Source organism: Salmo salar, chromosome 02 (assembly GCF_965601325.2).
Source record: "Salmo salar chromosome 02, fSalSal1, whole genome shotgun sequence".
Classification (NCBI taxonomy): domain Eukaryota; kingdom Metazoa; phylum Chordata; class Actinopteri; order Salmoniformes; family Salmonidae; genus Salmo; species Salmo salar.
This window is the reverse complement of record NC_138292.1, coordinates 36,256,047-36,400,225: the sequence shown is the minus strand read 5'-3', so window position 1 is coordinate 36,400,225 and position 144,179 is coordinate 36,256,047. Positions and strand designations below refer to the sequence as shown.

General features: G+C 42.4%; 7 protein-coding genes across 9 annotated transcripts in view; 4 read left to right on the top strand and 3 right to left on the bottom strand.

Annotated features, from left to right (window-relative positions):
• Positions 1–10,755, top strand: part of LOC106580659 (ras-related protein Rab-11A) — a 12,300-nt gene extending 1,545 nt beyond the window's left edge. Inside the window, exons 2-5 of the mRNA XM_014161958.3 lie at positions 1,438–1,633; positions 3,562–3,755; positions 4,808–4,888; positions 9,983–10,755. Of these exons, the coding sequence (XP_014017433.1) occupies positions 1,438–1,633; positions 3,562–3,755; positions 4,808–4,888; positions 9,983–10,122 (611 nt within the window). The 3' untranslated portion in view covers positions 10,123–10,755. The remainder of the gene's footprint in view (positions 1–1,437; positions 1,634–3,561; positions 3,756–4,807; positions 4,889–9,982) is intronic.
• An 8,960-nt stretch (positions 10,756–19,715) lies between these two features.
• On the bottom strand, positions 19,716–25,474 carry LOC106580665 (RNA-binding protein MEX3A-like). The gene is made up of 2 exons (XM_014161968.3): positions 24,682–25,474; positions 19,716–20,997 (listed from the first exon to the last, which is right to left on the bottom strand). The coding sequence occupies exons 1-2, from the start codon at positions 25,094–25,096 to the stop codon at positions 19,868–19,870; spliced, it is 1,545 nt and encodes a 514-aa protein (XP_014017443.1). The 5' UTR covers positions 25,097–25,474; the 3' UTR covers positions 19,716–19,867.
• A 14,799-nt stretch (positions 25,475–40,273) lies between these two features.
• Positions 40,274–66,617, top strand: LOC106580679 (lamin-A). The gene is made up of 14 exons (XM_082962414.1): positions 40,274–40,473; positions 44,231–44,366; positions 46,338–46,726; positions 60,756–60,912; positions 61,328–61,453; positions 61,734–61,907; positions 62,132–62,257; positions 62,443–62,663; positions 62,810–63,146; positions 63,359–63,466; positions 63,656–63,775; positions 63,972–64,028; positions 64,371–64,574; positions 64,796–66,617. The coding sequence occupies exons 3-14, from the start codon at positions 46,374–46,376 to the stop codon at positions 64,829–64,831; spliced, it is 2,019 nt and encodes a 672-aa protein (XP_082818540.1). The 5' UTR covers positions 40,274–40,473; positions 44,231–44,366; positions 46,338–46,373; the 3' UTR covers positions 64,832–66,617.
• Positions 66,618–66,724: 107 nt separating this feature from the next.
• Positions 66,725–100,596, bottom strand: LOC106580670 (uncharacterized). Its single transcript, XM_014161990.3, has 23 exons — positions 100,330–100,596; positions 81,493–81,600; positions 81,147–81,248; positions 80,945–81,045; positions 80,589–80,681; positions 77,499–77,745; positions 75,959–76,064; positions 75,604–75,740; positions 73,545–73,757; positions 73,196–73,370; positions 72,889–73,009; positions 72,270–72,433; positions 71,814–71,916; positions 71,446–71,592; positions 71,172–71,303; positions 70,888–71,016; positions 69,725–69,850; positions 69,266–69,475; positions 68,981–69,087; positions 68,721–68,850; positions 68,490–68,552; positions 68,026–68,229; positions 66,725–67,507 (listed from the first exon to the last, which is right to left on the bottom strand). The coding sequence occupies exons 2-23, from the start codon at positions 81,594–81,596 to the stop codon at positions 67,365–67,367; spliced, it is 3,057 nt and encodes a 1,018-aa protein (XP_014017465.3). The 5' UTR covers positions 81,597–81,600; positions 100,330–100,596; the 3' UTR covers positions 66,725–67,364.
• Positions 100,597–105,721: 5,125 nt separating this feature from the next.
• gpatch4 (G patch domain containing 4) lies at positions 105,722–110,249 on the top strand. 2 transcript variants are annotated; one of them, XM_014162022.3, is made up of 7 exons: positions 105,722–105,840; positions 106,179–106,263; positions 107,963–108,129; positions 108,251–108,364; positions 108,493–108,605; positions 108,781–108,831; positions 108,977–110,249. In XM_014162022.3, the coding sequence occupies exons 2-7, from the start codon at positions 106,185–106,187 to the stop codon at positions 109,740–109,742; spliced, it is 1,290 nt and encodes a 429-aa protein (XP_014017497.3). In that variant the 5' UTR covers positions 105,722–105,840; positions 106,179–106,184; the 3' UTR covers positions 109,743–110,249. The 2 variants fall into 2 exon arrangements, with proteins under 2 accessions (XP_014017497.3, XP_014017487.3); XM_014162012.3 differs by having other exon boundaries at positions 105,726–105,863.
• Positions 110,250–117,995: 7,746 nt separating this feature from the next.
• On the bottom strand, positions 117,996–131,031 carry LOC145861043 (uncharacterized). The gene is made up of 8 exons (XM_082962395.1): positions 130,837–131,031; positions 124,701–124,781; positions 123,906–124,013; positions 123,676–123,819; positions 123,385–123,545; positions 121,859–121,986; positions 121,649–121,755; positions 117,996–118,562 (listed from the first exon to the last, which is right to left on the bottom strand). The coding sequence occupies exons 1-8, from the start codon at positions 130,898–130,900 to the stop codon at positions 117,997–117,999; spliced, it is 1,359 nt and encodes a 452-aa protein (XP_082818521.1). The 5' UTR covers positions 130,901–131,031; the 3' UTR covers position 117,996.
• Positions 131,032–133,665: 2,634 nt separating this feature from the next.
• nes (nestin) lies at positions 133,666–143,653 on the top strand. 2 transcript variants are annotated; one of them, XM_014162031.3, is made up of 4 exons: positions 133,666–134,661; positions 135,908–136,032; positions 137,643–137,716; positions 138,370–143,653. In XM_014162031.3, exons 1-4 carry the CDS (start codon positions 133,846–133,848, stop codon positions 142,755–142,757), a joined length of 5,403 nt encoding a protein of 1,800 aa, XP_014017506.3. In that variant the 5' UTR covers positions 133,666–133,845; the 3' UTR covers positions 142,758–143,653. The 2 variants fall into 2 exon arrangements, with proteins under 2 accessions (XP_014017506.3, XP_014017509.1); XM_014162034.3 differs by lacking the exon at positions 137,643–137,716 and having other exon boundaries at positions 138,370–138,531.
• The last annotated feature ends 526 nt before the right edge of the window (positions 143,654–144,179 follow it).

Sequence of the window (144,179 nt, the reverse complement as noted above, 5' to 3'; positions counted from 1 at the left end):
AGTTTCCTGCTTTTAATTGCTTTCTATACTGCACCCTCAGTGTTTAGGCATGAGTCAGTCAGGTGAGTGGCTGAATCACTGCTCCTGACTAGGAGCTTGTAAGTGTTGCACAGCAAGTTGACCAGCTTTCTTGTTTAAAGGACTCCTACTGAGTGCTCTTTACAAATTCATATGCTCTCTTGTTGATTCGACTTCCAGATAAGATAGGCCTACTTAAAATAACTTCCTTATACTGTATTGGGAAATAGAATTTAGATTTTTAAGGAAGCTAGACTACACTGTTTAGGCCTATGCTATGTAGTGATGGCTTCCAAGAATAGAACAATGATTGTAGAATGGTTGTATCTTTAGAACTCTGGAATGCAGCCTACGCAATACTGTAGCCTAAATTGGTGGTATTATGTTTCTGGTGACAAGCACACCCGTAGTTAAATAATGCTGCTGTTAGTTCCTCTGCCACCGTATTATCACTGTTACCAGATAGCGTGACCTGAAGATAGGCTAGTCTAATGGAATTGTAGTTCTGAGTCCTTCTTGCACATGACAAGGATATTCTTGGAACTACATAGTCCCAGTTCTCATGTTACTAACTGATGTGAAGAGTTGCCAATGGATTTCCTGTGGAACAAGTGATCTTTTGTTAGGTTCTCCTAGCTTGAGTCAGTCAGCACAATCGTCAATTGGTAGGCAGGTTCCCAACTATCTGTTGCGCCACTGTAGCGTTTTCATGTGATGAGGTTCCATGCTTAGCTTGTATGATTAACATGTCCTACTCCCACAGAATGTAGGCTATGTGTCAATAAGGCCTCATCAACACACAACCAGTTCCTATTTCCTAATAGCAGGGTGGTGAGTTTGAGTTAGGATTTTCCTCCTAACTCACCTGGATTTCAGTCATTGTAAAATCCTCTTTCCCAACACCCCGCCTTGTGTTTGGAAATGAATGGGTGTCAACGGGAACAGGTGCCAAATGTTTAATTACTCCATAAGGGCAGGGTTCAGTGGTGGTGCTAAGTGAATAGGGTGAACTACACAAGGCATCATCTTCTTGGTCAATTAAATCAAACTTCGGTCATTCATGACAATACTTAGCCTAGGCGCTACCTCACAAAGGTCGAAACTTCACATCATGGGGCTTTGTCTATAGCAAAAACACATATTGTTTATTGAACTACAGTCAAGTATAGTCAGGCCCTCTCAGTAGACCGTTAATCACTAACAGAACAGCAGACACATGGTGCGACCCAACCAGGAGCTGTCGTATCTTCTACCACAATTTTTTTTTGTCAGACCTGTTTTATCCCCACTGAGTGTTCCTGTTCCTACATCGTAGAAAACAAGTTGTTTGTCGACCCCTGTACAGTGGGTAGCGTAATGTATTGTTATTCTGGTGGTGTCTGTCTGACTCATGCCCTCGATCCTCTCTGTGTGCTCCAGTGGTGCTGATTGGGGACTCTGGAGTGGGGAAGAGTAACCTGCTGTCCCGCTTCACCCGCAACGAGTTCAACCTGGAGAGCAAGAGCACCATTGGGGTGGAGTTTGCCACGCGCAGCATCCATGTGGAGGGCAAGACCGTCAAGGCCCAGATCTGGGACACTGCAGGACAGGAGCGCTACAGAGCCATCACCTCAGCGTGAGTATTAACCTGTTGGGTCTAGGGGGCAGCATTTGCACGTCTGGATAAAAAAAATGTACCCGATTTAATCTGGTTACTAATCCTACCCAGTAACTAGAATATGCATATACTTATTATATATGGATAGAAAACACTCTAAAGTTTCCAAAACTGTTTGAATGGTGTCTGTGAGTATAACAGAACTCATTTGGCAGGCAAAACCCTGAGACATTTTCTGACAGGAAGTGGATACCTGATGTGTTGTATTGACTTTAAACCTATCCCATTGAAAAACACAGGGGTTTAGGAATATTTTGGCACTTCCTATTGCTTCCACTAGATGTCACCAGCCTTTACAAAGTGTTTTGAGTCTTCTGGAGGGAGATCTGACCGAACAAGAGCCATGGAACGGTGATGTCCCATTAGACACCTGGCGCGCTACTTCATGTTGGGTACCCTCGTTCCAATACGTTATAAAAGGCTATGCATTCGTCCACCTTGAATATTATTCATGTTCTGGTTAAAAAAGGCCCTAATGATTTATGCTATACAACGTTTGACATGTTTGAACGAACGGAAATATATTTTTTCCCCTCGTTCATGACGAGAAGTCCGGCTGGCTTACATCATGTGCTAACGAGACGGAGATTTTTGGACATAAATGATGAGCTTTTTTGAACAAAACTACATTCGTTATGGACCTGTGATACCTGGAAGTGACATCTGATGAAGAGAATCAAAGGTAATGGATTATTTACATAGTATTTTCGATTTTAGATCTCCCCAACATGACGTCTAGTCTGTATCGCAACGCGTATTTTTCTGGGCACAGTGCTCAGATTATTGCAAAGTGTGATTTCCCAGTAAGGTTATTTTTAAATCTGGCAAGTTGATTGCGTTCAAAAGATGTAAATCTATAATTCTTTAAATGACAATATAATATTTTACCAATGTTTTCTAATTTTAATTATTTAATTTGTGACGCTGACTTGACTGCCGGTTATTGGAGGGAAACGATTTCCTCAACATCAATGCCATAGTAAAACGCTGTTTTTGTATATAAATATGAACTTGATAGAACTAAAAATGCATGCATTGTCTAACATAATGTCCTAGGAGTGTCATCTGATGGAGATTGTAAAAGGTTAGTGTATCATTTTAGCTGGTTTTATGGTTTTGGTGACCCTGTCTTTGACTTGACAAAACATTACACACAACTCTTGTAAATGTACTGTCCTAACATACTCTAAATTTATGCTTTCGCCGTAAAACCTTTTTGAAATCGTAAAACGTGGTTAGATTAAGGAGATGTTTATCTTTCAAATGGTGTAACATGGTTGTATTTTTGAAAAATTTGAATTTTGACATTTATTTGGATTCAAATTTGCCGCTCTTGAAATGCACCTGCTGTTGATGGAGTGCACCACAGGTGGCACGCTAGCGTCCCACCTAGCCCCAAGAGGTTAACACAGCTCGCACGCATAGAGATTTGTTTGTTTTGTGTCTGTCTGCCAGGTACCTTTTGACATATTTGCAGTGTTTAGACAGACAGCCCAATTCGGATCTTTATTTAACTAATTGGTCATTTGACCAATCCCGTCAGATCCTTTTCACAAATGAGCTCTGAAAGATCTGATGTGTAAAGGGCTGATGGGATTGGTCAAATGACCAATCAATGGAAAAAATATCAGACTTGGGCTTCCTGTGTAAACCCAGCCATTGAGGATATTTGTGCATACAGAACATTCCAGCCTACTTCTGCTAATTTTCTAATGTTCCCATCTTGTTGACAACTTTGAGTCCTTTGCTTATGATGTATGCAATAGCATTTAATGTAGGGAACGACCAACTAAATCTACCACTCCATTGACTCAGCCAATGCTCAGGTGTTCTGTCCACCACTGCTCCCAGTAACACTTATTTCCCTCCTCCTGTCCTCTGTGTAGGTACTACCGTGGGGCAGTGGGGGCTCTGCTGGTGTACGACATCGCCAAGCACCTGACGTATGAAAACGCTGAACGCTGGCTGAAGGAGCTGCAGGACCACGCTGACAGCAACATTGTCATCATGCTGGTGGGAAACAAGAGTGACCTGCGCCACCTCAGGGCCGTGCCCACGGATGAGGCCAAGGCCTTGGCAGGTAACCTCACAGCAACTATTTTTTTTTTTTTTTTTATAGCCATCTTGTTAATCTGTTTGTGCTGATTCTTCCACAGCATTACAAACCAAGGGGACAGTACAGGAGAGTTGTTTCTCCCTCAATAATTTTAGCCCTTTTATTCGCAATGGCAGTAGACAAAGCAATACGGCAATCTGAACAACAACACAATACCAATGTTTTGGTAAATATGGCCATAATCTCACTTTCAAAATTGTAATAAGGGCATTTTAAACACATTTCAAAAAGAATCTGGGGAAAGTGATGCACCTGAGCCTCGCAGTGGACAAGGGAATGCCTTCCACTGTCTACTTTCCCCTTTGGGGCTGCTCTTTGATGTGGAGACAAGAGCTCCCATCAGGCTTCCTCTGTCAGTGGTTAACAGCCCATCGTTCTGAATGCACATCCCCAGCAATAGAAAAAATGCCAGTCAAGTTGACTCCATTGTGATTTTAGCTTCTCTCCACACTCCAATGTGACATTTCCAGCTTATCACACTTCTCCTTTGTAGCTCTGCATAATGTTTCAAGTGTTTACTTATGACCTTGAGTCTTGTTTCATGCATGGAATACACTTTGACTTGTAAATTGCTCTTGATAAGAGTGTCTTATATATATGGCATGCTTGTTTACTCTACACAATGACGTCTTCTAGAACAATTCCATTCACACACACACACACACACTTTTATATATATATATAAAAAAGTGTGTGTGTGTGAATGGAATTGTTCTAGAAGACGTCATTGTGTAGAGTAAACAAGCATGCCATGTGAAACCACAGGCTCTCGTTCAATTTCTGCTATTGATTTGTCACCAGGGTTGGCTCATGCAGCACGACTACAAAGGGTCACCGACATAATGACATTTTTATTTTCTCTACCAGTTAGCCTACACTGTGGTGGCTGTTGCAAATAGCCTCATTGCTGATGTATAATGACTGGATGGCTGTTTTATGAAGTGCCCACTAGTACGGACAATGAATATGACCTGTGAGTTTTTATCTTTTTGTATTTTGTTTCTCCACTTTCACAGAGAAGCATGGACTGTCTTTCCTGGAGACCTCAGCGTTAGACTCCTCTAATGTGGAGCTGGCTTTCCAGACTATTCTCACAGGTTAGTGTACATTATAAACTGGGTGGTTCAGCCCTGAATGCGGATTGGCTGACAGCCGGGGTATATCAGACCGTATACCATGGGTATGACAACATGTATTTTTACTGCTGTAATTACGTTGGTAACCAGTTTATAATAGCAATAAGGCACCTCAGGGGTTTGTGGTATCTGACCAGTATACCACACCAGCTCGGGCCTTATTGCTTAAATATACCATGCAACACTGCCTACCATATACACTGGGACTGATTGTGGTTTTTAACAAAGTGTAATTCCGTAACGATGGAATTGCCCAGACTCCAATTTTTACTTTTAAATGTCTGCTAAACAAAAACCATTGATTGTAAAAGTTTAACAAACCATACAATTCTATGCACTGTAACTTCATTTAACAATTTATACAGTAAATTATATAATAACATTTATTGGAAACTGTAGAATTACAGTAAAATCTGTTTATTATTACCAAACTTTGTATCTGTGCAGTTCTTCCTGTAAATGTTTTTGTATAGTTTTCTGTGGAAATTGTTAAAATTAGTCTTTATGCATAGTGTTCTATGCGTAACAAAAATCTATGGTTTTTGTTTGGTATACATTTTTGAAGTGAAATTGCCCCAAAGCAACTTGTGTTCACCCTGTAGTGCACACAGTCATGCCATCTTGTGAAAGAGCTGGCCTACTCTAACACTTAAAAGGCTTAAAAAGAGTTGCTAGTCCAAGAAAAGGTCTCCTCTTCACACATCTTATATTAACGGCCATACCAAACGTTTCTTTAGTATATATATATATATATATATATCTTTGTACTCTGAGAGCTTTGTAGTCCATTTGTTCAGTGGTGACTCATCTTCCACCAATAGATGGCAGCAAAATCCAGGTTATTACGAGGCCTCTGCTGTAAAATTACTCTGCAGTAAATTGAACAGTACCTGACATTTTTTTTAAGGTCAAAAGCATCTGTAATTGGCACACTCAGACAATGACACTTGGTGTGAGCCTCAATCGGATCTGCTGTTTGCCAGGAAATGACTAAAGCATTTTTTTGGTCTGGTCGCAATATATACATTGAAATACAAATGTGAGCTATCAAATTTGATTAGTTACATGTGCCGAATACAACAGGTGTAGACCTTACAGTGAAATGCTTTCTTACAAGCCCCTAACCAACAATGCAGTTCAAAAAATGTGAATAATAAATAAAAGTAACAAGACTATATACAGGGACTACGGGTACAGAGTCGATGTGTGGGGGCACCGGTTAGTCGAGGTAATATGTACATGTAGGTAGAGTTATTAGTGACTGTGCATAGATAACAGAGCGTAGCAGTGGTAAAAGAGAGAGGTGGGGGGGGCAATGCAAATAGTCTGGGTAGCCATTTGATTTGATGTTCAGGAGTTATGGCTTGGGGGTAGAAGCTGTTTAGAAGCCTCTTGGACCTAGACTTGGCGCTCTGGTACCACTTGCCGTGCGGTAGCAGAGAGAACAGTCTATGACTAGGGTGGCTGGAGTCTTTGACCATTTTTAGGGACTTCCTCTGACACCACCTGGTATAGAGGTCCTGGATGGCAGGGAGCTTGGCCCCAGTGATGTGCTGGGCCGTACGCACTACCCCCTGTAGTGCCTTGCGGTCGGAGGCCGAGCAGTTGCCATACCAGGCAGTGATGCAACCAGTCAGGATGCTCTCGATGGTGCAGCTGTAGAACCTTTTGAGGATCTGAGGACCCATGCCAAATCTTCTCAGTCTCCTGAGGGGGGAATAGGTTTTGTTGTGTCCTCTTCACGACTGTCTTGATGTGCTTGGACCATGTTAGTTTGTTGGTGATGTGGACACCAAGGAACTTGAAGCTCTCAACCTGCTCCACTACAGCCCCGTCGATGAGAATGGGGGCATGCTCGGTCCTCCTTTTCCTGTAGTCCACAATCATCTCCTGGCACCACCTGGTCAGGTCTCTGACCTCCCTATTGGCTATCTTGTCGGTGATCAGGCCTACCACTGTTGTCATCGCCAAACTTAACCTCTATGGGCTAGGTGGGACGCAGGCGTCCCACCCGTGGTGCACTCCATCAACAGCAGGTGCATTTCAAGAGCGGCAAATTTGAATCCAAATAAATGTCAAAATTCAAATTTTTCAAACATACAACTATTTTACACCCTTTGAAAGAAAAACATCTCCTTAATCTAACCACGTTTTACGATTTCAAAAAGGTTTTACGGCGAAAGCATAAATTTAGAGTATGCTAGGACAGTACATTTACAAGAGTTGTGTGTGTGTAATGTTTTGTCAATTCAAAGACAGGGTCACCAAAACCATAAAACCGGCTAAAATGATGCACTAACCTTTTACAAACTCCATCAGATGACACTCCTAGGACATTATGTTAGACAATGCATGCATTTTTAGTTCTATCAAGTTCATATTTATATCCAAAAACAGCGTTTTACTATGGCATTGATGTTGAGGAAATCGTTTCCCTCCAATAACCGGCAGTCAAGTCAGCATCACAAATTAAATAATTAAAATTAGAAAACATTGGTAAAATATTATATTGTCATTTAAAGAATTATAGATTTACATCTCTTGAACGCAATCAACTTGCCAGATTTAAAAATAACCTTACTGGGAAATCACACTTTGCAATAATCTGAGCACTGCGCCCAGAAAAATACGCGTTGCGATACAGACTAGTCGTCATGTTGGGGAGATCGAAAATACTATGTAAATAATCCATTACCTTTGATTCTCTTCATCAGATGTCACTTCCAGGTATCACAGGTCCATAACGAATGTAGTTTTGTTCAAAAAAGCTCATCATTTATGTCCAAAAATCTCCGTCTTGTTAGCACATGATCTAAGCCAGCCGGACTTCTCGTCATGAACGAGGGGAAAAAATATATTTACGTTCGTTCAAACATGTCAAACGTTGTATAGCATAAATCATTAGGGCCTTTTTTAACCAGAACATGAATAATATTCAAGGTGGACGAATGCATTCTCTTTTATAACGTATTGGAACGAGGGTACCCAACATGAACTCGCGCGCCAGGTGTCTAATGGGCCATCATTGTTCCATGGCTCTTGTTCGGTCAGATCTCCCTCCAGAAGACTCAAAACACTTTGTAAAGGCTGGTGACATCTAGTGGAAGCAATAGGAAGTGCCAAAATATTCCTCAGGCCCTGTGTTTTTCAATGGCATAGGTTTAAAGGTAATACAACACATCAGGTATCCACTTCCTGTCAGAAAATGTCTCAGGGTTTTGCCTGCCAAATGAGTTCTGTTATACTCACAGACACCATTCAAACAGTTTTAGAAACTTTAGAGTGTTTTCTATCCATATATAATAAGTATATGCATATTCTAGTTACTGGGTAGGATTAGTAACCAGATTAAATCGGGTACATTTTTTTTATCCAGCCGTGCAAATACTGCCCCCTAGCCCTAACAGGTTAATAAAGGTGCTGGAGTCATGCCTGGCCATGCAGTCATGAGTGAACAGGGAGTACAGGAGGGGACTGAGCATGCACCCCTGAGGGGCCCCTGTGTTGAGGATCAGCGTGGCGCATGTGTTACCTATCCTTACCACCTGGGGGCCGTCAGGAAGTCCAGGATCCAGTTGCAGAGGGAGGTGTTTAGTCCCAGGGTCCTTTGATGAGCTTTGAGGGCACTATGATGTTGAACGCTGAGCTGTAGTCAATGAATAGCGTTCTCACATAGGTGTTCCTTTTGTCCAGGTAGGAAAGGGCAGTGTGGAGTGCAATAGAGATTGCATCATCTGTGGATCTGTTAGGGCGGTATGAAAATTGGACTGGGTCTAGGGTTTCTGGGATAATGGTGTTGATGTGAGCCATGACCAGCCTTTCAAAGAACTTCATGGCTGCAGACGTGAGTGCTACGGGTCGGAAGTAATTTAGGACGGTTCCCTTAGTGTTCTTGGGCACAGGGATTATGGTGGTCTGCTGAAAACATGTTGGTATTACAGACTCGGACAGGGAGAGGTTGAAAATGTCAGTGAAGACAATGATCAGTGTATGCTCGCAGTACACATCCTGGTAATCCGTCTGGCCCTGCGACCTTGTGAATGTTGACCTGTTTTAAAGGTCTTACTCACATCGGCTGCGGAAAGCGTGATCCCACAGTCGTCCGGAACAGCTGGTGCCCTCATGCATGTCACAGTGTAAAAGTAGTTTAGCTCTTCTTTCCAGATGTCTCATCGTTTTACGAAGACACAATTTAGTCCCTCATACCCAGAACAACTCACATTAAGTACCTCTACAAGAGCAACTTACTGAGAGGCATTGACGTATTAGCCACACCTTAGAAAGGCCCTTGTTAATGCATGGCCGCTATAAAATAAAAAATTAGCAACAGCTGACTCAAACCCAAGAGTGTCTGAGGAACAAGCCTCACTGAGTGAGGCCTTCAAATCAATTGATATATGGCTGTCAGCATGCTCCCTGCTATTTGTGTTCTGCTTTCCTCCTCCACATACAATTCCCACTGCCTGAGTTTGTACACTTTGTAATTCTACTCTTCAACAAATTTGTTATTCATAGAAAGTTCTAATTAGCTCATTTAAGAGAGAAGCAGAGTGCATAGCAGTGCTCAAGCACAGCCATGTAGGAATTGAACTAGAGACTCCCTGACCCGGGAAGCATGCTGACTGTAGCTAGTGGTTGAAATATCAGGTCAAGGGTTAGTTGAGGTCGTCTTGTCTGCTTGTTTTCAATCTCTTGCTAATTTAGAGGCAGGGAACTGACTTGGGGATTCACCATCAGTCAGTGGCATGTATGAGTCAGTCTGAAGTTAGTTTTGCATGCCAGACTCAAGAGTAATCCTAGGGAAGGTGCAGAAGTTCAATCCCCAGGAGCCACAGGGTGCTGCTGGTTTCTATGATAGCTTGTCTCCATTTCATGTTTGTTTTGGTATTTATTTAGACCACCCTGGAAAGTGAAATGCTGTTAGGTCCCAATTGCATGACCATCTTGTTCTCAGTTTTGTATCCACTGTAGACTTTGACGAAACTCTCCCTTTCTCATCACCCAACAGCAACTGTTGTCCTCACCTGTGTCTGTCTGTCTGTCCGTCTCCTGTAGCCATCTACAACATTGTGTCCCAGAGGCAAATGACGGGCCGCAGCGACGCCGACTTCTCGCCCAACTCCAATGTGGTGCCGATCACGGTGCAGCCCACGCAGAACGCTGCCAAGTCGAGTGCCTGCTGCCAGAACAACTGAGGCCTCACCACCGCCAGGGAGAGTCAGGGACAGACGGGTAGACGGGGAGGGAGGACTGGGAGACGAGGAGAAACCTAGAGACAAGGATACAGGCAGACAGAAACAAGTCGAGAGATACACAGGGAGGCAGAAGGACAGGGAGACCAAGGGGGGAAACCAAGTGTTTCCATAGCCTCTATGCATTGTTTCATCTGAGAAGTCTGTCCCCATCTAATTCAATAAGCTTTATGGTTACGCCTTGGCTTGATTGGTTTTAAATATGAAAGAGGACACGAATTGAATTAATTTACATGAATTGAGAAATTTAGCATGTTAGGGTATGGTCTGCCATATCTTTCCACAGTTTTTCTCACTCATTGTGAACTGACCACCCCCCCTCAATTTAATAAGCCTGTGAACACACCCAATTCCCCAGCACAGAAAAATGGCAATAAGATTGTTGAAGTGTAACCCCCCCCTCCATTGTCAGGCAGCTCCTCCCAAACGTATTTGAGTTTGTCCCAATGATATTTATTTAACACTATATTGAGGTCTTGTTTGACCAAAGGGTTTGATGTGAAGCTGCTTCTATATATGACGGGTGTCCTCTATTTTTGTTCTTGATTTCACTGGTAATCAAATCTTTTTATGATGGAGTTATTAAATGTAACTACTCTTGGCTAATGGGGAAACGAAGAGTTAAGCCATCTCATCCCAAATGTACCTGGTTGAATTTCAGGCCAATCTAAACTGCACAAACTTTTCATGTCCATTTTATCAATGCTCTTTGACTTCCCTTTTATTCTTTACACAGGATAAAGTTTGCTCTTCAAGATTTTTTTTGTGATCAACATTTTCCTCCTCCCTGTTGAAACCCATTACAAAGTACTTTGTGCACAGCAATATTTCTCAGTCTTTTTTGCTAACAAAGCAGTCTTGCTCTTTTGGGTGTTATCCTTTATCACCGTGAACCATCCTTTTCCGGTTTAACTGAATTGCTGTCGCTTTCTCTGTGACTGTGGAGATATGGGAGGGTGATAAGGGGATATTGGTTGGAGTGGTGGTCATATACCATGGTCTCTGAGTGGTGCCCTCCCTGCTGTCCTAGATGGATGGACAGCTCATGTTGCAAGAGATGGGTAGTAAGGGCACTCAGCCTTGCCCGCTGCTGCATCTCTGATGTACACAAGACGGCTTGTTTTACTGTAAATGAACTCCATTGGCCCCCCCTCCACCCCTTATCCACTGTATGTAACTGGAACTGTATCATGCCTTCTGGGATATCCCGTAAGAGTTTCCCAGGTCACTTTTTTATGGTTATATTTTCTCTTTGTTCTGGGTGTGTGTAGTTCTGTCAGTAGGTTGGTAAGAGTTATCACTTGGGAGGATACTAGCCCTTATAGATCTGCTAGTTTGGCAAAAGAGGGGAGGTGTGGGGAAAGTTTCAGGGTGCCACTACCACAGCCGAAGGTCAACAGTGTAAACAGTCATTATCCTGCTGAGGTTTTTTTCCTGTGGCATTCCCAATAGTAAATTGGGTGGTAAAGGTTAGGTTTTTAAAATGTTAATTCTCATGTGTCTTTAGATTGCATATGTATAAATAAATGTAATTTCTTAAGTCTTGCTTCTTATTTTATGCCTTAACCATATGCCTTATTTGTGCCTACTTTTCAATGAAAAATGACATACTGTGGAGTTACTGTATGGTACTTCACTTATGGCACTTGTTTGCCATTTCACAACTGCAACTTTTTAAAAGACTCAAGACAAAGCAAAGAGCATCCATCGGAAGTGATGTCATTTTTGTTTTATTAGAAACATTTACAATACATATTTGAAAAAATAACAGAAACCAAAACTAATATGGCGCAGATACAATAATAAAAAGTCAAAAATTATTCACAAAAACATGTGCTAAGAAATAAACCTGCAATATCACATGCCTCTTGCGGGCATGACACACTGTAACAGTTCAAAGAAGACTTTTTTTATTTTATCAAAGTGATGGACAGCCACATGGCAAACCCTCTCTCACTGATCACAGAGAAACCAGAAACTAAAGCCAGGAGATGCTGACCCAAAACTAATGCACAAAGACCACTATAAGACCGGTATGAAACACTTCTACGTTGCCAGGAGAATCTGAAGAAACACTACCAAAGACAAACTGTCAGACTGCAGTGACCCCTTCAGAAGAGGACGACGTGATGGCCGGAAGGTCATTTCAGTCCCCGTGCTTCAGTCAGTGGTGGCGGAAAATATACCGTCCTGACATGTTGAATTGTACCACAAGTGTTAACTTTTAACTACCTAGTTTTGAGATTTAAATAAATACATTTTAGCTTCATCCATATGTGAAGGAATGACAACCAAGCTTTCCTCCCCTTTTATAGAACTGTGATGAGAAAATGAAAAGGACAAAATACTGACAGTGTCACATGGGGACTGAAACGGCCTCTCTTTACTTCACCTGAAACACTTGTCCTTTTTTTCTGTTTCTGAAGGGGCGCCAACTATGAAAATCTACAAGGAACAACCAGCCACAGACCCCTTGTGTTAAAACCAAACACATAGCATCTGTGGTGTTTATCCAGTCTAGGTGACCATACAAGATACATGCAAACTAGTACGGATATGGATGTGTGTGTGGCTGGTTACCATAGATCTACTACACAGTGTGCCTATGTGCTAAACTATTGATCACTCAGCTCAGTTCTCACCCTGTCATGTTTTCACGAAGAAACTTGAGCCCAATTTTAAGGTATTCATTCATTAAGGCTTTGATGATGTCCTCTCTTGCCTTACCAATCACAAAGGGTCCCAAGTAGTAGATATATGAATGTGTGTGTGTATCTGTATACGTTACATGTGCCCATGTGGGACACCTGAATCACTCGTTCTCAGCATTGCAATCACAACTGAAGCTGTGTTAGCATAAAAAGTTAGAGATTAATAAAAGCAAGTTAAGACTCCAGAGGAAATGTGTAATGGGGCCAGTCAGTATGGGGTTAGTCAAAGGGGAAAAGGTAAGCAAGCAGCATAGAGAAAGAGTGCTGATGCAAGAAATAAATGTGTAATTGAGGCACGGAATTGATGCTCAGTGACTAAAATACCTCCAAATCCTAAAAATATTATATTATTTTCTGTCATAATTCCACTGTGAATGCACTGGTGTTCTTTGAAATAGTGCATATCGGAAGTTAAAATATAAGCTATGGGGAACCCACATCAACTCTTATTTCATTTACAATGAAATACAGTGGAGGTGAATCCATAACTTTCATAAATAAAACATTTTAATTTTTTTTTACCGTTAGCAGAAACCAACTTTCCTGTGTTTAGAAATATATTAACTTCTTGTATTTTTAACTAAAAAACACATTTATTGAGGTTACTCATATGTTTTCTTCATTTTAAGATTTTCATAAATAACATCCAGAAACTGACTTATTCCTCGTCTTTCTATGAAATAATAACCCATGTTAGCAAAATAGATTTAAGAAACTGCAATAATATTATTATTTTTTTAAGTCGCTTTCTATAAATGTGGAAGAACTCAAATATAGACTGCGGTGAAACCTTACAAATTCTTTCCATCTCATTTTAAAATGTATAAACCAATAGGTAAAAGGAGTGCACTGGTAATTTCTTTTACATTCAAATGCATTACTTGCTCATCTTGTGATTATGATAGGTTGGAATAATTGCTTAAGTGCATCAATTTAAAGGATTTCCTATCACTCCTTGAAAGGGGTGCTATTATTGTTATACATAATGCATAAAGAGTTGTACATTTGTTAAAGAGAAGAAAACTGTTCAGAGTTTCTATGGTTACTTTAATATATTGTAAAGAACACTAACAATTGAAAAAAATTGTTCATGAAATAGACATCCCCCTAAGAGTTATCTCACCGGCATCTTTGTTTCTCCACTAAAGGAAGTGGAGTACTTCATATACTGGGTGAGTGGGTGCATATATCAAGCTATACCTCATCTTATAAGACAGTCATTATTTTAATTTCTATATCAATTACACCTCAAGGTAAATATATGGAATTAAATATATGTCCATATTAATTTCTTTAAAGCTTTTTATACACCTTGTGGTTATGTTGATGAAATATGTTAATGCCATGGGATCTTAATTTTACTGTTACTCTTATGTACTGTACTAAACTTCAACTATCATACTTTGACATGGTGAATAAAGTTAACTAGAAACAATATTAAATTAAAACCACAGTATTTTTTTTAACTCTAACAAAGGTACTGCAGGGTATTTGTGTAATCTTAACAACTTTCGTATGCATTATTCAACTATTGTTCAGTCTGGGGTCTTTGAGACGAATCTAGCCCTTCAGCTGCAATTCAACATGAATTTTAACAGAATTGTAAACAAATACAATTCTCTCCCCCTTCTTTTTCTAATTTAGTATGTGTTCCTGCCCCATTCTGAAGAAACATCAACTTTCCAAGACTAGCCTTTTCACATTAACAGCTGTGATGATGAAACAAAACTTATTGGCATAATTATTAATAAATCTAAGTTGGCAATAATACCAATATAAATACAACGTAAGAGGGTGACGCATTAGGATTGGTGTCTTTGGGCAGTGATTGGGTAGTTGACCACTGAAGCTACTGTAGCATAAAAAAAAGACCAAACTGAAACAGGATGTCTTTATTGAGACAAGCTCCATTTCACAGATATTGACTGAAGCTTGTATGCTGTGTGACTTTTGACAAAACTATCACTAGTGGGTTATTAAAAACGAAAGCTGATTATTATGGTATTGACCACAGCCACCTTCATCAATAAATCCAAACTATGATAAGGGCGAAATGTGTTAACATTCGTAGAATTGTAAGCTTACGATTAGCAATATAATTCTTATAGATGTCCTCGAACCTCTCCCAAGGTTTTGTTCTTTGGCTACCTTTTGACCTTTTATTTTAAATCAGCTAAAAGCTGGATAATAACAACTACTTATAACAGACAGCATAAAGAAATAATTAAATTGTGCCATCAAATCAGTTACAAAACATGTTTTGGAACCAATCTAAAAACTGAAATATATTCTCATGATATGCTTATGGTAACTATAAATGTTTCTCCCTAAACATGAATAAATACAGAGTAATACATGTTAAATAAATGCTACTTTGTCAAGTGATGAAAATGTTTGGCTCAATGCATTGGGCATCAGAATATGTTCATATGGAAGAGGTCTTCGACAGATCCTATGGAAATTATCCAGCCTTCTGTCTTACCATTGCGTCTACTTTAGTGTGATTTAAGTTGTCACTTAAACACCAATCTATCACCATAGGAGTTTATGAGTTCCTGCTTTCGACAGACAGGAAATGCCTCAATTGTTCATGTTATGTTCCTGAAAAGCATTGCATGTTTACACTGAAAAGCTTACTTTTACAATGCAATTGCTTTCTTCCAAATAATAGGTATTGTGTTCTCAAAATTCCACAGATACTAAGAGGAGGAAATCTTGAGGTTGCACTGGTGTTGGCACACCCTGTATTTGAGGTATGCTTGCAGTCTTATTAATATTCAATGTGAAAAAGACGGGATTAAGCAGTCAAAAATTACTAAAAGCAAGACGTAGGAAAGCAACAAAAACATGCTCTTGTGCCTGAAACCGATACTAATTAATTACATTTCTCATCCTACATTGGCATAAATCCATATGCATTTTTAGAAGATAGACAAAAATGGAATAATATTCAAATGAATCAAGGTTGTGTTATGGATGGCGCTGAATTCTTTGAACTTACTAAACTGGCTCTTTTGTTTACTGTTGCAGTATTGACATTATTGCTTTTCATCCTAATGTACATAAAACCTGATTCATCCAAAAGGATCTAGGAATATTTTAGAACACGTCTTTACATATTTGAGAGAATGTATCGGTATATGTCAGTGGAATCATCAATACAGCCCTGTATTCATCATTACAGTATGTGGTATTCTTATCTATATATTTGACTTGATGAAATGCTTAAGTTTATTAGATCCATACATATAAGTAGCCTATCAATATACGTCTTTGTGTTTAAGGATGAGGGGACATTAAATATATATATATATATATATATATATATATATATATATATATATATATATATATATATATATATATCAATCAAAGTGATCTTCAAAGTCCATAAACAAACAAATTCAAAAGGATACGTTGTAAAAATAATCAATTTCCCACTTATATAGCAGGCATTTGACTGGACGTAAATTACTGATATATATATATATACACAGATGCGCAGAATCCTTTCTCATAAAGCACAATGCAAATTTCTCCCACAGCCTCTAAAACAGTGAGACTCTCTAAAAAGCCCTCTACATTAAACCAGTGCAAACTCAACCAAGTCATCAGTACTGACTGAATGGATGAGAGGTCTCCCATAATACCACTACTACAAGGAATAACAATAAGTATATTATAAAAACATGATAGGGAAACCTTATGTGCATGTATTTCAAAATCTATGAAGAAATATTCACCATCAGTGGTCAGTTTGGTATTAATTATAGGTGTTTTCTCATAAGGTGCTTTACTCTATATTTCAATGTAAAGTCTTTATGAGCCTAATTTCCCAATTCCATTTAATCCCAACCAACCCGGTTGATTCACATTCTTTTCTGACAAATAGTTACGTGAAAGTTTTTCTTAAGGGGCAATACTATTGAAGGCCTACTGTATGTCACTAAACGTTCATGCCAAAGTGAAAGCAATATTAATATTTTAATACAAAATATTAAGGCTTAAAATAAAATAAAAAAGAATAGAAAATACTATATTCATTTAACAGCGTTATACTGCCTTGAAATTGTCATTGAAAGTTCAGACCAAACCACTGTGCAGTTCTCCCCATTCATAAATAGTCAATTAATTTCTATATATGTAATAGAATTTAGATACTCTGAAAGTACAATTTCTTCACAGTCCACGGACAACAGGAGTGGTCTGCTGACAATACAATGGGGGAAAGGGGGGCTCTGTTGCTGCCTAGACTAGGGACAACAGTCTATTGTAACTATTCATCATATTTTGATGGACAGAAGTTGAGCAAAAGTGTTCTCCTGAAAAAACGCAATAGAGCGATCTTATGCAGTGTTAGTGGGAGACCAGCTGAATCACCAGCATGTCCTTGTTCACCTGCCACCACCAGCAAACATGAGGCAGCAGCCTTCTAACTACCCCTTCACTGAAGACACACAAATGACCCCTCTCACAAAGACTAGATCTGCAGGTTCTCTTTTCTTTGGGAGCAGCCTTCTCTCTCTCCACCTCCAAAAGCCTCCCTCTTATCCTCCAACGGCTCTAATCCACCCTCCCTCCCTCTGAAATCCCCAGGCTGGGGCTAAGGCAGAGGCAAAGGGTGTGTAATTTGATTCAGCATGAGCGGTGGCTAAATGGGGCGTTTCCTCCGCTTTCCTGTCAATTACAATCGTCTGATTTCATTCTGAAGGCCCAGTGCTAGCCTGCCATTGGCTAAGCCTGTGTGTTTGTGGTGAGTGGGCAGCTGCAGGATGTCCCATACAGACGGGAGATAAGGGGGGGGGGGCTCTCTATGGAAACTTCGATCTGCACTCGCTCTCTGTCACAAAGGCCTCCATCCAAATTGGGATGGGGTGATGAACTCCAAGTGATCAGACTCCTCGTACTCTTAAATGATATATGTCTGCATGTTTTCATACCCTTATCTTATTGAGAACACATGGAGACATCTAGTTCATTGGGAAATTTCAAAGAATTGGATCTGTGTGTCAGAATGTTACACCTGGTAATTACTGTATCTACTGACACTGTAGATATCCTTTCTTTCTCCAAAGTCCCCTCACTCTCATTTCAGAGCTGGCAGCCTGTTCAGTTGGTCTCTTTCTTTCAAATGCTGCTTTTTTCCTGAGTGTTGGGACAAAGGAGGCCCCTCTCCCCAGTAGGGATAGCTCAGAGCAGCAGAGAAGGAAAGAGGGAGGGGGATACGGAAGGAGGGGTCCCATTCGCCCAGCTGCACCCAGACTGGACCTTCTGTGCCTGTGACAGAGGGATGGGGCGGTCAGCACCAGGGTCCCCCGCACGGTCCGCACCTGGACCGGACAATTTGCCTAATTATCAATGAGTCTCTCCGGACCGTGTCCGAGCACTCCAGGCCCACGCCACCACTGGGCATAGACAATACGCCCCACACAGGGAGGCAATGCATTGTGGGTCGGCTGCAGTCATTACTACCCTCAATAGCCAACTATCGAACAGTAAGCGGGGGGGGTGCACTCCCAAAGAAAATAGAAAAAGAGGGGGCTAAAAAAGACCTCCAAGTTGAGGTCAGATCCACAGTGCGCTATTAAACACCTGCTCCTGCACAGCTCTGATAATTATAGGCCTCTGAGCTAAAATACAAAGCTGCTGGACGGGGGTGGCGAGGGAGCTCTGTGGATGGTGGTACTGTATTCTAGGAGCTTTTCGCCCATTTAGGCACACTCTATTACCAATTCAGAGAACAGCTCAATGTTTTCCTCAGCTTCTGTCCACTCTAATGGCTGACGCTCTAACTGCGCAAACCTCAGAGAGATGCCTGTCAAAAGCGACTCTCGTTTTTGTCCTACATCGTTCAGACAACAGCTAAATTACCACATAAGACAATAAAGTGGGTATTAGTTGGCTTTGAAACTAGTCCGTCGGGGAGACGGATCTCCCAAATTAGCCAACTGGAAGAATTCCAAGGCTTTTGGCCTCACAAATGAAATCAGTGCTTAACACCGGCGAAAGAAACATGCTTTTCAAGTGCCACGAGGATCAGGCATCGCTGAAACTTTTCACCAAACTGCAGTGATATTCAAGGTGTAACAGAAGTCAACATTTCAGCAATACAAATGTGTAGCATTCATTCACCTCTTAGTGAAAAACAAAATCTATAAAACATATCTGCATAAAGAAAGGCGTTTGTCTGCTATTCTGTCCTATATGTTACCATTCTTACAGGTGTTTAGGGAGGACTACCAGGTATAACCACGAGCTTGTAAAGGGATACAAATGTCAGAAAGGTGACAATGATGGAATAGTCTGTCCTTCGATTGGAACAAATTTAGACTTTCAATGACAATATCACAGTTTGTTGCATTTTTTTGTTGTCGCCACATTGGGGGATTTACCTTTTCATCAGCTACGTAATTTTTCTGGATGATTGACAATCATTAATCTGACTATCCAAAACTAAGACGATTGTAAGGTGCAATGAAAGATTCAATATTTTTCCTTCTGTTTGATTTTGACCTCCCATATCATTCAGGTACAGATAAGATACCAGGGAGTTAAACTGAACCTCAATGATCACCTCCTTCCTTTCCTCCATATAAAACCACTTCATGGTAAAATAAATCTGAATCGTAAAATGTTCACGTTCCTATCTACTCCGCCCACACTGTGATTCGTGAATGAAAAACAGCAGCAGTAAAAAAAAACTGAAAAAATGCTAGGTACTATACTTTTCTTATAAACAAAACTTTTATAAAATATATATGTATATATATATATATATATAAAAGAAAAAATTCAAAATATTTCTTATACTTTTTAGTAAAGCAAGCAGTGCCTTCTAAAATATCTGCTTGTTTGTTTAAAATTTTCTGAGAAAAGAAAAGTATAATAATAATAATAATAATCATAATAATAACAGTAAATAATTGTCAAACAAACACTGTGATAAAACGAATGATAAAAACTGACGTGGTGTTTTTTTAGGAGAATATTCGGATAGCCTGAGAGACCAGGGTGTGGCACACCGGGCACTCTGGATGGTTGAGCTCACAGATGCGGATGGCACACTCCATGCAGAAGAGGTTGTGGCCGCAGGGCACCAGGGCGGCCGTCACTTTGCTCTCGAAGCAGGTCATGCAGTCCCGGAGGATGGCCGGTGGTGAGTCCGGTACAGGGAGGCGTCCAGGGAACCCCACGCCCGAGGTTGGCTCGCTGTGGGCACGACGGGCCTGGGCATGAGGCGAGCCAGACAGAATAGTGATGCTGGTGCCCGAGGAGTTGCCGTTGTTCCCGCCACAGGGGTCAGAAAGGCCTGGAGAGAGTCTGGTCAGGGGCAGGGGCAGGCCTCCAAAGCTCTTGGAGCGCTGCTGGGCATAGAAGGCCACCTGTTTTGGGTAGTCTGGGTCTCCCCAACTCTGGGTGCCCTCTGAGCCAAAGTAGGAGCAGGGCTTCTCTCCAGGGCTGTTGAAGTTGCCCTTGCTGAAGATTACCCCACCTCCTTCCCCTCCTCCAACCATGGCATCTGAGAAGTTCTGGCGGAAGCTACTGGTCAATGGCTTGCGCTGGCCCCCCTGCAGACCCCACACCTGCTGCAGGCGGCTCTCCAGACCCCCGGAGCCTACTGGGCTGCCGCCTTCCGGCCCCAGGCAGTCATTCTCGTTGTTGTGGTCGTGCAGACCTCCCGTTCGGAATGCGATGTGCGCCTCGATCTCCTCACGGGCCCTCTCGGCATTGCTGGGTGATCCCGTGATCTCGAAGACAGGGTCACGGTCTCGGCTAGGGGTGACAATGTAGGTGCAGGTTTGCTGTTGGATGCGTTTGATGGTGGAACCCTTGGGCCCCACCACCAGCCCCACCACGCGGTAGGGCACCCTCACCTGGATGGTGGTCTGGCCTGGCAGGGGCGCAGGCGGGGAACCGCTGAAGGACACGCCAAGCTTGTTGCGGGACGCTCGGAGCATGGAGAAGTGCTCGGCGGCAGAGATGATCTCACGCCGGGCCAGGGCCACATCCTCCTTTCGGCCCGTGATGAGAAACACAGGCTCCTCACCCCTCACAGGGGTCTTGATGTAGGTGTTGGTCTTGGCCCGCAAGGCTTTGATCTTGCAACCTGCAGAAACAAAAAGGCAAAGTTTGAAAATGGCCAAGGTCACAATGAATTCAATTTTCTGTTACACTCATCAAATATAAGGAATTTGAAATAGCTAAGATTGTTACTACTACATGGTAATACAAAGCTATTTTTTATGTTTTCCTCTTCTATGGAAACAAAGACAGAATTGATAGTTGACCTTTGACATACCTTTTTAAAAGATGGCAAATTTTGGTCTAAAATGCTCGCAACTTCAGAGTTTTTAGACAGTCCAGCAATGGTCACCAGTCTTTATCCCCTTTACAACATTTTACAGTATTATACTTTTTTTCAATTTCTGCCAAGGTTATCATTACTAAGTCATATGTTTTCACATGACATCAAGTCTCAATCTGCTGTAAAATCTTAAATAATTGAAGAGACTGTAGACATCAAAGTATTTTTAGAATACCCCTTTATTGAATTTCCTATGTACAAACATTGATAAACAGATGAGTTATTGTACCTGTTTCCAAAGGACATCAGAACTATTCTGTGCTATGGCTACAATTATGGATGCATTCAACAGTGTTGCCATAAACAACCAGCCCCTCTCCTTGAACTGACAAGTCTGGTACCTCCGGCCCACACATACATCATTTTGGGGTCGTTTATTGCAGTGCATTTGCTCTGTTTTTGATCAGTGTGTAAAATCTGACTATATTAAGTGCTTTTAGCGAGATCCTAGATGTGAGAGAGTACAGGCTAATGCTATTTCATGTCAAATCACCTTAGTCTCTAATACTGAGACGTTGTAATAATAAAAAGAGGGGAATAAATAAATGAGTAATTGTAGAGTAGGGTTGTTAAGAGCACTTGAGGTCAAGAGGGATATGGTAAACACAGCCGTACTCTGTATATTACACCCAACAGGAAACGGTATGCAACGCCCCACTACGGCAGCCTGTGGTGACATATATACGCAGGTGTGCAGCTACCGTTCTCATTCTGAAATGCAAGTTTATTTTCCACCTCTAAGAATCCCTGAGTGTCTCCCCTTAGCAGGGTCTTTAAGAGGCGTATGTATGTCCGTGGTCTGGTAACAATAACTATCAATTTATTCAATGGTCAGGCCTCAGCTCGTCTTTCTGAGTAGCACTACAAATCACAGCACACCATTACATCAGTAGCCTAAATACACTTTACTTTACTTACTTTATTAAATGCCGTTTTTTCAGGGACAGTACACATTAATCAACATTACTGTAAAAGTGCCCGTTTTAGCCAACCTGCTTGTTTCCAACTGCAGTCCCTGGGCAGGGACTTTAGCAGTGTGGATCAAATGTCATGATCACCTCTAACTGAGGGAAATGTGCTTCCCTAATGCTACTAAATAGCCCCACTTACTAGGGCACAAACTTCAGAAGCCTGGATGGCACTGACCGAGTGACTCAGTGAGGCTCAGAGGGCTGAAGAGTTCAAACTACAATTCTTATTTATTTATTGAGGACGATGGCGGTGATGATATTAGCTGGGGTTCAAGCATGATGGTGTTAGAAGGAACACTCAAGCTTTATAATATGTATGATATAATATGTAATAACCACAATGTTATTATATTAAACCATGTGTTAACTTAGGATAGATGTACGTTTTTGTGATCCTATGTAGCAGGAAGGTGAATGGATATTTAAGTTGAGACCAATAGGCGACGTAAAAACTTTAAACTATGAACAGAGGAGACAAAGAAAAGTACTCCACTGGAACCTTTATAATTTCCTTCAGGCAAATGACAAAGATCATTCTAGATCATTCCACAACTGTGTGCCATGTCGTTCATTTGGAGAGCATGCTTTCCAGTACTGTGTTCATTGTTAGTGGCGCATGCACATCAAACCCACCCTTGACCTAAAGTCGTAATAATATAGCCCTAGACGACACAAAATCATCCTCCAGAATCAATTCAAATGACTTTGACAAAGGACAAAACGATAATATTTGCCTCTCCAGGACGGGACATTAACTTGCCAGATTCACCAGGCAGTAATCGACCCTGGGAAGGAGGGCGTTAAATGTGAACTAACTAACGAGGCCCTGAATCAAAAGGAGCTCATCCCAAATCCCCCAAATCAGCACTTCTCAGTCAACACAAAGCCCTCTGCTGCACTTGTGCTCACTGGATCCACCCTCTGGTTGTCTTCAGTTACCCCATTAAAATGCGAAGCTTACACTTCAGAGTAACGAACAGGAGACGCACAGGAAGATGAGGGCACTTAACGGCACAACAAAAACCAGATCCCCACATCTGTGGAAAAAAATGGAGTTGAAGCAAATGGTCTCTGTTGCCTTGGACCCACTTGACATTGTGGGGACCTGTTTATTTGTGTAACACCAAAAACATGAATTAGGATTCACTGGCTGAATTGGTTTCCCTTACTTACACCCCCACCCCCCCTCCCCTCCCATTAGGTAAGGGAGCCATTGGTTTGGGTGTCTGGGTGTGACTCCCTTTCAATGCCCAGTGCCTCTGACCCACCCATTTATCCTTGCTTGTCTAACCAACCCCTCTGTATCTTTTGGACTCATCATAACAGAGCCAGTCAACAATAGGTGCAGTCAAACAAAAACACCCACATCGCACAAAGCAATAAATAAAAATCAACAACCTTGAGTTGCTGGTTCTGAGAGTTGGACAGGCTACAAGCAATCTGGAGAATCAATATATTACAGTCTGATAAATAGCCATTTTGAGTTGATCACAATAACAATATGGGCAATAGGTTTTAAAAAGGCCACATGTTTTGTTATTATTTGTTCTTATCTTATATCAGAAAATAGAAGAACCACAGAACATTCAACTCGACACGTTGGTCCAACTTCTGGCTGAGTCACGCTTCGATTCCTATGATCATCCCGAGTGTCTACTGGTAACACTGCCTAATAAGGTACCCCTCCCCTCACACCCTCTCACTTTCACACCTTTGTTTGACAGCTGCTGTCATTCAAGTTCATGTCGAGGTCTTCGACAATTACTCAATACACAGATATATCCATCTTAAATCTGGGAATTCACTTTTAAACTGCCCAAGAAAAGAGAAAATAGAGAAACACTCTTGCCATTGTCTAATTGTGTCACTGGGGCAGTCAGCAACAAAAACAACGAACATAATTAGAATTTACGAACCCGAAAACCACAGCTTGAAAACGTCAATCGTTACTCAAATACAAGTTATATTCACAATAAAGAGAAGAAATCATTTGGGCGAACGAGATTCCTCGGTTACCAGTAGCACGTTGTTGTTTTTTTTAACAGTCTCGCGCGTTCAGACGACAAAGGAAGCAAGTGCGATCCCTGCCTGAAGTGTGCGTCTGTGAGCTGACAGTGATGGCTGGATGTAGAATAATGCGCCCATGAGGTAACGGTTACAGTCCTGCTTTGTGTCTCCCCACATTTGAAATTCACTAGACGGACAATAGAACCGAGCCTAGTTGCAACAATGTTGCAGTTTCTGCCACTGTATGTTAACTTGAAACAGATTTGTTACCATGGTCAAAGAGTGGTAGAATACAACAAAAAATAACACCACTCCCTTTTCTATATCAATAACACCAGCTAACGTAACAGTTAGAGCATTACCAAAACACCCTACAAACTACAGGGAGACACATTTAGCTCAGAACTGCAACATAACTTTCAATAGGAACATTTGGTAGGAATCTTACCTTGTCTCCCCACTATTTCGGCCACATGTTCTGAGCTGGGCACGGGGACGCATTCTGTTATGTTGCAGCCTCGTCCTTTCGTCTCACTTGAACCCTCGTACAGGACACATAACTTGTTCTTCCCTTGCAAAAGCCCTGTGTCACCACCACCTCCGCCAATATTATTGGTATGGTTGTGATGGTTATTGTTATTGTTACTCCGATCCTGTACTCCCGTTCCAGGAGCCCCGCCACCGTCCTCGCCTTCACCAAGCCCCAGTAGAGACAGCTGGCCCAGCGCGACCCTCAGGGCACGGGAGTCATCTTCTTCCTCGTCGGGTGGCACCAGGAGACCTTCGCTTCCGAACCCGGCTATATCCCCGCCGTAGCCCCCATTTTTCTCCATGATCCCTGCTAGAACCAGCAGGCTAGGCATGGCTAACAAAAGAGTGTGAGACAAAGACAGGGGAAAGAGACTGGAGAAACAGCACCCGTGCCGCCTCCCCGCCCCCTCCTCCTTCCAATTCTCCCTCTGCGCTAGTCCCTCCCATAGACCGGCCCCTCTCTCTGTCTGCTATAGGCCTACTTGCGATACAGTATTCTCCCAGCTCTAGGCAAACGGGACACAACGCCGTCTGCACGGAGAGGGGCTAGGCGATGTATCACTCCACCCCGTCTGGTATACAGTCCCCTCCTTGCTGAGACAAAACGAGCCGCCCTCCCGTTATACCATTCCGTCTCAGGTTCCCAAGCCTGTGGCATCTCAGAAACCAACCCCCGCGTTTTCCCCCACGCATAGAAAAAACTATAAAAATATCCCCTCCACCTTTTCTTTGTCCATATCAGCCATGCGTTAGATCCAAGCCACGCTACTCATTCCCCATCCCTGCAATGCAAGACCGCAACGGTCTTTGTACTGTATGCTACTTACACAAGGATGCATGGACTATAGCCTAATAATTCCCCCTAAATAAAATGTCAAAAGTGGATCCATTTAGGATTGTTTCCCGATTCAAGTGACTATTTGGGCACCAGAGTGTACTGTTTTGGTATATTTGCAATGTGGTATTATCTATGGTGGGACGCACAGCAGTAGCCTATGGAGGGATAGATGGACTTTGGAGGGAGTTTATTTGTGGAATCTTAACGACTTCGTTCACTGTATGGGGAGGATTTTCGTTATTCTTACTATCGAGAATGAAAGAGTTAAGTGACATTTCGGGGGTCCGCCCACCCCACTAGTCGTGGGTTGCGGCAGGTCACCGCGTTGTTGTCTCGGGCGCCGTTGCGCATGGGGGCTGTAACGTAGGAGTAGGGGGTGAGGAGGAGAGGAGAAAGGGAGTTGTCAGACAGGCGTTGCAGCCCCTGTGCAGCAGGGATCTTAAAAAAGGTCCTTACATATTTCCCGTAAGCAGAGCTCTTGCTTGCAGCATTGCTTGCCTGGCGCGAACAAAGAACCGCGTTTGCCTCGCGAAATCTACATACCAAAATGTCCTCTAGAGAAGCCACGCCTGGCGGCATGGTTGTGTAACAACACAAAGACACATGTGCTTAGTAGTAGTAATAATAATAACAATAATAGTACAATTAATTAATTTCATGTATCTCCAGTGTTTTAATTTAAACGGTCGCCAACGTCTCATTTCACAAGTGAGCAATACAAACTCTCAATAGTGAATTGGAGCGGAACCGTATCCTATCTCTAATGTAGCCTATAGTGCCTGTCGCGGGCGCAGTGTGGGTGCTCATGGCAGGGCTGTGGCAAACTGTGGGGGCATCACTGTGCTTGCTCTCTTACCAACGATGATACGGTTCATTTGATCGGTAATTGACTGTTTCCATTACTTCTGACTGTGCATCTCGCATAAGCAATTATGTTATCTTGCTGTTTCTGGTGTCCTTCAAACTAACTGTGAAAATCATGACGTTGGTCACCAAAGCCACACTCAAATGGGTGATATGTTCAGCACTGACAAAACTATAGTTAGCCTAACCGATTATGAATATCATCGGATGATTTGATGCTCTCTTTGTATTATCAAAGGGATATGGTTTGGCTGGACTGGTTTAACCAGATTATCTGAGGGCTTGAACCCCACTGAGTGAGTTAAATTAATCACTTGTTACCATATACTGTATGTGGCCTTGTCATGCATCACACTACTGATAACAACAACAACTCTCCTTCATTTCGGATGTGATCAGACAGTCTGCCACTCATTTCATGGGCACAAATCCCTATACAATAACTATACCTAATAAGGTGGTAATACAGCAGCAATACATGTTCATAATCAATGTTTAGCCTAATACATTGATAAAAACACTAATTTATAACCATGATGATGTTTACGCCATAATTGTTTTTACAACCATTACAATCTGAGTATGTTTGAAACTGAGGAACAATTACTAAATTAATAATTATTTAATTAATTAATTATTTACTTATATGCCATTTATTTAACAGGGACAGTTCGCATGTATCAGTAAACATTTCAGTGTTCACATCAATGTACTGTAAATGTGCCAGAGTCTGCAGATTAGCACTGACTGAGTCACTACAGATGAGTAGGCTATGTCATGTGTTGAAAGACATTTTCACAACAAAGGTCAGTTCAGGTGCACCTGTGCATAATCATAGTAGAGATTCTAAACTCTGACACCTGCCCTGGGTGCTAATCAGAAAGGGGTGCTCTCCCAAGGCTGGCCCATGAGGAGAGGGGAACTAATATGTACAAAGGAATACAGGATTTCTAAACTCTGTATTAGTCCACCTAACCCCAATGCAACTATGACAACAACAGCACCAACAGCCTGATTGCTGGGGATGAATAAAGGACTGGGGGGGGTATGTATCCCCTAACCCAGCGGAGAGGCTTGAGGACTGGGGAGAGTGTGAGGATGGGGGAAGAGGCTCTGGGGCAGACGCTGGAGAAGGGACAGCTTCTCAGTGACACACAGAGCCGGTGTTGTCCAAGAGGTCATCTGCCTCCATTAATGGGGTCTGCAGGGAGCCCAAGGCCCAATCAATAATGAGGACTGATCAGGGATAATCCCTCCCCCCATCCCAGTCTGTCTGGGTTATGGGCCTGTTTGTGATGATTCAGTGTTCCTTACTTTATTTCTCTCTGTAAACCTACATTTAGAGACCCGGATCTGACCCCTCCCCAGTACAAGTTTCACTCAGTATACTGCTAAAAGTTCAGACACAGCAGGCCTGGTTTACATCCAGATGTTATTACCTAGTAGTTTGAGTGTACGAACTCATCAGCTGCGCGTGTATGGAGGATGCTTGATAAAACCCAGAGTGCTGAGGTCATGTTACATGCCCACATAAAAAACTCTCAATGATCTTGACCATCTGGCTGTTTGATTAGGCCTGTCTCCCTTCTGCACCCTCTGAAAGGGAAGCTGTGTCTGTGGGGACGTGCTTTGGTTTACTGTGCCACATAGACAGACACCAATCTCTTTGTCCAACAACCCATGCAAACACCGTATCCACCTATGGACAGTGTCTGTCTTTCAAAGTGGACTTAATGGAGTGTAAAGACGTCTTTAAGAAACCCCCAAGGGGCATCCCTTTGACTTTCTTGTTCAGATGTCCTTTCATGACATGTTGGGTGCCCCGCTGTCGCCTGAATGATGCTATGAGCACAATGGAGATGTTGGCCTGGCGCCACATGCTGATGTCATACAGTGAACCAGCACTTGTGGATGACGTAACACCTCCTGCATATGATGTCACCATGTCATATCTTGCACTAATATCTCATTCTAAGCCGACTATAGCCTAAAATGCCCTGCGTTGCAACAGCTTTGCGCAGACAAGACGGCAATAGAATCCTCGGTAAGAGGATCAGTTTAAAATTGCAGATTATTTCACATAAACCATAATCAGTTAGCTTGACTCAGACAAACATGACACTTATCAACATGTTATTCACTTAAACCTGGTCTTTGCTGGTTTTATTTGTCTCTTACTTTATCCAATTAATTGTGTTTGTTCACTGAACACGGTAGAAGTTGTCAATGAAACGGCAGCATTTTCTCAATGAACGGCAATCCATAAATACAGCCCCATAAAACTTCTCTGTAAGTGAGGCTGTTAATGTGTTTCTCTCACTACAAGGCAAGTTCCATTTACTGTATGTGAGTGAATGTGTTTGTAACAGGAGAGTGGTAGGATTGGTGTGACAAACATATCCACACCAAGGTTTATTCAACACCCTCTTTCGCTATTAAAGGCATGATCCCCCCCCAACAACTCCCTGGACAGGCATACACTCACTCACTCACTTTCTGTCTTGTGCACGCACACACGCGCGCACACACACCAAAGCTAGTCTCAGCTGGGAATATGAGTCAGGTGGCTATGACTTCATCGCTTTTCTCGGGTATTAGGTCATCCCCTCCCCCCCCCTCTCTCTCTGAGCAAACTGATCACATCGATGCTCAGCAGCTAGTGACACACCTAGTGATGAGTACGGTTCACCTCACCTCATGTTTCCCACTCCCTGATGATAACACCCATAAGAGACTGAAGTCAAGCTTCAGCCTTAAAGTAACTGTCCAGTGTTTCCAGATTTCTATCAAATATGGCCTATAATTAATTACAATATGTGTAAAATAGTTTTCCTTTCAAAAAATTGTAATGAAGTATGATAAAAAGCAGCTTTTCTGTGTTTTTTGTATAGAAAAAAATTCCACTGGCTCTATGCACACTCACTAGACTCTACCCATACACACTACACTGACACTCCAACACACAGACACTCTTTTATACTCTTTCACACACTTCATATGCGCTGCTGCTACTGTTTATTATATATCCTGATTGCCTAGTCACTTTTATCCCTACCTACATGTACATATTACCTCAAACCCCTGCACATTGATTCGGTACCGTTATATAGCCTCGTTATCATTTTGTGTTACTATCTCTTGTTTTTAAATCACGTTTTTAGTTCATTATTATTTATTAATTGTTTTGTACTTTTTAACTCTGCATTGTTGGGAAAGGGCTCGTAAATAAGACTTTCACGGTAAAGTCTACACCCGTTGTCTTCGGCGCTTGTGACAAATACAATTTGGAACGTTTTGGGAGTACCCCAACAGAATGGTGTGGGCGTATACCGATCATTAAAAATGTTAATGACAGTAGACTGCTGATTGGCCAGCTCATCATCCTCTATGAGGAACTAGAAATACTTTTTTGAAATGGTCTATTTGAGATACAAGTGTTTTTTCTCCCCCCATTATTTGGGGTATGAGTTAACAGAATATAAACTTTTAAAACTAAGACTTTCCCTGGACAGTTACCAGTGGTGGAAAAAGTACCCAACTGTCATACTTGAGTAAAAGATAATTTAATAGAAAATGACTCAAGTAAAAGTAAGTCACCCAGTAAAATTCTACTTGAGTAAAAGTCTAAAAGTATTTGGTTTAAAATATACTTATAAAGTATAAATCATTTAAAATTCCTTAAATTAAGCAAACCAGATGGCACTATTATCTTGCTTCTTTAATTTACGGAAAGCCAGGGTCACACTCCAACACTCAGACTATCAGGGATCAAGGTAAGACCCAAGTGCAGAATGTGTGAAGTAACAATGTTTATAGTAACCACAGGGGCAGGCAAACGACAGGTCAAGGCAGGCAGGGGTCGATAATCCAGAGTACAAGCAAAGGTACAGGACGGCAGGCAGGCTCAGGGACAGGCAGAGTTCAATAATCCAGAGGTGGCTCAAAGGTACAGGACGGCAGGCAGGCTCAGGGACGGGCAGAGTCAATAACCAGGAGGACGCGAAACGGAGAGGCTGGGAAATGACAGGCGCTGACAGGACGAACGCTGGTAAGTTTGACAAAAAGACAAACTGGCAACAGACAAACAGAAAATACAGGTATAAGTACACAGGGGATAATGGGGAAGATGGGCGACACCTGGAGGGGGGAGGAGACTAGTACAAAGACAGGTGAAACAGATCAGGGCGTGACACAGTAATAATCTACAAACAAAGCATGTTGGTTTAGTGAGTGTGCTAGATCAGAGGCAGTAGGGATGACATGGGATGTTTGGTTGATAAGTGCGTGAATTGGGCAATTTTCCTGTCCTGCTAAGCATTCAAAATGTAACGAGTACTTTTGGATGTCAAGGAAAATGTACGGGATAAAAAGTACAATATTTCTTAAGGAATGTAGTGAAGTAAAAGTAGTCAAAAATATAAATAGTAAAGTACAGATACCGCAAAAAACTACCTTAGTGGAACTTTAAAGTATTTTTACTTAAGTACTATACACCACTGACAGTTACTTTAATCTCTTGTACTTTTTCTGGTCTTTTTGTGTGTTTATTCTAGGTGAACAAAGTCATAATGCTTAACAAAGCAGTGTACATACATAGAACGTTGGGTTACAGACGTAACCTTGGTTCTCTGAGTAGAGTAAGGGGCCGCCAAATTACTTATGGGAACTCCTTCCCCTTCACGTGATGATACTTAAAAGCAAAGATGTATAGAGTCACGCCACACCCTTACTGTACCTACATGACCTGTCACTATAACAGGCGGTGTGGCATGACCTACTGTCTATTAATTCACTTGAACTCCATGGAGGTGGAGGAACGACATGAATGCTTGGCGACCCATTACTCTACTCAGAGAGCCAAGGTTACATCCATAATCCAACGTTTTCTTTCATTTTTGTAACTGGTCGGTCACCAAACGACCTATGGGAAAGGCTGTACCTCAGAGGTCTTTCAGACAACAGAGTGGGATAACTCACCATTTAATTTATTCCAGATGAGTCCCTGGGATGTCCTTATTTCCACCACAGGATGCAACATAATATAATTACTCAACAGGGTAACACAACATTTCAACTGTGGTGTACAACTGTATACACACGCAAGCTGAAAGCTAGAACTTACAATGTGAGGCTTCAATTGGGTGCAATTGGGTGATAAGTACAAGGTTCACAGTACGCTCACTTATCTGGGTTGACAGGGCGTGCCGTGTCCAGAACCACAGACCCCACTGATGGTGTGGACATAACATTGAGTCTTTAGTTCCTCATGAAAGTCATGGTTGTTGCCCAACTTGCAGAAGCACAGATAAAGTCCAGGAAGGCCCCTCTGAACAGGGCCAATGAAGTATCCATACCCCTGGTGGATTGTGCTACCACGCTGTCTGGAGTTGGTCTACCTGCTGCAGCGTATGATTTTGACACTGCATTGGTAATCCAATGTGCCAGTCTCTGCTTCCGCTTTGGTGTTATCCCCATAACACACAAAAAGCTGTTCTGTTTGACAAACAGTTCTTGTTGCAGCAAGATAGGCACTCAATGCCCTTACCGGGAAAAGTGTATGTAACTCACAACTCTCCTGTGAGAAGTGGGGAGACGGGTGAAATGCTGTTATGATTAAGGGCTGATTAACATGTGATGATGAAAGCACCTTAGGTAAGAATACTGGAAAGCACTGCCTTAGATCCATCTTCTGCTAAAGTGAGGCATGAAGGATGGGTAGAAAGCTTATGTAATTCTCCAACACGCTTGGCTGAAACAATAGCCAATAGAAAGGCAGTCTTGACTGAGAGCTCACATAGCTCAAGTGAAGAGTGGCTCAAATAGTGGGCTCATAAGTGATAGTAGGACAACATCTGACTTCCATGAGGGTGCTGAAGGAGCCTTGGGGGGGCCGTAGCCTGTGGCCACCTTTCATGAATTGCGATACTACAGGGTGTGCCCATGGTGATGCAACCGCAGTCTGGTCATGACCCATAGAGATAGCTTCCATATACACCTTCAATGTAGATGGGGACTTCCCTGCAGCCATAAGCTCCTGGAGGAAAGTCAAAATGACAGAAATTGGGCAGGAAGACGGCGATTCTGCTTGGTCGACACCACCTCCTGAATACATGGTTCGCGTAGAGCAGGCCTGGGCAATTCCAGTCCCCGGGGGCCTGATTGGTGTCACACTTTCCACCATCCCTAGCAAACACAGCTGATTTAAACTAAATGCATTTTTAACTGAAGATCATGATTAGTTGATTATTGGAATCAGGTGTGTTAGCTGGGGCTGTGGGAAAAGTGACACACCAATCAGGCCCCCATGGACTGGAGTTGCCCAGGCCTGGTGTAGAGGATCCTCTGGCTGCCTAAATTGTATCAATTACCAAGGAGGGCAACACTGCAGCTACAAGGCGGTCACGTTCGGGGGCAACACTTCAGTATGCTGTGTTTTGGGTGCCAAAGCTTACCGTTCTTGTGACAAGAGTTTCGCTCAAAAGAGGGAGTTCCCATGGTTGGGAGGTTGTCAGCTGTACAACGTCTGAAAACTAGTGATGCTGTGGCCAATGTGGAGCAACAAGTAGAACTGACTCGCTCATGAGACTGATCTTCTTCAAGGCCTGAGGGTGCAAGGGAGTTTGTGGAAATGCATACGGCCATCTGTGTGGCCAAGGTGGCCTAATTGACCCTTTATTGAGAACCAAATAGGACAATAGGTTGAGTCTTGCGATGCGAGCAGATCGACGATGGCCCTTCCGAATCGCGCCCAGATTATCTGTGGGATGTATCATCCAGTCTGAAGGAAGAAGGCCACCTCTGGAGAGGTCTGCTGCCTGATTCTCCACCCCTGGCAGATGTATTGCTCCGAGGGACGTACGGTGTCTGTTTGCCCAAAGCAGAGGTGCCTTTGCTATCTGGTGCTGTGCCATTGACCTCAGTCCATCCTGGTGGTTGATGTGTGCAACCACGGTTGTGTTGTCTGTCCGTATCAGTACATGTTGTCCTCTCAGTACTGGGAGAAAGTGCCAGAGTGCAAGGTGAACCTCCTGGAGCTCCAGTACGTTGATGTAGCCATTGTCCATGGTGCTGACCATACACCATGGACCACTGACTGGTTCAAGACTGCTCCCCATCCCTGTAGGGAGGCATCTATGGTCAAAGTCACCCGGTGTCACGTCTACTCCCGCTTCCCCGCTCCGGCGCTCAACATCGCCGGACTACTAACCACCAGTACTGTCAACCCATCATTATGCACACCTGCGCCCCATCATTAGGCACACCTGGACTTCATCACTACCCTGATTACTTCCCCTTTATCTAGCACTCTGATGTATCACCCATCAGGCAGTATTGTTTCTGTTTTCATGTTCAGATGCTACTCCTGTTTTTGTATTCTCTCTATGTTCATTCTGATTAAACTCACCTACTGCACCTGCTTCCTGACTTCCTGCGTCTTCGTCACACCTGGTTGTGAACTGTGGCTAGGAGAAGTCCACTGGGAGTTTGAAGTGCTAGGGCCACCATTGTATTGCTCTCCAGCAACTCATTGAAATGGTCATCTTTTTGTGTTTGTCCCTTCTGTTATACCAGCGCTCTATTGGTGGAGCAAGCCTAATGGTACAAAATGGACTGCAGCAGCTAGGCGTCCTAGGAGCCTCTGACTCTCTAGCGCTGTCACCTGTTTTCTCAGTTTGAATGTTGAAAGACAATTTGTCAAAGATACCACTCTTTCTGGAGAGTGTTGCTCGCATGATTTGGTTGTCCAATGTCAAGCCCAGAAAGTGCACACATTGAGTGGGGACCAGATAACTATTTTCCAAGTGAATTGTTAGTCCCAACTCAGAGGTGATGTGAGACCATGGATGTGTGTGCCAAGGCTTGGCTTTGTGACCCTACACATATTACACATCATGTGGAGTTCCCATAGGTTGTTAGGCGACCCGTTTCGAAAACAAAAGAGAACCACAGATAAATGTAGGTTATAAAGTAGTCAGTGTAGCCTCCAGTATTAATGTTAATGCAGATTCTTTATTCATACATTTTTTATTTGAATTCTATGAGCATGGTCATTATTTTCTTGCAATTAGAATAAGTATATTAAATAATCCAGACCCTTGTAACAAACAACATTATGGATAGATTTCAGTTATTGCATTTTATGGAAATCTGATGACACCAAATGCTGTTATAATGTATGCAAATTGATCAGTGCAATGGGAAAAACTGAAAATGTCATCTAACCCATGGTAGATCTGAGCCCGATTTCCAAAGAGCATCTTAAGGCTAAATTCATCTTAGAACCATAGGATATTATGGTTCTAACGATGAACTTAGCCTTAAGATGCTCTTCAGAAACTGGGCCCAGATCTACCATGGGATTTCGGGCCCAGATCACGTTGGCTGATCATTTAAGAAAAGTGTCAATTTAAACTAAGAAACAAATAGAGCTCGCCTACAGATAATTTGCCTCATATTTAGCCCCATTTTCTATTCAAAACAAATTGTTCTACTGTGAAAAAAATCAACAATTCAGTAAGGGTGCTCGCCTCTTGAATTGGAATATTTCATATTTAATGAAAATAGTTTAAAAGTATTTTTATGCAACCTCCTACCTGCCATTTCACGTATCTTCGGGGAACATTTCTCGCACACACCAGCGTTAATTACAGCAATGGTCGCCAGGTGGCGGGCGCGCCAGAGATAGCCAGACTTGTTAATTGGGCCAAGGAACAGAAGTTGGGTTTTGGAGAAACGCCATCAGTGCGTGCTCTGCAAGCAATACAACGGATGAAGGCACAGCAAAAGTGCGGTGAACAGATAGATGGGGTTATGGACAGCGAGGAAGAAGGACCAAGTACAGTGGGAAGATGTGTGATGAGGAAGAATGGCACCAAGTACAAACCATATTCCGCTGTCTCTGATGGCTCAGAAATTTTACCTGACTACAGTGGGGATGAATTACCTGGGATGGCAGGTATAGTGAAGACCTCCGAGTCCGAGCCTCGCCCCGATGGACATGCAAAGGATGATTCGGGCCCAGTGGGAGTGAAGTTTTTGGAGAAAGTGGATCCCTGCCTTTTGGCTGATCTACATGTAGTCTTAGGCTGGGTAGAAGAGGTGAAGAAGGTTAAATAGGTGAAGATGTGAGGACAGACGCTGGGAGACGAGCAGCAAGTACAGGGAGTGAAGATTTAATGGATAAACGGACATATACTGAAACAAAACCAGCGTCTGGACAGGGAAAACAAAACACCATTAATGCAAACACGGGGAAGAAACTGAGGAAGTGACATATAGGGGAGGCAATCAATAAAGTAATAGAGTCCAGGTGTGTCCCATGAAGTGCTGATGCGCGTAATGATGGTGACAGGTCTGTGTAATGATGGGCCGCCTAGCGCCCTCGAGTGCCAGAGAGGGGGAGCGGGAGCAGGCGTGACAGTACACCCCCCTCTTGGGGCTCTACCCGGCGTCCCGCTTGGGAGAGCCTGAAGGGCCGGCTGAGGCATGGGAGCCTGAGGAGCCAGCTGAGGCGTGGGAGCCTGACGAGCCGGCTGAGGCGTGGGAGCCTGACGAGCCGGCTGAGGCGTGGGAGCCTGACGAGCCGGCTGAGGCGTGGGAGCCTGACGAGCCGGCTGAGGCATGACGTGGGATGAGAGCCTGTCGAGCCAACCGAGGCAAGAAAACCTTTAGAGCCAGCTAAGGCATGGTAGCCCGACGAGCCAGCTGAGGCACCCCCGGTTCCTTCGGCACCTGGACCCAAAGTCACCAACCCCAACAAAAAAGCAAAAAAACTTGCTGATCCTTCCAATATTTGGTGTCTGCATTCTGTGAGGACAGACACTGGGAGACGAGAAGCAAGTGGGGGAGTGAAGATTAAATGGATAAACGGACATATAACAAAACAAAAACAACGTCTGGACAGGGGAAACAAAATTACATTAATGCAGACACAGGGAAGAAACTGAGGAAGTGACAGTATAGGGGAGGCAATCAATAAAGTAATAGAGTCCAGGTGAGTCCCATGAAGTGCTGATGCGCGTAACGATGGTGACAGGTGTGCGTAATGATGGGCCGCCTGGTGCCCGCGAGCACCAGAAAGGGGGAGCGGGAGCAGGTGTGACAGAAGGTAGCTCGAAGTGGACTTGTGATAACTTTCTGTGTTTCTTCCGTTCAGAGGAAGCAGACGCTTCATGTCATGTGACTAGGGACAAGACCCGTGACTTGCTTTGCTCTCTGGAGCAGGGCACCTTTGACTGGAGTGGCATTAAATGTTGAGATTAGGCAACTGAAATGGAAAATTCCCTGTTTCTGTGACGCCCGCCGTTTGGTGCGATGCAGTCCTTGTGGCAAACGAGGTGAAACTGAGACATTACATTGTCTGTCCTTTTGAGTTTTGAAGCAGACCTGATCGAGTCATGTAAAGATATGCAGTTATCCAGTGAGAGCTTTTGTGCCAAACACATTAAGGTGTTAGAGATGCCAAACTTATGATCATTTTGCAGCAGTGTGTAGGAGGGAGAATCCAAGATGTGAGAAGTGTGTAGGAGGGCATGGGACAAAGGAATGTGTAGTATCGGTGTAAAAAACTTTGTGTGCCAATTGTCGGGGTGCCCATGTTGCTGGGGATCAGAAGTGCCCGGTGCGAGAGAGACAGGTTGAGGTTGCCAGGGTTAGAGTAGAACAGAAAGTGCTGTATGCTGAGACAATGAAAAGAGAAGGGGATGATAGGTCAAGGGTGAGTACTAGGCCTAGGGTCAGTACAGAGTGATATGAATTTGTGCTTCAGTAAGGTTTGGTTTTTAGAGTTCATTGCCATGGCTATCAACTGTACCACAGAAATGGAACATAAATCGCAGAAAATAGATGTTGTGGTTGCACCTGCAGAGAAGTACTTGGGTGCACGAGGTTTTACTGCAGAAGAGTTGCAAGGTTTGTTGAACGTAAGAGTCCCGTCCTCCCAGGCCATTGGCCTGGTGTAGGATCAGTTAGATGATTATTCTTCACGTTTTACTGGTGAAACTGCATCTGCATGTCAATCATTTGATTGATCTCAATCAGTTTCATGTGAATAGCCTATGCATTTCGATCTTCTTGAATTACTGTTTCGTGATCGAATTAGAGCAGATGGTGTCATCAAACTATTAGCCTTTTTTGTATTTTGTTTCAATGAAAGCATATATTCTTCCTTGTGGCTCTGTTGATTTTGTCTTTTGAGATTTTATGTTGTTGTACTATTCAGCTTTAGCTAACCATCCTAAAATCTAGTTAGAAATGAGGAGGTGTTATTGTTGTAACGGTAACATTGTAGACATGCTATGCTATTATATTCAGTTCTGTTATGTGATCTTGTGAGACATTGATTCAGCTTTGAACTAACTTTACTAAATGAGCACCATTGTGAGAAGTGATAATCTTCTACTTGTAATAATATAATAAGTGATGAATAAGACTATTAAATATAGCCAACAGATCTTGATGAGTGTTATTTTAAACAATTGGAGCGCCCTTGGTAGTTCTAAAAGGTCAGTGCTAAATAAACTTTGATCTGATTACTTGAACACACTGTTACAATATACCCTATTACAGAATAAAAGAAAACAGAGGTGAACTATCAATTCATAGAATTTATTTGCATATATTTAATCATCAAATAAATTGACCAAGTAGTGAACATAAATTGCAGGCAATTTGTTTTAAAACAACCATAAAATCAAGTTTTTGGTGTGGTGTAGCCTAGTCATGCATCTCAATGAACTATAATCTAAATGCATTATTACCTCCAACTTGGCCCGATTCAAATTTCCAATTTCCCACCCTGACATACCAAGCTATAATGGGCCCTAAAGGAACTTCCAGAGAGGGTCAGGCTCTTGTGATTTGTGTTAGCGACTCTGGTTCAGGTGTCCTTAGCAGAATGGTGTCGCCGTAACCAAGTGGTCACATATTGTTCTGCGTTCCACTGCGGTAGAGGGGGTCGGTGGAGTAATATGAACATCAAGGTGAATTTCAATTTTTTTTCAACTTTCTGATTGGCCAAAGTTTTCAAGCCTCCAACGGGCCTTCGCAGTGCACACATGTAGCCTACAGTTCTTCCTCATTCTCACCACCACTAGAGAGAAGACAGGGAAGAAACCATAATTTACACTACCTACCTCTAGGCTGCTGTAGCCTACATATTTACAGTGCATTCGGAAAGTATTCAGACCCCTTCCCCTTTTCCACATTTTGTTACGTTACAGCCTTATTCTAAAATGTATTTAAAATATGTTTTTCTCATCAATCTACACGGAATACCCCATAATTACAAAGCAAAACTTTTTTTTAAAGTTTTCGCAAATGTATTAAAAATAACAAACAGAAATATCTGATTTACATAAGTATTCAGACCCTTTGCTATGAGACTCGAAATTGAGCTCAGGTGCATCCTGTTTCCATTGATTATCTTTGAGATGTTTCAACAACTTGATTGGAGTACACCTGTGGTAAATTCAATGAATTTCACACGCCTGTCTATATAAGGTCCCACTTGTCAGAGCAAAAACCAAGCCATGAGGCTGAAGGAATTGTCCGTAGAGCTCCGAGACAGGATTGTGTCGCGGCACAGATCTGGGGAAGGGTACCAAACAATGTCTGCAGCATTGAAGGTCCCAAAGAACACAGTGGCCTCCATCATTCTTAAATGGAAGAAGTTTGGAACCACCAAGATTCTTCCTAGAGCTCGCTGCCTTGCCAAACTGAGCAATCATGGGAGAAGGGCCTTGGTCAGAGAGCTCCAGAGTTCCTCTGTGGAGATGGGAGAACCTTCCAGAAGGACAACCATCTCTGCATCACTCCACCAATCAGGCCTTTTGGTGGCCAGACGGAAGCCACTCCTCAGTAAAAGGCACATGACAGCTCGCTTGGAGTTTGCCAAAAGGCACCTAAAGGATTCTCAAACCATGAGAAACAAGATTCTCTGGAGGGAACCTGGCACCATCCCTACAGTGAAGCAAGGTGGTGGCAGCATCATGCTGTGGGGATGTTTTTCAGCAGTTTTGATAACCATGTACATTTTTGTTGTCTTGCATGATGTACCCCTTCCCCTTTTCCACATTTTGTTACGTTACAGCCTTATTCTAAAATGGATTAAAAAAATGTTTTTCTCATCAATCTACACGCAATACCCCATAATGACAAAGCGCAAACAGTTTTGCATTTTTTTTAATCAAATGTATTAAAAATACCTGATTTACATAAGTATTCAGACTCTTCGCTATGAGGCTCAGGTGCACCCTGTTTCCAGGATGCACCTGGAATTAGCATTTTTGAATCTGAGAGTAAATAGAGCTGAAAATATTGGTAAACATCACCTTGTCTGAGAGAGATTTACATGGTTATCAAAAATTCACGCCAGGGTAAGCCAACACAACACACAGCCCTTATTTTAAGTGTTTCTAAAATTCCCCATGGTAAAAAGTAATGCTGAAAAAACGATTGGAACTATTTCCCCGTTTTAACGCAAGATTCTATGGGTATTATGACACCGCCGCCACTGTGGGGCTCTATTTGGTGTCATTCTATCATTTTTCATAGAATTTTTGAGGTAATTGAATGTAACTGATTCGGAATTTATAACAATTAATTTCCCGTGTATTCTCAAAATGAAAAAGCTTCCTCAGTTCTACACACCTGTATGTAGGTGTAGGGTTAGTGGTGCCATTTTTTCCTTTTCCCCGTTCCTTTTTTATTTTTGTATCACAAAATTAATATGACCTGACTGATAACACACTACTGCACAGTAGGTGGCGGCATGCACAAACAAAATGAGCGAACGCCATGATAACAAAGAAGAAGACGTTGGCGGGCGCAGCAATGTAATTAATCAAATTTGCAGATGGCTGTAACACTATATGCCATGTAGTTTACATCAGTATTTCAAACAAAATGTAGGCTACTTAAATTTAACATCCGGATGACAAATGCGTAGGTTTTTGAAGTGGCTTTCTTTCATCTGTCAACAAACCAAAAAGTCCCCACCTGGTTTTGGTAAGTTTTATAAAAAGAAGCCAATATGGCCATATGTCTGTTGAGGTGAGTTCGTTTATCCGCAAATATATAGGCTACCACTTCTTTTCAGGTGAAATGGTTTGCTGTTTTCAATCAGCATTTTCCCGTCAAGTTTCTTTCTATAATATGTTTCCTAAAATGTAATTCCTGCACTTCACGTCAGTCAGAGTTCTCATTAACAGTTGGCCGGTGGGTGGCGCCTATGCCTTTGTTTCTGCCTGTGTTTACTGAAGGAGGAATAATTGTCTGGACTAGATGGAAAACAGAAGGCAGGAGGGGGCGCGGCCACGTGTGTCTCAAACGTCAAGTACTACCTACCAACATGTTCATTCCAAACGAATGGAATTATGAGAGATGAATTACATTACATTCCTGACCCATATTTGGACCTGCTCGTCATCATCAGCCTCAGTAGTCACTCGATAGATATTCAGCCAGCCTTATAAACAAGTGGTTAGGATTAGGAGGGGGCACATTGGAGCTCTTTTCCCTTTTGAGCCCTATACCCTCTTTGTCTGTTCCTATGGGACTCTTCACAATCACATCATGTTCCTAATTATGCTAAATGGGACCTTGGGCCTTGATCCTTTGTCCCTTGAGGTCCTGTATCTTTTTGGACCCGCTCAAAGGGAGGATGCTGCACAAAACAAAGTTAGCACATAGTCTGCCAATGTAGTCCTACTGTACTCTGCTGATACATTTTGTAAATCAGGAGCAGAAGAGTAGAGCACCTGAAGTGAAGCCTGCCATTCTTCCCCTGAGGGTAAAGGATTTACAGTTAATACTAGTCGGACAATGCATCAAAAGCCGTTCATACACCATGCAGTATAAACCACCATAGCATACACTGACCTTTAAGACAAAGTAGGCTAATGTATATTTAAAAAGTTCCATTATTTTTTAACTTTGTAGAGATTGATCTGGGTCACAAAACCACATTCGATTAAAAAGGTTTGCAAGATGGAGATGGATATGTTTGCAGCTTTGGTTGCTCAATAGTACATTCACAATTCACACTCAATAAACTGAGGCAGATAGATGGGCTACACCAAAGCAAACAGCCTATAGCAACCTGTTTCAACTGCATGTCAAAAATGATTCTCTGTAGCTATTTGTTAATTTTTCAAGATAACAAAATAAACCTAGGTGGAATTATGAAATAGACTAGGATATGCCTTGCAGTGAGAAATGTAACAAGTGATACTACTGTTAAGGGTAACATGAAATAGTACTGTAATCATGATTCAGGTGAATATTCCATATTATGTGATTGTTATTTGCAGTTTTACTGTGGCCTTAGAAGATACGAACAACAACAACATGTACAGTAGATTTCCCAGCGTTCTGTACAGGTGGCTTATTAACAATTTGATGACGTTACAGCATGAACAATAGGCTGTTTTCTCCATAGTGCAGAGGCTGTTCATTTTGTTGAAAGAGTTGACACGGTGACCAGTGTCTGACGGAGCATTTTAAGAATGATACCAGGACAAAGCAAGAGCAGGTGTGAGTACAGTATACCTGCTGGTCATAGCAACTGTGATATGAAAGTAAATGTACCATACCCAGCCAAAAATAGTCTCTGTATGATTATACTGTGATATGAGAATTATTGCAGCATTTATTCAAGCTCTAAATGAGAGGCCATGAAGGAAACGAGATGAGGAAAGGAAGTCATTTTATTTTTCTTTGGTTTTGAAACAGGAATGTTACTGTAGGGGATGTTCTGAATACTTGCCTGTAAACCCTTCAAGTCCCCTCTTCCATTAATTCCTCAGGGCGAAATTCTTACCCCTCATTGCTGTACGTAGTGCGTCAGCATTCATTTGTAAAAAAAAATTTTTTTTAAAAAGGAAACATTTAGATTGCTCATCAGAGTGCCTTGTGTTTTTTTACTGCCCTCTTGGAATGCTATAGGGGCATGGAAAGAAATAGTGAAAGAGAATGAAAAAGAAAGGGCTGACTGCAGAGTTAACATGCCTTTTGTTGCCTGTTATGTCTTGTAAGTTGCATCCTGCCTGTTGACTGGAAGAGTGCCTCAGAGAGTTGGAGCATTCACTCCTAGCCCTGGATTTCAGCGGACCCACTTTGTGTGTTGGTTTTACATCAAGCAACTGCCTTCATTCAAACCCTGAAATGAAGTCCGATCTCTAATTGTTTGAGGCAGTGAGAATACCAGTATCATAATATTTTTTTCAAATGCAAAAAGAACACAAAACAGACAAGTCTTTGGTCCTTTAAAACCTGATATATGTCAAATATTGTGTGCTATAGTTTGGAAAAGAAATAAATGTGATTCTGGATGACATAATGTTATTTTTTTTTTCAAAATTAGGGCTGTTTTCCTGAAGAAGTAAAATCCGCTTCGTGTTTGATTTCCTTGCCACAACACTAATGAGTATCGCGATACTGGTATCGTCCCGTTCCTACCATTGTTAACCATAAAATCCTTTGGGTTTTGTGCTTTGTGCGTGTACCAAAATGAATTGAAGCAAACCCAGTGGCTTCTTAGGACTAGGTTTTTTTAGTCCTTTATGGTTCAGGCACAGATGCAGTCCAGGCAAAGAGTTGGCTATTTGCTGCTTGTTAGTATAGTCCAATGTCCAGTATAAGAGTTTAAGGTAAATACTTCATTTGGAACAAGCTTGTTGTTTGTTAGGGGCAGTGGTGTAAAGTACTTATATAAAAATACTTTAAAGTACTTAAGTTGTTTTTTGGGGGGGTATCTTTACTTTACTATTTATATAGTACTCACGTATGACAATTAGGTACTTTTTCCACCACTTGTTAGGGTGAATGCCTAAGGAGCAAGAACAGTGAGCGGGAGAGAAATGGGAGAGGGGGGGGGCACCACTGAACACAGTGAGCTGTTTGTGCTGGGATGTGTGACTCAGAGAGAAGACCACAGAATTACAGGTCCTTTCCACTGCTAGGGCCTCGCCAGGGTACTCCCATAGCCACTTGGCCTGTCCAATGCCATGCCCACACTCCATCCACAATGCGCGCACACACACACACACACACACACACACACCAGAATAACCATCCTCTCCTGACATTGGACTTGCTTGGACCTGTTCTTTCATTAACTCCACCCCGAGGCAATAAATACAAGATCCATCTTCGAGCAGAGATGATATAGAGACCTGGGAGCTTGAAGATGACCCATGGGAATTACTGTATTGGTGTACTGTGCTCTACCCTTCATTGGAAATATAGGAGTAACACAGAGTATTTTCTTTGGGATTTTTGGTCTTTTGATAAAAAAAATGGTGCAAGCGCAATCTTTTTTTGTGAGCTGACAGTAAGGTGATGATTTGCAATTAGACTAGACTAATTTGTACAGCTCCGTACAGTTAAAGAATGGATAAGGGCGGATTTTCCATCCAACCATTTTTCTCTGTCTGTTTGCACTTGAAAGTGGAGCTTTCACTGACAGGCCACACGTGCAAGCAGTTGGGATCACTGTGTCTGTGAGCCCACTGTGAATGAAAGAGAGAGGAAAAGAGAGAAAGATCGAGACACCAGGGAGCTGAGTAGTTGCTGTGCTGTGTGTGGGCTCTGTCTGTACTAGTCCAGCCTGGCTCCTCCCTGTCCCACCCTCTCCCTCTCCCTCCTTCCCGCTCTCTTTCTCTCTTCAGCGATACATGTGCAGGGAGAGACTGTGACGCAGCCATTCCAGAGCGTGAGCCAAAGGCACACAGACAGCACTGATCCTCCTCCCTATACTCCACAGGGGCACCCCAGACCCAGAGAAGAACACCTATCTACAACACACAGCGGCAGCTGAACTTCCAGAGAGGTCCGGCTGTGCAGACACACGCACTGCTCCACCAGGAGGCTTCCACTCACAACCTCACACTCCCACTAAGGTAAGATAAAGACATTTTGGCTCTGGTTGCACTTTGACGGACAGTTGTGAATGTCAGCCCACACTAACAGAGATGTGAGAATAGGTTCCTGCTTGTACTTTGATCTTGACGGCTACTGTGTACAGTTGAAATTTCACTTTCGTTGTTGACCAGTTGGGGGCGTGGGATAACAACTCGGCTGTGACCTTTTAAAGTATATGTCATTCAGTGTAAGTTACTTTAATGTATGGTTATTGGGGAAAGTAATGTAGTAGTTACTCTTTCCAAAAGTACCTCATTATCTATGGAAAGGGCTTGACACATACATTATATGGAGTGTTAACATGTTCACATTTATCAGTTACTTATTTATCGTATGTGCTGTATTATTGCACAAGTAATGAAATAGATGTCATCTATCTGTTATTGAGTGATTCTTCACGAAACCCAGACTAAAAAGACCATGATTTTGGGGATTTTCACAAAATGTAATCCATACAATAGTCCTTTGGAAGAAGGGTTGTTGATGCACACTGAGTTTACAAAACATTAGGAACACCTGCTCTTTCCATGACAGACTGACCAGGTGAAGATATGATCCCTTATTGATGTCACATGTTAAATCCACTTCAATCAGTGTAGTTGAAGGGGAGGAGACTAGTTAGAAGGATTTTTAAAGCCTCAAGACAATTGAATGGGTAAGACAAAATATTTAAGTTCCTTTGAACAGGGTATGGTACTAGGTGCCAGGCGCACCAGTTTGAGTGTGTCAAACTGCAACGCTGCTGGGCTTTTCACGCTCAGGTTTTCTAAGTGAATCAAGAACGGCCCACCACCCAAAGGACATCCAGCTAACTTGACACAACTATGGGAAGCATTGGAGTCAACATGGGCCAGCATCCCTGTGGAACGTTTAACCCCTTGTGGATTCCATGCCCTGATGAATTGAGGTTGTTCTGAGGACAAAAGGGGGTGCAACTCAATATTAGGAAGGTGTTCCTAATGTTTGGTACATTCAGTGTGTATTTGAAATTTGTATCTAAAAGCATAATTGAGAAATAATCAATTCAAGTTGGCATATTTATGACATTTTGGGCTTACCAAGGCCTCCTTTAAGACCTCAATGTTTCATCTGTAGATGCTGCAAAGCAAAAATTGGTGGCATATGAAGCTTCACGGCTTGCTCTGTAATATGAGTAGTATTTAGATTTCAATATTATTATTATTTTACATGAATTTATGGATATTGAAAATATCATTTTTTAAATGACTAATTGTCAATATATTGTGGAAAATTAATATACTCAACTGGCATATCAAAGTTCCAGAGTGGAATCTCAGTTTTTTTTGGGCTTCGAAAGCCTTTTATCCAGTACTTTCTGACAGTCATTTCACTGCTGCCTCTGCCGGTCTAAACATTGAGAAAGTGGTTCTTCATCTCCTAATCAGGGCATCCTGCTGTGTTTTATTTATGTAGTGAGTCAAGGCCGTGGTCTAATGACTGAGGTTTAGGCAAGCCCAATGTAAGTGGAGGGAGACAACCATTGGACAGATTTCTCAGAATGAATCATTGGCATAATTAGCAGGCTGTTAATACTTCACTCTGTCTCAACAAGCAGTTGGCCTACAAGGGAGATGATGCAGCTATTCTTTACTTGTATAATGTTTGTTCATTGTTTTGTATGCATCTGTAGTTCTTGAATACATATTTTGTATATTATCGTAATTGCCTGTTCACTGTGCAGACGGTGGTCATTTGACTTGCTCAGGAGAGAGCCAAAGTTGCTTAACCACCCAAACAGCATTTTAATAAGGCTTCTAATAGTGAGAGAGATGCATAGCTGTTACATGCCTAAGCCACACCCCCCACCTCCTTTACTATTTTCTATTTGGGCACATATAAAGTCACATGGTTCCATCAGGCTTCGCTATACCTGTTCTAACATTTGCTCTATCTGATATTAATTAATTAATTCATCCTTCCCTCCACAGCCTGTCACCCAGCCAACCGTCTGAACCACTTGCTGGATGTCCACTATGGAAACGGGTCAGAAACGAACCAGCCGTGGCGGAGCCACACCCCAGCTCACCCCAACTCGCATTTCCCGCCTGCAGGAGAAGGACGACTTGTGCAACCTCAACGACCGGCTGGCCGTCTACATCGACAAGGTGCGCTCGCTGGAGATAGAGAATGCTGGGCTGCGGATGCGCATCACTGAGTCCGAGACCGAGATCAGCCGTGAGGTGACGGGCATGAAGGCGGCCTATGAAACAGAGCTTGCCGACGCCCGAAAAACCCTCGACTCGGTGGCCAAGGAGCGCGCCCGACTGCAGCTGGAGCTAGGCAAAGTCAAGGAGGACTACAAGGAGCTCAAAGTCAGGTAGGACACATTGGGTTGACAGGGTTTCCCCTATAGGTCATTTTTTCATAGGCAGCATGCAAAGACTGCAAACACCAAAATGTTCAATTGAATTGAGGCCAAATGTTCTAGGTGGGAGGCAAGAGAGCTTGAGAAGATGGGGTGGCATGAGTATTATTAGGGGAAACGCTGGGATGGGGACAGAAAGGCAGGAGGTTTATGGGCAATCCTGTATCCGAATGTGGTGTCATAAAGTTACTCTATTGCCATGCTCCCTGTTGTAAGTTTCTGGCCGAGGGACACGTTGGGTTTTGGCCAAGGGACTTATTAGTGTAGCCTGAATATGAAAGTGATTGTGCTTCAGCATGTAATCTCACTGACACAAATTTACCTGTCTACAACCTCCTACATGATAGGGAGGGGCATATTCAAACCAGAGGACGAGACACGATCTCATTTCATTACACATCATTTGTGGTGTGTAATCAACCAGTGCAGGTCTGCTCTTACTCCAGTCCTTCACTACAGTCATTCTCAGTGAAGTAGATTTCCACTACTACAGCAGGTTCAGCTCTGTCTTCCAAACCATAAGTACACCAGCCCTGAAACCATTTTCACCCTGAAACCATTTTCACCCTGGACTGGATACCTAGTATGCTGGCACATTTGTCAGAGCATTGATCAGATAAGCCTTTAGTAATAAATAATTGAATTTAACCTATTGCAACCTTTAATTCCAAGGCAGTTTGCCACTGAGGGTGTGAGTGCTAGTGCTTCTAATTCACACCTGGGTGATGCAACATCCATTTTGCACCAGAATGCACACCACCTATTAGTTAAACTCTGACTTCTAAAATCCTTTAGACAGAGGTGTGGAGAGCGACATGCCAGACATTAGTTGAGTACATTCCTGGTGGTTTGCAGCAGGTTGGGTAGGAATAATGTATTCCCCCACAATGTCATTACTAAGGGCCCAGCCACGGGGCCACACCCCTGACAAACAGATCGCTCTTTTTAGCTTGACTTACGAGTGTAATGACACAGTCAACACTCCCACAATCCCATGCACGCAATGTGTTGTTACGCAACACTTTTCAATCAAACCCTGTAAGTGGGTTTCCAGGTTAAGATAAAACATGCTTTAATCCAAACTCTGGTGTTGTAAGCATCATTCTCCAACCAACTGAGCCATCTGAACTGGCTGGGTAGGTTAGACTTAGACCTTGGGGAGAATGTTAAAGGGATCTGTCTACCAGAGTTCAGTCGGTAAATGTGTCTACAGACAGAAAATGGCACAACTCTCTCCTACTAGCAGGCAACAGCCTGCAGTGACTCCACAGGAATGTTTGAAAGTCTTGGCAAAGTGCAAATCGGGTTGGAGTGCGTCTGAGGAAATGAAAGACGATTGAAAGAATTAGTTGTATTGACTTATTTTACTCTTTTACTTTGTTTCTTTAACGTACCCTTGTTTATGCATGTGGCTTCCCTCCGAAATGAGTAGCAAACAGAGAATAGGAATATTTTCAACTGCAAACACTGTCTTCAACAGCTTCTCATTGACATGCCTTAGTGAGTTTCAACACCGTGCAATTGCAATGTTGAAGCAACGGCATCTGTACAGAGATGTGAGGGTGGAGTCTTGGTTGTTTTCGCTGGCTTAATGTTTCAATTCATGTTTGCAGTGTATTCGTCAAGACAAAATGTACAGTATTTGGTGTGCCCAACGTTGCAGGTGAGGGTGTGGCTCTGGGGTGGGTTTGTGTTTGAGTGCCGGCCTTGGTCAGGGTGTCGACTTATGGATCTTGACTTGAGGATGTTGAGTGAGTTAGGCGGTCTGAAGAAGTAGATGCATTTCAGAGAGAAGTGACTCTTAAAAACCAAGTCTGTTTGGTGAGTGAATGGAATTTTACAGTTCACTTAAATTCTCTTTCCCATTGTGCCGTAAGGTCCCTAGCTGAGTGAAGAATAGCAACACCGCCTATAACTATATTGTTTCCCAAAGGAAACCAATCATTTGTTACACGTATAGTGTAAATGTATCACTCAGGCCTGCGTGGGCAGGCTCGGTCTCTTACGCTGCAGCCGGTGTGTTTGCCAGTGTTTGGTTGCCATGGCAGCCAAGGAGTCTTGGCATTGGTGTGTGACAGGGTGGTGACTCAGAGGTTTTTCAGGGCCCTGGGATTGTGGAAAGGGAAGGGGCTGTGGTTGTGGCCTATCCTTAGGTCTGGACCTTTGCGGCAGTGCAGCTTTATTAATAGTTAATACGTATCATCTAGTTCCCTATCAACACCATGTTATTACCACTGGCTGGTGCCCTGTGAAGGCTTGCAAGAATAATGCAAGTAAATGTAGCTTTCTTATCAGAGACATATATACTGTCCCAACAAATAAATACAAAGTGTACATGTTCCTTTCAACAATATTCTTAGTCATTCAAATATTATAATAGCCCATTGCTGTAGGCCCTACATTATACAGTGCCAAGCCCTCTAGCCCTGTTTTGATGTGTGCTGCAACAGATGTAACTGTCACTTACCACGGCCTGTGACTGTACACACCTGTTCATAGACATGCCATTGGGCCACGCCACACAGTCGTCTTTGTGTCGCAACAGACACATGCAGATCCCCTGAGGGCAGACCACCGCCATTGGACTAGTAGGATGTAAACTGCTCGTCTACAACCCAGTCTAGCTTGCAAATGATTTGCCAGGGAGGATAAAAACTAACCTGGTTTGGCTGAAGCATGTTCCACTGTTAGGACAGTGTAAGAATCCCTATGCTAGAACATATGCGGGCTAGCCTAAAATATTGACTGCTCAAGTAAGACGCGGCAATATGATTTGCTAAGCTACAACATGAGCCCCAAAGCTTGGCCCACAGTCCTACATTCGTCAAGCCCTAGTCATCCACTGTGTATTCTCCTCCTCTAGAACATAAGAGGGGCGGCGGACGCTAGTCTCGTGCCACAGTGCCTTCCATCTGTGCCAGTGGCTGTGAAACAGGAGCATGTGTGGGGGAACCTGCTCCTGGTCGTCATTGGCAGAACAACCCCGTCTCCCCTCCAGACGATGAATAGACGTCTGGATGAATAGACTGCTTTGTGTTGACAAAGACAGGGAGACCCATGCCGACTCTGCAGATACGGTGTCCTCTCTAGATCTTATTGTCGGCTCACCTATTTGAAAAATGACACTTTAAATTCTGTCCAGTTTACAATGTGAATTATATTGTTAAAACCGTTTGCTTTTTTACTTTTTCTTCACTCCCTGGAAGTAAAGATGGTTCACTAATCTATTGCAGACTGTAAAGCAATGAACTGATTTTGTCAAGATTTGTAGGCATTCATGATCAAAGGTGGCGGAATAGGCAAACCATTGAGAGATTTCAAAAGTCAATAGCCGTGCCCATTTCCGTAATTCCAGACTCTTTCCAAGGTTGCTGTGTGCCACACCTGTTCGCACAGAGTAACAGAACAGATAGCTGAGGGTGGGACAGGACAATAGATATTTAAAAAAGATCTTCTGACACACGCAGGCCTATGATGTTTTGTCTGTTTATTGAGGGTACGGTATGCAGGATAAATGTTCATTAGAATTAATATGGTTACAGTGTGAAGTATTCCAACATATTTCCTTTTTTACTTGTCATTTCATTCCAATGACATGAGTGATGGGAAATCTAATGTGAAGTCGTTTTGTGTTGGAGTGGCTGCCATGCCAACTTGTAGCACTTTGGGGCTATCAGAGAACACACACAGCAGGAAGTACACTTCATACAGCACAAACACATTTCCTTCATTAAGAAAGTTCCTTTCTTTTCTGCGCGCACACAACATATGTTTTACTATCTTTGTGGGGACCTAAAATAGATTTCCATTAAAAATCCTATGTTCTCTAAACCTAACCTTAACTCTAAACCTAACCCATAAACTTCAAATAGCCTTTGTCCTGGTGGTGAGAATTTTCCTTGTTTTGGGGATTTCCAGTACCCTCAAGGATAGTAATACAAGGAGGCTACCAAGGCAGCCCAAATATTTTCTAAACACAGTTTGGTTTCCACTAGTAACCAAGGACTATACTGCTACTTTTAGCTCAGGGAAACTCTAAACAATTAGTTGATGTGTACTGCACTCTACTTCCATTTAATCACGTGATTGTTCTGCCGGGCCGACACACAGCCGGACAACAGGAGGAACCCATTGAAGTCCGAAGTGTTTGAATGAAGTCGTTCTGTCCTAAAATGGACAAGAGCAAACATGGTCTTCCCGCCAATGAACGATGACGTACCGACACTGTTCAAATACTCAGAGAGAGAGAGAGCGAGCAAGAGAGTTATAGCAAAATTGTTTGTCTTGGTGAACAACCAGTACTCTTTGTTTTCATGTCGTTGATTATCATTGAGAGCATTTTACAAGTGTTTACTGTGTCATTAGTAGTTAGTTCAGCAGCTGTTCAACTCATTTATTGACTGATGCATAGGGAGCTTGAAGGCTGACTGTTCCAATGGATGCAGTTATACAACATGAAATGTTGTTAATAGGAAGTCTGTTATGAAGGTTCTACAATTGATGGCTATTTTCATACATTGTTTTGTCTTTCAACTTCGTGTCCCCTAGGCTCCAGGACTCTACATAGGCGTGAGTGGGGCAAGTGGGAGTATACCTAGCCTAGTCCCGTTGCTACTCGCTCCACTGGCCTTAACAAAGTACATGGCAAAGGAAAACAGATGTGCTAAGACTGTGAATGTGATGTCTGCTATATAGAGCACTCTTTGTTGGGCTGAATGGAGTTTTGATAATTAAAGAGTAGTGTTTGGCCTTTCAGTGGACCAGTACTGTGTTCGGAGAAGGCATTGTCAGGCTGGAACGAGTGTGTGTCTGTATCAGAGTTTCCATAGCACTTTGATTCTTTTCAAGACCCAGACAAGCTGAATGAGTCATCCGCTCGCTAACAGGGTAAATCACTTTAAGATGCTGGGCCTCTGCACACATGCTCACTCCACACAAACACACATCATACTTAGACGCACACATCGCATGTACACAAATGCAAGTTATAACACACACACACACACACACACACACACACACACACACACACACACACACACACACAAACACACATCTCAAAGTAGGGTACACTCAACACACTGGGAAGTTCCCATTTGGTAGTGGATGAAGTGGGTGCGACCCCAAATGTTCTAATCTGATCAGTAATGTAACTGCCAGTGGATTACCACAACTCTGAATGCTCAAAGTACATTTTGAAATTATCAATATGTCGGAAGCGTTTTCATTTCATTCAACAGAGTTTGATGTTTGCATGGAGCATTTTGAACATTCAGGAATACCTCCAGATGTTTAGCATTTTGTGTCACTAACCATCACTCTTGTTTACTGGAGCCTATACAATCCAAGCTTTAAAAGGATTATTGTAATGTTTAACCAGATGCAGACCAATGTTGACCGATGCACTGTTATAGACTACTCCTCAATGCAAGTGCTCACTAGGGAAATGTTTACTGACTTTTACATACCGTAGAGCAGAAGGGAACTAATCTTTACCTATTAAAGTTGGATTATGTAGCTTTTTTGGGGTGACCTGACCAAATTCACATAGAAATGTGGGTTACAGATCTGTCATTCTCGTTGAAAGCAAGTCTAAGAAGCAGTAGATCTGTTCTATGTGCATATTTCTATGCTCCCTGTTAAGTTTTTGCATCTTTTACTTTTCGGGTTTGTACACCAGATTCAAACAGCTGAAAATACTTTTGTTTATGGAAAAGATATTTCACAGCGGTTTAGATGAACAATGATTCTCTACACTAAACTTGCTTGTTTTGTCACAAACTGAAATTTGGCAAACTATTAGAATTTTAGCAACCAGGAATGTTAAAGCTAACACTGCTCTTCCTCATAGGCGCCACACAGTCTGCTATATTAGTTCCACAATGCTAACGTTAGCATCACTCCCCATCTATTCACATGGCACCACAGCTGAGCTTTCATTGTAACTCAATGCAGCTGCATGGGGTAATAGGCCTCAGATCAGTTAAGCTCTGATTCTGTTCAGTGCCGTATCCAGAACATTTTGAATGGGGTGGACAAGGTGGGACACAGACCCAGTTTTGGGGGACCATACCATTTTGAACCTGAATATATTTTTTTAAACATTTAAAAAAATATGTACAAATTGTATTATGCTGGCGAACAGCGCCCCCCTGTCTCATTATCTGTAGCCCATGTATCTGATGCTGTCTGGGCATGTCATACTCTTTTTGGCAGAGGGGTGCTGTTTCCCTCCTCGGATGCTTTTTCCTGTGAAACGCTTGGTGCGCGTCATATCAATATATTCAGAAGACCTATCAGATCTCAGAATTTCTGGGGGGGCTATTGGGGTGGCCAACCAGATTTTTTTTTTTGGGGGGGGGGTGCTCTGTTTGCTCTGTCAAAGCCTGTCACACACTGTTTGTTGTTCATCTACATGGAGCGTAAGTTCTACATACTGAAACTCGTGATACAGACTACTACACGTTTTTAAAAGACATTTAGAGGTGTAAGAATTGATATACGTAGCTACGTCATTTTCTGTGTGTAGGTAACACTCCTGACAGTTGAAGAATTATAAGACAGGTGGTAAAAGACAAGGACAAACTGGCTAACCTGTGTTCTCTAGTAATCTACCTTATCAGGGCGAGATAATCAAACAACAATAGCTAGCTCTTATGCTAACATGCTGAATGAAAGGGCAGCAGGCTTCTGACTCATGCCATGATGAATCACTAATTAATCATTAAAAGCGGAACCAGGCCTGTGTCACATGCACACAGAGCCAGTGCTACAAAGAAGGCCTTATCTGTGAGAGATGCTTTCTTTTCCTCACTGCTGGCCATGTGTTTGAATTGGGATATTATGGGAGGCACAAGCAGGGACATGTTCAATAGACATGACAAGGGGGAAAAACCCATTTTGAAATGGGGGGGGGGGTATTTTTCTGTTTCAAAACATTTTGCACCTACTGAGCACGACCCATGTTTATGTGACATGAAATGGCGGCCTCTCCATATCCCCCCCCCCTCTCGCTGCTTGTCTATTTGAAACACAAAGGAAGATATCAGTCTTGAGCACCATGATGTTGGTGGTGAAATACTATGAATTCTTTTCCCCTCTGTCCATATGGATGTGGTGAGTGGGTGGCTTCTGGCTATGGCTGGGTTGTTTTCTCCTTGTGATTTATCTCTCTTTCTCGCACACACACGGAATGAAAACAATCCCTTCCAGTGTGTTTTTGATCCCAGAAGAGGCCTGATCATGTGCCAGCCTGTACTTTGTATTGTATTATTTTATTTGAATGTCAGAGATCTCCATGTTCTGTTAACAGTGCTTCTAAATAATGTTCACATAAACAACCTTTTTAGTTGAAATAATACTATGACATACTTAACCATTTTGTTGAATCAATACAGAAGTAACAGTTGAACCAATCCATGGTCTGAATACTGAACTTTAAATGCGAACCACACATTTTTCATTTAATCAATGCTGTTTTCAGAGTTTTCCTGAAACTCTGACACATTGTATAGTCTGGCTATTGGTCTTGGAAAAACTCTCTACTGCCATTTCTGGACCTTGTTTGCACTAAGACGCCATTATTCAACAGCCTTCCTTTCCCCCCTCTGTATTCTCTGTATCATAAACTTACCACTTTGGGATTGGGAAAATGGGATTGGAAAGGATAGCTATTTAATAGAGATGGGAGCCCAAAGATGGTCTTTAGGGGCGGAGGAACCCCCCCCCCCCCCCCCCGGTAATTTCCAACGAACCCCACCCACACGTGTTCACACATGTCAGCCAGACGGGCGGGGTGTCTTTCCTTAGTATCTCACCGTACCGTAACAGATCAATCAACAATTACAACTCTGTGCAGTGGAAGACTGTGTAGTAACACCTGAGGAGGTGATTACGTTCTCATTCCTAACAGACCCCCTAATAGCACAGAGAGGCCAGAGGGCTTTTTGCACTGCCTGATTGACTGTGAGACTCCATTGAGGTTTGTCCTTTCCCATTCTTGGGGTGATTTAGCATTGACCGCCTCACTACGGTGCACTGATGGGGAAATGGCTGTGTTTACAAGGTGGGGGAACTGGGGAAAGTAATTTACTGCGCGTAACAGAGTGAGAGTGGAGTGTTGGACTTGTTACCGAAATGTTGCAAGATCGAATCCCCGAGCTGACAAGGTAAAAATCTGTCGTTCTGCCCTTGAACAAGGCAATTAACCCACTGTTCCTAGGCCGTCAATGAAAATAAGAATTTGTTCTTAACTGACTTGCCTAGTTAAATAAAGGTTAAATAAAAAGAGTAGAAAGTGGGTGTGGTAATATAATGAGGACCAGAGGATGGGTGCGCGCGCACACAAACACACAGTATAGGAGCGTTCATAGTTGTCTATAATCATGCCGCTGTAGTAGTTATGTGTAAAAAGTCATTTGTATCCCTGGTTAAAATAAAGTGTCTAGTATTGTTAGTTTCCAATGAAGGGTCTACCCTTTAAAATATGATATCGGTTGCATACAATGAATGAACTGTTTAACATCAACTTCATGGGAAACAGCCTTTAAGACTTTGGGGATATTCTGCATGATGCATCTGTCATATTGTAGTAATTATAGGCTAGATTTTCCACCAGGAGCCTAGCAGGAAAGCTTTTCCAAATAGGCCTATAAAGGAGGGAAGCTTTTCGACAGAGTTTAGCTCGGAAATATGCTCAAAGTAAGCATTGGCAGTGAAAATTCTATGTGTTTATCCATTCCATCCAAAATGTGGGGAAATGCCATACTTTAGGCCTGATGAGTAGGCCTCTGTTGTCATAGCAACAGCACAGCAAAACAGCCAGGATTGTGGGTTTTCCGTCGATTCTGTTTTTTATTTTTTTTAGGCGGGCTCGCTCAGTTCTCGTCAATGACGTGGACAAAGATAGCAGTGAGTCACCGAAGAGTGGAGGCTGAACCAACACATTCCTCTGTTTTATTATTCCTACTCACTCACTCACTCACTCACTCACTCACTCACTCACTCACTCTTTCTCAACTGTCTTTCGGCAGTAGCTCTGCTGCTCTCTATGTATACTGGAAAACGTTTAGAGAAAGAGCTCTTTGCCCTTTTTTAAGTCATGTGGGCTTTGATATAACACTGTTGTCACAACAACAATCTCTCGTAGACAGATTCTGGTGGACAGATGAAACGGCGTGAATCTGTCAAGGTTCACACAATTATTTGATTACCAGCAGCAGTAGTTCCTGGTTTTGGGTATTCATCGTCGATTACTTGGACGAATCAGGATTGGGTGATGGCGGTGCTTAAACTGGTGCGGTCGCTTTTCAAGCCCATGTGCGGATGATAAACGGTTTCCACTAGATTCCACAGCTATAAAGTCAAAATTGTCTGTAATTAAAATAATCTAAACTAAAATGTGTATTTTGGCCATGATAAACACTGGGGAAATTAGCAGAAGGGAGGGGTTTGGTCTAGAGTTTCCGTGGGAGGAGCTTTCGCTTCCTTTGCACAAAGGTAATCAAATTTGTTAACGCAATTCCCCCCCAGAAGTAAAACAGTAATTGACAGACTTTCGAAAGAGAATTTTACTTCTGGGTAACCGAGATTATCACAACAGTAATGTGCACGGGAGAAAGTCGGGCTACAGTGTGTTCGACGCATAATCGACTATTTCTCTTATCTAAATCAGACTGTAAACTGTAGGCTTCCTTAACTCCTTTTCTTTACATGGTTTCTAGATGCCCGGATCAATGGCCTATGAGTAATTGTGACAATTGAACACATCACACCCTATATGCTATAAATACAGTACACCTGTTTTGGTTCTTTATCCCCTAAAATTCTGTTGTATAAACTGTCCACATCCAACACATGCTGTTTATCAAAACAGTCTTCCATCCACACCGGTTTCTGAGGTGTGGTCCAAGTTTGGATGGATTCAAATGTAAAGTTAACTCAAAGTACATTTTGCTCTACAAATGTATTCACTTTGCACACACATTCTCTCCCATTCACTCTCAGGCTTGACGTTCTGCCATGTCCTCCCATTGTTCACAGGTCATGCAATCCCATTAAGACGACATCCTGGAGCAAACAAACGCATTGCAGGCTTACTGGCAGTCTTAGATACACAGACATCCGTATCCTCAACACTAGAGCGTATCAACAATGCCATTCATTATCACCTATATCCTCAGCACTACAGCTGATGAACAAAGTTACCGACACACATCACATCCAATATTGCCATAATCATTCTATGTCATCACAGCCAGGCCTCCTGTATTACTATGTCCTATATCATCTTCTTAAAGCTATTCGATTACATTTTTATATTTCAACTTTATTTAACTAGGCAAGTCAGTTAAGAACAAATTCGTATTTATAGTGAAGGCCTAACCCGGACGACGCTGGGCCAATTGTTCGCTGCCCTATGGGACTCCCAATCACGGCCGGTTGTGATACAGCCTGGAATTGAACCAGAGTCTGTATGGTTAGGTACATTCATACAATGATTGTGCTTTTTTTGCAATTGCGCCTTTGTTAAATCATCACCTGTTTGGCGAAGTAGGTTGTGATTCGATGATAAATTAACAGGCACCGCATTGATTATATGCAACGCAGGACAAGCTAGTTAACTACATATATTTGATGATATTACTAGGTTAACTAGTGATTATGTTAAGATTGATTGATTTTGTTTTTTATAAGATAAGTTTAATGCTAGCTAGCAACTTACCTTGGCTCCTTGCTGCACTAGCGTATCAGGTGGTCAGCCTGCCACGCAGTCTCCTCGTAGAATGCAATGTAATTGGCCATAATCGGCGTCCAAAAATGGCGATTACCGATTGTTATGAAAACTTGAAATCGGCCCTCATTAATTGGCCCTAATTAATCGATCGACCTCTAACTCACATGAGATAATATCATATACATGCTTATTCACATTCTATATCACTATAGATTCAGTACCAGAGCTGATTCACATAGCCCATTTAGTCATAATAAGTGGCCCACCACCCACACACAAGCTACAGTTCTATAGGCATTAATGTAGCCCCTTCTTATTTAAACACTGAACGTCTGGACACAAGTGCTTTACTGTTCCAACTCTGTGTTCAAGTTGGGCTAAACACACATGCAGACACACTCACACCTCATAACACAGGACTAACAGCCCTACGTTGGGTTATTCTGGGTTCTCCTATGTCTATTATATTTTAATGACTATTATAAAATATTTCACACAAATAGCACCCTCCCAACCACTGGAACAGTGAGAACTTCATTAGGGCCACAGTTAGGCTATAAGCCAGGGGGAACTTGGCCCCACCAAAGGTGGTTAAACGGAAAAAATATTGTTGAACGTAGGTTGTAAAAATGACGACAGTACAATAACTGCTGTTTTCTTTTTTTTGTACACCTTTATTTAACTAGGCAAGTCAGTTATGAACAAATTCTTATTTTCAATGACGGCCTAGGAACAGTGGGTTAACTGCCTGTTCAAGGGCAGAACGACATATTTGTACCTTGTCAGCTCAGGGTTTCGATCTTGCAACCTTTCGGTTACTAGTCCAACGCTCTAACCACTAGGCTACCCTGCCGCCCATTTGCCCCCAGTCACTAAGCTGTCCGTCTTGATTCGCTTGTTTTTGGTTGAGAGATTGCTATTTAGTGTGACATGTCTTCACACTACCTTGTCTTTTGCCCTCCAAGTACCTGGGTGTATGAGGGCCTATCTAAAACAGTGGCTCTTGTTGCAGTTCAGTGGAAATATTTCAGCACAGGAGCCGACCGGAAATAATTCAATTTCTTCTTAGCCCACTCTTCCAGGGGAAAAAAGCTTCCGTCTCTCCCTGCCTGGCCTTGTCCGGCTACAGTACCACCACATTCCTCACATGACTCCTTGTTCACATCCCACTGAGCTCTCCTGTGTGTCGCTGTCAGTCAGGCTTATCAGTACAAGCTGTTAGACTGATCCTCTCCATCCACACAGGTGGAAAATACGCTAAATATGACCCCAGTGTCTGTCAAAGTCTAATGAGTAGAGCCCAATCAAATCTAGACAGGGGTAGAGTTTCCTTAACCTCTATAAATCAAGAATACTGGTTGAATTAATTCAGATCAGACTAGGCAGTCTACTGCCACATATATTGCTAAGCTATTATTGATTTAAAAATGCAGACAATGTTTTTAATGGACCCTTTCTACAGACTAATGCCTCTGCACATTTTAATTGCTGGATCTTGTCCATTATCACTGTAATATATGTATGGGTGTTTGTGTTCCTGTGCACAAAGGATGATGTGTTGGGTCTTTGTTTTCGTGCAAGTGTGGGTGGCCGTGATGGTGCCGGTAAATGCGGTTGGATGCCACCTATTAGTCCATCAATCACTCACCCTGCTGAACATGAGTGCTCTCTGGGCCTTTGTGAAATCTGAGATGGGACAAGGGCTACTCAGTGTGTGGCAGAGCATATTTTTACAACATTGTAGACTGTATGTGTGTTCTTGTGCGAGTGTAGGCTATACGAGCGTGTACATATGGTTCCGATTTTGTCTTTTTATTGAATTCATGCATACATTTGGATGTAGAGAGGGTTGTTGTAGGCTGGCAGTGGCTGGGAGAGCATGAGGGCTGAGTGGTGGGTTAGTGGTCTGGAAGCCATCTCCCAAGCAGATGGGTGTCATTAGTGACCATGAACATTGAACTGCAGGGGCCAAATGTAATAACGGGGAATCTATTTCCTGCTCGGCTTTCACTGAGCGCCAGCCAAGCTGGTATGAAGCTCAAGCTACCACTTCCCCATCCTCTTCTGTTAGGCTATATAGTTTTTCCACAGTCCGTGTCCAAGTTTCAGTTTTTTTACCACTCCTGCAAATTGATGCCTGCTTTAGAGGTCAGACACAAAAAACACGCACGTGCGAACAAATGTGAACGTTTTTGATTTAGGCCGTGGCTGCGGTCCGACTACTTCGGCGACTAGTGCTCGTTTTAATAAAGTTAGATCAAAGCTGAATCAATGTCTGCAAGATCACATAATGATAGTATTCAACATAACTGAATATAATAGCATAGTATAACGTTACTGTAAGGACAAAACACCACCTCATTTTTCTCTCGTGGCCAAAACGTGAGATATACATAAGCAGGCTATGCTACAGTTTCTTAACACCATCTGCTCTCAAATCTGCTCACTGTTTATCATTCAAAACAACACTGTAGACAACTTCGTAACTAAAGATCTAATTGTATATCCCCATGAAACAGGAGGGTAGCCTAGCAGTTAAGGGCGTTGGGCCAGGTAACCGAAGGGTAGCTGGTTGGAATCCCTGAGCTGAATAGGTGAAAAATCTGATGATGTGCCTTTGAGCAAGGCACTTAACCCTAAATGCTCCTGTAAATCACTCTGGACAAGAGTGTCTGCTAAATGACTAAAATGTAACTGATTGAGCTCATGGTTAGAATGCAGACGCTGCATGGGCGTTTCACCATTAACACTTGAAGAATTATCATGTGAAGGGAAGGAGACCACAAAGATGTGTGAGTAAAGAAACACGTGCGCTGAAGCTTCAGGACCTTTTAGTCCAGGAAAAAAGGCCAGGAAAAAGTTGGATCTGCTGCCACTGTTTGGTTTAACTGGGATTCCCTCAGGAGAGCCTCTGTTGGCCTTAATTTAGAACACGGTGAGCTTGATTCAATTTTGTTCCTGTCAATGAATTTATTCAATATGATGGGAGTTAAGTTAAGGACAGCTCAAGGCATTCATGAGTCTTTCACAGGTAGTGAGTATGTTATCCCAGAATCGGAACCTATGTGGATAATGTTTGTCAATGGGAAGTTTATGTACAGAGGTTACTAAACAGTTTGACTCTTTTGTAAGAGCCTAAATGCATAATGGCTTTTATTGTAATCATACTGCATTAGACAAGTTGCTCAAACACGGACCGTGTTAGTGAAACAGGAAACTGATGTATTTGTCTACCTGTCTGAACAGAAATGGGAAGAAGGAGTCGGACCTGGAGGCAGCTCTGGCCCGGCTGAGGGATCTAGAGGCTCTGTTGAACTCTAAAGATGCCTCTCTGTCCACCGCCCTGGGGGAGAAACGCTCTCTCGATGCTGAGGTCAGGGACCTGAAGGCCCAGCTAGCCAAGGTAAGAGACCAGTGGTAAAGGCCTAATGGATAGCTTTGACAACTCTGAAACCTACAGATACTGCATACTCTCTCCTCAGGTACAGGGTTCAAACTGCATATGATTGATAATAAAAAATATTGACTTACTTTTAAAGAACTGTCAATTGTGAATATGACTTTTGGGGCTAGTGCTGTGGATCGTTCTCAATTAACTCCGAAATGAATAATATTCCTACGCCACCTTCTGGTCACATCAGTGAACTATAGTTTCACCCAGTCATGCTTTCACATCTTACATGCAGCTCCTCTATTCCTCCTCGCCAAAGCGATTTTGATAACTAGACAGTTGATTTCAGATCAACAAATTAGTGATATTTGATCTAATCTAACAGAACCCTAAAGTTAAACATCAAACTTTAAACTCTGTCCCTTAGCTGGAGACCGGTCTGAGCGACGCTAAGAAGCAGCTTCAGGATGAGATGCTGAGGAGAGTGGACGCTGAGAACCGCCTGCAGACCATCAAGGAAGAACTGCAGTTCCAGAAGAACATCTACGGAGAGGTGAGACTCTCTCTTTTACCTCACTCTTACACCATCTCTCCTTTTCTCCCTTGACCCTTTCACTCTGTCTCTTTTTACCTCAGACTTTCGTTTTTCCCTCTGATCTGCTCCTCATCTATCTCACTCTTTTTCTCTCCCTTCTTTTCTTTCCTCTTCTGTCCTCTTCACTAGTCTTGTAAACCAGACTGATGGAACCCCGAGATCAGTCTGTTTTATGAGGTTACTCCTTCACCCCCTCTTCTATAACTCAAGTATGCCTGTACCGTCTATCTCCCTGCAGGAGTTGAGGGAGTCCAAGCGCAGGCACGAGTCTCGCATGGTGGAGATTGACAGTGCGGGAACAAAGCAGGATTACGAGAGTAAGCTGGCCGAGGCCCTGATAGAGCTGAGAGCCCAGCACGAGGAGCAGGTCCGCATCTACAAGGAGGAGATCGAGAAGACCTACACCTCCAAGGTAGGGAGCACAACCCACGGGTCCACACTGTCAGCTCAAACGTGGACTAGAAGTAAATCAGCTCAAAACGGTAGTGTTATTTCATTTTAATTTCACTAAGCTGTCCATCCAGTTGAAATCGGTCGTACTGTCCATGCATAATTCAATATATTTTCACTGGCCCAGTGCCAACCTAGCACAGACACATACCGCATGGTTTCGTTCTGACCCTGTGTGTGTCTCAGCTGGAGAACGCCCGTCACTCTGCAGACAGGAACAGTACCCTGGTGGGGGCGGCCCACGAGGAGCTGCAGCAGACTCGCATGCGGATGGAGGGCATGTCCTCCCAGCTCAGCCAGCTGCAGAAACAGGTACGGCTGCACCCGGTCCACCTGTCAATCACAGAAGCCTCTTACCGTATATCTCCATACTGTGGAGCTCTGACAGCTGTAATCTTAGCTCTAGTGTTGGCTCTAATACAAAGTATTAGCACAGTTCATCTCATCAAATATGGCCCTTTGGTTGGCCTAACCCGCGTTTCAACGCTCTGTGTTAGCTGGCGGCAGGGGAGGCCAGGGTGCGTGAGCTGGAGGAGTCTCTGGCCCGGGAGCGGGACATGATGCGCCGGCGCCTGGAGGACAAGGAGAGGGAGATGGGGGACATGCGCATGCGGATGCAGCAACAGCTGGATGAATACCAGGAGCTGCTGGACATTAAACTGGCCCTGGACATGGAGATCAGCGCCTACCGTAAACTGCTGGAGGGAGAGGAGGAGAGGTGAGGAGACATTACAGATATGCACATCATGCGTACACACACACTGAAAGCCACACACAGACTGAACTAAATGAACTCATGTAACCTACACAACCACACTAGATTAGTATCAACAATCTTATTCTCTGCCCCCCCCCCCCCCCCAGACTGCGTCTGTCCCCCAGCCCTCCCCCAACCCGAGTCACCGTGTCCCGTACCACTGGCTCGGGCTCAGCACACACACTTACCACCCGTACCTCGGGCTCAGGACACAGCCACAGCGGCCGCGTGGTCCAGTCCACCAGCGGCAGCCGCAACTCCTCAGGCACGGCCAGCGCCAAGAAGAGACGTCTCAATGACAACGACAGCGAGACCTCCAGCCTGGCGGGGGGCGCCGTGACGCGTACACGCATCGCCCAGCAGGCCTCCGCTAGCGGCCGCGTCACCGTGGACGAGGTGGACCTGGAGGGGAAGTACGTCCGCCTCAGCAACAAGGCCAACGAGGTATGGAGTTAATCGGTCAGCTTGACATACAATGGGTGCTTTCTGCTACGATGCGTCGCAGGCTTTCTGTTATGATCAAATGCACATGTTTTGTAAGGAAGCTACTGTAGTAAAAACACCATGTCGGGTGATGTTGTAAAAGGACAATGTCTCTTTTCTACTTAGTGATTTTAGTTGGCTGAAACAGACAATGCTTATCTGTTTACCTTCAGGACCAGCTCCTGGGCCACTGGCAGGTGAAGAGACAGGTGGGCACCGGCACCCCCATCGTCTACAAGTTCCCCCCCAAGTTCAACCTCAAGGCAGGACAGACCGTCACAGTGAGTAAAACCTTCGTCATGTCTGCACTGTCATCAACTATGTTTGTGTTCAGTTTTTAGTGCACGATGTTGAGAGAAGTGTATATTCTAACAGTGATCAGCATGTTTGTCACAATGTGGGCCAGTGTGTAAAATATCTATAGTATGTGATCAGGTCATAAGACAGTCCTGTACCTCTTCCCTCTGTAGATTTGGGCTTCAGGAGCAGGCGGCACCCACAACCCCCCCTCAGACCTGGTGTGGAAGACCCAGAACTCATGGGGCAGCGGAGACCTGTTCCAAACCACCCTGATCAGCGCCAATGGGGAGGTGAGACACACACACACACACACGTCACATGTTTGTAGTTGTACCTTTCCATTGTCCCTTTGACTGTTCAGTCTTGCTCTTGGCAACATCATCCCACTTCCTACATATTTGAATGCATGTGAGATTCGGTAAATTACCTTACCTACCACCTCATAGCCAGTTGACAAATTGACTGTTCTGCGCCTCTTTCCCACAGGAAATGGCACAGAGGAAAGTTACACGCACCCTGTTCCAGGAAGATGATGACGATGACGTGAGTCTCGCTGTTTATGAAAGTCGCAGGCTCAGGATAAATAAAGTACTCATACTATACTTGCGCTGTGAGGAAGGCTATTGAGCCAAAATGTTGTTCATGATCCCTTGTTTCAGATGAAAATAGGTTAATTAATGTAGAGTACTTATTTTAGTCACCGAACAAAGCCAGGGGTGTGCGATGATACACTTAAAACCTTCTCTAAAGGGTGACAAGAAAAATGGAAAGACTTTTACTTAACGTCACTGGGTCCCAGTGCTCAAACATTGTAGGAGCCACAGTGGCTACCGTTGGTATTTACCAGTAATGTTGGAACCTTCTGTTCTTTGTCTCCCTCTGCAGGGCAACCACAGTGCGTGCGGTGTGGACAGTGAGTACAACCTGCGGAGCCGCACGGTGGTCTGTGGCTCGTGTGGCCAGCCGTCTGATAAGAGCTGTGCCACCTCAGGGGTGTCCAGCGGCTCCTGCTCCATCAGCAGTGGAGGAGGTCTGCCTGAGGGCCTGATGTCTCCTCTCTTCATAATGGGCAGCAACTCACCCAGACAGGTACTGTAGGACTCCATCTTTTTGATCATGTTTTAACACACATTTTAAGACCTTAACACACACTATTTCTGTTTCAAAGCACAAACACCCTTCACTCTCTTGCTCATGCGCACAGCAACACTTATCCCAGTTTTCCTGTTTCTCCTGCTGTTATGACAACATCCCCTTCCTGGCTCCTTCACTTCCTCTAACCCACCTATGTCACTTCCTGTCTTTCTCAGGGAGGTCCCAGACCGGAGAACTGCTCCATCATGTAAAGCCAGACAGGCACCACCTTACCTGGACATGAACCTCCCACACTACACATGGATGGGAGACGCCTTCTTACTCTTTATTTCCTTTGTTTCATATGATCTGTCTTATTTTGTATGCCATAATCGGCAGGCTAGATTGGCTTTGGTGTTTGGCGAAGGGCTTAGGAGCTGCATATCCACTTCAGATATATGAGCTTGTATTTTCTAGGTATATTGCATGTGGACTGGGCAGATACTTGCACTGTTTTGGGCCATATCTAGGGAGAGAGGCACAGAAAGCACCTTTACCATTACAGTGGACTTTGATCCATAGTGGGCTTTCGCATCTCATGTCTAAGCTGTCAACGGTAAACACGCACAGCTGCAAATCCTGCTATGAATCCGTGGACATGAGGGCTGGAACCAGGCATCTCTGCCCTGGTATTCCACATACACTACCATAGAATGTCCTAAATAGAGATGGAGTTAACCCCCTCTGACTCCTAGAGGATTATGGGGGATTGTATTAGACCGAGCAATGGGATTGGTCATTCTAAAGCCATAGTTACAAAGAGGAGGTCAAACTTGACACTGCCATCAAGTTGTTTATATTTCTGAACACAAGACATTCGTTTTTGTGGAATGACATCTATATTATTACTCATGAAAGTTCCAAATTGTGACTTGTTTTCACAGGCTTGAAAGAGGTTTTGTAGTTGTTAAAGAAAGGAAACCAAACGAGATGAGCGCACAGATATGGGGAAGACAAAGTAGTACTGTATTGTAAGGTCTTGACATGACCTCTGACCTCTATAAATAGTTTCCTCTTAGAGGACTACCTCTAACGTTGTCTGACTTGACCTCTGACCTCACCTTTGTCTTGTATGAAAAAACAACAATTACTGTAGGGCAACTCATCAGATCTAGACACGCAAATATGATTTCTAGGGACTATTTGGCATCTGAGATAATTGCCAGATGGATTATAGTAATGTTACTGTAACATTCTATTATGATTTTGCATTTTTAGGGTTGAGGGAATGATATGCCAATTTTACATTGACATCCTCTGTATTCATGTATTGTGGTCTTGAGACTATTGTCCAGAGGCCTCTCTCCCACTAAAGGATTATAATGGCTGTGTTTTTCTGAGCTTAGTGGCTTTGCGTATGTTTATAAAAATAAAAAAAATTGGGGGGGGGGGGCTTCTTATTTCTTTACAACTATGTCAGAAATGAGCTCTAATCATCTACAAAGCTTTATCCACTGCGTATTAGAGGCATGTACTAGTCTGCCAGCCTTTTTATAGGATGTATAAGCAGTAAAGAGTTTCTGAGGATACTTGAGTTTTTGCAACATTTAGTTTTTTTTGTACTTCATACACATTACTACCAAATAGCAGAAAAGGTGCTTATTCTCACTGTTAACCGAAAAACCTTAAAGAAGCTCAATAAACTGTCAAGTAAAAAAATGATTATTACTTTTGTCACTTTCAGTATTTCTTTTCTAATCATGTCTCAAGTGCCTTATTGATACCGGCTAGTGATCATTGAAAATTGTATTATTTTTGCATTATGAAGTGTCAATTCCAAAGATATGCGGTATTGTCTTTAAAGACCATGGAAATTATAGATTTACAGAGTATGTTGGCTATACTTGCACGGAAGTTGTCCTAGTACATAATGCTCAATTGAATTTGTAAGAAATTATTGTGCCTAATATGGAAAAACCATGCAATCCAGGTAGAATGTAGTAGTGATTTACAATTTTTTGCCTTATGTTCGAGATCAGTAAAATTATTTTCCCAACACATGCTGTCTTGTGGTTGACTTCTTAATAAAATTGTATCTGTGGATTGATGTGTGATATTAGATTTCCAGTAGCTACTTGAGTACAAAATACTTCTGAACATGTGTATACAATGTTCTGCCATTTTATGTACATTATATACAACATATTGCATTGAAAAACATTGAGGAGCTAGCTGTACAAATGTGCTCTGGATTTCCCCGAATTGGAAGCTAACATTCTATGGAATATAGGGGAGGGGAAAAGGGGTTTGAGAGGACATTGTACTGAACTACTGACATCATGGAGATATAAAAATGTCTTTCGATTGCCGTCCCGGTTTATGCAATTCTGGCCAAAAGCTTTGTATGCCAAATCATGTGCTCCAAGCCAAGTCCCTTCATCTGTAGTATGAAAATAACATTTGAAGGAATCCCAAGTTTGGTCAAACTCGAATGTATGCATGTATGCCCTCAAACTGTGATACTGGCATCCTCAAAGCCTATCCCCGCATGCCTTGGCCCTCGAGTCTGGATCACAAGTGTTAAATGGTGGAGAAAATGCCACTTTAATCCACCAGGGGGCAGTGTTACTATTTAAACCCACTGACAGAAGCATCGGCATAATGTCTTTGTCAGGTTGCCCTGACTGTCACTGGTGCAACGGGCTGTTTTGTAGCCTTGAATAACCCCAAGACAATTTCCTTCCAACATTTTTGAGTGGCAGTAAAGTTTTTCTTCTGATTGTGATGTTCAGAGTAGGGCTGGTGTCATTGGGGCAGTCTCCTGCATGTGGGAGAGGGTGGGCGGCGGACAGGTGGCAGGTCGTAGTGTCCTGGGATGTGGCTGTTCACAGGTAGGTCATAGTGATTCTGGGGCTCCTGCTCTTGGACCTGCCCAAGGGAACTGCGCTCTGAAAAATGTGAAATAAACATATTGTAATTGTTATCCATCTACTGGAGTTTATATTTCTGATTGTCTTGTGTTTACTAAAATAATGTGAATGCTAAATTCAGGATCATACTTTAAAATATACAGTATGATTCTCCTGGCATAGGAATGAGGTTATTGCTATGGTCAATCCATTCTCCAGCCCTCATACTGAGACTTTCCAATCCACTCCCGTGGTTTCCTCTCCCTTTCCTCACATGACCTCTGTTTAATTTCCATGAAAATAGTTCTGCGCATTCAACCATGTGTTACGGAAACCCATCTCTTTTGTCAATCCAACCCACAAACCCTTGTCTATTTGGACAGTCCAACATTTATTCATTTTCTCTGAGTATGCTATGTGAAACCTAAACATTTTACATAGAGAATTGTCTGTTGTTTTGCTGTTTTACATGCTAGCATAGCCAGATATTGCCTGTATACTACTGATATAAATTGGAAGGATCTTGAAGGGTCCTGAACAACAGTATAGTAACCCACCTCTACGTAATGTTTCTGTGGTGAATGGTGGAGGGCTAATCTCCGTGTAGGACCTCTCACGGGGCACGGTCGTCCTCATCTCCATGTAACTGCTCTCAGGAGGGCCGAAGGGCAAGCCGGGTAGGTCTTTAATGGTGGCGTAGGGGTTCTCACTGTTCAGAGAACTGCTGCTAGCTGCCACCCCAGTGTCCTTTAGTTCTGTCACTAAAAAGGGGCAGAGCGTAAAAAGTTAACAGAGGAGCTGAATGGCTCTGGGTCAGCCAGGTAACATGTAGCTTGTAATCTGCTGATGGGTCGACAGTTCAGGCATGATTGATGTTAAATATGCCACAAAAGGAAGGCAGGTGTGAAAATGGATTGATGGAAATGTTGCCTAGAGTAGTTCTAGAGAAAAGCAAGCATATTTCAACTTGGAATTGCTGGAAATGAAGGAGAAAAGGGATATAGGAAGCATGGAAAACTACCTTTGTTGTAATATTTCCCAAGGCTGGCACTGTAGCTATAACTGCGGTCAATGCCGAAAGCTCCTGTAAACATTAAACACACATTTGGCATAATCCATTTTATTTATAGCAAACTCATAAAAGACAAATAGCCTGTCTTGGTATTAAATCAATACCAGGTGATGAAATGGCTGAGGATGAAAGTTGGTGAAGAACGGGCAGAGTTTGAAACAGGCAGTAAAAAAGACAGACCTGGTTCTTTGCGAGCCTCATGGTGTTTCCAGTCTGCAGGCAAAGTGGCATTGCTCTCCACCCCAAACAGGCCTCGCCCTCGCTCCCTCTCCATGTTCTTCACGTTACAGAAGAGCTGGTTATTGGTGTTCTGTTTGAAAGACACCAATATTAACCAATCAGAAATCATACAGCTCCTCTCAAACAAGCATATCCAGTATAAAGGACACAGGGGTGTAACAGAGTTGACTCGAGGCGGAGGTGACAGTAATGACACTTGCCTTGATGGCGCGGTCCTGGTTGTTGGGGACGTGTGGTAGAGGGGGTCTGGCCCCAGTCAGTGTGTGGTAGCTGGGGTTGTAGTAGTGGTGGTAGCTGTGAGGAACATCTGAGGAGCAAGAAGGGACATGACATCAATAACCAGCACTGTATATAAAATACATTACTGTGTATGAATCCTAACCAAAAACTATAACCGCTATAGTATGGATACATTATGTGGTCAAACTGTTCACAAACATTTGTTTTTTAACATCTTTTAAAACAATGCTGTATCAATACAGTACCTGGTATTACGTATTCGGAGTTGACGGTGCGTGAGGTGGAGAAGGAGACTGTCGGTGTGTTGGCTTGCTTGTCTTTCTGCCGGCGGCGGTAGAGCAGTAGCAGGGCCAGCAGCAGCACCACCATGATAACCAGCACCACGATACCCGCGATGGCCCCCCATGAGTCCCTCTCCCCCGGGGACACGGGCACCATCATACTCACAAAGCGTTCTGTGGAGCACAGAGAACAAGGGTCATCACCGTCACCGACCCTCCAGTCATCACTGTAACAATGCTTCATGCTGAACAGCCTTGGGTAAACAATAACCAAAGTTTAATTACCGTCTTATTTAACTGGATTGTTGCAGATTCAATAGACAACTATTATAGTCTGGTAGCTATGGGCAACAGTATGTAATTTCTAGCTTGTAAACAGATGTATGGTTAGTAACTGTTCATTGGGTAAAGGGGAGACCATACCTTTTTTGCAGTCGATCCCTGGTCCTGATTCACACACACACTCCCCTGTCTGTGGGTCACAGTAGAAGTTGGGTGGGCAGGAGCAGACTTGGGCACAGTTAAGGCCAAACATCCCAGGATGGCATTCTAGAGACACAGGGTGAGATTCAAAGTATGACTCATTTTTTATTTATTTCACCTTTATTTAACCAGGTAGGCAAGTTGAGAACAAGTTCTCATTTACAATTGCGACCTGGCCAAGATAAAGCAAAGCAGTTTGACACATACAACAACACAGAGTTGCACATGGAGTAAAACAAACATACAGTCAATAATACAGTAGAAAAATAAGTCTATTTACAATGTGAGCAAATGAGGTGAGATAAGGGAGGTAAAGGCAAAAAAGGCCATGGTGGCAAAGTAAATACAATATAGCAATTAAAACACTGGAATGGTAGATTTGTAGTGGAAGAAAGTGCAAAGTAGAAATAGAAATAATGGGGTGCAAAGGAGCAAAATAAATAAATACAGTAGGGGAAGTTGTAGTTGTTTGGGCTAAATTATAGATGGGCTATGTACAGGTGCAGTGATCTGTGAGCTGCTCTGACAGCTGGTGCTTAAAGCTAGTGAGGGAGATAAGTGTTTCCCGTTTCAGAGATGTTTGTAGTTCGTTCCAGTCATTGGCAGCAGAGAACTGGAAGGAGAGACGGCCAAAGGAGGAATTGGCTTTGGGGGTGACCAGAGAGATATACCTGCTGGAGCGCGTGCTACAGGTGGGTGCTGCTATGGTGACCAGTGAGCGGAGATAAGGGGAGACTTTACCTAGCAAAGACTTATAGATGACCTGGAGCCAGTGGGTTTGGCGACGAGTATGAAGCGAGGGCCAGCCAACGAGAGCGTACAGGTCGCAGTGGTGGGTAGTATATGGGGCTTTGGTGACAAAACGGATGGCACTGTGATAGACTGCATCCAGTTTATTGAGTAGGGTATTGGAGGCTATTTTGTAAATGACATCGCCAAAGAAGTCGAGGATTGGTAGGATGGTCAGTTTTACGAGGGTAAGTTTGGGTATGTTTGACTCATGAATTTGAACTCTTTATAAAAAACTGTCATTGATTTCAAATCAGCAAAGGCTTGTGTGATACAGTATATTTTATTTAAAAAATCCATTGAGCCAGACTTACGTAAAGTACAGTCAGGGCCTGTCCATCCTGGGGGGCAGAGGCAAGACCCATCCTGATGGTGGCACGATGAGTTGTGGGCACATCTACACACTCCAGTACACTGCTTACCATAGAGACCCACTGGACAGGCTAGGAATTACACCAAAACACACATCAAGGTTAAATATAATACACACATAAAATATTCAACATGTCAAGCACTAAAGTATGCCAAGATGCTGCGGGTCTTCTATATATATATATATGCTAGTTCAACTATAGGTGAGATATGGGTTAGTGCTGACCTTGTTCACAAAGGGCTCCAGTGTACCCGGGTTTGCACACACACTGGCCTGTGACATGGTGGCAGGAGGAGGAGTGGGCACAGGACGGGCATGTTATACTGCACTGGTCACCATACACACCCGCACTGCACACTGAAAGAGAGAGATTGATGATGATGCATAACAATTTAGCAACTTGACATAGAACTTAGCATACGAATAAGACTGATGGTGATAGAGTGACATTTTCTACTTATTTATATAGGCATCAATATCAAGCATTTTCCGTACTCACTATGCTGACAGGTGGGTCCCCAGTAACCTTGGCGACAAATGCAGGCACCGCTGTGTGGCAGACAGGTGGCGCTGTTCTGACAGAAGCAGCTCTGGTTACAGTGACGTCCCCATGTACCCTCTGGGCATGTCTGGGCACAGCGGGCACCTAGGAGAGAGAAGCACACACAAGACAGACAGAGAGACACAGAGAGAGAGAGACACAGAGAGAGAGAGAGAGAGAGAGAGAGAGAGAGAGAGAGAGAGAGGCACAGAGAGACACAGAGACAGAGAGACACAGAGGTTAAAACCTGTAGAGCACATTGGACTGACTAATTTCCAGGACCACATCCAAGCTGACACAAACTCAACGGGGGCGTCGGTGCTTACCAGTCCACCCTGGCAGACACTGGCACTGCCCGCTGGCACCCTGGCAGCCGTCTGCGTTGAGGCAGTCACACCTCTTCAGGCAGCCTGGCCCGAACTTGCCCATCTGTACAGTAAACACATGCCAACAGCGAAAGCATCGTCAAGGGAATCCCTGAACGATTTGGCCAGCACAGTCAGAGTCAAGCAAACGGTACTTTGGCAAGATACACTGTAAATACGTCATAGGTGGCAGATTAGCCTTACTGAGGAAAAGGAGGACTGAAGATAAAGGGTAGTCCAGAATATAGGCTTATGGATGCACAGAATGAGCTACAGTAAAGAGATAAAGATGGTGATTATAGCATGAGTAACATTACTAATCTATGCATTGAAAAAAATCACATTAGGCCTATGTTACGTTAAGATGATGTTACCTTTTAACAAACGTTATAGCTACAGTATTATACTGGCACTTACAGGGCATGATTGGTCGCACAGGGGCCCCTGCCAGCCTGGAGAGCAAGTGCAGGATCCATCTGCTGGGTTACACAAAGCCCCATTGGCGCAGTGGCACGTGGCGTTGCAGCCCAGGCCCCAGGTGTCCTTAGAACAGGGTATGGAGCAGTACCGCCCTCGCCAGCCTGGAGAGAGACAGAGAGGGACATTTTGTAAAGGAAACATACATGTCTGTGGCTGTCAGCCTGTATGTTTGTCTAAACGTCTTTCTGTAAAGAGGAGCAGCCATTTTGGAACAAAATACAGGTATGCTTCTGAGACCTACGACTTGATTCAACGCTGAAGTTCAGCGTTACAGCATGATTGAAATTTAAAGGCAGTGTTCCCGCGTTAGCGGTGACTGCATTCACGGTAAACGCTGCACATGTCGGCTCAATAGGAAATCCTGTTTAAATTTAGATCGCGCAATCTGTAACGCTTCGTCGACACAGATGGAATCGCGCCCTAACTGACTTGTTCATACAAAAAGGTAGCCACAGACATACACCGTTGAGTATGTCTGTGTGTTTGTTTGTCCCATCTGAGTAGAGATAGTCTGACTGAGAGAGAATAGACATAATGTCTCTTATCAGTGACTCACCCTCTTTGCAGAAGCAGGTCCCATCAATGGGGGAGCAGTCCACTGAGTTGGAGCAGGAGCACACCAGAGAACAGTTCTTCCCATAGGTACCACTCTTACAGGGACTCTCACAGTGAGCACCCTACGCAACAGACATAAGCAGGTTATAACAGCTCACAACAGCAGAAAAACAGAATATATGAAATATGAGTATACATTTCTGCATGCATGTTTATTATCTTCAGTAAGTAACCCAAATAAATGATACTTTAGTTGTTGTCAGTGCCATCCCGTGCCCCATTCAGTGTTTCCTGTCCTAATCACTCACCGTGTACCCAGGGGCACAGTGGCAGCGCCCGCTCACACTGTCACACACCCCTCCGTTGACACACAGGCAGGGCTCCAGGCAACCATGGCCGTAGTAACCACGGGCGCAGGTCTCGTTGCAGTAAAGCCCCGCCCAGCCTGGCTGGCACGTGCACTCGCCTTTCAGTGGGTGACAGCTAGCCAATGGACAGAGGAGAACATGGTCACATGGGTGAGCACAATTAATACGCAATTAAACAAATCTAAGAGTTATAAACAACAACAACATCATTTTAAAACTATTATGAGCCTGTGTGTGTGTAAATTGTTATGTGTGGCAGTATGTGTGTGTACCCTTTGTTGATCCATACCTGAGTGTGTGTGTTTCGTGGCAGAGGCAGGTGTGTTCACAGTGAAGGCCGTAGGTGCCGTGCCTACACATCCTCTCTCTGCACTGGGGTCCTCTGAAGCCAGGCTCACACAGACAGCCTCCGTCGATGTTATAGCAGCGAGCCCCGTTGGCACAGTCGCACACACCCTTACAGTTCCGCCCATAACTACCCACCTGACACTCCTCACTGCACCTGTGGAGATACAACACATACACACAAATCAGGACACGCTCCGCAACCAAAGTGGAATAACATATCTCTGAATCAGAAACTATTCTATACAGTTGAAGTCGGAAGTTTACATACACTTAGGTTGGAGTCATTAAACCTCGTTTTTCAACCACTCCACAAATGTATTGTTAACAAACTACAGTTTTGGCAAGTAGGTTAGGACATCTACTTTGTGCATGACACAAGTCATTTTTCCAACAACTGTTTACAGACAGGTTATTTCACTTATAATTCACTGAATCACAATTCCAGTGGGTCAGAAGTTTACATACACTATCTTCACTGTGCCTTTCAACAGCTTGGAAAATTCCAGAAAACGATGTCCTGGCTTTAGAAGCTTCTGATAGGCTAATTGACATCATTTGAGTCAATTGGAGGTGTACCTGTGGATGTATTTCAAGGCCTACCTTCAAACTCAGTGCCTCTTTGCTTGACATCATGGGAAAATCTAAAGAAATCAGCCAAGACCTCAGAAAAAGCATTGTAGACCTCCACACGTCTGGTTCATCCTTGGGAGCAATTTCCAAACACCTGAAGGTACCACATTCATCTGTACAAACAATAGTACGCAAGTATAAACACCATGGGACCACGCAGCCGTCATACTGCTCAGGAAGGAGAAGCATTCTATCTCCTAGAGATTAACGTACTTTGGTGCGAAAAGTGCAAATCAATCCCAGAACAACAGGAAAGGACAAAAGTACAAAAAGTATCTATATCCACAGTAAAACGAGTCCTATATCGACATAACCTGAAAGGCCGCTCAGCAAGGAAGAAGCCACTGCTCCAAAACCTCCATAAAAAAGCCAGACTACGGTTTGCAACTGCACATGGGGACAAAAATCGTACTTTTTGGAGAAATGTCCTCTGGTCTGATGAAACAAAAATAGAACTGTTTGGCCATAATGACCATTATGTTTGAAGGAAAAAGGGGGAGGATTGCAAGCCGAAGAACACCATCCCAACCGTGAAGCATGGGGGTGGCAGCATCATATTGTGGGGTTGCTTTGCTGCAGGAGGGACTGATGCACTTCAGAAAATGTATGGCATCATGAGGGAGGAAAATTATGCGGATATATTGAAGCAACATCTCAAGACATCAGTCAGGAAGTTAAAGCTGGGTCGCAAATGGGTCTTCCAAATGGACAATGACCACAAGGATACTTCCAAAGTTGTGGCAAAATGGCTTAAGGACAACAAAGTCAAGGTATTGGAGTGGCCATCACAAAGCCCTGACCTCAATCCTATAGAAAATTTGTGAGCAGAACAGGAAAAAGTGTGTGCGAGCAAGGAGGCCTACAAACCTGAATCAGTTACACCAGCTCTGTCAGGAGGAATGGGTCAAAATTCACCCAACTTATTGTGGGAAGCTTGTAGAAGGCTACCCAAAACTTTTGACCCAAGTTAAACAATTTAAAGGCAATGCTACCAAATACTAATAGAGTGTATGTAAACTTCAGACCTACTGGGAATGTGATGAAATAAATAAAAGCTGATATAAATCATTCTCTCTACTATTATTCTGACATTTCACATTCTTAAAATAAAGTGGTGATCCTAACTGACCTAAGACAGGGGATTTTTACTTGGAATAAATGTCAGGAATTGTAAAAAACTGAGTTTAAATGTATTTGGCTAAGGTGTATGTAAACTTTGACTTCAACTGTATGTATCCTATTTAATATCCTGTATGAAAGATACATGAACTGTATGATATAAACAACTTCAACCCAACCATGGGTGCAGGTTGAGTATATGGCACATGTATCTGTCTCTACTGCAGCGAGTTAGATAAACACACACACACCTGTTTCCAGTGAAGCCTTCAGCACACTGGCACTGGCCTGTCTCAGGGTCGCAGTGGCCCCGGTTGTGACACACACACTCTTGGGCACAGCTAGGACCAAACCTGCCCTCTGCACAGCGCTCTGTACACACCTCACCCTGAGGGAGAGAGAGAAAGACAGAGACAGAGAGAGACAGAGACAGAGACAGAGACAGAGACAGAGACAGAGACAGAGAGAGAGAGAGAGAGAGAGAAAAAGTGTACATGGTACAATGACATTACAATTGGGATCTGATTGATAACCTCAAAATACAAAGATTTCCTTGTTGACCCCCTGATGCTGTGCTTGAGTCAGTGTATGATTCAGGAAACGTACCGTCCACCCAGGGGGGCACGCACAGATCCCTTTCCCCTGGCAAATGCCCCCGTTCTGGCACGGGCATCGCAGCGAGCATCGACTCTTTGGGCATGCCTTCTCACAGCTGAGGAACATGGAGGAAAGAACTCAGTGGCAGCTCGACTCAGATTGTGTAGAGATTGAAATGTAGGGTACAAGTTAACGAGTTCCTATCTTTTTCACTTTAGTGGAATCTCTTTTTGAGTCAGTGCATAAACATACAGAGAAAGTTGTTTAAGGACAAATAAAATGACTGCACTTGCAACAAAAACTCAACTGTACACAGTAGAATTTATCAATAGTGGTACATTGCCTACTAGTGGAACATTGCCTACTGGTGCTTATAGTCAAAGGGCCACCCACCAAAAAAGGCTTCAGAAAAGGCATTCCATGACCCAGGAAACAAAACTGCAAAGTTTCAACATCATTACGTAGATAATTGTATGAGCACTGTGTGGTTCAAAACTTCTAAAAGTTGCGCATTGCTTAAATATTATGAATCAAAGATACAATTTCAAAATCATAGCATTTTGGGTAATTTCCTCTAGCAACATAATGAGGTTGGCATGTTTCACCTTGGTTACATTTGTTACACACTTACCGTTGTCCATGCTTGCAGAAAGCAACTTATGTACCGGACCGGAGAAATCATGGAATATTTCGAGAGAAGAAGCTGTTGAAAGGTCCTAAATAGATTTTTTCTCAGATGCCCGAACAGCGCATTATGTAGTTGTCAGGACCTTGGAAGGTTTTGAGATCTGTGTTAGCTAGCAAACGTTGTGCTGTCTTTAGTTTAGCTAGAAGGCGAAGGCAATGATGGCTAAATAAAGCTGACAAAACATCTTATACGGGTTCATCTGGATCAGTGAAGGACCGGTAACGTGTTCCTTGAGCCTATGCATGGACAAACACCGAACGTACAAATAGTTCTGTGGACCAGTGTGCAACAAAAGTAATCAATGTGAAACATAGCAATGTCGGAGCGTTGCTAGGGAGCGTTGCTAGGGATATTATCCAAGATGCGCTATGATTTTGATGCTAAAGACGTAACTTGTACTAAAAATAACAAATTAATATGCAACTTTTACAGGTTTTGAACCACACAGTGTTCATATTCATAATATTATCTACCTAGTTGTTGACATTTTGCAGTTTGTTTCCTGGGTCATGGATCAACACATTTTTTGTGGTTGGCCCTTGAGCTATTAGAGTGCTGTGCTGTTTTCTGACATTGGCAGTTGCCTCATATAAAGACTTTCCACTAATTCCTAGTGGTTCTCTACTCATCCTCAGGGGCATCTAAAAACACTGGGTGTAACTAATGACTCATGCTCTAACCTAGTGTTTCAAGAGGGGCTCTTTTCCTGCATTGGTAGGATGGAATAAGGCCATAGGATATGGTATAACAATTAGTCTACTGCCTCTCCATTTTGACTTTCCAACCTTAACATACTATTTACTTTATATTGATACATATAGCTGTAGGCCTATTTGAGAGAGTGTTACTTCTACTACTCACAATGTCCCAGTGAAATTGTCTCGACACAGGCACTCTCCGGTCACTTTATCGCAGGAACCCCCAGTTCCACACTGGCACTTCTGAAGACAGCCCTTGCCAAAGGTGCCTGGTGGGCAGGGGTCCTCGCAGCGGCGCCCAATGTAGCCTGGAGGACACTGGCAGGCACCGGTCACAGGATTGCACAGGCCACCGTTCTCACACTTACACAGCTGACCACAACCTGGACCCCAGTGTTTGTCATCGCAGGCTGGAAGACACAGACGCAGATGATGACAGACACATAAAAAAAGAAACCCCATACAACAAAATATATGTAATCATATAAATGTATGCATAAACCAGTGGACTAGTGGACCAGTGTACAACGTTTTCCATCTATATATCTCTGAAAAGGTTTTCTTTATATTTACTTAACCTGATGTAGTTGTATGGTGTTACACTGTATACTATATGTGATGTCATTGCAATGCACATGAACAAAAACAAATCCAATTCAATTCGGACCACTGGGACTGTCATGTTTCAAACCAACAACAGCACAGGAACCTGAGTAGACGACAATGTTAAAGATCACTCCCCCAGGGACAATATATCTATCCATGTATAGTCATGAATTTCCAACAAACAGAGACATAGTCTATGTCCAACTCTAGCCCTAATAGCTCCAGAATCTCGTGTTACCGACTTGTGATTCACGATTGACAGGGCGATTTGCATGGAGCCAACAAAATGGATGAGGTTAAAATTGGGAATTTTACAGCGGCCTTTCGGGATGCTCCGGTGGTTATCGCCAACCGGTGATTCGCACAGGGTTTGGATTTCAATCAGAGTTAAGGAGCGTCAGGGGGGATCATTCCTGACTCCATGAGAACCAGGATCCCACATGGACACACACGGACCCCTCCAATGTCTCATCAATAACGCAGACTGACTGGGGCACAAACCCTATTCAAAGGAAAAAAAGATATCCAATACAGGTGATGTAACTGATGCTTTGCACACCAGTGATGATCTCACTTACTATCATGATGCCAACCATTCAATGATGGATTGATACTTGTCTCATTGAGGTTTGTGGGGAATGACATAGTGTGAATGATCACAAACAAATCCTACTGTTCTATATGGATTCTAGTGTGCTTGCTTCGATCACAATTACTACTGCAGTAAAAACTACTACTTCTTCCACTATGAGAAATGCTTTTAGACAGCTGAAGCAAGCGCACACATTTTCTACAGCAACTGTACCTTTTCTATGTAGTTTATAATGAGATCTTCCACCCACCTCTCTTTCCTTCAGTCACATACAGTATGTACTGTGTCACAGTTTCAAGCAGAACTTCTCTGACATATTAAATGGAGGGTACAGTATGGCCAAATTAGGGTTTGGAGCGAAAACTACCACATAGCAAAGAAATGTTTATTAATCTAACTCAGAACAGGACTTTTTTCTCTTTTCTTTGTTTAAATGAATCAAACGTTTACTCATTCCCTGTGTGGGCATGCGAGAGACGCTGAGAGGCTGCAGTTGGAGTGTGTGTCACATTGAGTTATGGGAAGCTCAGCTGGAGCAGCAATAATGTTTACACAGGCGTTCTCCAGGACGCCAATGGAGATTTAGTAAAGGACCTGCAGGGTACTAAGCCTTCTACTATCTGCTATCATCGTCCAGGCCTGACAAGGCTAGCCATGAGTGTGGGCGAGTGAAACGTGATGGATTGGACACCTAGGCTTTGAAGAGCTGTGCTAGGACCAGCTGGCTGTGCACTTACCCAACCTATAACAGAACCCAGACCTGTTCTCACATAAATTGTCCATATGTTTGTTTACATCTGATCAGGGTTCAAAAGTGACATTTTTTCAATTGATGCGCTCTTCAAAATTGGCAAGTCTCCATTGTACTGTAAATGGAATGCATTAAGATATGGTGGGAAAATTCCTTTCTTTCCCCAAGTGTATTGTCCGAGTGGTGGTGGAGATCTCGTCTGCATCCAACCACAGCATTATCTCCCACATATCTAACTGAACCACATCCTTCTTTCCCCCATACCCTTCTTTCTCACACACCCTTCTAGAGTATATCACTCTATTCTTAAGTATCAAAACTCAACCAGTCTTCGTTTCTGTATCCAAACCCCCCAACCTCACCCAGTATGAATTATTCCATCACAATCTCTCTTCCCCAACAATCTCTTATTAAAATACATGTATTTATTTCTCTCTGTCCACTTCTCTCGCTGCCTCTGCCCCCCTACTCCCCCTCTCTCTTGGTCTTTCTCTCTCTCCCTCTTCCTCTGTCTTTCTCTCAGCTCTCAGTGCTAAACCTCAGCCTCTCTCTCATTTCCCACAGCTAGCTCAAAACACAGGAATCTAGTCCAGGAAGTGTCAGCTCTCATTCTGCCAGTGGGCTTTATTATAGGACTCAGCAGTATGGGGCCGAGGCCAGCACTCGTTTGCCCAGAGAGAGAAGGAGAGAGAGACAATGTGGGAGAGGGGTAACATTTTCCATTTCCCCTTCCCATCATCCCCTCTGAAGGCATCATACTCCACTAGCTTATGTTAAGCTCTCCATTCAGCACTGTAGTAGTGACCTGGTTGAGTTCAGAAGAACACTGGCATTGATTAACTAGGAGTTTCTGGGATAAATAAAATGTAAAACATTAATCCTGTGCTGAGAGAAAGCTATTTTAATGAATATGTAAACTATACATTTTTTAGCATATGATTCCAAAAGTGTATACTTGCAAAATACGGAAAATATTGATTTACATCCCGTGCCCTGGGTCTAAGCATGCAGTATACGCTTTGGGGATGTTACATACTTGATGTAGCATAAAATGGCAAGTGCCAGGAAGGGGAGGGAGTCAGACATAGTGTCCTCCTGGTCTAATAAACTGTTTTCTGGGCTGTGGCTTACTTCAATGACGCATCATTGTTTGTTTGTTCTCTTGCTGTTTCCATTGGAAAGCCCTATGAGTGATTGAGTGTTGTGTGTGAGGATCAGTTTTTGAGTAATGGTCACTTGTCATTTCCTGCAGTGTGTGTGTGTGTGTGTGTGTGTGTGTGTGTGTGTGTGTTGATGTAACGCACCACTGGAACAGTCGTCGCCACGCCAGCCTCCCTCACACTGGCAGCGGTCTGGAGCAACACATCTCCCATGGACACACTCCTTAGTACAGCGGGCTAGTGATGAAAAACACACACAAACACACTCTTAAGTAGACTAGAAGGTTGGTGGAGATATTATATATATTATGTAAGTCATGCAGGTCAACTCTCCAGAATGTAACCAACTCAGCAACCAAGCACAAAATTGAATGAATTCTAGAAATCGATGGCAAAATATGTAGAAATGTAATTCATTGAAATGCTACTGATGAATCCAAGTGAATCTTCTAAGTTTGTTTTGATATGCTAATAAAGAAAAGCCATGACGTTAAACTTACGGACACATTTGTCTCTGCTCTCGTAGTAGCCAGGGCAACACTGGTACCTCCGGCGGTAGTCCATCTTCACCGCCTGTCTGTATGCTGTCTTATAGGTGATCCTGGCCAACACAAAGTCAAATAGAGAATACTTCCTGTTACCCTCTGACCTTATGGACACAACCAGGAAGTAAACAGGAAATGAGTCGGCAGACTGTGTTACCTGTGACGGGTGCATCTGTAGGAGGTGCGTGGCTCAGAGCAAGGTTCCTCTGTCACCTGGTCATAAGGGTGGGCGTACGACTCCTTCACTGAGGTTGGGAAGCTGCATGAAAGGACAAAATCAGACATAATAATACATTGACAGAACGGACCCGTCATGGTCTAGAGTTGACACAACCTGAAGTTCATATTTTGAGCCGAGTGCTACATCTTCAATGATAAGTACAACAACGAACAACAAGTTAGCTACAATTAAACCTGCTGCAACTTCTATTTCTTTTTCACACACTAAAATGTGCTCTCTTCTATTCTGGTACAATGAAATGAGATGAGCTACACTGACTTACCTCTCCCATACGCTACACACATTGGGATCCCTGGGGTTCAGAGACCAGGACAGGCCAATCAGAACGCTCAGAACCAGGACGGTAAAGGTCTGCAGTGACTGCATGGTCCTGAGGAGAGAAAGGGAGGGAAAAGGTTATGGAGGATATTTATAATGCCTATCCATGGGAGCAATAGCAGTGATAACAGGCTACAGATCGAAAGCATGAGGACCAACATTTGAGGAGAGGGTTAGTTATTAAGGATCAGGTTATGAGCAGGAAAGGGGATAATCAAATACCTACCTTTTTTCTTTTCTCATTAAACAGCACATCAAATCATACTGTCTATGTTAAACTGATACTTGTCAGTTTTTTGTTTGGCACTGCTTTTAGCCTGCCATCTGAGTTACAAAGATATCAAACACTTCACAATGTAAAGAATATTAACATTTATCTGAAACCTTCCTGTAGTTTAAAGCAGTATCACCCCTTGTAAAAGAGTTCATTAAACACTAAGCAGAGGTAAGGCAGCGGGCCAGCATTGAGCCGTTTACCCAAACCCTCCCCGTCGCGCTCCCTACTCTCCCCATATGGCAACTTTGAACAGAGGAATCTGAACAGTGGTGTAAAGTACTTAAGTAATAATACTTTAAGGTCCTACTTAAGTCGTTTTTTGAGGTATCTGTACTATACTATTTATATTTTTGACAACTTTTACTTTTACTTCACTACCTTCCTAAAGAAAAAAAAGTATGTACTTTTCTCCATACATTTTCCCTGACACCCAAAACTAGTTACATTTTGAATGCTTAGCAGGACAGGAAAATGGTCCAATTCACACACTAATCAAGATCCCTGGTCATCCCTACTGCCTCTGATCTGATGGACTCACTAAACACAAATGCTTCGTTTGTAAATGATGTCTGTGTCAGGAACCTCCAGGAGAGCTGGGTGTACAAGTCAGGCGCAGGAGAGGAGTAAATACGGAGAAGGCATATTTATTAACAGTTCATCAAACACAGCAGGCACAGACTGAATAGCAGTCCACAAAAATCACTAGGGAAAAACACCTGTTAAAAACAATGAACAAAATATACACCACCCAAAGACAGGAAAACGCAAACAAACCCACACGAAGCAAAATGGGTAGGGCGAGGTTAAATACACCAACTAATCAACCTCAACTAAACACAGGTGAACAATCAAAACAGACGTGACTAAACGAAAAGGAAAAAAGGATTGGTGGCAGCTAGTAGACCGGTGACGACGACCGCCGAGCGCCGCCCAAACAGGGAGAGGAGCCACCTTCGGTGGAAGTCGTGACAGTCTGAGTGTTGGAGTGTGCCCTGGCTATCCGTAAAACATTAAATAAAAAACATTGTGCTGTCTGGTTTGCTTAATATACGAATTTTGAAATTATTAAGAATATTTAAGCAATTACATTTACTTTTGATAGTTAAGCATATTTAAAACCAAAAATATTTAGACTTTTACTCAAGTAGTATTTTACTGGGTGACTTTCACTTTTTCTATAGTCATTTTCTATGAAGGTATCTTTACTTTTACTCAAGTATGACAATTGGGTACTTTTTCCACCATTGAATCTGAGAGAGAGCGAGAAAGAGCGAGTGAGCGAGCGAGCGAGCGAGACAGAAATGGATTGGGGGGAGGAATGCGACTACAGCTACCATCCTAGCTATTATCAATCAGAGCAGGAGAGAAGACTCCACACTCTTCCGCCATGTCCCCTTCCACACTCACACCATCTGGATCCAATCAAAACGCAGACCCAGGGGAACGCCCAGTGATGGGGACCAGAGCAGGCTCTCAGGGAGCGGCAGAGAAAGTGGTCTTTTTCCCCCAAAACTCACATGGACATTTTGGGAAGTTCAGGAACACTATAGCATGGGTCGACTGAAGGGCCATTCCCCTCATCGTGGGAAAGGGACAGTCTTTGGAGGATGAACTCATGTTGACATAAAATTGGTCAAGGCTATTTATTCCCTTCTGTTTTTCTAATAAGTCCCCCTGACAAAGTTAGTGTACTATAGCTTCTCAGGTCACCAACAAGGATAAACTAAAGAGCTTGGGGTATTAATCTATGACTATTCCAAAGGAGATATTTAGCATTTATTTCAGTCAAGCAAAGAGAGGAACAACAAGGCACTTAAATAAGTCTAGGTCTAGCCCACTTAGCCCATCTTCTCCGCTATGCAATCTGGTTTCAGAGCTGGTCAAGGGTGGACCTCAGCCACGCCCAAGGTCCTAAACGATATCGTAACCGCCATCGATAAGAAACAATACTGTGCTGCCGTATTCATTGACCTGGCCAAGGCTTTCGACTCTGTCTATCACCACATCCTCATCGGCAGACTCAATAGCCTTGGTTTCTCAAATGATTGCCTCGCCTGGTTCACCAACTACTTCTCTGATAGAGTTCAACGTGTCAAATCAGATGGCCTGTTGTCCGGGCCTCTGGTAGTCTCTATGGGGCTGCCACAGTGTTCAATTCTCAGGCCGACTCTCTTCTCTATATACATCAATGATGTCGCTCTTGCTGCTGGTGAGTCTCTGATCCACCTCTACGCAGACGACACCATTCTGTATACTTCTGGCCCTTATTTGGACACTGTGTTAACAACCCTCCAGACGAGCTTCAATGCCATACAACTCTCCTTCCGTGGCCTCCAACTCCTCTTAAATACAAGTAAAACTAAATGCATGCTCTTCAACCGATCCAGCATCACTACTCTGGACGGTTCTGACTTAGAATATGTGGACAACTACAAATACCTAGGTGTCTGGTTAGACTGTAAACTCTCCTTCCAGACTCACATCAAACATCTCCAATCCAAAATTAAATCTAGAATTGGCTTCCTATTTCGCAACAAAGCATCCTTCACTCATGCTGCCAAACATACCCTCGTAAAACTGACCATCCTCGACTTCGGCGATGTCATTTACAAAATAGCCTCCAATACCCTACTCAATAAACTGGATGCAGTCTATCACAGTGCCATCCGTTTTGTCACCAATGCCCCATATACTACCCACCACTGCGACCTGTACGCTCTCGTTGGCTGGCCCTCGCTTCATACTCATCGCCAAACCCACTGGCTCCAGGTCATCTACAAGACCCTGCTAGGTAAAGTCCCCCCTTATCTCAGCTCACTGGTCACCATAGCAGCACCCACCTGTAGCATGCGTTCCAGCAGGTGTATCTCTCTGGTCACCCCCAAAGCCAATTCCTCCTTTGGCCGTCGATCCTTCCAGTTCTCTGCTGCCAATGACTGGAACGAACTACAACAATCTCTGAAACTGGAAACACTTATCTCCCTCACTAGCTTTAAGCACCAGCTGTCAGAGCAGCTCACAGATCACTGCACCTGTACATAGCCCATCTATAATTTAGCCCAAACAACTACCCCTTCCCCTACTGTATTTATTTATTTATTTTGCTCCTTTACACCCCATTATTTCTATTTCTGCTTTGCACTTTCTTCCACTACAAATCTACCATTCCAGTGATTTACTTGCTATATTGTATTTACTTTGCCACCATGGCCTTTTTTGCCTTTACCTCCCTTATCTCACCTCATTTGCTCACTTTGTATATAGACTTATTTTTCTACTGTATTATTGACTGTATGTTTGTTTTACTCCATGTGTAACTCTGTGTTGTTGTATGTGTCGAACTGCTTTGCTTTATCTTGGCCAGGTCGTCGCAATTGTAAATGAGAACTTATTTTCAACTTGCCTACCTGGTTAAATAATTGTGAAATATATATTTTTTTTAAACCACAAGGTTTCTTCCTCCCCTCACAACGTAAGGATGTAGTTTTTCAACAATGCCATGCTAGGATGCCTTTTAGGGCCTTCAGCCCAAGCATTTCCCTAATCAGAGTAACAAACTGCAGTCACAGCACAGGAGTCACACTAAACCTAAACCTACAGCCGTAGCTATGAGTTGATTTGGCACAATGCTCCCTGTAACATAAATCAAGTACATTCACTGATCTGCTGCTTTTGATATATCGCCGCTCACAACCCTCCTGTTCTCTGTGTCAGGAGATAATACACATTCTGGCACACACTCTAACGCCTTAAAAAGCTGCACCACAAAAACAGAATTTTATAAGAACAGGCGTATGGTTTTTATTAAGAGGAGCAATCGACTTTAGCAGCCACTTCATTGGACTGGAGTAAATATCTTTCATTAACTTTTTTATTTTTAATTGAGCTTCATTAGACAAAGTATTGAAACCGCATGGGAATTCTTAAGTGCTGAGAAACAGAGTGTAGGTTTAATGAGTGCAGACGTGAAGAGAGACAGCTCTGACTGAAATGAATGGCTAAATATATGTATTATGTTACACGTGATAAGTGCAGATAGGCACCAGATTTGGCTCTACATATATTTTAGCTCTGGTCCAGGGTATAGTCCGGTCCAGGGTGTATTCTGGACCAGAGCTACTTGAAGTATGTGCCTTGAATGGTACAGAGGTGGTTCTGGACCTCTAACGCTGCAGCCTGCACTAGAAGGCTTTTGGGTTAGTTTCAATGAGCAAAGCAGACCATCTCAACTGGACTTTCATGCAGCCCAATAAAAAAAATAGAGGATAGGAATACACAGTACAACACACACACACACACACACACACACACACACACACACACACACACACACACACACACACACACACACACACACACACACACACACACACACACACACACACACACACACACACACTTTCTAATACTTTCATTGATAGCTCATTTGTTTTTCATGTTCTTAAAACGTTCCATGCACAAAATGAGTCCCACACGTTGAAACGAGTACAGAGAGACTATTTATAGTATCTGAGTATATTCGCTAATTCATTGGACTTGTCTTGGCTCACAATGTCAAGCGCCACAGAACTAAACAAGTGGCCCAGGCGTGTGCAGATCGTACCAACTGGAGAATGCCCTAATGTTTAAAAGGGCCCCACGATGCTCTTTCTAGAACTGCACAGGGACTTCAATGAAAACAAGGCCCAAATGAAAACAGATGTACTTGTGTCACATTAATCTTGCAAAACCGAGACACTCTTATGCATGTTGTTACCATTCAATTTCAGTCATGAGTCTTGCAAAAGCCTCAGAAATGAGACTAAGGAAAAACATTTGATTTGGTTTCACACATCTGAAACCATTGCATTCACAGTTTTCATTTAATGACAGCTCTGGAGGCTACTCACATATATTTACTGAAACTCCATGCTTATTTCTACCATCATTTGAACCATGCAATATGCATGCAATAGCGATTCATTCACATTTACTGAGCATCCTAAAGCTTCTTGTCTTCCAAGACAATCCAGTCCTGAGTGGGGTGGGGTCTTATTGGTCGCTATTGGATAACAAGCTCCTTAAATAAGAGTAGAGACTTTTTTTTATTCTGTCAGTAAATGGTGAAATTCTAGACACTGCACATGGCACTATTTAAATGTCGCTTGCCTTTTTCCCTCCCCTCTACTCCTCTCTCTTTTTGGGGTTGAAATGTTAATTGAGGTAGAAAATATTAGTCACTCTTTGGAACGGAGCGTTGCAAAGGAAAATAAAATTGAGAGAAAAACGCATTGGCTGTGGATTGGAAGATGGGGTCCAATCCTTTATTCAGTCCACCAATTTTCCAATAAGATGAATTTGATAAGATTAGTTCATATTTAAAATGTCGCTTGCCTTTTTCCCTCCCCTCTACTCCTCTCTCTCTTTGGGGTTGAAATGTTAATTGAGGTAGAAAATATTAGTCACTCTTTGGAACAGAGCGTTGTAAAGGAAAATAAAATTGAGAGAAAAACGGATTGGTGTGGATTGGTGACAGAACTAGAGAGAGAAAGAGAAAATAGAAAAGGAGAAAAGAGACAGAGAGAGAGAGAGAGAGAGACAGAGGGAGGAAAGGAGGGAGAAGGAGAGAGGGATGCCAAGGACAACTCGATTTTCATGTAGAGGGGTGGAATATCTAAACCAGACTAAGAAACTAAGCTACACAATATGAAGTCTCAAGTTCACAGTCATTTCTCAAAGTTACTCCTGGGAATCTCCTGGCATTGTAAAATGCTATAATAGTGTTACATGATCAATAATATGAATACCATTTCTAAATGTCGAAATGTTCCAAATTATTGAAGCCTAAGAGAGAAAAATAACACTGGAAAACAGTTTATTCACGTCAGGATTGCATTCGCCACGTGTGCACTGCGCAAAAACGATGGGTTAAGCGTCAACACTTTGTAATGAGGTCGATATCCATTCAACAGCCAACTCCTATATATGATTCTATGATACTTATAAGGTAACAACAACCAATCAAAGGTCAATGTCACCAGCTGCACTGTTTTCATGATAGATTGTAGTTGAACATTATTCAGAAAATATGATTTAAAAAAGCTTCAGCTAAATCATATATGATTTTCAATGCATATCACTTAGGCAACGTAACAACCAAAACTTGTCAATACGATATAATTCGCTGAACGCTTCTGATGATCAATTCCCCTGATTAGTGGTATCAAGAGCCTTTTTAGGAAAAATATAACTATTTCAAGCTTTAGACTTTGTGTCATCAATTTACATGTGAACTGTAAGAATAACAAATCCATAAAAGTGCTCTCAAACTGGCACTGACAGGCATTGCCAGCTGGAGTGAATCAAATGGAGAGCTTGATGTGTCACTCTAACCACAGCCTATAGTCCCGACTCTGCAGCATTAGCCCCCAGCCACTCTCCCCCCTCTCCCCTCCATTAAAACACAGTTACTGTAAACTGGATTTAAAACCCATAATCCTTTGCATCTGGGATTTCTTCATGGTGCGCATGACAGATTCGGCTCCTTCGACCACAGCTAGGCTGGCACACACTGCCTAGACACTGTAATGCCACATGTTGGGTGGATGGGTGTGGGGGCAAAGGGAGTAGGCACCATCAACAACCCATTGGGAGAATAGAAACTTGATGGAACAACTACACACCACCCCACACCCAATCTTTCAAATTCATACCTTCCGAAACATTAAAGTTTTTTTGCAAATCAGAAATATATGTGGTGCGTAACTGTTGATTTGGTCAATTTCTCACATTTATCCATTACATCTTTTATTGTTTCTTGAACATGACACATTTTGGGAGTGTTTACAGTGGGGCTTTGTTCATTAAGGGTGGTACCGAACCACAAGTCTCAATCCTCACACACTGGAACATTGGCAGCTCATATGCTGTTGATGGCTGTCGTAGGATTTGCGTGACAAAGGGATGATATGGAAGGAAAGAGGAGGGGTTCGTCATTTGGGGAGTTACTTCTTGGAAGGCTGTATTTTGCTGAGTGAGCTTGGAGCTGCAGGGTGTGCTGTCTTCTGTAGGATTCATGCGAATGAAGTATGAGTTCTTGAACTTTGACCTTTGCCCTGAGAGAAAAAAAGACACCTTTAACTTTTCGGTGTCTGCTTCTTTTGTCTTCCTTTGGCAGACAAGTTAAAATTGTTATTGGATCTCAGCAGATCTGTTTGATACTTTGGTTTTGCCGAATGTTCTCGGAAAAGCACAGACGTAAACATTTTGGATGCGATTCAACACAGCCTCTTCAATTCAGTGACATATGCTTAATGGTGTTTTCTAATTTTCTTCAGGTTGGCTCTTTAACTCAACTTCTGTCTTGCTTTGGGATCAGAGAATTGTGGGAACCTCAACTTGAGTGAAGTATTCTAGATGATGTGTATCATCCTCGGCTGATTTTCTCATGACACTGCCAGACATAACACTCAGCTTTTACACATACACAACAAGGCCAAGAGGTCACAAGCCTTTGAAATTGTCCCGTCCTGACCAGTAAAAGGGGTTGTTTGTTATTATAGTTTGGTCAGGGCGTGGCAGGGGGTGTTTGTTTAGGGTGTTTCGGGGTGTTTTGGTTTATGTTCTTGTTAGTGTATTTCTATGTTCGTTCTATTTGTTCTAGTTCTATGCGCAGTTTATTGGGTTGACCTTCAATTGGAGGCAGCTGTTCCTCGTTGCCTCTAATTGAAGGACCTATTTAATAGAGGTGTTTTTGTAATGGGATTTGTGGGTAGTTGTTTCTCTGTATAGTCATTTTGTCCTTACGAGACTGGTTTTTCGTTGTTGTTTTGTATCACGTTTCTTTATAAATAAAGAAGAAGATGAGCACTTACATTCCCGCTGCGTTTTGGTCCACTCCATACGACGAACGTGACAGAAATCTTTAGTGGACCATCAGAAAACAAAAACAACCTCAGCTAAACACTTTGATGACCAATGATTAACAACTGACAAAAGCACTCGTGTCTAAGTCAGGGATGGGCAACTAGAGGCCCGTTTTTGTAGGCCCACGGACCAACCAGTCGGGGTCTCAGCTTACTGTTGAGAGTGAGTAGAATACACCACGTGCAATTTCTAAATTTTGGCGCACATCAGCTGTTTTTCTCTTGTTATGTCAGTCACTCATTTAGCCCATGTCATCAAAAAATAAAATTTGATTGGTAAATTAGTCTAGTCAGTTATCTAAACTAGTAGTATTCATGGTCGAATTACAGAACCGGGGAGCCCCCATTGATTTTATTAGTCACTCTCACTCTGATATCATATTAAAAACTGCAAACATTTGTCTCCACCGTATGGCAAAATATGTCACTTAGGACCCCAACAAAATGTCACTTAGGGCCCCCAAAAGGCTAGGGCTGGCTCTGACTGCACGTGTGAGTATGGATGTGGGTACGTAGAACCGCGATCAAAGTTGCCCATCCCTGGTCAAAGTTTATCAACTGGCCACTAGTTCAACTTTTATGTCAAACGATAAAAGACCCAAAGTAATTTATTGAACTTGACCTGTTTTTAACTTTTGATATAGCACTTTTGGATGTCTGTTTCTTTAAAAATGTTTTTGAACCTCAGGAAATCTGTTTGATGCGGTCAACATTTTGGACACGATGCAACACAACCCTTCTCAGCAACAGCCTCTACAATACAGTGACATGCTGTACGCTTAATGGTGTCTGCCAATCTATGCTACGGTTTGAGTCATAAAACACTTCTCTAACACTTTGTTAAATCAGGGTAGTTGCTATGGAAAAATAAAAATAACCTACAGTATGTCTGTATGTCAACTCTATTGCCTCACACCTCTTCTCTTCTTCTGCCTCACACACAGGGCCGTACTACCGCATTTGGGGCCCTGGGCCACCGACCTCCAGGGGAAATAAGCCATGGTTCAGAGAGAAACATTTGCAGTTTTATAATGCTATTGTACACATGTTGTCATGAGGTTGAGAGAACATTTTGCAGTTTTAAAGCTAATTTCCAGCAATTCTACACATTTTGCTATCATATGCTATCTGGAGGAAACGAGGGACACACACCCTATTATTTTGTGGTCCAGGCCCTGTGTGTGAGCAGGGACAGATTACCGAACGGGCATGCAGGGTACACATTTTGCTAACATATGCTATGTGGGGGTCCCCAACCTCCAGGGGGGCCCAACCCCCCCAAAAGAAAAAGGTTGGCGGGCCCCAGACCTGGAGGTCAAGGGGCCCCCAAATACCAGATGATTGGGTCAGGAGGTCTACATGATGGTCACACCTTTTCCTCTACTCCTAGAGAGCAGCTCTAGCAGTCTGATAAACCAGAGTTGGGGTGGATGTGTTAGACTCTATCCCTGTGATGTTGGTCATGTGGTTCTGGTGTAGAAAACGTATGTCATAGGCACTGTCAATAGGGCGACACTGAACAGACTGAAATAGATAACGGAGGTAGGGTTGATAAGGGTACCATGGTAATGTTGTTGTTTTGGGCCTTATGAGAACATCAACATGAGTTCTACACATGGCCGAACAGTCAGCCATGGAATATGTGCCTTATGGTGTTGTTAAGGTAATACTTGAAGCTAGTTCATGCATGGTCATTCAGACCTAATATATCCATATGATAAGGTTGGTATGAATGCCTGGCCAACTGAAACGTGTTGTACTGACACTCTTGGAACACATTCTCTCTTGTTGTGTTGGGCGTTTGGCCAAGTTGAGTCCATCCCTGTGGTATCGCTCCACAGTGAGGGCTTGTGTGTTCTCGTCTGCAACCAGCTAGCCACACAGTGTAAACTACCTCTAGGGCCGGCACACTCCAGACCATAACCACAGGCAGAGTGACTGAGGTTTTGTCGGTCAAGGAAAGTGTAGGAGTCCTCACAAACACAAACACTCCAGAGTACTCTAGCTAGAACAAAAACACATGCATATGTACATGTACAGTACACCCCAAAACACTCACCTCAGATTAAAAAGCAAAGTTTAGGGTCTTAATAGTATTTTTTATGCAAGCTTAACTATATGAAATGGTGGAAAACCTAAAATGGAGGCCCTGGCTGAGGTTTTGGAGGGACATGACCATACAGAGCAGTAATTATATGTGCCGTAATGTCCTGGGGATCATAATGTGTGCGGAGACACATGCGCTTCTTGTTGAAAAAAAAAAGACTTTCCACAAACCATAACCCGAAAACACAGGCTTGACTGTAAACGCACACAGCAAGAACACAGTCAAAAGACCACACCATTAGCATTATTGTGAGACCATCGCAGAGATGGCTCCAGCAACAGTTCAGGATTCTGGATATGTAATTACCATAGAATCAAGCGGTATTATTCTAGAGACCACACGCGTGTACGGTGAGCTTTCATAGTGAATGTACCTCCGTGCTGTAGACAAGCTGTTTAGTACAGTTTAGTTGGTATACAAGAACAATTCACTAATCCTATAACCCCATTATAACCGAATCCTCAGCTGTAGATTAATATTTACCATAATTATCCTCAATAAATACTGTAACATCCTGACATACAGGTCTTGAATATCGAAACGATAAATGACTACATCATTTGAGAATGTCACAATTACACAATTTGTGTTATGACTTCTAGACATCCTGATAACCATGTTGATTGTTCTGGTGTTGCAGTATGAATCATCATCAGTAGCTTGTTTGTTCAGAACTGCCCCTTCCTTTGCTCTTCCTGCCATACCCTGTAGTGAAATCACCTCTCCTACTTCAATATGGCGGTGACATTACAACCGGAAGTTCCCTATAGTCTGAAGGTCTCTGTGAGTCACCCTGTGGTGCCCTGGACCCCACAATCCTATTCTTATACTACCCCTTGAATCACTTCACACTTGATGCCATGATCACGATGCTCGTCCAAGTCATTGGATGAAAGTTAGAAAAGGGCCTTGGCGCGTGACAGTGAAGAGATATGAGTCTGTAAGGTGTCAAGGTTGTTTGTGTACGAGAAAGAGGGGTTATAAACTCAAGACACCAGTCATACCTCAACACATCACCCTCCTCATGATGTCACACTACACATATGAATGTACGTAATTCTATGAACAAAAGTGGACTTCATCATAAAGAACGTGTATGGTACTTTCTAAACACAAGTGATCGTCGCATACACAAGGCCGGACGTCAAGCACAGACAAAGAACAGCTTAACGTACTCACACAAACGCACTGGATGGATAGCAAGTGATGACAATAATATGGCTACCTTGACCACCGCCAATTTGAGCTTGACACTGCAGATTGCAGTCTTTCAATATTCTTCGAAAATATCCTCTACCAGTCTGTCCCACATCTTATCTATTTTTCCATCATTTCCACCACAACATCAATCTAATTTCCTCAATCATGATTTTGTTCTCCATGCTCTTTTCCTTCATGCTGTCACTTTCACTCAACTTCTCTGTCCTTGTGGGAACCTCTAGTGAATTATTCTAGATGATGTGTATCGTCCTCGGCTGATTTTCTCATGACACTACCAGACATTACACTCAGCTTTTCATCCATGTTTGATTTCTTCTGGGTTCTTCCAACATACACAACAAGGCCAAGAGGTCACAAGCCTTTGAAATCTTTAGTGGACCATCAGAATACAAAAAACCCAGCTAAACACTTTGACCAATGACTAATAACTGACAAAAGCACTTGTGTCTAAGTTCATCAACTGGCCACTAATTCAACCTATATGTCAAAAGATAAAAATACTAAAAAAAAAGAGAGTAATAATGTTATCTTGACCTGCTTCTATGGTCCTCAAATGACGTTTGGTTTTTCTATAGGCACTTCACTTTTGTTACGAAATCAAACCTCCTCCTTATGATCATCCAAGTCTAGAAAAGCCATGCCTGTTTTATGACCACACTGTAGTCTGTGCACTGTGCACATCTGGATTTACTACACTGTCGGTGGCAAATTCAAAAACACTCTCTGCCTCTCGTACTTCCTCAATTTTGCGGTCTGTCAATCATTACCCAATTAATCATCGGCCGTAGAGCAGCACTAGTACAGTATTCCAATAATGTTTTGTTCGGTATTTTCTCACTAAGGGAAACAGCCAAGCAGAATGTACTCTAACAAAAGGAAATGCTGAACTGATGTGGACAGCAAAAATTGCCTGGTCATCTAAAAAACTTCCATCACACATCCACATAAACACAGATGGGCACATACAGAGACCTACAGTGACTTCATTGAGGCCTCACATGCCCTCCCCCACAACAAGTGTGTGCACTCACACTTTCCATCTCTAGCCACTATCCCCTTTCCCTTGGCTGAATCCCATGCATATTGCGTACTACTGTAGTCCCAGATGTTAGCTGCAGTCCCCTCTCCAGCGGCAGGGTGTGGTATCAAACCCCCTCTGCCTTGGCTAACACGAAGGCTAACGGACCATGATCTCAACAGGACCCTGATAGGTTACAGTAACACAGATTTGGATGTTACAGTATACCTTAGTTTAAGTATTTCTCCAATACAGGCATGATAATTCCTAATATATAGGTTTTGGTGCAATGCAGAACTATCAGGAAATAACACTGATCACATTTCTTCATACTTTTACAGTTGTTTTAGTCTCATCAGCTGTTGTATAATATTATACAAAACACAGTAAAAACTGAATTTTGACTGCACTGGGCCTTTACATAGTTTTTTTACTTCACAGTTCTATGAAACTGAGAGCAAATTACGATAACAGACTACGACCATGCAGCATCTGCTTTCGATTAAGACAACCCTGCTAATGTAACTAGCTGGCCAGTTTATTTGCAGTCAGAGAGATAGGCTCCATTTGGGTAGCTGTTGGTATATATTTTCTCTGTTGTTGTTGTTGTTCACCTTCTTTAAATTTACAGGATGAGTTCTGGGCATCATTTCCTGTTTGGGGAGTAATAATGGTGTCCCATCTGGGCATTTATTTACCTCATGTACCCCCCTAAATGTAAAAAGCCTGCAGGGTATGTGGTTAGGTCATTATGCACAATGCATGAAGAGACACAGAGCTAAACACGTGCAGGCAGATGTGCATCTACAGACTCGTCCCTCTGTCTGCATTATGGCTGAATGACTGCACATCAGAAAGGTTCTGTGACATGTTAGCAAAAATAACTCAATCGGACAGTAACCAGAGGTAGAACTAAGAGGGGGATGCGTATCATAAGGTATTTGTCTCTTTCTTTCTTTCTTTTTCTATCTCTACTACCTCTGTTTTTCCAGGAAGTTCAGTCTGGGCCAGTAAATTCCTCTCAGTTAAACCCAATTGATTTACTGGCCTGCCTCTGGCCTTCAGTGCGCTGCCTTTGGAGGGCGAGGAGGAAATCTGCTCCTTATTAATGTAATCCTTTTATCGCAGCTTTTTCTTCACAGAACCAAAAGTTCTCCCTCTCCAGATGGGCCTGGTTCTGAGCCTTTGGAAGTTAAAGACCAAACAAATTGTTTTATTTTTTCACTGTAGAACTTGAGCCACGTGTGCTACCCTGAAGGTGAACCCTTAAAAATGTTTCTATGCTTTGTCTTTGCGACTATGCTTTTCACAGCAGTGGTGCTGTAACCTATTTTGAGACCTATAGGTGGCAGCCATGTGGGCGTTATGCATGCCAAATGTAAAGATATGGTTAAACAAATGTTTTGTGTCACACCTGCAGGTCTGCTCGACAGAACAGGAAGGCAGGGGGCAACTGGAGACAAGGGCCAGATGCACACCACCGCCACCACACAGGACGTCCTGGGCAAATAACACGGGGGGCAGGCGAGGAAGGAGAGGGGCCAGCAGCATCCCTTCCTCTTTGGGTATGATCTTCGCCAATCAAGGAAATGGCAAATGAATGTAACACTTTATTTTTCTGTGTGCAAAGTGGGAACTAATCAGAAGAGATCTGAACTGATGTAAAAAAAAAAAAAAAGTTGGAGTTGAAATTCGGCGCGCTCTAATGGTAGCCTAACAACTAATAACTATAAATTGCTATAGCTGTGAGTAGGTACTCAGTCATTTCCTTGTAGTTAACACACTGTAAAAGTAAGTGTTAATGCTTCTTCCTTTCCTTCAGCACTACTCATAAAGCATCCTTTAAATGGGGTCATCTTGATCATATAGATCATTCTACCATTTAAACAAGATGGCTCAATATTGACTCTACTAACTCATGTGCTCGCTCACCTCTTATAAAACACAGGGGCCAAGCTGTCTCTTGGCCCAAATAGTTTGTTTGTTCTGCTCTGTTTATCTGATAAAAAACATGAGCTGGCGCACACCAAGAATAATAGTTTGTGTGGAGGTGCTGACTAAGGGCGAATAAACTATAAACTATCAAAATAAAGAAAGTCGCACACTCCATATATAATCTCCCAGCAATTTAATGGGTATTTACCAACATTTCGGCATCACTGTGCCTTCCTCAAGGTGAGGAAGGACCCTGAGAAAGGACTCTAAGGAAGGCACAGTGATGCCGAAATGATGGTAAATACCCATTAAATTGCTGGGAGATTATACATGGAGTGTGCGACTTTCTTTATTTTGATAGTTTACTGCTATGTTTATCTGCCATGGTGCAAAAAAAAAACTAAGTTAAAACATCCCAGTCTCCCAAACCCCCACAAGTCCACATTCTCCTAGCTCTTCCCCTCGCTCATCGCTGTGGAGCGCAGGGAGACAGAACTAGGACAAACAATAGGAAGCGGATAGGAAACATCTTGCCTGTAAACCCAGGTCTGCATCCCAACCTTCCCTTCCTCTGACAAGTAAACACAACTGAGGAGGGATTCTGGCGGGTAAAATAAAAACTATCCTCTACCAACACAATCATACCTGGCATTGCTGAACCCAGAGTTTCCAAGAGCAAATCCATTGGGACGCTAACATAGACTGTTGTTTTGAATAACGATGATGTTGACGAGGGATACTCTCTCATTCTGCATTTCTCTGTGACTAACTCTCCCTTTTATTACCTAACCTGAATAATGGAAATGTTTGTGAGGGGAGGGAATCTCATAAAACGCATGATGGAGAGCCATGGAATCACTGCTCCACACAGCTGGTGGACGACTGGGTTGGCTGTAGGTCGGGAACTGGGAAAAACATCAAGTGGAGCTCTACCAATACATGTCAATGGGGTGCCAAGCATGACATAACAGTTATTTATTTTAACATTCAGAATTCACATTATATTGTAAATATGACATCTTATCCAACAGTTGAGAAAATAAATGGCTCTTGCTTCATTTACATAAATGACCTCACACCAGCTGCTGAAAGCAACGAAGAGTGGAAAAAACACAACCATTTTCTCAAGACGGCCTGAGAAAGCAATGAGACATTAAAGGGGATACATTTCCTCCCTCTGCAGCTCAGGTTTCTGTTTGTTACAGCCTTCCTCTATAAACACTGCATGAAACGAGAGGCACCAGAACAGGCCCCCAAATCTTAATTACACATGTCTCCACCACGCCTCCACAATACCACCCTCCCTACCCAACATCACCCACCCACCCAAACAACAACACAAGCAGCTCCAAAGACACTCACCACAGTACAAGTACTTTGTGGTCACTCCATTAACCCCTTCCAGTCCTCTCCCCCTCGATCCTCTATCCAAACCAACTGTTCTTTATGAAGGTTTATTTGAGCCAGAGCCTATAGTATCTGTCCATGTTCCACAGCAAAACCGGTCAAAACCACGTCTTGCATGGCTGCAGTCGTATCGGCTCCAAATTATCTGCACGACTGCTGAGCATATGGGGTTGAGAGACTTATACAAGCATGTGGTAGGAATATTACATCTCTGTCACCTTCTTTTGAACGTGCCATTGCTCTTTGCTGTTTTCCATTACGATGATTTATCTGCACAAAAGACTGAAAAGACGAGATTGACCAATCATCAAATCATTCAAGTATTCATTATAATATTGACAATCCCTTTGGCTGGGGAGAAAATCCCTAGGAGGTTTATCAATTAGGAGATTGCTTTGTAGATTTGACAACATTACATTTGCCAGACTGCGATGTCAAAAAACCTTGTAAGAACCTCTCAGACCCTCTGTACAGTATAACCATTAATCCACCTTCTATATAAACAATGTTTTGAGTCCATAAAGTGACATGTTTGGATAGAAAACAAACAAGGATCCACAACTACGATCTTAACTCAATAACAACACACAAATTGTGTGTGACCTGGTATAAACCTTTTCCTGAAAAGCCATGGCTTTCAAAAGAAAACCCATATAGACTGGGTGTACTATGTGGCGTTACAATAAACCTTTTTAAACAGAGGGTTTCTGCCATTTGGAAGACAAAATTAACACGAAGCAAATATACTGTAACTACATTTACCTCATCTCTACTCGTTCTATTTCTACCTCGGCTCTGGTGTGTCTGGCCAGTGTCATCCCAAACCAAAACATGTCCGATGGCTCACCAGACCTCCATACTTCACCTCTTGGATGGAGAAACAGATGGTCATAGAAGGCCAGCCAGAGGAGAGCAATGGATAAACTCCAGCTGTTTGATTTAAGAGAGGAATCTGTAGTTAGACCACAGACAGAAAAGAGATCACCAAATCTACATACAGTACTCACTGATGGCAGTAACAGTCTGTCGACAAACAGACACATATCCAAGAGGTGTACTGTAGATGTGCAGAGCAGTATGTATGGACATTAGACAGAAAAATCTACACGGAATCTTGATTTACCCACTGGGCACACGCTGGTTGAATTAATGATGTTTCCACATTATTTCAATTAAATTACATTGAACTAACTTGGAATAGATGTTGAATTGACATCCGTGCCCAGTGGGTATCTACTTTTGTAAAGAGGTCAGCTGACTACAGACGGATATCAATGTGTTTTCCTGAGGATTTTGCTGAGCTGTCTTGGAGAGCACAGTAAATGCGAGTTTAGGTGCTGTCAGGTCCAGGTGGCAGCGGCTTACTGTGTAAATCACATATCCTATCTTTCATTTCCAGGTGTTGAGTGCTAAAGTGTTTCTATGTGCAACAGCGCCAGGTTCTCCCAAGAGCCTCCATTCATAAGTTATCTTTGGGTACTACACTAGAGGATTTTAGGCCAGTCTGCAGTCCTAAGGGAAAGCTGGGTGAAAACAGACATATACCTCACCTTTAAAACAATAAGATATAGCCATAGAAAAAGTGTATGTGTCATCCAAAGAGGAAATGTGCTCCACATAGATATGAAAACCACTGGGTGTGTCAGATCCACCAGAGGACTCACTATGATTGTCCCATTTGGTATGTTTTCAACTTGAAGTGTTGAAAGTTGACTCAGCCACTCAGACCGTGTCACAATGTGTTCCACACTGCTAGAAGTGACAGCCACCTCTTCCCCACACTTCGTTGCCATTAGTCATGAATCTTGCCTTGCCACAACATAGGCCTCCAGGTCAATTGAGATCTTGGAATTCCCAAGAGGCGCTTAATAAAATGAAAAGACAACAGAGGCGGAGGCTGGCCATTTGGCGTAAGGAAACAACAACCGACCTACTCCCACTGACTTCCTCTGCTCGACATTCTCTAATGGAGGACATACTGCCTGCACATAAAAGGTTTGTGTGTCACAGATAGTAGGACAGCAGCTTTAGACAAGAGCTGTCCTAGTTATGACTAGTCAATAAAACAATCTGGAGGCCCGAAAATGAGTGTGTTCCAGCCCACATCTCTGTTATGAGTTGAGTTCTACTGTTTTGTCATTACAGTCATTATACTGTACCTAGATATTTAAGAGTAAGTCTTGAAAAAACAAACAACTAGGCCTAGTTAAGATACAGTAACATGAATGCACCTATATTCTTTATTGCTAATATAATTACAGTTACTATACTCGATGTGATGAAAATAAACATCAGTAATAAAGATGAAAAACGTTATATATTTGTAACAATATGCAGGTTGAGGTTCACATTTGAGGCACTTTTATGTGGATGACATCTTGCAGTCCTCCTGACTTCAGATGGGGGGGGGGGGGCGGCAAGTGGAACCATCTTTGAAACAACTTCAACCCTAAACCAAGCAACTGCAAGCCTGAACAAACAATACACATTAAGATGGCACTCTATGATAGTCAGATCATGTTTTGCATATCAAGACTGTAGGCTAATCCTTCTAGCAAAATATTAATTGACCCAGTTTAGTTATGAAGATTGAGCATATGGCTATGCCCCATCAAACATTCATGACAAGAAATACTCACAGAAACAGCATTCCAAATACAAATGTTCAGTTTTCACGTGTTATTTTCTATCTACTGATATATATGGTAATATGCAGGCATGTCAGGATGTATTACTGTGTGTGCTGTACATCAGAGAAAAGAGAAAGACAACAGTATGGGAGAGAATAAAAAAACATACAGATCTAAACATGGCCGTTACAGTTTGAATAATCTGCGAATAATCAGGCATAATAATTTTACAATAGAGACTTTATCGTTTGTTTTCTAAACGCATACGTTTTCTGCACTCACCTGGGTGAAAAGCATTTGTTGTTAATCCACTGTATTTGCGGCGATAGTCTATTTATACGACGAAAAATCTCCAAGTAAACTACCTCAAGATATTATAACAAATTTCCAGCGGTGGAAAATGATTTCCAGATGAAGTCAGTGAAGAAAGAGCAGTAGTATAACTTCACAATTTCAGTGCATTGGTTTCTGTCGCATCCATCGGGGGAGGGTCTGTAGTCGCAGATTGTGGATTGAGAGGAGGAGAGGCAAGTAGCGAACTGAAAAATTAACAGGAAAGAAGAACGAGAGAGAGAGAGAAAGGGGAGACAGAGAGAGAGATAATTATAGAATAGTAAACATTTGATTACAATTAGACTTTTCACAATAAACAAAAACTAAATTGTCAAATTGATTTATTATCTTGTCGGAGGCCTAAAGTATATGGTTGATACAGTTTAAATGGGATTGAATTAATAGGTGATGACGTCAAAGTGCACGTTTTTATCAACTCTTTGTCATACATGATCGCTATTCATTACAGTAGCCTAGTTTAAGATCTGAAGAAGTGGATGGGGAGATATGGTCAGGAATTTGTGGCTCAGATTGTAAGAAATAAGGACCAATGACTACTTGATGGAAAAATGAAGAACTCATTGCATGCTAGATTAGGCCTTTAGTGCAGGTAGACAGACCTAGTGCATCAGTGACATCATGTAGATGCAATGTTTGATGAAGGCATCTTTAAATCATTTTTCACCACTGTACAGAACCAATAATTCAACATAGTAGGCCTGGTGTTGTATTGGCGTAGTCATTTAAATGTACTCCTGTTGAAAAATTGCAGTATGCATACTGCACATCATCCATTTTTTGCTAATCTATCTTTCCTCTTGGGGTTTCCCCCTCCCCCAGTGAGTCACAGTGTTTCAGGACAGGGAGGTTGAACACGACCAGACACTGGACACACGTTTTATTGACATTGGGTATTTCTGGCTCACAATATATGTTGCGACTGCTGTGATAACTGTGTGTCTGGGTGGTTTATAGGGACTGTAAGGCAGCAAGAGAAGAGTTTCCTGGTAAACAGTAGGCTGGTGATGATAACTGGGGACTTCAGGACGTGTGTTTTTCCTGCCGCTGAGTGTTTACACAGATAGACAGCACTGCATGGTGGGTTAATGGCGCACACATCCTTGTCATGAGGAAACCAAGAGCCCACAGAAAACATCAAATGGTTTCCTGTAGGCTAGAGTGCCCAACCAGGGTCCTCTGAGACAAAGCCTGACTGGACTCCTGTAGGATGGAACTAATCATGTCCACCTGCCTGCTATGCACTAATTGAGCCTGGGGACGCAGTTAGAATGGAACTGTAGCCTATGTCTCTACACAAATTCAAAAGCAAAGTTAAAATCAATTGAGCTGCAGAAAATAATGTAATAAGACTAATTACATATTATGTAAAGATGTGCTTGACCCTGGCCCATCTGTTGATTTGCAGATTGCTCTCTCTCTATCTCATATGACCCCTGGTGGATTATGAAAGCTTTACTCATGTGGCAAGCTGCTGCTTTAAAATATAAACATATTGTGATAAAATATGATATTAATTATGAATCATTGACATTTTCAAAGCATGATAAGTAAAACAATTACAATGTCTAGATCGCTTCCCATAGGCTCCATAATTATAAGAAACGTGTAAAAATGTTACAAACGGGATGGGTATAAGTTGGAAAGGTTGGGGAAACAGCTGTTGATGAAAACGTTATCACAATGCAATTTTCTCTGGGGCCCCAACATGGGGTTTCTCCATTGGGACCCTAGGAGGCAGGTTGGCAAGAACAAGGGGGCAGGTAGGCCAATTGTCAGAACTGTGACAGGCTAATCAAGAGTCCACTATTGGAAGGATATAGGGCACATTTGTTTCAAATTACTGTAGTTTCAACACAGGAGGTTGGTGGCACCTTGATTGGAGCAGAATAGGTGGAATGGTATCAAACACATGGTTTCCATGTGTTTAATGCCATTACATTAGCTCCGTTCCAGCCGTTATTATGAGCCATCCTCCCCTCAACAGCCTCCTGCGACTTTCACGTATGTATCGGGTAAGGGTTGGTATTGGAATGACAATGGCAATGTTCATTTTGGCTCGCAAGTACAACATTTATCAATTAAGTAAGGATTATTTGCAAATTCAAAACCACTTCTAATCAACTAAAACTGAAAACAAGTTCAGAACGTTGCCGATTGTGCTCGTCGGGGGTGTAATCATTTGTCCAAACCAGTGGAGACTGCTGAGGGAAGGACGGCTCATAATAATGTCTGGAAGGAAGTAAATACAATGGCATCAAACACATGGAAACCATGTGTTTGATGTATTTGATACCATTCCACTAATTCCACTCCAGTCATTACCACGAGACCGTCCTCCCCAATTAAGGTGCCACCAATGTGCCACCAACCTCCTGTGGTCCAAACGAGAGTTACAATTGGACAAATTCCGCTAGGTCCCTCCCCGTTTCGTTCAGTTTGCTTCCGTTTAAGAAACATAAAGTATACACCTCAGTGTTTAGTCACTTCAAATGAAGGGGGAGATTCACGGTGTTTGTGTGAGAAGTGTGCATAAGGGCATGAGACAAAGAAATATGTAGCATTGGGGAAAGTAGAGATATGTGCAGTGGTGGAAAAAGTACCCAATTGTCAAACTTGAGCAAAAGTAAAGATACCTTAATAGAAAATGACTCAAGTAAAAGTGAAAGTTATCCAGTAAAATACTACTTGAGTAAAAGTATAAAAGTATTTGGTTTTAAATATATTTAAGTATCAAAAGTAAATGTAATTGATAAAATATACATAAGTATCAATAGGTAAATTAAAATGTCAAATTCCTTATATTAAGAAAACCAGACGGCACCATTTTCTTGTTATTTTAATGTACGGATAGCCAGTGACACACTCCAACACTGACATAATTTACAGACGAAGCGTGTGTGTTTAGTGAGTCCGCCAGATCAGAGGCAGTAGGGTGACCAGGGATGTTCTCTTGATAAGTGTGTGAATTGGACAATGTTCCTGTCCTGCAAAGCATTCAAAATGTAACGAGTACTTTTGGGTGTCAAGGAAAATGTATGGAGTAAAAAGTACATTATTTTCTTTAGGAATGTAGTGAAGTAAAAGTTGTCAAAAATAGTAAAGTAAAGTACAGATACCCCGAAAAACTTCTAAAGTAGTACTTTCAAGTATTTTTACTTAAGTACTTTACAACACAGGATATGTGTTAATTGTAGGGATGCCCATGGGACTGTGGATCAGAAATGACCAGTGCAAGAGAGGCAGGTTGAGGTTTTCAGGGCTAGAGTAGTGCAGAAGTTATCATATTCTGAGGCACTGAAGAAAGTAGAGGAAGATGGGTCAAGGGGGAGGGACTTTGAGAGGAGTGGTGTGAGTACTGTAGTAGATCTGTACCAGTACAGAGGGATAGGCCAACCAGTGATATACAGTACCAGTCAAAGTTTGGATACACCTACTCATTCCAGGGTTTATTTTTTATTTTTTTTTTTACTATTTTCTACATTGTAGAATAATAGTGAAGACATCAAAACTATGAAATAGCACATATGGAATCATGTAGAACCAAAAAAGTGTTAAACAAATCCAAATATATTTGAGATTCTTCCAAATTGCCACCCATTGCCTTGATGACAGCTTTTCACAATCTTGGCATTCTCTCAAACAGCTTCATGAGGTCATCACCTGGAATGCATTTCAATTAACAGGTGTGCCTTGTTAAAAGCTCATTTGTGGAATTTATTTCCTCCTTTAATGCGTTTGAGTCAATCAGTTCTGTTGTGACAAGGTAGGGGTGGTATACAGAAGATAGCCCTATTTGGTAAAAGACCAAGGCAATATTATGGCAAGAACAGCTCAAATAAGCAAAGTGAAACAACAGTTCATTATTACTTTAAGTCATGGTCAGTCAATCTGGGAAAATTCCAGTTTCTTCAAGTACAGTTGTAAAAACCATCAAGCACTATGATGAAACTGGCACTCATGAGGACCGCCACAGGAAAGTAAGACCCAGAGTTACCTCTGCTGCAGAGGATAAGTTCATTAGAGTTACCAGCCTCAGAAATTGCAGCCCAAATAAATGCTTCACAGAGTTCAAGTAACAGACACATCTCAACATCAACTGTTCAGAGGAGACTGCATGAAACAGGCCTTCGTGGTCGAATTGATGCAAAGAAACCACTTCTAAAAGACACCAATAATAAGAAGAGACTTGCTTGGGCCAAGAAACACGAGCAATGGACATTAGACTGGTGGAAATCTGTCCTTTGGTCTGATGAGTCTAAATTTGAGATTTTTGGTTTTTGTTAGACACAGACTAGGTGAACGGATGATCTCTGCATGTGTGGTTCCCACCGTGAAGCATGGAGGAGGTGTGATGGTGTGGGGGTGCTTTGCTGGTGATATTGTCAGTGATTTATTTAGAATTCAAGGCACACTTAACCAGCATGGCTACCACAGCATTCTGCAGTGATATGCCATCCCATCTGGTTTGCGCTTAGTGGGACTATCATTTGTTTTTCAACAGGACAATGACCCAAAACACACCTCCAGGCTGTGTAAGGACTATTTTACCACAAAGAACGAGAGTGATGGAGTGCTGCATCAGATGACCTGGCCTCCTCAATCTCCCAACCTCAACCCAATTGAGATGGTTTGGGATGAGTTGTACCGCAGACTGAAGGAAAAGCAGCCAACAAGTGCTCAGAATATGTAGTAACTCCTTCAAGACTGTAGTAAAAGCATTCCAGGTGAAGCTGGTTGAGAAAGTGCCAAGGGTGTCCAAAGTTGTCATCAAGGCAAAGGGTGGCTACTTTGAAGAATCTCAAATATAAAATATATTTAGATTTGTTTAACATTCTTTTGGTTACTACATGATTCCATATGTGTTATTTCATAGTTTTGATGTCTTCACTATTATTCTATGATGTAGAAAATAGTAAAAATAAAAACCCTTGAATGAGAAGGTGTGTTCAATCAATTGACTGGTATTGTATGCTTCAGTAAGATTGGATTTTTTTGCATTTATAGCAATGGTTTTCAACTGTACTACAGGGATGGAATGTAAGTCACAGAAAATTAAGGTTGTGGTGGACACTACAGAGAGGTATTTGGGTGTATGAGACTTAACATCAGAAGAGTTACAGTGTGTGTTCTGTGGTGGTGACTTGTACTTTCAAGCTGTTGGCCTGAGTTAGGCCTATATAGATTTAAATAGTGGAGTAGGGTGGTGAGTGTAGGGTTAGATGGTAGGGTATTTGGTGATTTTATAAGTATAAGGGAGTTTTTCTCCAGTCTAGTAGGTGGCGGTAATGCAACATTTATTGGATGCCAACCGCGGTTAAACCTCATCGAAGAAGAATAAGAAGCGTAGTCTTTTCCGGTGCCATGTCAGCCTGCTGAATTTACCTCATGGTTCCAGTAGAACTGTGAAAACGTTTTCATTTATCCCTTTTGAACAACAATGTGAGTCTAGATTACCAGACAAGGTAAAATAATTAGTACCATTACCCCGGTCGTTGTTTATGATTTCATACTCAGCCCTTATTAGTACAGTAATGACTTGCATTCAAGTGTGAATGTTCTCTTAACTAGCTAGCTAGCTTGTTAGCTAAACCAAAACAGATTTTTTTTTTTTTGCGGACTTGCAAACAGAATTTGTATATTATATTTGAGAAAATCGTGTTCTTTGTGCATTACTGTTTAACTATCTAATGCATAAATGTTGAGATCTGAGACTGAAGACCTGTCAAATGCATTGTAATATAGCTAACGTTAGCTAGCTAACATGTTCATTTCTTTAGAAATAAATGGCAGGAACTGTTAAGGAAAAGAGCCGTGGACTGAAGTTTGCAGAGCAACAGCTACTGCGCCATGGCTGGGAACAAGGTAACGTTAATGTTAGATTTTCAGATATGTATTTAGTAACAGTACGGTATAGTCATTTAATGATGGGCAATATGCTAGCTAATGAACATCTTAAGATTACAGGCATGAGTTTCTATATCAAGTGTAACGTTATACATATGTCAGATTGAATTTGCTTGTAAATTACATTAGTAGGCAGGGCAAACAAGTTTTGATGATTTCTGCTATATCGTCAAAATAAATCCATCAGAGCACGTTTTTGGACTCATTCAGCAGTTTTTACCTGATTTAAGTACAATACCTTTGGAAATGAATGTTGAAAGTTCAATTTGTATTCCTGAAACTTGTTTTGAAAATAATGCTGGCACTGCTTCCTGTTGACAAGACATTTGGATAAATAGCCCAATGTCAACAGTTTTTTAATGTGTCCAAATCAATAACCAATAATCAGAAACAGTTTATCTTGAAAACATAAAATGTACTGTCATACATGTGCAACAATTAGTAATCATATTACTTGTATTTTTTTATGTACCAAAAACCCTGTTTTGACAGGTGGCAATAAATCACTGATATCGATTAGGGGGGAAATCGGGTTGTATGCGCTGTTGAAACTGAAAACCACATGACAACTGGACATATTTTTACATCACTGGTTAGAGAACAACCTGCAGAAGACAGTGGGCTACATTGGGGTGATGCATTTTCATTTGGGGGTCGCCAAAACAGAAAAAGAAACACACTGACAAATAAGCAATCACTCATCGAAAACCACATGGAATGTGTACATCACTGGTTAGAGGAGAATTTGTAGAAGACTGCTAGCTACATTTTGAAGTGTTGAACAGGGGGTAAACGTTTGGAGTGTAGCGCTGTTTAAACTAGCACTATTCAAAGGCCACCCAGAATCATGGAATAACCTGTATATGGTTGGTTAGATGAGAACTTATAGAAGGCTGCGATCTATATTTTGGGATGTCGGATGTTGATTTCGCCATCACAAAAAAAGGGAACAAACCACTGTTAACCCAAACGTTGTGATTAGTTTAAGTTATCACGACCCATAGGATATCAACAGTGACAACGGTTGGCTGTTATTTAAGTGATAGTTTGATTGTCAAATCCATTGGTTTGGCCAGCAACTTTTAAAGAGAGACTGACCCAACTTTTTCGTGCCATTTCATTAACGCTGTGTTCTGCGCATCCCAGCACGTGTGACAATCAACGGTACAAAACCAAAGATATTGATCTGTTTTGAGCAATAAATCTTATGTCATCGTGATGACTATATTATTTTATACTAACATCAACAATCTGAGGTAAAAGGATATGTAATTCCACTAAATTTTATGGTTTGAAAATGCAAGCTTGAGTAAGGTAGTAACAAACTGTCCACATTAGGGAAATTAGCGCAATATTCAATTCAATATGGCAAAATAATTAAACATGTCAATTTAAGATGAATGTATATGTTGCCCACTCACAAACTATTGCAACAATGACATCTATTTCTCACTAATTTAACGATTTCGAGTGTAAATATTTTTTTTTTAAATGCGCTCATACACAATTTAACCAGGCACTCTAGACTAGAGCCTCCGTAGTGTCTGTGCAGCAGCCTGAATGTTTGATGTCACTACTAGTAGTAGTTGCCAGTCGTATCTAATTCTGTGTTATGAATGGTAACTAGATCTAATAGAAGACCCCTCACTGTTCACAGGTAAAGGTCTTGGTCGGCAGGAGAATGGTATATCTGAGGCTATCAAAGTCAAAGTGAAATGTGACAAGGGAGGGGTGGGACATCGTCAAGGGGAGCAGTTCACCTTCCATTGGTGGGACCATGTCTTCAACAAAGCATCTTCTAGCCTGGAAGTGGAATCTGGCGAGGTAAGTCCTCAGAATGGGTGTGTGAAATGAAAGATTATTTTACCACTAGGCCACGCACACGCATACACACATTCACACACTTACATTGGGCCTAGGCTACATCTCTACCTTTCTCTTCTAGAATGGTGTGCAGGTGAAGAAGTTGGTGGAGGAGGAAGAGGAAGGAATGATCTCCAACAAGAAGCCAACGAAAGCCATGTTGGGAAGAGACAAACTTTATGGATGCTTTGTGAAGGTACAGAAAAACAAATCCAACTGGAACACACCCATATCTGTGCCAATGAGCTCTCTTGATAGTACAGAAAGATACTGCACATAGGCAAATGATATGGACTGGAACGGTTTTATTTCTCTTCCTCCTAGTCTGCCACCCTCCTGGCAGGACTGGAGCAGCCAGAGCAGAAGTCCTCCAGTACAGATAGCAGCAGCAGCTCTGACGATGAGGACCAGAGACTGGACCTCTCCAGCACCACCAAGTAAGAACCTCACTGCCCAATACCATCCACCACCATACAGGGATTGATATCAGTTTGTGAAGGTTATTTGTTTTCATGTCAATGTGCAGATTAAACCCATACATTGTTAACGACAGTGGTTTTATGTACGCACAGGTTTAAATAATAAATGCTATTTCCCTCTCCCTTTGTATAGGCTATCAGACGCTGACCTGGTGAAGGCTTGTGGAGGACGCACCGCTCACAAGTAAGTTGCTTGTCACCAATACATTTGTAATAAACAAATCACATGAATGTGTGTCCTATCTTGGTGCATGCTGTTGGTGAAGGGCTTGAACCTGGTCTTAATTAGGAAGCTAAACATTGTTTGTCCCTATTCCTGTTCGCAACAGAGGAGCCAGACACGGCCTTACCATGAGTGCCAAGCTAGCCAGACTGGAGCAGCAGGAGCAAGAGTTCATGGCAAAGTATGGCAAGAAAAACCAACTAGCGGCTGCAACACCAGATAGTGTCACCACCACTACCCAACCAGCTGCCCAGATCCCTGAGGATGAACTGACGCATGAGACCCCGGGGAAGAAGGCCAAAAAGAGGAAGAATCACTCAGAGGATACCCGTGAGAATGTGGCTGAAGAGAATGCTGATTCTGCTGTTGTCTCCGGAAGTACCAACATTGAAATGAAGGTGAAAAAGAAAAAAAAGAGGAAAAGTTTAAAGGAGAACACTGGGGAGGTGGCGCTGGTTCCTGTAGAGGAAGAACTAACGTCTGTGGAAGATAATACAGCAGACAACGCTCAGCCAACCAAGAGGAAACGTTCAAAACAGAGGAAGGTGTTGGAAGAGGGCGAGAGCTGTCATCTAAATGGAGAGGTGTGTGAAACTGATGTCATTTCTATAGAGAGTGAAGCCGGAGGAGGTGGTGAAGAGGCTTCGGAGGGAGAAGGTGCCACTCGGCAACAGACTGACTCAGACACTACTACCAAGAAGAAGAAGAAGAAGAAGAAGAAGAAGTCCTCCAAGAACAAAGACGTGGCTGAGGAGATGGAACACTCTAAAGATAGAGAAACCAACCAATCAGAAACTGTGGCGGACTCCCCTCCCAAAAAGAAACCGGAATGGAGCAATGGAGGAAGTGAGAACGGTGGAAGAGGAACCTAAAACAAAAGGTAAAAAAAAAAAATGCAAAGAGGTCAAGCGGACCGTAGAGGACAGGTTGCACGATGTATTGGACTCCATACCTCTAAAAAAGAAAAATAAGAAAGCTAAACAACAGGAACCAGTTTGAGGACTAGTGGTTTCCTTGTTGGAGAGGAAACAGGTCAGGGATTTGGGTCAGCGCTCTAATAACATCTTATAGACACATGAAACCATCGAATGAAATGCAGTATATTTTTAATTAACGCTTATTGCAACACCATGCAAAAAGGATGTTTTGTTTCTTGTCAACATATTTATTTGTATGGAAAGATTCAACTACAGACTGTAATAAGAAAATATATATTTAGTCGTCAACTAGTGTTTTTATACAGCTTCTTGTACGGTGTTCTGTATTGTTAATATTCTCAACATGGATGTTTTAAACAATGTGATATCAACATCAGATATGAGGTTGCTATGTATGAGCACAGTAATGTATTTTCTTTGCTCAATAAACTTTCCTTACTACTTTGTGTGATGAGGTACAAGTGCCAATTAAAGCTGCTGATTTAGAAGTATTGCGTTGTTTATAAAATAGTGATTTTATTAAAAGGGGAACCTATGAAAGCCCTACACAAATGAGTGTTTATTTTTAAATACTCTTTACAATAGATCTTTGACTGTGAACGTGGCTCAATTTACCCTGACCATATGATTCAGCATTCCATTTAGCCAAAGGTGCATTGTTTGGGTTAGTTAAAGCACAATCATGACCCCGCACAGGTTGATGCTTCCAAAACCTGTGAAAAGAATACAATGAATGAAAAAACAATCTGTGTCGTGGAAGATCCACGTTAAGATTTGAAGCATTTACCGTGAATGCAGTCTGCAAACGTGGGAACATTGATTTTACATTTCAATCAAGCTATAATGCGGACCTTCCATGGTACCGATTGAATCCAGCCCTTAGTGAAGAATTGTTGTAGGCAACATGTTTCTGTGTTGTATTTATACTGATTGGAATGTCCTTACACATCAGTCAGATTCTGATTACGTCCATCAACCCAAAGCCATTGACTGTCTTCTGCTATGTCAGTCAGGCCAATCCAGTACCCATGATCTTCATCATAGTAGGATTGAGTGTTGAGAATGAATTCCTGAATGAGAAGTTAAGGAAACCCCAAGTAGATACAAATGAATAAATAGGCTACATTTAAAAGTAAGCCACAGTTCTGTGAGGCAGTATGACAGTGTCTAAACGTTAAGGATATAAGCATCTTATCTGGTCCAAATGAAAGAGATTACGGTATGAAAGTACTTCCTACTTCCTGTAGTCAGTCCCCTACTTTTTTTGAATGGGCTTCAAGCTTATATAATCAAATTCATGAAAAGGCAGTTATACACTGAGTGTACACAACATTAAGAACACATGCTCTTTCCATGACAGACTGACCAGGTGAAAGCTATGATCCCTTATTGATGTCACTTGGTAAATCCACTTTAGATGAAGGGGAGGAGACAGGTTAAAGAAGGATGTTAAGCCTTGAGTCATGGACAGTGAGTGCCATTCAGAGGGTGAATGGGCAATACATTATTTTTGAAGTGCCTTTGAATGGGGTGTGCTAGTAGGTGCCAGGTGCACCAGCTTGAGTGTGTCAAGAACTGCAAAACTGCTTCTTTTTTGAATACTCAACAGCTTCCTGTGCGTATCAAGAATGGTCCACCAACCAACGGACATCCAGCCAACATGACACAACTGTGGGAAGCATTGTCAACATGGGGCCAGCATCCCTGTGGAACGCTTTCAAACACCTTGTAGAGTCCACGCCCTGACAAACTGAGGCTGTTCTGAGGGCAAAAGGGGCTGCAACTTAATATTAGGAAGGTGTTCCTAATGTTTTGTAAACTCAGTGTATAAGATATATATATATATATATATATACACACACAATTCTATTCGTATTCATGTATTGATTTGCTCATACCCGATTCCTTTTATTAAAATATTTGACGCTCAAGAAGTAAGACACATCGCCGAAAGTTAGAAAAGTCTTATTTGAAGCCCATTCTTAGCCTACAAAAACGAGACAACAGGAAGTCCCACTTTCATACTGTATAACAAAGAGCACAGATGTAGCAGTGTTAATGAACTTCATGTTGTGAGGGAGTTTCCTTGAACATACAGTAGCTATAAACAGTTGAAGTCGGAAGTTTACATAAACTAAGGTTGGAGTCATTAAAACTCGTTTTTCAACCACTCCACAAATTTCTTATTAACAAATTATAGTTTTGGCAAGTCGGTTAGGACACATACTTTGTGCATGACACAAGTCATTTTTCCAACAATTGTTTACAGACAGATTATTTCACTTATAATTCACTGTATCGCAATTCCAGTGGGTCAGAAGTTTACATACACTTCGTTGACTGTGCCTATAAACAGCTTGGAAAATTCCAGAAAATTATGTCCTGGCTTTAGAAGCTTCTGATAGGCTAATTGACATCATTTGAGTCAATTGGAGGTGTACCTGTGGATATATTTCAAGGCCTACCTTCAAACTCAGTGCCTCTTTGCTTGACATCATGGGAAAATCAAAATAAATCAGCCAAGACCTCAGAAAAATTTGTAGACCTCCACAAGTCTGGTTCATCCTTGGGAGAAATTTCCAAACACCTCAAGGTACCATGTTCATCTGTACAAACAATAGTACGCAAGTATAAACACCATGGGATCACACAGCCGTCATACCGCTCAGGAAGGAGATGCGTTCTGTCTCCTAGAGATTAACGTACTTTGGTGCGAAAAGTGCAAATCAATCTCAGAACAACCGCAAAGGACCTTGTGAAGATGCTGGAGGAGACAGGTACAAAAGTATTTATATCCACAGTAAAACGAGTCCTATATCGACATAGCCTGAAAGGCCGCTCAGCAAGGAAGAAGCCACTGCTCCAAAACCTCCATTAAAAAGCCAGACTACAGTTTGCAACTGCACATGGGGACAAAGATCATACTTTTTGGAGAAATGTCCTCTGGTCTGATGAAACAAAAATAGAACTGTTAGGCCATAATGACCATCGTTATGTTTTGAGATAAAAGGGGTAGGCTTGCAAGCCGAAGAACAAAATCCCATCCGTGAAGCACAGGGTGGCAGCATCATGTTGTGGGGGTGCTTTGCTGCAGGAGGGACTGGTGCACTTCACAAAATAGATGGCATCATGAGGTAGGAAAATTATGTGGATATATTGAAGCAACAAGACATCAGTCAGGAAGTTAAACCTTGGTCGCAAATGGGTCTTCCAAATGGACAATGACCCCAAGCATACTTCTAAAGTTGTGGAAAAATGGCTTAAGAACAACAAAGTCAAGGTATTGGAGTGGCCATCAAAAAGTCCTGACCTCAATCCCATAGAAAATTTGTGGGAAGAACTGAAAAAGCGTGTGCAAGCAAGGAGGCCTACCAACCTGACTGTTACACCAACTCTGTCAGGAGGAATGGGCCAAAATTCACCCAACTTATTGTGGGAAGCTTGTGGAAGGCTACCTGAAACGTTTGACCCAAGTTAAACAATTGAAAGGCAATGCTACCAAGTACTAATTGAGTGTATGTAAACTTCTGACCCACTGGGAATGTTATGAAAGAAATCAAAGCTGAAATAAATAATTATCTCTATTATTCTGACATTTCACATTCTTAAAATAATGTGGTGATCCTAACTGACCTAAGATGGAATTTTTACTAGGATTAAATGTCAGGAATTGTAAAAAACTGAGTTTAAATGTATTTGGCTAAGGTGTATGTAAACTTCTGACTTCAACTGTATCACATATTTTAATATAGTTCATATTTCACTTATTTGACATTTTTATTGCTTGAATAACCCTTTTAAGCTTGTGTGAATCTCCCTTAAAGCATTTACCTGTAGCAGTGTCCTACCTGTTCCTCTTGACTGCCTATGTCAACCAAATCAGCATTGTTGTTTTTGCAGTGCTGTCTGCTTCTTGCCAGATCCTCCAAAGGTGACCGAGGGGGACTTTAATGTGCAGAAACAGGTAACAACTGGATTGGAACAGCACCCAGCCAACTTGACAAGGTTTGCACTCTCTATCTGTGCAACATCAAACATGCAAAGTAATATAATAATATATACCATTTAGTAGATGCTTTTGTCCAAAGCGACTTACTGTCATGCGTGTATACATTTGTTGTATGAGTGGTCCTGGGAATCAAACCCACTATCCTGGCATTGCAAGTGCCATGCTCTATCAACTGGGCAATAGAGGACAACTACGATCAGCTACATAATGTTTTTGACATTTTAAAGTAACATAAAGCATTGCTGTGACATACATTCTGGACCATCAGCATATGAGAAAATTCAAATGAATGAGGAAATATTAACTGGGATGGAAACTTTAACTTTGGTGTTGGCATCTTTATATGGGCAGTAGTTATCAACTGGGAAAGTCTTCAACTGAAATATGACCCCAAGAGTCCAATTGAGCCCATCCCTGTCTCCTGACAAGTTCATCCTCTCTGCCTTCAATTGCTGGTTTTCAGTAAACACGTTGATGTAATCGCTCTGAAAAAATGTGATTGGCTACACTCAGCTTGCAATAGAGATTCATTAGGTCCTGATTGGCTGCCAGTAGGGATATATGCTCATCTGTTAGCTGCTCCAGTTCCCTCAACAAATTTGTGTTGTTCTCTGAGAGGGCAGTGTTGACTGTGGAGAGAGAAGGACATACTTACTCAACCTGCACCTCTCCAAATGTCATATTATTTTGTCTTTATGATCCACATACTCACAGTAAACACAGAGAGGTATAATGGCTGACACAAACAGGACACAAAGAACCCCCAATCACACTGCCACTACTCGAAAGGGTTGAGAGTGGGAAGCAGGGCCCTCCTCCACTAGGAAGAGCAAAGATAGGAGTGCATTATAGCTATATTTTAATATGCTTCATTAGTGAATCTGACAGTATGTTATTATTCGAAGGAGTCAAATAATTGAACAATAAATGGTGGATATTGGTCTCTTATTTAACACACATGCTGTGGCAGGACCAGGTTGACTTGGTGCACTCCCCCTTGCCTTTACTTCAACATATAGCGTATGTTCTATCTTTTTCTCTTTTTTTCATTCATTTTTACTGTGGTAAGAATGTAACTTGTCACAGAGAGGTACTTGATTAAACCTTCATTTACAATACATTTGGCATCAATGTTCTCCAACACAGAATTGATAAAACAGTCAAATAATCTGGACTTAATAGCTGCCATAACTGGCTCGCTTGCTTTAAGCATCCATCAATTTGAAGATTTAAAAACATGGTGATTTAAATAAAACCGTTTTAGTGCTAGGTCCGGCAGTAAGAATTAGCTTAATTGGTAGAAATGCACTAAAAAAGAGTAAGATAGATGAAGAGAGAAAGAAATGCTAAGACTCAGCTTTTGGTGAAGAACATTTTAGATTTTTTTTTAATCATTGTAGATTAATGCAGCTCTTCTGGCATCCTTCAGATAAAAAGAAAGCCTTAACCAACAGTGTCTGAAATACATGTGTGACTACTGTTAAAGCATTCCTTACTCCAGGACTTCAACAGGTGACTATCAGGAAAGTAAAGAAAAAGAGTCTGTCTGCATTGATCTGTTTCGTCATTGGACGCCTTCATAAGCGCTTTTTCTTTTTTTCTCAGTTTATTTAAAGGTATTTATTTACCTGTTGAAGTGTCCTGGGGTGAGGAAGGTTTTCTTTTTGATTTTCAAGTCCCTCAGTCAAGCACCTGATTCCATTTTTTGTTCAAGCTGGGCTGAAGCTTGTTTGGGTATGCTCTATTTCTACAAGTGTGAATACTGTTGTTATTATCCTCAATAGGATCTGTATAAGTACTTCTGGGTTGACTCTGGTCTGCATTAATTACTCACAGATAATCTCCACCCAGCCGGCTCTCTCTCTCTGTAGCAATTGAGCCTGGGGATGAGGTTACTTCACAGACAGACATTTCACTGTACAGATTCACACATCTGACTCAAAGGGGTATGTTTACGTGCCATGATGGTAACATTGCTGTGTGGTACTCAATATGGAAAGCTGTAAAGCTGTGGGAAACAGAAATAACTATGTTCAGAAACAGAAATAGGATTGTCTTTCATTCCTCTCTTGTTTTAAGGTGAGCATATCTCTGAAGACTTGCATTTCCCTCCTTATACCCTCCAGTCACTGGTTGATTCTTAAAAAATAAGTTGACCGAGCCACATTGACTGGTTACAAGTTCAAGGAAATGCCTTGACTTGCTAAGATGTCAGAAAATGTAGTAATCCTTTTCCCATTTGTCTGTAATAGATATATTAAGTAATTTCCAATATGAATGCAATAGATCTTCAGTACACTATTGAGCCAACACTAAGAGATTGAATGGATGCAGGGTTGCTACAATGTGGATGTGGGCTGCTGCAATGTTGAAATACTGTCACCAGAGGGTAGTAGTGAGGTCATAGTTGGTCAGAGAAAATAGCTACACAACTTGTTATTCCCAATCCTTTATTCAGTCCATCAATTATCCAATAAGATTAATTTGATTTGTTTACTTTGTACAAAAAATAGTCTCATGATATGTGTGTATCAGATAAACTAAAACCATTGTGTACACATTTAATAAAACAATTGCAAATATATTTGCAGACAGTCTTCTACAAAACATTGTCAGTCAAATCGTGAGTTTCTCCAAGTGTCTGACTCAGACACCAATATCAAAAAGAAGAAGTCGTCCAAGAACAAAGAGGAGGATCCAGTGGAGATGGAACACACTAATGAAAAGAAACCAACCAATCAGAAACTGTGGAGGACTCTCCTCCAAAAAAGAAAAAGAAACAGGATGCAGCAATAGAGGAGAGAAAGTAAGGGAGAACGGTGGAGGAGGAACCTAAAATAAAAGATGCAAAGAGGACAAGCAGACAGTAGAGGACAGGTTACACATTGAGTCTATACCCGTCACGACTTCTGCCGAAGTCGGTTCCTCTCCTTGTTTGGGCGGTGTTCGGCGGTCGACATCACCTGTCTTCTAGCCATCGCCGATCCATTTTTCATGTTCCATTTGTTTTGACTTGTTTTCACACACACCTGGTTTCAATTCCCTAATTACATGTTGTATATTTTCCCTCTGTTTCGGGAATTGTTTATTTTGTAAGTACTCGTGCTATGTGTTACTGGTGCGTTATGGGTTTTGTACCCATGTGTTTTTTGTTTTGTATACTGTTGGTTTTATATATTAAACTGCTCCGGCTATTCACCAAGTTCTGCTCTCCTGCGTTTGACTTCCCTGCCACCAGTTACGCACCCCTTACAATACCTCTTAAAAAAAAATAATAATTTGGAACAAGATTGATGAGGACTTGCCCAAGATTGTTGGAAAGGCAAAGAGATCAGCCATTCATCAGCTTGTGGCAGAGCTCCAATTTCAGTTCATCTCATAGACAAATGAAACCATCAAATGAAATCTGATATATTTAATCTGGACTCAACTGAAATATTTGCAAAACCCTGAAAAAAAGTCTGTTTTGTTTCCTGTCAACAATAGACTTTCAGCAATTAAACAGAGGTTTATAGTGGAATTCATGTTAGAAATAATTTTTTAAACTGGTGTTAATATGCCGATTCTTGTACAGTGTTCTGTATTGTTAATATTCTCAACATTGATGTTTTAAACAATGTGATATCAACATCAGATATGAGGTTGCTAGATATGAGCACAGTAATGTCCATGTATTTTTTGCTCAATGAGCTTTCCTTACTACTCTCTGTGATGTCACACATTTGCATGATGCTTAAAGGGGCATCATTTTTGGATTTATAAATTAATGATATGTACCTGTCACATTCGCTATCTTCGAACTCCCTGTCGTAGATCAACCAAGGCGCAGCGTGCTTGTAATTCCACATACTTTATTAGAATAAACCGAACAAAACAATAAACAGGTAGACAGAAAAGAACGTGACGCAACTGAGGCGCACACAAAACAGACAGAAATAATAATTACCCACAAACACAGGTGGGGAAAAGGCTGCCTAAGTATGATTCCCAATCAGAGACAACGATAGACAGCTGCCTCTGATTGGAAACCATACTCGGTCAAAACAAAGAAATATAATGACATAGAATGCCCACCCCATATCACACCCTGACCTAACCAAACAGAGAAAAACGTCTCTCTCAGGTCAGGGCATGACAGTACCCCCCCCCCCCCCCCGGCCCCCGGCCGCAAACCTGAACCTATAGGGGAGGATCCGGGTGGGCATCTACCCATGGTGGCGGCTCCGGTTCGGGGCGTAGCCCCCGCTCCGCCCGCTGATCCCTCCGCTTTTGTATCACCGGACAGTGGATCATCGTTGAAGGAACCAGACCGTGGATCATCGCCGGAGGCTCTGGACTGCAGACCGCAGCTGGAGACTTTGGACTGCAGACCACCGCTGGAGACTCTGGACTGCAGACTGCCGCTGGAGACTCTGGACTGCAGACCGCCGCTGGAGACTCTGGACTGCAGACCGCCGGACTGGGGGACGTTGCTGGAGGCTCCAGACTGGGGGACGTTGCTGGAGGCTCCAGACTGGGGGACGTCACTGGAGGCTCCGGGCCATGGATCATCACTACAGGTTCCGCGCCATGGATCATCACTGGAGGCTTCTGACCATGGATCATCACTGGAGGCTCCGGGCCATGGATCATCACTGGAGGCTCCGGGCCATGGATCATCACTGGAGGCTCCGGGCCATGGATTATCACTGGAGGCTCCGGGCCATGGATTATCACTGGAGGCTTCGTGCCATGGATCATCACAACTGAAGGAGAGAAAAAGGGCTGCCTAAGTATGATTCCCAATCAGAGACAACGATAGACAGCTACCTCTGATTGGAAACCATACTCAGCCAAAACAAAGAAATCCAAAAACTAGATTGCCCACCCCACATCACATCACAACCTGACCTAACTAAACTAGAGGAAATAAAACGTCTCTCTAAGGTCAGGGCGTGACAGTACCCATTGATTCTTGAAGAATATAACTTATACAGTGAATTCGGAAAGCATTCAGACCCCTTGACTTCTTCCACATTTTGGATCTATATATATATTTTTCATCAATCTACACACAATACCCCCCAAGCAAATGTATTAAAAATAAGAAACAGAAATAACCCAAAGGGCTTGTTTGGGCCTGTTTGGCCCTGTCCGGGGGTATCATCGGAAGGGGCCACAGTGTCTCCTGACCCCTCCTGTCTCAGCCTCCAGTATTTATGCTGCAGTAGTTTATGTGTCGGAGGGCTAGGGTCAGTCTGTTATATCTGGAGTATTTCTCCTGTCTTATCCGGTGTCCTGTGCGAATTTAAGTATGCTCTCTCTAATTCTTTCTTTCTTTCTCTCTCTTGGAGGACCTGAGCCCTAGGACCATGCCTCAGGACTACCTGGCCTGATGACTCCTTGCTGTCCCTAGTCCACCTGGCCGTGCTGCTGCTCCAGTTCCATAACCTGCGGCTATGGAACCCTGACCTGTTCACCGGATGTGCTACCTGTCCCAGACCTGCTGTTTTCAACTCTCTAGAGACAGCAGGAGTGGTAGAGATACTCTGAATGATCGGCTATGAAAAGCCAACTGACATTTACTCCTGAGGTGCTGACCTGTTGCACCCTCGACAACCACTGTGATTATTATTATTTAACCCTGCTGGTCATCTATGAACATTTGAACATCTTGGCCATGTGCTGTTATAATCTCCACCCGGCACAGCCAGAAGAGGACTGGCCACCCCTCATAGCCTGGTTCCTCTCTAGGTTTCTTCCTAGGTTCTGGCCTTTCTAGGGAGTTTTTCCTAGCCACCGTGCTTCTACACCTGCATTGCTTGCTGTTTGGGGTTTTAGGCTGGGTTTCTGTACAGCACTTTGAGATATCAGCTGATGTAAGAAGGGCTTTATAAATAAATTTGATTTGAAATACCATATTTACATAAGTATTCAGACACTTTGCTATGCGACTCGAAATTGAGCTCAGGTGCATCCTGTTTCCATTGATCATCCTTGAGATGCTTCTACAACTTGATTGCAGTCCACTTGTCATAAATTCAATTGATTGGACATGATTTGGAAAGGCACAGACCTGTGTATATAAGGTCCCACAATTGACAGTGCTTGTCAGAGCAAAACCAAGCCATGAGGATGAAGGAATTGTCCGTAGAGCTCCGAGACAGGATTGTGTCGAGGCACAGATATGGGGATGGGTACCAAAAATTGTCTGCAGCATTGAAGGTCCCCAAGAATGCAGTGGCCTCCATCATTCTTAAGTGGAAGAAGTTTGGAACCACCAAGACACTTCCTAGAGCTGGCTGCCTGGCCAAATTGAGCAATCGGGGGAGAAGGGCCTTGGTCAGGGAGGTGACCAATAATGCAATGGTCAATCTGACAAAGCTTAAAACTTCCTCTGTGGAGATGGAAGAACTTCCAGAAGGACAACCATCTCTGCAGTACTCCACCAATCAGGCCTTTATGGTAGAGTGGCCAGACAGAAGCCACTCCTCAATAAAAGGCACATGACAGCCCGCTTGGAGTTTGCCAAAAGGACTCACAGACCATGCAAAACAAGATTCTCTGGTCTGATGAAACCAAGATTGAACTGTTTGACCTGAATGCCAAGAGTCACGTCTGGAGGAAATCTGGCACCATCCCTACAGTGGAGTATGGTGGTGACAGGATCATGCTGTGGGGATGTTTTTCAGCAGCAGGGACTGGGAGACTAATCAAGATCGAGGTAAAGATGAACAGATCAAAGTACAGAGAGATCCTGAAATTCTAAAACCTGTTTTTGCTTTGTCATTATGGGGTGTTGTGTGTTGATTTTTGAGGGGAAAGAAACAATGTAGAATAAGGCTGTAATGTAACAAAATGTGGAAAGATTCAATGGGTCTGAATACTTCTGAATGCATTGTAAATGCCTCATGAGCTTTGTTCCACTGTCATTCTCCATCACAACCCAAAATATAAGCTTGTTTTCTTCCAATGTTTGTAATCAAAGTAATGGTCAACAAACACTATATAGCCTCATAACATGGTTAAAACTATTACGTTTATATAACGGATGGTCAGTCCTTGCACCCATAGCTCTTTCTATGAATTTGACAGTGGTTACATTTCTCCAGCCCCATCCCTCAGCTTTTTACCAAAACAGGGGCGGGAAATTCTTTGTTATTGTTTCAATTGCTGATTGGCGCTTTAAATAAATATTTAATTTAGTGCATAAAACTGTCAATTTAGCAGAAGTATTGCATAGGTTATAAAACTGAGTGATTTCATAAAAAATGTAAAACTTCCATTCTACATATTTAACTTGTACTTCATATGCTAAGATGTTTCAAAATCGAAGGAAGAAAATCTTGGAAGACAAGTCTAGTTTTGCTTTGTAAACTGAATATGATATGATTTCTGATCTATGAAAGGCCAAAACAAATGTTATTTTAAAACATTACACTATACATACAGTTGATCTTTGATTGTGAACATAGACACAAATGTATGAAACATAATACAATAACACAATATAAGAGCACTAATTCATTGTCATAATGAAATAATTGATATGAAAGACAATGTGCCTGATTTATATGAAAGCTTAAAACTAAACATAATTTTTTTAATTCACCAAAGCTACATTAAAACAGATCGTTGATTGTTAACATTTCAAAAACGTACAAAACAGACTGAATTGAGTGAATCTGAATTGACCCCAACAAGCAGATGCAGGGGTCCTTCAATAAGAAGAATAAAACTGAATTTAATTCTCAAAGGAAGATGCAATAATATATGAGCTCAGTATGTGAGAATGCCTCTTAAGAGAGTGTTCCTGCAATTTAATCTGGCCATATTAATGCTCTACTCTCACAGATCCAACGGTTCTGCATGTCACATGATACAGCATTCCAATTAGCCAATGGTGCATTCTTTGGGATAGTTAACACGCAATTCCCTCCATTTCGACTGTTCCAAAACCTGTGAAAAGAGAACACCACCATTAATGAAAATAAATTACTGAGTCAAATAATGATTTAACAATGCTTCTTTGTTGTGTTTACACTGAATAATATGTCCTTACCCATCAGTCAGATTCTGATGACTTCCATTAACCCAGAGCCATTTGCCGTTTTCAGCTTTGTCAGTCAAACCGATCCAATACCCATGATAGTCATCATAGTAATCTTTAGTGTGGTTATGAATGAATTCCTTAATGAGAAGTGAGAGAAACCACAAATTAAATGTTAGGGAAAAGGTACATTTTGTAGTAATCCACATTTTCGGGAGGCAGTGTGTAAATGTTGGATCTCATGGATGTAATCAGGTCCAAATGAGAAATAACAAAGAGCACAACAGGAAGTAGCATTGTAATGGGCTTTGTCCTTTTGTCTTTTAGTTATGACTGCTTTACCCTGAGTTCATAGCTATCACACATTTTAATCTAGTTCCTATTTCACTTTTCATTCATTTTCATTGTTTGAATGACTTAAAGGTTGAGTGAATCTGTCCCTCTAAACCTGTGGTGGAAAAAGTACCCAATTGTCATACTTGAGTACAAGTGAAGATACCTTTGATGGGTTTGGATTTCTGAACTTTAAATGTTATTAATCATTAGTTATACTAGATACCTGAGGGGTGCCATAGCCGAGGGGCTACAGCAGAGGTTAATGGTTATCTGTAGGGGGAAGGTATATGGTGGGTGCATTTAATCTTGGAATGTACTGAGTGTAGGGAAAGTGATCACATGTGCCAGGCATTGTTAAGGGGAGAGAGTCATGGATTAGTGATGAAGGGGGTCGAGGACAGGTCAGGTCACTTTAAGGGAGAAAGAAAAGTTAGTTTCCTGCCTAGCAATAAAGATACAATGTTTAGCAAGAAGGAGGAGACCACCCAAAGTGGGGTACAAATACCACCACTATTGTTAACATGTTTTTGGCGATTCAGCTGTTCAATCCTTTGGGAAGAATAAACTTGGGTTAAGCTTTCATAGTGTCTGTCAAGTTCTTACTCTGGTAATTTCAACCTAACACCTTAATAGAAAATTACTCAAGTAAAAGTAAAAGTCATCCAGTAAAATTCTACTTGACTAAAAGTCTAAAAGTATTTGGTTTAAAATATACTTAAGTATCAAAAGTAAATGTAATTACTAAAATACACTTAAGTATCAAAAGTTAAAGTAAAAGTGTAAGTCATTTCAAATTCCTTATATTAAGCAAACGAGACGGTACCATTTTCTTGTTTTTTTTAATTTACGGCTAGCCAAAGACACACCCCAACATTCAGACATCATTTACAAATTAAGCGTGTGTGCTTAGTGAGTTCGCTGGATCAGAGGCAATAGGGATGACCAGGGATGTTCTGTTGATAAGTGTGTGAATTGGACCATTTTCCTGTCCTGCTAAATGTAAATGTAATGAATACTTTTGGGTGTCAAGGAAAATGTATGGAGTAAAAAGTATAATATTTTCTAAAGGAATGTAGTGAAGTAAATGTCAAAGTAAAGTTAAGTACAGATACCCCAAAAACGACTTAAGTAGTACTTTAAAGTATTTTTACTTAAGTACTTTATACCACTGCTCTAAACACTTGTTTGCACAAGTGTCCCACCTGTTCTGCTTGGCTGCCAATGACTGGCAAATCAGCATTCTCTTGTTTGCAATATTGTTGGCTTTCTGTCCAGGTCTTCCATTGAGCTTCAGGTTGCACAATCAGGTAACAACTAGATTGGAACAACATCCAGCCATCTTGACAAGAGTTACACACCCTCTCTACAACAATAAAACATTTACAGTATTAACGCTACAATATAAACAACATTTGTTTTGTTAATACTGTATATTCATTTTAAGTGTAATATCTAATAAGTAATGTATTTTAATGTACAAGAAAGGGTTTTACCTCCTGTGCCAACTTTGTGTGAACAATATTTATTGACAGGAAAGACATCAAACTGAAATATTAACTGAAGATTCCAGTTCAGTCTATCCCTCTCTCTTGACACATTTTCTTTCTCAACCGCTAAACGTCGGTTTGTAGTGCTGACTATGGAGAGAGAAGGACATGTTTACTCTATGATGTCATCCTGCACCCCTCCAAAATCCATAATACTTTATGATCCACATACTCACAGTAGACACAGAGGCCTATAATAGCTGAAACTAAGAGGGCACAAAGAAGCCCCAAACACACTGCCGCTCCTCGAAAGGGTTGAGAGTGGAGAGCAGACTTCTCGTCCACTAAGAATAGCAAGATAAGAGTCATGTTATTATAACCATACTGTTAGCATAAGAATATACATTTAATGGTAAGCGTTATTCCATCATCTGATGAAATCTTATAATTGAACAATAAAAGGTGGATCATTTGATTATGGCATACATTCAATCCGGACCACGGAAGATTGGCGCTATAGCGCGCTTGAAATTTTAAAGACATTCGCGGAGACTGCATTCACAGTAAACGCTGCATATGTCGGGTCATTCAGAAATGACCTTAATATTTCTATTGCGCTATAGTCTCGTAAGTCCGGCAACAGCAGTGACTAAGGTTTGGTTTCAATGACAGAATCTTTCAGCAATTTCAATAAAGGAAAAACAGACAACTCTCCCAACAAATCACGAGGCAGGCATGTCAGAACATTGCGATTTGAAACAAATGACTAGCCACTTGCAAAAAATAACCTTTGTGATCTCCATCTTTCTAGCTACTATTTTGTATTTTATTCAAGTGGATAAGGTAGTAACATAGGCAGTGACGTAGTTCCTCTATGCCAAACTGACGCTCTATTACGTACAGACAGACAGTGTTAAGCCGGAACATTTGAAAATTGTAGGAGGCAACCCGGATCTCTAGAGAGACTAATCATGCTATAACTCGGATCTTCCACAGTCCGGATTGAATCTAGCCCTATCTCTCAAACACACCTGCTGTGGCAGGATTTCGTTGAGTGACTGCACTTCCCTTAGCCTTTACTTCATCATATTCTGTTTCTTCCTCTTTTTTCTCTGTGGGGAATAGAAAGGAATACACATACATATTCATTAATATCAACCCATTTGTGAACCAATTTTTTGACCAATTTTTTGACATGCCACTATGAAAATCTTATGCCATTAGTAACTCTAACATGTAATCCATATAGCTTTATTTCTTTGTTGTTGATTGGAAGTATGTAAAAAAAAACAGACAATTACCCCTGTTCCTCAGCCCCAATATCTATATACCTCAGTCCACTTACCAACACACCTAAACCCAATTACCCACACACCCCAGCCCAGTTACCCCCATGCCCTAACCCTGACATACACATGTCAGTACCCTAATATTTATACAATCAGCTACCGATACACCCATATCCTAGCCTCATTTGCCCTATTTGTTAGTCATAGACCCCAGTTTCTTTGCCAAAACTCCTCATCCCTGTTGCTTTACTATCTCAGCCCTGTTACTCACTTTGCCTAGGCCTGTATTAACCCAAGTCACCAATAGTAACCTATATCCAGCCACTCACCTCTGACCTGTAATCACTTAATCATTTCTAATAATTTCATAGATAAACTCACAGTACAGTGGTATAACACTGGTAGGGGTAAAGTGACTATGAATAGACAATAAACAGCGAGCAGCAGCAGTGTAAAAACAAAGGGGGGATGGGGGGGGGGGGCAATGCAAATAGTCCGGGTGGCCATCTTATTAATTGTTCAGCAGTCTTATGGCTTGGAGGTAGAAGCTGATAAGAAGCCTTTTGGACCTAGACTTGGCGCTCCGGTACTGCTTGCTGTGCGGTAGCAGAGAGAACAGTCTATGACTTGGGTGGCTGGAATCTTTGAATTTTTTGGGGGCTTTCCTCTGCTAGTATATAGGTCCTGGATGGCAGGAAGCTTGGCACCAGTGATGCACTGGATCATACGCACTACACTCTGTAGTGCCTTACGGTGGGATGCCGAGCAGTTGCCATACAAGGCAGTGATGCAACTGGTCAGGATGCTCTCGATGGTGCAGCTGTATAACTTTTTGAGGATCTGGGGACCCATGGCAAATCTCTTCAGTCTCCTGAGGAGGAAAAGGCATTGTCATGCCCTCTTCATTACTTTCTTGGTGTGTTTGGACCATGATAGTTTGTTTGTGATGTCACGACTTCCGCCGAAGTCAGGTCCTCTCCTTGTTCGGGCAGCGCTCGGCAGTCAGCGTCGCCGGTCTTCTAGCCATCATCGATCCACTTTTCATTTTCCATTTGTTTTGTTTTGTCTTGTTTTCCTTACACCTGGTTTCAATCCCCTCAATCACTTGTTGTGTATTTAACTCTCTGTTCCCCCCATGTCTTTGTGTGGGATTGTTTATTGTTTTATATATGCGCACGTTAGATTGGTTGCGCTGGGTTATGTCAACCCGTATTGTATTTCGTGTTTGTTGTTGCCATGTGTTTTTGGTTTGCCTAAATAAAAGGCTCCGTTTGCTACCCGATATCTGCTCTCCTGCACCTGACTCCCGTACAGCCATTTACGCATACCTGACACGTGATGTGAACACCAAGGAACTTGAAACTCTCGACTCGCTCCACTACAGCCCCATCGATGTGAATGGGGGTGTGTTCGGCCCTCCTTTTCCTGTAGTTGTCACGCTTGTCGTCGGTGATGGAGGACCAAAACGCAGCAGGTATGTGAATGCTCATCTTGATTTTTAATTACTCTCAAAATGAACATACAAAAATAACAAACACGAAAAAACGAACGAACGACAATAACAGTCTGACTAGGCACACGGCTAAGCACAGAACAATCACCCACCAATCACACACACAAACACACCCTAATATATGGGACTCTCAATCAAAGGCAGATAGACAACACCTGCCTTCAACTGAGAGTCCCAACCCCAATTAACCAAACATAGAAACACACACACTAGACTAACCATAGAATACAAACACATAGACCATCAACCAAAAACCCGGAAAACTAAATCAAACACCCTTTACACAAACACACCACCCCGAACCACATAAAACAAATACCCTCTGCCACGTCCTGACCAAACTACAAAAACAATTAACCTTATACTGGCCAGGACGTGACAGTAGTCCACTATCATCTCCTTTGTCTTTCTCACGTTGAGGGAGAGGTTGTTGTCCTTGCACCACACTTCCAGGACTCTGACCTCCGTCCTCTAAGCTGTCTCATTGTTGTCGGTGATCAGGCCTACCACCGTTGTGTCGTCAGCAAACTTAATGATGGTGTTGGAGTTGTGCTTGGCCATGCAGTCGTGGATGAACAGTGAGTCTTCGGAAAGCATGATCACACAGTCGTCCGGAACAGCTGGTGCTCTCGTGCATGCTTCAGTATTACTTGCCTCGAAGCGAGCATAAAAGGCATTTAGCCAGTCTGGTAGGCTCGTGTCACTGGACAGCTTGTGGCTGGGTTTCCCTTTGTAGTCCGCAATAGTTTGCAAGCCCTGCCACATCAGACGAACATCAGAGTCTGATGACTCTAGCCTTTAGCTCGGTGCGGATGTTGCGTGGCTTCTGGTTGGGATATGTACGTACGGTCCCTGTGGGGATGACGTCGTCGATACACTCACTTATTGATGAAGCCGGTGACTGTGGTGGTACTCCTCAATGCCATTGGATGAATCCCGGAACACATTCCAGTCTGTGGTAGCAAAACAGTCCCGTAGCATCCGTGTCATCTGACCACTTCCGTATTGAGCGAGTCACTGGTACTTCCTGCTTTAGTTTTTGCTTGTAACCAGGAATTTGGAGGATGGAATTATGGTCAGATTTTCCAAATGGAGGGCGAGGGAGAGTTTTGCACACGTCTCTGTTTGTCGAGTAAAGGTGGTCTAGAGTTTTTTCCTCTGGTTGCACATATGACATGCTGGTAGAAATGAGGTAAAACGGATATAAGTTTGCCTGCGTTAAAGTCCATGGCTACTAGGAGCGACAATTCTGGATGAGCATTTTCTTATTTGCTTACAGCCTTTTACAGCTCGTTGAATGCGCTCTTAGTGCCAGCATCGGTTTGTGGTGGTAAATAAACAGCTACGAAAAATGTAGATGAAAACTCTCTTGGTAGATAGTTTATCATGAGGTACTCATGAGCTACTCTCTATTAGACATCGCTGTCACGCCCTGACCTTAGAGATCCTTATTATTCTCTATGTTTGGTTAGGTCAGGGGGTGACTCGGGTGGGAAAGTCTATGTTTTCTATTTCTTTGTTTTCGGCCGAGTGTGGTTCCCAATCAGAGGCAGCTGTCTAGCGTTGTCTCTGATTGGGGATCATATATAAGTAGTCATTTTCCTTTTGGGTTTTGTGGGATCTTGTTTTCTGTTTAGTGTCCGTGCCTGACAGAACTGTGTGCTTTTGTTTTCGCCTTTTGGTATTTTGTTTAACCTGTCTGGGCTAGGGGGCAGTATTTTCACGGCCGGATGAAAAACGTACCCAATTTAAACAGGTTACTACTCTGGCCCCGAAACTAGAATATGCATAGTATTAGTAGATCTGGATAGAAAACACTCTGTAGTTTCTAAAACTGTTTGAATGGTGTCTGTGAGTATAACAGAACTCATATGGCAGGCAAAAACCTGAGAAAAAGTAAACCAGGAAGTGGAGGATCTGAGAATTGTAGTTCTTCTTTCTAGTCCCTTTCAAAACTACAGTATCCGTGGGGTTATGTTGCACTTCCTAAGGCTTCCATTGGCTGTCTAAAGCCTTCAGAAAGTGGTTTGAGCATTCTCCTGTCACTGGGCAGATAATAGGAGCTCAGTTTCTGAGTGGACTGCCTGGCAACAAAGGGATTGGATATGCGTGGTCACGCGAGCACGCTGTTCCTTCTTTTTCTCCTTGAATGAATACGCTATTGTCCGGTTTGAATATTATTGCAATTTTACGTTAAAAATACCATAAAGATTGATTTTAAACAGCGTTTGACATGCTTATAAGTACGGTAATGGAACATTTGGACTTTTCATCTCTGGTTCCGCGCTCGCGCGTTATGCCTTTGGATAAGAGATCTGTACGCACGAACAAAACGGAGGTATTTGGACATAAATATGGATTATTTTGAACAAAAACAACATTTCTTGTGGAAGTAGCAGTCCTGGGAGTGCATTCTGACGAAGATCAGCAAAGGTAAGAGAATATTTCTAATACTAATTTTGAGTTTAGGTTGCCCTGAACTTGGCGGGTGTCTGTATAGCTCTCTGTGATGGCTGAGCTATGTACTCAGAATATTGAAAAATGTGCTTTCTCAGTAAAGCTATTTTAAAATCTGACACAGCGGTTGCATCCAGGGGTAGTCTATCTATAATTCTTTAAATAATTGTTGTATATTTTGTCAACGTTTATGATGAGTATTTTTGTAAATTGATGTGCACATTCACCGGACGTTTTGGTGGGAATACATTTTCTGAACATCACTCGCCAATGTAAAATGCTGTTTTTGGATATAAATATGAACTTTATCAAACAAAACATACATGTATTGTGTAACATAATGTCCTAGGAGTGTCATCTGATGAAGATCATCAAAGGTTAGTGCATCATTTAGCTGTGTTTTGGGTTTTATTGACACATGTCCTTGCTCGGAAAATGGCTGTGTGATTATTTTTGTCTATGTACTCTCCTAACATAATCTAATGTTTTGCTTTCGCTGTAAAGCCTTTTTGAAATCGGACAATGGGATTACATCAAGGAGAAGTGTATCTTTAAAATGGTGTAAAATAGTTGTATGTTTGAGAAAGTTGAATTATGACATTTTGTTGTTTTTGAATTTAACGCCCTGATATTTCACTGGCTGTGTCCCGCAGGTGGGACGCTAGCGTCCCACGTAGCCCATAGAAGTTAAGTGTTTTGTGAAGAAAAGTAATCATGAACACTTTCCACGCTGCGCTTTGGTCTACTCTTCCTACCACCAACGAGAGCCGTTACAATCGCGCACTAGCTGTTATTGACAAATAGACACACACCCTCACCCCCACCCCTCATCTTCCCAGACATAGCTGTTCTGTCCTGCCAATGCACAGAAAACCCAGCCAACTGTATATTATCTGTGTCGTCGTTCAGCCACGACCCGGTGAAACATGAGATATTACTGTTTTTAATGTCCTGTTGGTAGGATAGTCTTGAACTGGGCGCTTCCAGTTTATTCTCGAGTGATTGAACGTTGACCAATAGAACGGATGGTAGAGGCCGGTTACCCACTCGCAGACGAATTCTCACAAGGCACCCTGATCCGCACCTCCTGTATTTCCTTATTTCCTTCATGCGAATGACTGGGATTTGGGCCTTGTCCGGGAGCAACATTATATCCTTTGCATCAGACTCATTAAAGAAAAAATCTTCATCCAGTTCGAGGTGAGTAATCTTTGTTCTGATATCCAGAAGCTCTTTCGGTCATAAGAGACGGTAGCATCAACATTAGGTACAAAATAAATTACAAACGATGCGAAAAAACACACAAAATAGCACAATTGGTTAAGTACCCGGAAAACATCAGCCATCCCCACTGGCATCATTCTTCCATTCCATTCCAGATCTACATGGATCTCAGCCCAAATACCAATACGAAGAAATATCATTGTGCAAGAGACAGTAAACAAACCTGTTGACATTAAATATTTGTTCAGTTATTACACTAATTCAGTTTATACAGTGCATTCTGAAAGTTTTCAGACCCCTTGACTTTAACCACGTTTTGTTACTTTACAGCCTTAATCTAAAATGGATTAAATAGTTTTTTTCCTCATCAATCTACACACAAACATTTTTTTTCCGGCTATTGTGACCAATGGAATTAAATGGGTTAAGAATGTCATTTTTACTTGATTTAATCAAAGATATTTGATTAACACATAATGTCAGAGTAGATTTGCAAACATGATTCAGCATAAATAGCTGCCATATCTGGCTCACTTTCTTTAAGCACCCTTCAATTTGAATATTCACAAAAAATTGTGGTTGTTATAGTCTTCAGTCTAGAAGGGACATTTTTGTAAACTGATAGAAATGAACTAAAAGACAGTGACAGTGATGAAGAGATGAGAAAGAAAGGCCAAGACCCACCTTTCGGCGAAGAAACGATGGGATTCTTGAAAACCACGGTAGAATAATGCAGCTCTTCTGCCATCCTTTAGACTTGTCGTCAACAGTGTGTACAGACAAACCTTACCCAGTGTTGAACTATATGAGATGGTGGTCCCTGTTTTTTATATCCCTATTAGGACCTGTATTAGTACTTCTGCTTTGACTCTGGTTTGCATTACTCATGTCAAAGAACAGTTTCACTGTTCCATCTGACAGAGAAGAGGAAGTCATGTTGACGTGCCATGGGGGTACTGTCATGATGGTGCTGAATGACACTGCAGTACTCAATATGAAAATCTGTATGGAAACCCATAGGCCTACAACTTTGAATGGAAAACAGAAATAGTTTAGTACAGAAATAGAAATCGGAGTGTCTCTCATTCTCTGCTCACTTGTTTTAGTGTGAGGATACCTTTGAAGACTTGCCATACCCTCTTGTCAGTGGTTGATTGAGAAGTTGGCCAATCCATTGACTGGTTTACAAATTTAATACACTGATTTGGTAAGACTTCAGAAAATGTTGTAATGCGTTTCTCATTTGTCTGTAATTCATTTCCCATATGTCTGCAATAGATCTTCACGAGGTTGAAGTGGAGTTGTTACCATATACAGTGAGGGAAAAAAGTATTTGATCCCCTGCTGATTTTGTACGTTTGCCCACTGACAAAGAAATGATCAGTCTATAATTTTAATGGTAGGTTTATTTGAACAGTGAGAGACAGAATAACAACAAAAAAATCCAGAAAAACGCATGTCAAAAATGTTATAAATTGATTTGCATTTTAATGAGGGAAATCAGTATTTGACCCCTCTGCAAAACATGACTTAGTACTTGGTGGCAGAACCCTTGTTGGCAATCACAAAGGTCAGACGTTTCTTGTAGTTGGCCACCAGGTTTGCACACATCTCAGGAGGGATTTTGTCCCACTCCTCTTTGCAGATCTTCTCCAAGTCATTAAGGTTTCGAGGCTGACGTTTGGCAACTCGAACCTTCAGCTCCCTCCACAGATTTTCTATGGGATTAAGGTCTGGAGACTGGCTAGGCCACTCCAGGACCTTAATGTGCTTCTTCTTGAGCCACTCCTTTGTTGCTCTGGCCGTGTGTTTTGGGTCATTGTCATGCTGGAATACCCATCAACGACCCATTTTCAATGCCCTGGCTGAGGGAAGGAGGTTCTCACCCAAGATTTGACGGTACATGGCCCTGTCCATCGTCCCTTTGATGCGGTGAAGTTGTCCTGTCCCCTTAGCAGAAAAACACCCCCAAAGCATAATGTTTCCACCTACATGTTTGACGGTGGGGATGGTGTTCTTGGGGTCATAGGCAGCATTCCTCCTCCTCCAAACACGGCGAGTTCAGTTGATGCCAAAGTGCTCCATTTTGGTCTCATCTGACCACAACACTTTCACCCAGTTGTCCTCTGAATCATTCAGATGTTCATTGGCAAACTTCAGACGGGCATGTATTTGTGCTTTCTTGAGCAGGGGGACCTTGCAGGCGCTGCAGGATTTCAGTCCTTCACGGCGTAGTGTGTTACCAATTGTTTTCTTGGTGACTATGGTCCCAGCTGCCTTGAGATCATTGACCAGATCCTCCCGTGTAGTTCTGGGATGATTCCTCACCGTTCTCATAATCATTGCAACTCCACGAGGTGAGATCTTGCATGGAGCCCCAGGCCGAGGGAGATTGATAGTTCTTTTGTGTTTCTTCCATTTGTGAATAATCTCACCAACTGTTGTCACTTTCTCACCAAGCTGCTTGGCGATGGTCTTGTAGCCCATTCCAGCCTTGTGTAGGTCTACAATCTTGTCCCTTACATCCTTGGGGAGCTCTTTGGTCTTGGCCATGGTGGAGAGTTTGGAATCTGATTGATTGATTGCTTCTGTGGACAGGTGTCTTTTATACAGGTAACAAGCTGAGATTAGGAGCACTCCCTTTAAGAGTGTGCTCCTAATCTCAGCTCGTTACCTGTATAAAAGACACCTGGGAGCCAGAAATCTTTCTGATTGAGAGGGGGTCAAATACTTATTTCCCTCATTAAAATGCAAATCAATTTATAACATTTTTGACATGCGTTTTTCAGGATTTTTTTGTTGTTATTCTGTCTCTCACTGTTCAAATAAACCTACCATTAAAAGTATAGACTGATCATTTCTTTGTCAGTGGGCAAACGTACAAAATCAGCAGGGGATCAAATACTTTTTTCCCTCACTGTAGACGTGGGGCTGCTGCAATGTTGAAATACTGTCACCAGATGGTAGTAGAAAGGCCAAAAGTGGTCTGAATAGTAGCTACATCACTTTTTTAATCACGATGGCAGTCTATCCTTTATTAAGTCAATCAATTATCTAATTAGATTGATTTAGCCTATAATTTCTAAATCTACATCACATGTGTGACAATCAGAGTTGTCTTAGTACAAATATAAATGTTTCCTCTAGTCTTCCCGTCAAGTCTATTCATCATAGAGTATTGTATTCATGCTATTGCATTTAGCCTTACATATTACATTCAGTAGTCTCACAATTACGCACAATATGTGTGTATCAGATAAAAAATTGGTGAAAGAAATACATGATTTCATAAAAATAACTGAATATGTACTTGTAGAGAGGTAACAGATATCATTCAATCAAAATGTGAATTTCTCCCAGTGAATAAGAAGCAGAAGACACTCCAGCAGTGCTAGAGTTAACCCCTAAATGACATCACTGCTCACTCCCACCTCCCTCTCTTCCCTCCTCTCCATCCCTCCTCCCCTTTCTTCCCCTCTGCCCTACCCTTGCATTAATTCCAGTATGAAAGGAAAGTATCTCACCAGCACTCACACTACAGGAGGCAAGCAGCCTCATAGCACATTCTGACCCTCACACACAGGCTTGGAGAGAGACCGAATCAGCACCTCACACACATTGACATAAACTGCTCGCTCCAGAGTGAGGCCCTCTTTACTCAACCAGCATCACTATCTGCCCTCTCGCTCTGACATGGAGCTCCACAGCCTCCGACACTACCACAGCCACCGGACCGACGACAAGCTCCAGATGCTGAACCTCAACAAGCGCCTGGAGACCTACCTGGGCCGAGTGAGGCTGCTGGAGGAGGAGAACAAGCTACTAAGCCAGGAGCTCCAGGCCCTGAGGGGCAGTTGCCAGGGGGGGCGGATGGGCCTGGAGGACAAGCTGAGCCTGGCCAGGCAGGAGGTGGAGGAAGCCTGGAGGGAGAAGGACCGGGTAGAGCTGGAGCTAGGGAGCCTGGGTGAGGAGCTCCAAGTCCTGGGGCTGCAGAGACAGTGGGAGGCGGACGCCCATGGGGAGGTGAAGAAGAAGCTGGCAGACAGCAGGAAGGAGATGGAGGAGGAGAAGAGGGCTCAGATCTGGTTAAGAGAGAAGGTGAGCCAGCTAGAGAAACAAATCCAGTTCCAGATACAAATCCACCAGGAAGATGTTGCCGGCTTCCAGGCTACATTAATCCATGTCAGACCTGCACTGCCACCCCCTCCACCCCAAACGGGAACCCAGCTACCCAGCCTCCAGGACCTGGGTGAGGAGTACTCCCAGATGGCTGTCAGGGCGTGGCATGAGGCGGCCATGGTGTTTCAGGGCCAGTTGGACAGCCTGGGCGAGTCTCTAAACCAGGCCAGAACCCGGTTGGCCCAGGTGGGCCAGGAGAAAATTGAGAGCCAGCTGAAACTTCAGGCCCTGGAGAATGAGCTGCAATCAGTCCAGGATAGAAGGCAGCATCTGGAGAGGAGTGTGGCCAAACAGAGAGACAGGCAGAGGCAAGAAATACAAAACCTGCAGGTAAGAACAGTTAAAGTAGCCGACCTTGGTACTTTGGTGTGGGCATATTTATGGGTGTGGGTTTATTCATGTCAATATCTCATAGGTAACTTTGTTATAACAGTGTCATTTTCCAATGCAATCATATAACAGTATCAATTAGACTATTTAGAACTCCTGTTCACCTGAACTGAGACTGAAGCCATAAAAGTGAGATTCCTAACCATACTATTAAATTCCATATTGAGTGACACTTGAATAATCATACATTCTTTAAAACGTCTTGAGTGTGTTGTCTGAATGTGACTGCTGTGTGGGATTTAGAACCTTCAAATGACTTCAGTCCAAAGACAATTGACAATGTGCTTGTTGTGTATCTTGCTAGTTAATCAGGACAGCTAAAGCTGCTTCCAGTTGAGCAAACCAGAGCAAAACAAAACGTTTGAAATGTCAGTCATAGCAAAATGTTTTTCAAATGGACATGGCCCAATATAAAAACGGGGAAAATATGGTAATTTTATGAAAACGCATAGATGTGTTTTTGTCCAAATGAGTCTGATGATATCTATGACGAAGAAACACACCAACGCAGTATCTCTGAGAAGGCTTATATTGTGCTCCCTTTCATTTGAAAGGCTAATGAAATGTTTGGACAGAAACAGCATGTTGGACTCTGTCACGCCCTGACCTTAGAGAGCCTTTTTATTTCTCTATTTGGTTAGGTCAGGGTGTGATTTGGGTGGGCATTCTAGTTTTTCTATTTCTTTGTTTGCCGGGTATGGTTCCCAATCAGAGGCAGCTGTCTATCATTGTCTCTGATTGGGGATCATACTTAGGCAGCCTTTTTCCCACCTTAGTTTGTGGGATCTTGTTTTTGTACTGTTGCTTTACAGCGCTACAGAACTGTGCGTTTTTTTGGTATTTGTTGTTTTTTCGGTGTCATCTAATAAAGTAAGATGTACGCCTACCACGCTGCACCTTGGTCCGATCCTTCCATCGACGAGCGTAACAGACTCTGCATAGGCTGGGGCTCAGGGAATTAGTTCCAGGTCATAATTTGTCTAGAAAGGTCAAAAGTCCACACTGAGGCCCAACCATAAGATGCAGGTAACACAACATTGAACATTCTATGTTCTATGCTGGGCATAAGCTCTTGCCATGGGACCAGGAACCAGAATTCAGTGCCTTCAATACCTGTTCATGTGCTATGGTTGGATGACATCAATGCCATTTCTAATCAATTATCTTCCCTTTTCCTGTTCCCCAGGCCCATCTGGAGGTGTTGGAGATGGAGAAGGGGGCGCTGGGAAATCAGATTGACTCTCTCATGACAGAAAGTAGGGGTCTGGTGCAGCTGAAGATGTCTCTAGGCATGGAGGTGGCCACATACAGGTACGGTACATGCCAGAGTACATATATCAGATGCTACAGTACCTCCCTCATCATACCATTAGCACTAAACTATAGACATTTTGGGCCAAATGCTAAAGGGTAACTAGTAAGTCATGCATTAATGTCAATTGGAGCTTTGCTTGAAAATATTAGTTATATATAAGGATCTCAAGTTGGACTTCAGTCTTAACTTGTTTTCCTTGTCTGTTTTTCTTCACAACCACTGATCTGATAGACCATGACAGGTGAAAGTATTATTATGGCCATCCATCCAATTATTTTACTCATCAGCTGTAGAGGAAAAGGAGACGAGGGGAGGAAGCCATGAAAGACCATTGGCCCACAGCCAAAGGTGATCAGAGGTAGTGTCATTTTTTATGTAAGAGAGGTGTGGGAAGGTTTAAATAAAAGCGTCACCTCAAGTTGGTTTGAACATACTCTGATGAAGGCGGCAACAGCTGAAAAAGTGACACCAGGCCCATGTATGTTTGATGTCTGCAAAAAAGCCTGTCGATTAGAATATGAAAATTGAGGCAAATGTCCCACTCATCCCATCTTCACTAATATCTTCCCCTTCTTTTCCAAGAGTTATTTTCCAAACATGTTCTTTTTCCTTTATTTACCTTTCTACCTTTCTATTTGTGAGAAAGCCGTCATTATTAGCCCCATGTCCATTCTGATTTAGACGTCTAGTTTATCTCATTCAAAGATGGCGTTTCACCCCTCCCCCTGTGAGAATGTGGAACAATATGTAGATGCCCAAGGCCTGTTGTCCAATAGGGCTCAGCCGTCTGGCCTAAAGGTCATCCCCTTGAAAAGGCCAGTCTCGGCTGTCTTGAGCAGGGTAACTTTATATGGGGCTCTATAGTGGCGTCTTTCTCTTTCCCCTGGTCTCTTCCCCCTCCATAGTGACCCCAAGGTATCAGCAGGGAATAACCAACATATGAACTATGGGTGTCTAGAGTAACAGAAATAAGAGTCAGGGGGAGAAGCAGAGAGCAAGTCTCAAAGAGATTTACTAAATGCATCAAATTCATATTTTCTGCACCTACACAGTACATCCCAACACGCAATACAACACATTGAGCGACACTTGGAATGTAATTCGGGGATCATATTGAGATATTCATGTGCACCAGTTTAAAAGTATTGTTTCATTAGAGATGCTGGTTTGAATGTGTGTTGGAATGGGTATGGTTCACATTTGTGAATACAAATGGTATTAGTTCTGCTTGGGCTAATCAGAATGTCAGGGCGTGCATGCCTGTATTTTAGGCTGTGAGTATGTGAGAGGGGGAATTGATGGTAGTGGTGTGCACTGCAGACGGCTCTTCAATGACAATGTCGTCCCCACATTTCCATAACAACAGATCTCATGTTGGCAACAAAAGCCCTCCCATTTCACTCCTCTGACCCCACCCTACGACACTTATTTCAGAAAACCCCCTAGTGTGGCCAAACTAAAATGATCTTGGTTATTCGTCACATTAGTATTCAAGCTGCTTCTAACCAGGACATAAGATTTTCTAGATAGTGATGCAAAACATATTACATCACTCTCCTTTCATGAATCCTTCTCTCATTTGTCTATGTCTGTTATTTTCCTTCAGAGCTTTACTGGACAATGAAAGTCTGATGGGGGATTTCTCTTCAACAAATCAGCTAAGGAGTAGCTACACATCTGGTAAATGATCACTTCATGCAGAAATCAACCAGCTATATCAGTGACTGTGTTGTAATGCATGATATTGATAGGCGTCAAAGCCATCACCTCCATGACATGTATTCCTGTTACTGTATAATTTTACTCAAAACCAAGAGGCATCTATCTTATCCTTAAGGTAGGCGAGTCCTGACTCTATTGTACTGTATATAATCACATTAGACCAAAAAGACTGGGGGATGGTGCGGGTTGGTTAGGGGGCTGAGCTAGGCGCTTTGTGCTCTGTAACACAAGCTACCTAAGAGGGCCCCCAAAGGTCATTGAGCCATATGGCTTTGCTTTCCGGTAACTCAGACTGGAGGGGAAGGAAGTCATGATCGATATCTTTCCATTACTGTCTAACCTCAGGAGAACATGTCTCCTAATATTGCCTTTGGGATGGAATTTCGAGATCTGTCAACCTAAGATAAAACTGAAGACATTTTGGAATAGGCAGAGATTTGCAATCAAAAAGCAATCAAAGCATTGGTGAATGTTTCCTGGTACTGTCAAGATTATTGTCAGTGTCATTTCAACTTTATTGATGTCTATCTACGATAGTCCCTGGCCTGTGGCCTACCCATTACCATTATGCATGGTCTACCTATTCAATAATCTTCCTATGTCATTCACAGATGGAGTGCCCAGCTCTCGAGGGGTTAAGCAAAGCTTCCAGACACAGCTGGCTACCAGTCACATGATCAGTCCCATCTCTACCATCCATAGAGCAAGCCCACGATCCAATGTAACAATGATGTCCGCATCACCAATCTGGACTCAAAACCGGGTAACCCTGAACGAAACACCTGAGAGTTGTCGAAAGACAGAGGAAGAGCATGTTGACTTTGACTTAGGGTCCAACCGGCAGGTAAGTTGGTCAACGCCTTACCCCAGAGTACCACAGAATGGAATTTCAGTCGACCACTTCAGACCCCAGGATGTCCATGAAGAAGTCAACTATGCTGAGCCTCTCTCACCTCCCACTGAAGAGGCAGGAGCTGATGTTGTATCTTGGCTTGGATCTGACCATAAGGAACAATCCATGTGGGATTTAGAAAAGGAGGAAGAGGATCAGAACATAGTCAGAACCTGGGTTGCTGAAGACAAACCAGTTCTGGAATCTGCCATGAGTCACCAGGTTGAGACCAGCTTCAGTATGCCAACTGTGTTCAGCACTGATGCTCAAGAGCTCTACAGCCCTTCAGTGAGCTATGAGAGAGCAGGTTCAGTGACAGGGGCACATTCTGCTTTCTCAGCGAATGATGATAATGATGTACCTTATGAAATGTCTTCTGAAAAAGAGGAACCTCTACTAGATCTGCCTTACGGTCCCATGAATGCATTGGAGGAAAGAGATCTTGAAACAGCAAGGAAAGATGCTGAATGGGTGGGAAAAGAAGGCTTGGAGTCTGAAACTAAATCAGTGCTAGAACATGCATTTGAGACCTTCACAAGCAGTCAAGCTTTCGAGTATGGGGCGGGGAAAAGTTACAACAAGCCAATAGAGTTCAACCAAGAGGACAATACGTCATATGCATCTATTCAAGCCTCCCAAGGTTCAGAAGATGCATTTCACCATGTTAAAAGAGTGGAGGAAGATGTTATTAATCTCACAAAAGAGGATGATGAAAATGATATGTCTAACAAAGATGACGAGCAATTGGAAGATGAATTGCGCCCCTATGGGTATGGTAAGGATGATTGTGAAAGATTGGCAGGGTTCAAAATGGAAAATTGTGTGACAGAAAGAATCGATAAGTTCAACCGAGAGGCGATTATGTCATATGAATCTGCTCAAGCTTCTCACTGGTCAGAAGAAGTATTTCACCATGTTGAAAGACTGGAGGAAGGTGATATAAATATCACAAAAGGGGATGATGAACATGATATGTCTAATAAACGTGAGGAACAATATGCATTGCACCCCAATGGGGATGTAAATGATGAATGGGATAGAGTGGGAGGATACAATGAAGAGAATGGAATTAGAGAAAGAATGGATGATTGGAAAGAAGGAAAGGATCATATGAAAGAGGAAGAGATGTGTAATAACAGAGAAACCCAACCCAATCGGTCTGATCAAGAGCATATACCTTCAAATGTAGAGAAACTGAATCAATTCGAGCAAGAGCATATACCTTTAGGCAGAGAGAAACTGAATATATCCGACAATGACAAAGAGGATCATGATGAGGAAAACTACTGTCAAAATACTTCTGTTTCATGGAGGGCTGAGCTAGAAGGTGACAGCTACGCTCAGGACAACACACTGGCCGACACACACCCCCTGATCCGTTACAAGAGTGACGAGACGGATGCCAACACTCAGGCTTCACACATGGGCGAAAGTGACTCCAGTGATGGTGAAGAGGACAGGGAGGTTTGCCAGACAGGAACAGGCACCTGGGGCGAAGGCAAGTCCAAACAGTTTGACACCATGGAGGATCTGTATGAAGAGTCAGAAGGGGATGTCATAGATCAGGAAAGTAACATGGGCTCTACTCACCAAGAGGACATGGATGCTAGCCAAACAAAGGAGCATGCTACACAGGAGAATGATGAGGAGAATGCTGTAGATCAGTTGATTCAGAAGACAGAAGAGGAGCAATCCTATGAGGAACTTACAGAACCTGGAGAGTACTCCATGATGTGCTCTGATGAGGACTATAATGAAGAAAGAATTGATAGATTGGTGGAGCAAGAGTTAGAGAATTTATCTATATCCAGTTACAGTGAACACTTTAATGGGCAGATGATTGAGAGCGAGTCAGTACTGAGTCTTCAAATTGAGTCTCACACTGAACTTTCCCAGACACAAGACATATTATACAGTGAGGAGGTAGACCAGATACACTCAGTGAGACTGAATCAATCTGAGCAAGAGCATACGACGTCAGGCGGCGAGAAACTGAATCAATCCGAGCAAGATTATTTAAATTCAGGCAGAGAGAAACTAAATCAATCTGAACAAGAGTATATACCCTCAGACGGAGAGAAACTGAATCAATCCGAGCCAGAGTATATAACTTCAGGAGGAGAGAAAATGTGTCAATCCGAGCAAGACCATATACCCTCAGACGAAGAGAAACTGAATCAATCCAAGCAAGAGAATATACCTTTAAGCGGAGAGAAACTGAATCAATCTGAACAAGAGTATTTACCCTCAGATGGAGAGAAAATGAATCAATCCGAGCCAGAGTATATACCCTCAGGCAGAGAGAAACTGAATCAATCTGAGCAAGTGCATATACCTTCAAACGGAAAGATACTGAATCCGTCTGAACAAGAGTATATACCCTCAGGCGGAGAGAAACTGAATCTATATGAGCAAGAACATATACCCTCAGACGGAGAGAAACTGAATCTCACCGAGCAAGATAATATACCTTTAGGTGGAGAAAAACTAATTCAATCTGAACAAGAGCATATACCTTTAGGCAGAGAGAAACTGAATCAATCTGAGCCAGAGTATATACCCTCAGGCAGAGAGAACATAAATCAATCTGAGCAAGAACATATACCCTCAGATGGAGAGAAACTGAATCACACTGAGCAAGAGAATATACCCTTAGGTGGAGAGAAACTGAATCAATCTGAACAAGAGTATATAACTTCAGGCGGAGAGAAACCGAATTCATATGCACAAGAAAATATACCCTCAGACGGAGAGAAAATGAATCAATCCGAGCAAGAGAATATACCTTCAGACAGAGAGAAACTGAATCAATCTGAAGATCAGTACATTCCTTCAGGTGGAGAGAAACTGAATCAGTATGAGCAAGAGCATATACCTTTAGGTGGAGAGAAACTGAATCAATCTGAGCAAGACCATATACCCTCAGACGACGAGAAAATGAATCAATCTGAGTCAGAGTATATACCCTCAGGTGAAGAGAAACTGAATCAATCTGAGCAAGACCATATACCCTCAGACGACGAGAAAATGAATCCATCTGAGTCAGAGTATATACCCTCAGGTGAAGAGAAACTGAATCAATCTGAGCAAGACCATATACCCTCAGACGACGAGAAAATGAATCCATCTGAGTCAGAGTATATACCCTCAGGTGAAGAGAAACTGAATCAATCTGAGCCAGACCATATACCCTCAGACGACGAGAAAATGAATCAATCTGATCCAGAGTATATACCTTCAGGTGGAGAGGAACTGAATCAATCTGAGCCAGAGCATATACCCTCAGGTGGAGAGAAACTGAATCAATCTGAGCCAGAGTGGATTTCCTCAGAGGTTATGTATTCAATGCACTCTAGGATCCGATCGACACCTGAACACACATCTCTTAGAGAAAGTTCAGTAGAAATATCCAAAGCAGAATATTTGGCTCAAGGTAAAGTCTTCAGTGGGGAACTGAGAACTGAAGCTGTACCAGACCAAATAGAAGGAGAGGATGACCAGAACCTTTCTATGCTGACTCATGCAGACTTTACTGAAAGCCATTCTATCCACAGCAGTTTAAACAGCAGGCCTGAGAGTCAAACCAACATGAACAACTCGGATATAGAAGAGTCCAACAGCACAGATGATGAGTCTCCAAATGCAAGCCAGTATTTGCAACCTGTCAACGACGCAAATCTAACTGCAGATTTGTTAGATGTGGCGGTCTCTCACTATGAGGATTGCAATGCTCTTATAGAACATTCTGCAGAGGAGGTCACTAGCTATCAGGCAAGTCATGAATGTCTTCAGACAGACAAATGGGAAGTCTTCGAAAGTCCAAACAAACACCTGGAATCTGGAGATCCTTTTACAGGTCACAAGAGAGACTCAGAGAGATCATCCAAAACTGACAGCAAAGGCCGGGACCTCCACAGCTTCCTCAGCTCTGGTGTACACAGCAACTTCTGGGGTTCCAATCTGGAGACAGGAGCCCCCTATCAACCGGATGAGCCATATGACCATGTGACCGAGCTACCCAACCAGAACCTAGCCTTGGCTGATAACCTATCCTGGGTGGATTTGGAATCCACAGGCGGCCAATTGGAACACAAAGATGGACAGTGACACACCTAAAGCTTCCACCCTTGAAGAAGAGGACAAACAGATGCCCTCACAGGTGAAGCAGCTGGTGTGTAGAGATGTGGTAGGGGGTGTGAATGTTACTTCTGAAGGTTCTGAAGATGAGGAAGACTCCTGGTCATCTGGGGAAGAATAGGAACAATTTCAGCATGGTTTCTATAAGGAGTAAAGTAGAAGTAACAAGTGTTATTGAGAGTGTAATAATATTTACACTTTACAGGCTTTGAATTTGAGCATTGATTCACATTGATCCTTATAGTGAAAAGTAAATGAAATGAATGTACTATGTCACAGAATGTCATGACAATTCAGTGCTCTCTGGGATCCCTGGGATGTTCCAACCCTAAACCCTAACCCCTACCCTTACCTTAACCCTAACTATAACTATAACCAGAACCCTTACCTACACCATTTAAAATGTCAACTTCAATGGGATAGGGACGTCCCAAGGATGCGAGATGGCATGGACCGTCAAATATTTATGCTGTTTTCAAAAACCAAAGTTGTGCCATGGTGCACACCCTGCTGACACTAACCACCAGTGTACCTACTCCATTTCAAGACATTGAGGGCCATTTTTGTACATTTTACAAGTTTGTTTGAATAGCCATTTTTCTATAGATTTTTTATTAGCCCATCTACAAACACTACAAGCAGCAGTGCATGGTTTGAAATCCTAGAAGAACAGCTTGCCTTCATTTTAATAAAGCATTTCACAATACAGTGTCACAAATATAACTAACAGACAATAAAACAACATGGTGCCATATTAGCTATGCTTTGTTTACGATTACGGCAAAAAACACGTTGTTTTTTGGCTAGTGTTCTCTGTAGAAATGCACAAAAAACGTACATGGAAAAATAAAACTAATTGACAAATATGTTTAGAATTGTATATTTGCTTAAGAACTTTTTATGACTTATTTCATGATGCAATTTTGATATACTCTAAATTGAAATATTTACATTTTATAAATAAAGCTTTTGTAAAATTAATGGAGAAAAACATAGAAATATAAACAAATAAACACACTCTGGTCCATTTAAAAAAAAAAATCAGTTAAGTCAGTTAAGAAACTGTCAGTTATTTTACAATGATGGTCTACTATCCAGCAGTCTCTTCTGATAGAGGAAGACTAGCGCACAACGGGTTCCGTGAATAAATATCTAGTGTCTGTTGAAATCTGGACAAAGCTCTTTAAAGACAGAGGAAAGCATACCCTTAGACTAGGCCAAGAAAACAGCTGGCTTCTCCCTCAACATCTATCTGTTTCCTCTGTGTATTACATTAAAGTGAGTGAAACCCAGGGGCGGTGTGGGAGGTGAGATTTGGCACCATCCCAGCTTTACTGACCTCAAAGCAGGCTAGCTAACAAAGCCGCACTGGGCCCTCCATAACAAACAACC

Coding starts and splice junctions, on each gene's coding strand:
- nes (XM_014162031.3), top strand. CDS start 133,846: ATGGAGCTCCACAGCCTCCGACACTACCACAGCCACCGGACCGACGAC. Junction 134,662..135,907: donor AAGAAATACAAAACCTGCAG/GTAAGAACAGTT, acceptor CCTGTTCCCCAG/GCCCATCTGGAGGTGTTGGA. Junction 136,033..137,642: donor ATGGAGGTGGCCACATACAG/GTACGGTACATG, acceptor ATTTTCCTTCAG/AGCTTTACTGGACAATGAAA.
- LOC145861043 (XM_082962395.1), bottom strand. CDS start 130,900: ATGGCAGAAGAGCTGCATTATTCTACCGTGGTTTTCAAGAATCCCATC. Junction 123,546..123,675: donor ACACAAAGTTGGCACAGGAG/GTAAAACCCTTT, acceptor TTATTGTTGTAG/AGAGGGTGTGTAACTCTTGT. Junction 118,563..121,648: donor CATGCAGAACCGTTGGATCT/GTGAGAGTAGAG, acceptor TCTCTCCTTCAG/TTGTGATGATCCATGGCACG.
- LOC106580679 (XM_082962414.1), top strand. CDS start 46,374: ATGTCCACTATGGAAACGGGTCAGAAACGAACCAGCCGTGGCGGAGCC. Junction 62,664..62,809: donor CTGGAGGGAGAGGAGGAGAG/GTGAGGAGACAT, acceptor CCCCCCCCCCAG/ACTGCGTCTGTCCCCCAGCC. Junction 63,467..63,655: donor AGGCAGGACAGACCGTCACA/GTGAGTAAAACC, acceptor TTCCCTCTGTAG/ATTTGGGCTTCAGGAGCAGG.
- gpatch4 (XM_014162022.3), top strand. CDS start 106,185: ATGGCAGGAACTGTTAAGGAAAAGAGCCGTGGACTGAAGTTTGCAGAG. Junction 108,365..108,492: donor TTTATGGATGCTTTGTGAAG/GTACAGAAAAAC, acceptor TCTTCCTCCTAG/TCTGCCACCCTCCTGGCAGG. Junction 108,606..108,780: donor GACCTCTCCAGCACCACCAA/GTAAGAACCTCA, acceptor CCCTTTGTATAG/GCTATCAGACGCTGACCTGG.
- LOC106580670 (XM_014161990.3), bottom strand. CDS start 81,596: ATGCAGTCACTGCAGACCTTTACCGTCCTGGTTCTGAGCGTTCTGATT. Junction 71,017..71,171: donor TGGAGCCCTTTGTGAACAAG/GTCAGCACTAAC, acceptor TGTAATTCCTAG/CCTGTCCAGTGGGTCTCTAT. Junction 68,230..68,489: donor TGGGAAATATTACAACAAAG/GTAGTTTTCCAT, acceptor GCCCCTTTTTAG/TGACAGAACTAAAGGACACT.
- LOC106580665 (XM_014161968.3), bottom strand. CDS start 25,096: ATGCCTAGCCTGCTGGTTCTAGCAGGGATCATGGAGAAAAATGGGGGC. Junction 20,998..24,681: donor CGAAATAGTGGGGAGACAAG/GTAAGATTCCTA, acceptor TTGTTTCTGCAG/GTTGCAAGATCAAAGCCTTG.